Raw genomic sequence first — 126,166 nt, forward strand, 5'->3', positions numbered from 1 at the left:
TTAAAATTCGAAATATTAGCTATCTATTAAGGTTTACATAAATTCTTTCACCGTATTTCTTTGTTGCGTTTACATTAGAATTTTGACGTTGACGTTGTTAGGTCTTATGATCGAATAATTCTTTAGTTTTTGATTTTCTATTTAAAAAAAAAGGGAAAAAAAGAAAATTATAAATGACAAGAACGACGAAAATCCAAAAAGAAGTTGGCAAATTACTCTTTTTTTGTCTGTATCAAATTCAAAGTCGTAGCCTGCTTTTTTTTAAATGAGCTCAGAGTGACCAATAGCCAATAGGTATAGGTGGGCCAAGTTTGTTGAAGAATTTTTTTTAGTTTAATTCTGCTCCAGATCGATTTTAGAATCAGAATAGTATTTTTTTTCATGTATGGTAAATTTTAAATTTTTATACTAGAATCACATGAAAAAAATTAAGTAGGTGCCTATAGACAATGAAAATAAAATAATATTTTAAAATCAGATTACTCCCTTAGTACATAAATACATTTTTTCTTTGTTAATTTGCAATTTGCACTAAACAGAAATCCAAATGATTCACTAATTAAAATGAAATTTTTCAATTTCATCAACTCAACTCTCCCACATGCACCCCTTCCCCAAACTGAGCCTTCACCAGCAGGAAAGGAACTCCATACGGTAGAAAAGTCTGAGTTCTTAAGTCAAGACAAAAGAAAGTAACAAAATCCCAACTAAGGATGTACCGTTGTCCCATAAAATTTTAGAAGCTAATTTTATTTTTCAAGTTTTAGTATGTAGGTACTTATATTTTTGAAAATTCCTCGTCAACTCATGAAAAATATGACAGATTGATACATAATTGAGGTAGAAACTAGAAAACTGGAACTATTTGCATTCTGTTTTGAACCTGTAAAGATTATTTTTAATGTTTTTGACTTTTTTTTTTTTTTTTTTTTTACGAATAATTGAAGAGATCTATTCCAAAGTGGGTTAAGTCTTTATTTTCACCAAAAAATGCGTTTAAAATTTTTGTTGCTAAAATTTGTTCTGTTCCGAAAGGTCGGTGCACCTTTCCTTTCTTTGGACATTGAACAATTGCTTGTAGAAAAAATCACTTTGAAAAATCGATGACTTAACTCACTTTTGAAGTAAAAATCTCCATAAAACGTGTTTTTTTTTTTTAATGACTTAACCCACTTTGGAATAGAGCTCTTCAATTGAACAAGGGAAAAATATTAAACATTTTAAAAAACGAAAATTTTACTTCAATTGATCGAAAAAGATGATTATTCCAAGTTCTTTGTCACTGATTTTAAATATAATTTTCGATACATTTTTTTGAAAATTATACAATTCAAAAATTTATTTAGAAGTAGGTAATAGGTATCAGAATGGCTTGAAAGCTGAAATCGTAATTACCTAACTAATTGATTTGAGAAACAAAAATACCCATTGTAAATTAAATTTCATCTTTCCAAGTACATATCTGAATTAAGGAGATCAAGATTTATATTTTTAGTAAGCTTAGATAAATTACAATCTTCACATACCTACTTTCCAAATTTGGAAAATGAATGCTTTGAAGAATGTAGTTCTGTAACAGAATAACCACAAAAAAAAACAAAAAAAGCTACCTATATAAATTACATTTTTTTACATTTTGACAAGATAGAACATGACCCTCTCCCTGATTTTCTTCGAAAGCGAGTTAATTTATTACTTTATTTATGAGTTTTCATATCACGTACCTATTTTTAAAATACACATAATCCTGAGATTTTTTTGATTACCTAGTAAGCTAAAATTTAATTTTAATGGATATTTCCAAACTCCGAGGGTTTATTTTAACAGAACATTGATATAAAAGTTGCTGTTCATAGTTCAGAAAGTTGTAAATATCCATTTTCAAGCATTCATTTTTTTTTTAAAGCAGCATAATTTTACCTAATGACAAGCAAATAGTTAAAAAAAAAAAGACAGAAAGTTATTAAGTATGTAAGAAATAATTTTTGTTTTATTTTATTTGTGGTGATTTCAATTTCAATTTTTTTTTATGAGTTCCATCCTCTTTTCATGGCAAAAATTATTTCTACTTGCAAGATAGTGTTTAACCTCGGGTCTTTGTTTTTTTGAAGAAAGGGACGTCAAGACTTTGAACGATTATTTCCATTAAATGTTTACGTTTAGCACAGCTGCAAAAAAATCAATAGACCTGTGCGAATATCTGAGTAAATCTATGGTGATTTAACAGATCAAAAAAAAATGAATAATTTGCGTTGTCCTTATTGCAATCAAGTTCAATCTTCCGTTTGTTTCTCGATGGAAATAATTTTTTTCAAAAATAAAAAATTCTAAAGCATGCTTATACTTACTCGTTGACTTACTTTGTAGCTTTTATTACTTAATTTGGAAAAATTGATGGGATTCCAAATATCTAATGAAATAATTAACAGAATTATCGAGCTTTCGTATTTAATTTCAAAAATTTTTCTCCAAAAATGAAATGTAGCTCACTCAGTTACAAGTACCTATACTTAAATTACCTACTACATACTTTGGCAGATAATTACGTACCTATACCTACATCGAATAAAAATATTAAAAGTTTCATATCGACGAAATAATTCAAAATGAAACGCCCTAATGGTACACAGACGAAGGCGAAACACTGAAACAGAATATTCATCCTTGGGCCTGCAAATTACAAATCAATAAGAATGGCTAGCAAGAAGCCGTACGAGATAGGAAAACAGAAGGCTGGTGAAGGTACGTTTGTGTACCAGACAAATATTGATCTTTTTCGTACCGTGCTGCTGGACCATCTCCACTTTCCCTGCTTCTCTGTTGCATGCATTATTTATTGCACTTTTGGTAATTAAACCATCTAGGTTCTCGAATATAATTGCAGGCATGTCGCTATGGTCTGGTCTTTGATGCACGTGTCACGAAAATTTTTCCACTGTCATCTGATCCGTAACGAGAGGTTTTGGGGTTTTGTGTTTGTGTAGGTATCAATGTAAGTAGGCCTATAACATTTTCAGGTAAAAATTAGCATCAGTCGGATGTATGAATAATACGCCAGCAACAGTAATATACTACCTGGAGTGTTTGCTGGAATTCCAGCGAACACCTGAGAAACCGTTTCATAGTCTACGCTCTCTATGGTAGTAGTTATTAAGCTAATAACTTGTTCGTGTTCCACCAGATAGATCTTATCTTTTTGCGGTGTTGCGATGGTCATTTTAAACCACTCCTACAGAAAACCAGTATTTTTAATTCTTTAGAAGCCAATGAACTCTTTTTACTCTTAGTTCTTTACAGTTATCTCTGAGAAAAATTGTAACGATTACAAATTTTCGACTTTTTTAAAACCTAAATTTAATGATCAATTTTAGGTTGAAACTTTTTCGCCGGACGAATAGCCTAAACTTGAAAAATCCTCAGCTTTTCATTTCTACCCTCGATTTCGTTGAATTGCCAAGTGACTGAATATTTCGTGGTACGTGCTTTTTCGATGGCAACACTGGACAAACGTTTCCTTCTGTTTTCAGCATAACTTGTCTACGCGAACCACATGAACATTTCACGTTTCTCATTTCATCGTGTGTATTTAAAAAAACCTAAGCTGTTATCCTTGTTAGTCGGAAAAAATTAGTGAAAACATTAGTATTTTGGTAATTAAACTTGTGTTTACGTGTAATCGATGAATTATTTTGAATTCGGATTCGGCTGTTTCATGGATCGTAATGTGATTTGAACGATTTGAAAAAAGTGCTAGCAAATGGACTCATCACCCGGTATGTTTTTCAGCGCCAAAACGACGCGACTATAGATTTAGATAATTATGTTACAATAATTATTTTACATTTTTTTTCTCCAAAAATTTGATGATTTTTTTTTAATTTTTTGAGTTGATTGAGTTTTGTTTTGAAATTATTTACCTATCTACGGTATTTCAAATGATAGGCATTGTGTGATGTACCTAGTATAGGTACCTACTTATTTACGAAAAACCACATCAATGTTGGTTTGATGTTATCGAATTTTTTTGATTTTTAGAACTAATGTGATGAGCTGACTACCAAAAAGCAACAATGCTACTTTAATGATCGAATACCGAAATTATTTACAAAGTTTGAATGTATCGATGTGACCTTGTACGTGAACGAAACCTTGCATTAATTACGTTTAATAAAACGTACATATCATTCAATTTGGTTCCATGTTATCAAAAAAATTGTTATTTATTTAGCCAGATACTCTGAACTGAACCTATGTTTGGTATCAGGTACAAATTATGATACCATACTGTTCATTAAGTAAGACTATAAGTACCTATAATAAGAAAGAAAAAAAACAAAGTAGCTGCATCAGCATTTTCTTGTTTTGGAATGTTACATAACTAATAAAACGAGCTACAGAAATCGTTTTTCTTCCCAAAAAAAAAAGTAACCAACTTCTAAACACATCAAGTAGATATATGGTACAGAAAGAAACTTGAAACTTATACTTTGTGCAACGATATAGGTATAGCCTTGAAAATTTCCAAAAAGTTCTCAAGTACTCATGCGCATGTATTTTGATCCTCTTGAATTCGTCTGGAAATTAATAAGCACCACCTATATACACGTCTTTCCATAGACTATAGGTAGCTAGTTTCAGATTTCGTCAGTTTTTTGAATATTTGTCTATATGCAAATAAGCAATTCTCGTTTTCATTGAGGAAAATAATATAGGTAAATAACTACATTATTTTCATTACAGTTTTTCGAAATTTTCGGCTCTTAGGACAACGAAATCGACAGAACCAAAAACGCAGATAGATTCTACATTAAAAGAGTTTTTTTGATCATTTTTAAGCAGTAGTCGCTCTTCTCTTAAACTGAGTTTTTTTACGTTTGAAAATTTCAAATGGCAAAAAAAACCCTAGGAGATGTGACTTTACGCCAAAGAACGAAAATTTTCCTTTAATTTTTATCAGAATAAAAAAAGCAACGACGAAAAATTCAGAAAGGGGAAGGGGTAGGGGATCAACAATTTTTGGGAATTTTTTTTATCAAGGGCCACATATCTGAGTCCATATTATTAAAAAGAAAATCGGAGTAGGGACCGATTTCACCCCATTCGGCCAGACTTTTTTTTTCAAATATTGCGGGAAGGATGGGATGGGAGGAGCACAAAGAAAATAAAACACGTGCACAAACGATTGACACCACTTTCACCCTTCTACCCGAAAATGGTCGATTTAGGGAAATGGACCTAAAGTCGCACCATCGAGCTCGACCTTTCATTTTTTTCCCATCATCACACATGGCAATAACCTGTTCATTAACATACGACTTTGATGGTATATGTTACAGGTACAAAACTCCGTTTCTTCAGAGGAATTACGTACGCAATTTTATGGTATTTTAGTATTTGGACTGGATTTTTATTTGTTTGCTGTCCGCTATGGATATTTATTCTACTCTTTCCAAAAAAATTTCTACCCGTTATGTCGGTGGCATTCTCAATTTGGGAAATGTATCCAGTAGTAAGTGTTATTTACTTAGGCACATTTTTCATTGTACGTATACCTTTAGCTACATTAAAAGTAACGGTCGAGTGTTTCTAAATGAATTATTTATTTTACTCATTTGGTAGGTAGGTAGGTCGTTTGTTATGTATGTTCTATACCTACGTAATTGTCATTTACATTTTTATGGTCAGATTCATAATTATTTAGAGTGACTAAGAATGACTATAGGAAGTACCTGAAACCTCGGTAGTGCGTAATGAAAAAGTCGGAGATTTTCGATACCGTACCTACTTAATGGTATTATAATGTACAAAAAAATCTAATTTCAAATTAATATTCAAAAAATTCATCTTTAGGTTGCTAAAAATTTCATTAAAATATGTTGGAAAAACATCACGAATAAGGTACAGTGAAATTAGATCTTGAGAAATGGCCTTGGGAAAATCTACATAGATAGGTAGGTATATCATGAAAAAGTAATGAAATTTTATTTGAATTGATTTTAACAATTCAAGAACTTGATAGGTCTGTATAAGTAGTACTCGTATCTTGGCTAAAAAAAAAATTCACCTCAGTTTAGAAGATAAAATGCTCCACAGACCACAATGATTATCCTTCGGTGCGCATATTCATCTGTAACCCTATAATTGGCTTCAGTTTCTAATTTCAGAGACATTATAGACAGATTTATTCTGATGATTCGAATATTAGGTAACTACCTAGGTGTAGGTATACTATTAGGTATCCTTTGTACATTAAAAGATGTTTGAAGAAATTTAATGTTGATTGAAAAATATATGCAATACGTACCTGGCTAATTTCTCAAAAATACATCTTCAAAATTAGGTAGGTACCTACGAATGACGCTCCAATTTGGGTCTTACATCATCAATTGTTGTGCTTAAATTTACGCATCCGTATTTGCAGCTTCCATAAAACATACCATCTGTTATATGTGTACCTAATACCTATTCGGTGTAATATGTAGTAAAATTGACATGCTTGGCGTAGCTTCCACCAAGAACAACCTTCGAATTAAATGTCATAAATGTTTCTATAATGTTAAAATTTAGGGAAAGGTAACTAGGTAACTGGTGCGTAATTCATAAACACCATTTATCAAATTGGGTAGGCAATATGTAGGTATATAGGATAGGGCAAATGGGTACGAATTACAAAATAGAAATTACTGTATATGTTTATATCTTTCTCTTTATACGATATGATAATCTAGTCTACCGATCTAATCTATCAACATGAACCAAATCAAAATCCATATTAACAACAGTTCATAGTTATAAGTTCATTATTTACTAAACGAGTCAATTATCAGACTTGATAATTGATATGTGTGGTAATGTCGTATGTCGTATGTCTCAGTGTCCCGAGAGCATTGATAAAAAAAATACTGCGTTTTAACACGAATTCCGGGATTGGTGAAATATTTTACAAAAGAGTCATCTCAATTCCCTTTTTTGGTTCATTTTCAATTCATTTTTCCATCTAAGTTGTTCAAGTTAGCTATGTGGCACTTTTTTCCATTTTTGATAGGAGTAGGTAGAACTAGATATTGGTTTACGTTAGTTTCCCAACTCCACAGTTGAAATGAGCAAGTAGCATCCTTAATGTTTCATTATTGACAAGTGCGCTATCTCATAAATAACTCTCTTTGTCTCTACAAAAAAAAAAACAACAGAAAATAATCAACAACACACAACAACAGACTCGCAATTCTTTCAAAAAATTGTTTAATACTCTCAATTTTTCGTTCGCTTCTTTAAAAATGTCTACATTGAGTTGGATTCTGAGCTTACTCACTACCTACCAATAGTTTAAAAATCAATTCAGTGTTCATCTCTCTAATCGTAAGTGAGGATAACTAACAGAACTAATAAAATTATGGGTACCAATAATCCTAATAATAATCCCTATAGTGATTGTGCTATTTTTATGATATATGGATCACTGTGGCCAAATATAAATAATTATCTATCTTATAAAATAATGTAATGTAGCGCTTAGATGCAATTATGACAACGTTAGTGCCTACCTACATTTTACCGACTTTGCCGTGAAACGGAAAAGTAAGGTATTGTATTTGTCATGATGGTTGAGGATTTGGGTGGGGGTGGGTTTTCTTGACGAATTGGAGTATGCTGATCACGATAAGACGTATGGCGCAAAACGAGATAAGTTTATATATATATTTATTTATTTATTTATATATTTATAGGTATATCAATTTATGTATAAATTTGTGTCACGCTGAACTCAAAAGCTCCGAACTTTAAGTCGAAACTGATGATGGCAAAATATTGCTACGATACTGAACTAGAGAAATTTTTAATTTGGTCGAAATCGATTCAGCCGTTTACGAGATATGAACGTTTAAGTGTGTTTCAACGTTATGGATAAGCAGAAATTTGTGTAAACCCTTATATCTCGCAAACGGCTCACCCCCAACAAACAGATGGGTGGTTAGGGTGTGTAGGTTGCAGATTGGTGCGCCGGAGGTCGGGTGTTCGAATCCCGCGCGAGTCAAGAAGAGAAAATTTTTTGTTGATTTTTTAAAAAAATTTTTTGTTAATTTTATCCAGGGCTTCAAACCCGTACCCGTACCCGTACCCGAATACCCGAATACCCGAACAAAAATCCAACAATTTCTGTACCCGAACCCGTACCCGTACCCGAAAAATGAAATGAGGAATACCCGAACCTGTACCCGTACCCGATAGAGACTATTTTGAACCCAAATACCCGAAAATACCCGATAGATCGGGTACAGTTCGGGTATTTCACCTAAAATACCCGAACCCGTACCTGTACCTGAACGTTTAAAATTTTCATACCCGTACCCGATACCCGTACCCGATTCTTTGAGAAATAAATCTGTACCCATACCCGATACCCGTACCCGAAAACGTTCGGGTTTGAAGCCCTGATTTTATCCGTCCAAAATTTTTTTGCCATAAAAAATCAAAAATTTTCAAAAATTTCTAGTGTAATTTTTGTTTTAACAAAAAACATTAAATTTTTGGTAAATAGCCAGTAACTTTTGATAATTTTTTTTTTGGTAAATTAATATCTAGTAATTTTCAGTAAATAATATGATTAGTTATTTTTGGTGAATTACTTGTAATTAAAGTTTGTCGAAAATTTTGGTAAATTGCTTAGGTAATTTTTGTTTTGGTAAATTAATGGCGTAATTTTTATTGATAAATTGGTATTCCAATTATTAAATTTTCGTTAATTGCTGGGGTTATTTTTGGTAAATTGGTAAAGTTTGGTAAATTGGTAAAAAAAACCTTTGGCAGTAAATTACTGGGGTAACTAAAAAAAAGTCTGTAAAAATTCGGTAAAAAATTGGTAAATTAGTGGGGAAATGTCTGGTAAATTACTGAGGTGAATGTTGGTAAATTGCTGGAGTAATTTTTGGTAAATTGGAAAATTGGTAAATTAGTGGGTAATGTCTGGTAAATTACTGAGGTAAATGTTAGTAAATTGATAGGGTAATTTTTGGTAAATTCATAAATGTTGGTAAATTGGTAAATTTTGGTAAATAGGTAAATTTTGGTAAATTGGTAAATTTCGGTAAATCGGTCAATTTAGGTAAATTGGTAAATTTCGGTAAATAGGTAAATTTTGGTAAATAGGTAAATTTCAGTAAATTGGTAAATTTTGGTAAATAGCTAAATTTTGGTAAATCGGTAAATTTCGGTAAATTGGTCAATTTCGGTAAATTGGTAAATTTCGGTAAATAGGTAAATTTCAGTAAATAGGTAAATTTCGGTAAATAGGTAAATTTTGGTAAATCGGTAAATTTCGGTAAATTGGTAAATTTCGGTAAATTGGTAAATTTTGGTAAATTGGTAAATTTTGGTAAATTGGTAAATTTTGGTAAATAGCTAAATTTCGGTAAATTGGTAAATTTCAGTAATAATTTTGTTTTTTGTCTACAATTTTCCTGATATATTATTCCACTTGTAATATGACGGTTACGTCTTCATAAGTACGCTAATTTTTATTTGAAAATCAATTTCATAAAAGTGTAGGTAATATGATGGCTACTTATGATTGACTATTTTATTTTGTGGATGTTTTCGTCTTTTCGTATTCATTAAATCGGTAAATTTGGGTACTTCCGCGCATTTTGATAAATTGGTAAATTTTTAAGTAATGTCTGGTAAATTACTGAGATAAATGTTGGTAAATTACTGGGGTATATTTAGAGCAAAGTCGGTTGATCTTGCGAACTGCGCAAGATGTTTTTTTTATTATTTATGTACAGGGTGGCCAGAAATATCGGGTACCCCTAAAAAAGTTTTCTAACTAAATACTTCGGTTGGTCTCAGTGAATGATAATAATGATAACACATGATTGGTTGTTGGACTGGAGAGATAACATTCCCCCAATCATATGCATCTATTTCACGTTGCCAACCTATATTTTTAATGAAAAACTTTCTTAGGGGTACCCGATATTTCTGGCCACCCTGTACATATTAGGTACCTACCTATGTAACGTAAAATTATTTATAGTTAAATATGACTGGAAATTATAAAAAACTAATCAATGCATGTGGCTTAGGCGCTGATGAATTTGATATTCGGTACGAAAATCCGTATCACAGGTGACCGTATAAATGCGAAAGAAATTTCAGTCATCATCACCAACCATCGGACCCGAATAGACTGGAATTTTATGTGGGCTGCCATGTATTATGCTTGCCAACCACAAACGCATCGTTTAAAAATCGCTTTGAAAGCTCCGCTTCGCCATATGCCGAGTTTAGGTAATTGCTGATTAGTACCTATAACATCATCGTATTGTTCAAACAGAACGCATAATGACTAAAGTTGATTAAGCATAAATCGCACATAACCTTGTTATTTGAGTAGTGCTTCATTCGGCATATCTGATCTAGATTCTAGATAGATATGTACAAAACTGCCTTACAATTTTACTCATACATATGTGCTGATACTTACAAGTTACAATTGTGCTGCTGAATTTAAATGATTCACAAAATGTTTCACCAAATGGAAAATATGTAATACCTACCTTGGTACCTACCTATTTCATTAGGTACAAACTTTGATTATTATCTGTTTGACATATGTACCTACTCGTACTGCCTATTTCTTACCTTTTGATTTCTTTTTAAGTACCTAGCTACGTATATTTATAATGAATTTTTAAAACGTTATTAGGTTGGGTTATGCAAGTTGCCAATTGCATATATTTGCAACGTAAATGGGAAAATGACCGGATTACGATGAAGAAACAAATGGAATTCTTTCATGATATTGGACTAGAATTTCAAGTAGGATTTTTTCATTCAAGTACTTTAAATTAGCAAAAAAATCTTTGTAGCGTTTATATTTTAGATAAGTTTTTAATTATATGTACATACCTACATGTGTCCTGTTTGGACCACTTTTTTTCCTCGTTTTGGGAAGTTGGACAAAAGGACTGAAGAAAAGTTGAGATAGGATGTTGAACACCACTTTTAAAAAAAAGCTTTGATCTTTTCTCACATCCTTATTTCCATTTTGCTAGATGTGCCTATACCTACCTATATCAAGATAATTTTGAATTGAATACGTAATTTTAATTACAAAGCGTGATGCAGATGATTTTTTCGTATTTTTTGTCTGTTGTAAACTAATTAGGCTACTTACCTAAATCCACTTCAAAAATTTCAACCATATTGCAATACATATTGAAGTGTGTCTTGTCTGTTGAAATAACTCGAAAAAATATGTTTTGTAATTTTTGGGACACCCTATTAGTGGACCCAGAATTTTTGGCGCCAAAATAGGATGAACATTGCTTTTCGTTATACTCTTACTGTCGAAAGTCATTTCTCATTTCGATTCGATCGATCAGTATTTTTAGGTCACTATGCATTCGCCTATAGCAATCCCTTTTTCCAACTTTTTTTTTGAATTTTGCGAAAAGCGATGAGATGAATGACAGCTTAAATTTTGCACATGCTGACTTTTTACCAAAACTTTTTAAGTTTTTCATTTCAATTTTTTTTTTCAAAAAAAAGAGTGCAAATCGATTCATTTTTTCGTGATGTTAATTTTTTGTATTTATCCAAATTTCAGATTTTATTATTCCCTGAAGGAACAGACCTTACCAAAAACAGTTTGGACAAAAGTAACGAATTCGCTAAAAAAAATAATTTGCCACCATATACTCAAGTACTCCATCCTAGAACAACTGGTTTCACATTTCTAGTTGACACGATGAGAAGTAAGTGAGAAAAGAAGGCAAGAATTGTTGACACGTGTATACTTATAGGTACTTATTTTTACTTACTTAGATGAAAGAATTTCAAAACATACGATTGTTTACATTATAGGTAAAAAACTGAATATAAACGCGATATACGACGTAACATTGGCATATTCAGGATACATGCCTCAAACTGAAACAGATGTGATCCGAGGAAACTTTCCGAAAACCGTCCATTTTCATATAAATAGGTAGGTATAGATCTTTGATTACCTATTGATATGCAATCAAAGGTACCTACCTAAAAATAATACCTTACCTCCTTATTATAAATCGTTTGTATTTATAGTCATAATTTACTCGTGATTGTTTCAGATATCCTATTGAGAGTTTGCCAAAAGATCAAGATGATTTGAAGTCTTGGATTAACGAACGATGGAAAGAAAAAGAAAACAGACTGATTGAATTTCATAAACACGACTGTTTCCCATCGACTAGCTATTACACCAGCGAGATGGATAATTCTTTGTACTTAGCATTTATAGTTTGGACAGTCTTGGAGTTTTTAATGTTTTACTTTTTTATAACATCTTCGTTTTTCTTTTGGTGGACTGTGCTTCATACAGTATTATTTGTTGGCATATCTTATGCCACCCTGGGTTTTCAAAATTTAACTGTTTCGGTGTTCGAATATTTTCATAATACGAAGAAATCTCATTAACGTGCGAACATTTTCAATTTTTTTCTATGATGTTACCTACCTAATTTTTTTTGTTTAATTATTTTGTTCTTCGCATTACGCTCTCTCTCTTCTATCTGTGATGATCTTTATAAGGCTGTTGCAGTGCCTCTGTAGATAATACTTTTGGTAGAAATATCGAGTACCTATGCCCTATTGCTGATTGTAAAATTCTCTAACTCAACTATTCCTACGGTTTTGAGTCAACAAAAAATTATTTTAAAAAAATGTAATTTATGTAGGTAAAGGTATAGTTACGCTTACCTTGAGTACTCGATACTCGATAGTTCTGAAAGGAGACTTCTGTACTTACGAAAATTATACAGTTGGTAAAGGTAAAGGTAAAGGTAATCTATTTGGAAATGGATTCAATTTTTTCATAAATTACGTAGGTAGGTACCTACAAAGACAATCTGATCTGAGCCAACATTATGAACATTATTTTTCATGATAATCTAGTCATTTGTATATTATTTTATTTAATATTTTTGATCGATTTTTTCACACTTATTATGGACTATTTCCTTTTTACAAATACAAAGACATTCCAATAGGAATTTCTTCATGTTCTTACATGAGGATAATTTTGATAATTTTTTCGCGAGATTAAAGTGTTAATTGATTCAGAAACGAATCATTTATTATTGTATGCGACATTCATTCTCATTGTATTAGTTATACAGAATGTACGATAATTTCTTCTCCTTTATTGTGTGTTATTTCATTTATTGTATTGGAATCAAAAACATTTTTTCGTGAATTTTAATACATTTTTTCATTTGACAAAGGTGTTGTAGATGTAGATAAGAACTCTCAATACGTAAATAGCAAAAAGCTGCGGATATTTCAGGAATAATTATCGACTGTTTTGTTTATTTTGAGAACATTTTTATTACAAGTAGTGTTATCGAATTTTCATACTCTTGATGTGAATTTAAAATGAGCGAATTGTTTTCCGAACGTGACAAAGAAATAAGCCTCAAGTTGGTTTGAAATAAATAGGTACAATGGAATTAGACGAAATGGAAATTTTAAAAAAAAAAATATCGCTTATACATAGTATACCTATAAAAAATAAAATTGGCAAAGTTTAGCTAAAAAATAAGAATCTGAAAATATTAGCTTGAAAAGTCCATATTAACCAGTGTCCTGGACACCCTAGCTGTTTTCTAATGCGATCAGCATAATATCTAAAACGATGTGTATGTATACCTAACCTACTACCTACCTATTTGCTCCATTACAATGTATTTTGGACGTAAAACGATAGAGAGGGGGGGATGACACTTCAAAATTGAGATCAAAGTAAAAAAAATCATTCGTGCATTAATTCTGGTCTAGTTGACTTTTTTAGCTCTAAAACACGAAGATTCAAGTGAGGAGTAAGGAGGAATAATTTTCATTTCATATGAGCCCAATGTGGGGATGAGGAAGGGAGTTATGTTATTTTCCCCAAAATTGTTTTAAAAAAAGTGAAAATGGACCCACTTATGATTTTTTTTTCATTGATAAATTTAAGCAAATATGTTTCAATGGCAGGTATTTGAAGAGTAAGAGCCTCATACGGACTGGAAGGGGAAAGCGGGAGTTGAATGACTTCATAACTTGAAAACTATTCTTTCATAGTAACTTTTATACATCTTGTCAACGCATTGATTTTGGCGTTGACCCTTGAAACTACAAAATACTGGAATGGTAAACCTTAGAGAACAAATCAAATTTTGACCTCAAAGCCTCAAAAGAACCCATAGCTTATCTTTCGCGTCTCGAATACGATTGCAAGAAGTATTCTGTTTCTTCAATTCACAAACTTTAACAGTTTTTGAAATTAAGAAATTTTTGCAGTTTTCGCAAAGGGGGCACAAACCCCCTCTTCTTTCCTAGAGTCTCCCCTGAAGGCAAAATTAGCCGAGATTGCTCAGGAATGGGAATCTTAGGTTCGGGGAAGTGAGATGTTTAAACAAAAAAATAAATAAAAAATTGATTTTTTTTTTAATTTTATTTTTTAGCGCAGAGTGACCACTTCCCTTTTACAAAATATTGAACTTTTCACTAATCATAAAGTTTAATTTATGCAATCCTTTAAATTCTGAGTTAGATCAATTGCTATAGGTACCTACTTTATATTTTGCAACCTAAGCCATTAATATTCCAATTTTCATCATTTTATTATTTCGAAAATGGAATAGATATTTTACAATTTGAATCAAATTTTTCGAACCACATGTAACTTTACCCAAATTTTCTAAATTTCAAAATTATTTCAAACACATCTGAATAGAAGATTAGGTAAGTTGTAGGTTAACTTTTTTTGGCAATCGTTCAATAGGTTAACATAGCCTACCTCGCACTGGGGCTAAAAAAACCAAACAATACTTAAGAAACAGAATAAATCGTAAAACATCCATTATTCAGCCCTGAACCTAGGCAAGCCAATTTGAAAAATTCGATAAAACGATTATGCTTTTGCTCACACAGTTTCGTTTCCTGAAAATCTCGCTGAAAAGGTGAATAACCCAAAAATCAATACCATATGAAATTGCAGCAGTGTAGTAGTAATACAGAATTCAGCGTATTTAGCAACTTTCAACTTGAGATAAATTCTCAAAGAAATATAATACTGGTAACTATGGTAACAATCACCCTATCCAACATCCACCGACACCGATGTTGTCAGATTGAAATAATACTTCCTTACGAAAACTGTTTCGCGTTTCAAGTGAGATTCGAGTGAGATTATTTTTCTAAAAGTTAAAATCTAAATTGTGCAATATATTTATTAACTTAACTTTGTTTTAAAGCAATTGTAAACTATCGGTGAATAATTTTTGCAAATAATCATTAGTGAAAAGCTCCGGAAAATTTATAAAATGTGATGTGTTCGTATTTTTTTTATTTGTGGGTGTAGGCGAAAAAGGATTTAAAATTGCCAATAAAATGCTTATGATTTTTCATACTAAAATTAACCTAGCTAAATTTTTACACTAAATTATAGTTTGTTTTGCGAAAGAGACAAAAAACGGCAACGGTGGAGGAAAGATTTTCAGCTGGAATTTGATTGGTGGTAGGACTTGTGTAATGCTGGGAAAGATCGAAAAGAATTTTTTTACTTTCTTTGTGCAACATTTCGTTGGAGCAATAATCACCCGTTGTTGTCAATAATTTATTTTACTTATTTTTTTAAAAGCGAATTGCGTCTTTTATGATTTTTTTAAAAGTTAGAATATTTTAGTAGAATTTCTTTATGTATTAAATAAATAAAGTCAACAACACCAAGTAAGTACAAGTTTTTGTTTTAGTTTAATTCAGTTTAAATGGTACTTATTAGAAAGTAACTACATATTTATAATAGGTAATTATTTTACGTGGACTTATTCGAATTCAATAGATATGGGTGAGCGATAGAAAAATTAACAAGTTTGTTGGCGAATTAAATTTTGTGAACTTTTTTGCACTGCAAATTAATAAAATATTAGGTAAATCGTACATGAAATTGTAAAATGCTGGAGAGCTTTCACACTTCGATGATTCGTGCACGTTTTAAAATTTTTTCTGAGTAGACTACGCAGCTGATGGTGTATCAGATTTAGTAACCTACTTTTATTTTTCAAAAATTCAACTTTAATAAGTTTGGTTATTTCATCTGAATCCTGTATCAATGTATGAATAATATTTTTTGGGAAATTGCAAAACTAAGTACCTAATTTTTTTATCGAAGCATAAAATATCCTAGGTCACATGAAAGTCGGGAGTCAAGGTCTTTACATTGTGATTTTTGTGAATTAGGTACTACCCCTATTTCACAAAATATTAGATATCTATGTTTTACACCAGTAAATTATACCTAGGTTGCCTAGTGTGCTTCACTTTAAAAAAAAACTTACATTTAACAAATTCATTATTTTAATCCTCGACGTAGGTATTAGAAAATGATGAACGAAACTGACGAATCGCTCAACGATAATTTCAAAATGAATGATTCTAGCGATGATCTACTTCGAGAAAAAAACGAAGATTCCATCGACGTAATGTTCTGTGCTCCTTTGGTATGAGTTGATTTAACGTCTCGCGTCGTAAAAAAATCAATTCAAATTATTAAAGTGGTAATTTTATTTAGGCTGATTTTGAGCACGAAGAAATAATCGCAGAGACAAAATGGGACAATGCGAATGATTTCATTGATATTGAAAAAGTTATCGATTTGCCGAATTCAACAAATGCTTTTATTGTTAACACGAAAGGAGCTAATGTAATGCAGGAAGCCTACTATTTGCCTGTTAGTCCGGATGATAGCCAGGTTAGTTGTAAAGTACCTCTACCTACCAACCTACATATCTTTGAAAATCTTCATTCTATTATTTAGCCTACGTACGTACCTGCCTTATTAAATACATAAACCAAGTGCATACCTATACTTATGTTGTGTTTAGTGTTGGGAAATACAACGCGATGATAAATTTTTAATCGAAGCCGACCAAGCCAACTCATTTGACATCTACACAGGCGATTTTTCAGCTCCGAACGTTTTGAGAGTTTCAGTAATACAAAAAACTCCACAAGTAAGCGAAAAGCACTACACATTATTCTTAAAACCATTCAAAAATTTCAATAAATTTTCATACTCAACTCTTACAAAAATGATAATGTTTCAGCCTCGCGGTTGCAAAGACACCGAACAGTCGATTTCTCAAGACTCCATCACGGTCAGCGACTCTGAAAACTTGACCGAAAGCATTTGGAATGATTACACCATTTCTCAACTACCTACTTTGGAAAATAACTTGGAGAATGTCATCACCGAAGATCTCATGGACACTGACATAGTGGACGAGCAACTATTGCAGCAATGCGATAATGCAACTGTTGCCGTTTTGCAGCCCGTTTCAGTAGATACCGACGAAACATTGATGGTTACCTGTCGTTGCTGCAATAAGAATTTCACCTTTTATGATTTGAAACTACACATCGCTGAAAAATCAACAGAAGGGTACTACGGTTGTGATCGTTGCACGGAGATTTTCCTACTCAAAGAAGATTTAAATAATCACGTTTTGACTCATTTGCGAGAAGATGATCATTACGATTGCGTGCAATGCGGTATTAGGCTTCCAAGTCAAGCAGACTTGATAGAACATAAAAAAATTCATTTACCTTTCCGGTGTAGTTATTGCATCGAAGATTTTGCCGACGTTGCAGATTTGGAAACGCATATTAATGAATTACACGCGACTAAAAGAGTGAAAACTGATACTTCTGCTGAAGTGAACAATGCCCAGTCTTCCAACAATAGCACTTCCACTTGTAGCTCAAAAGTAAAAGAAGTCCAGCCTGAAACAGACAATACAATCAAAAAATCTGTCGAAGAAACGGTAAGGAATTTGAATGATAATTTTAAGCATTAGATACTTACCTAGACAGATTTTCAGTCGACTTGTGAAACCTAAATTTTCGCTCCTCTTTCGCGAAGTCAAAGATTTTCCATCCGCATTCGGAGGGGAGGGGAATGGTAACCTCAAAAACATTTAAGAGCTGATGACGATTAGAGAAAATTGGATTAAGTAGGCTTTTCAATCGTGGTAATGAGCAAAAGGTGCTCAGTCTAAAAGTTAGCATTGCCTCATTTCAAAACACATCTACCTACCTAGGTACCTACTCATTCCCTTAACTGACAAATTCAGTCTCAATATGTTTTTTCCAAATAGGCGGGTAAAAAATTTTGAAGAAAGGCGACTTGTTCATCTAACGTTTTCAAAATTATTCACCATATGAGCTATAAAAGAAATGTACTCTGATTCAGAAATAATGTATCATCGACCTTCTTAATCTGATTTGTTGTCCACAGAAGCCGGAAACGTCCACCACTACAGCACCTAAAGAGGAAAAAATCCAAATACAATGCCCAAAATGCAAAGAAAAGTTCAAGTTTGCTGAGGAGGCGGACGTTGAAACGTATATCAAAACGCACGTACCGACAACGTATTACAAATGTGGCTTTTGTGATACCATTGTCACGGATAAAAACGAATTTAATGAGCACATGAAAAGTCACACACCGGTTGTGGAAGTCAATAAAGGAAACAAATTTCCTTATAAATGCAGTTATTGCGAAAATCTTGCTTTTGAAACGATTGAGGAACTCACCTCCCATATTGAAATGCATGTTCCGAGAAGTATATTCGTGTGTCCGAAATGCAATACGCAATTCATTCGTGAAAATAAGAAGCCAGAAGCTATACGAATTAAACCTATTAGGAAAGAAACCACTAATAAACTTAAAACTACTCCCATTTTGGCTCCTGCTGATAAGGTAAAACTAGTAAGTTTTTCTTTTTTTTTTTACTTACCTAGGTACTTATAGCATATGTATGCATATTATAATAAACTTAATCTTCAACCTTACCTATACCTACCTATCTTTTCCCAACAGTTCTAAGTACATGTGTGTACATCGATTTGATTACAGTTTTTTCTTTATTTTTTATTTTTAGGTACCTACTAGAGAAAATTTTAAATGTAAAACCTGCCTGGCAGTTTTCAAAAAGCAAGATGAATTCAATAAACACGTCAAAACACACATAATGCCGGATACCAAACAAGAAATATCAGATGTTAAAGTTGATCCTAGTTATTGTGCGTACTGTAAATCAGAGTTGTTATCCATTGCTGAAATTATCGTTCACATAAGAAAACATACAGAAGAACGAAAGCTGTACCCTTGCAGTAATTGCGATAAAAAGACTTCAAATGATCGCAATCAAAACTCCAATAATCGAGGCAAAGAAAATTTTTGTAATTATTGTTTATCGAAAATGAATGGTAATTTTAGGATACATGGTTAATAATTTGTTAACTGGCTAGTCTCAGGGAGTTATATTTTTAAGCATTCGGTGTAAAAAAAAATTAAGGAAATCATATTATGTTATAATGGCTCATTGCTCAATAAATGATTCAGCAATAAGTACTTTTAATGATTAAAAATAAATAAAATGATAAAATTGATGAACTACGTATTTTATTTTTTCTCACAAAATTAACAATCCAGTTACGTATTTGATATTACAATTACGTACCTACATTTACTCCTAGACAATGCAAATCACTACAAATAGGTAAAACAAAGAATTTGTGGTGCATTTTTTTGAAAAATTACGTAGAAAGTTTTATTTTAAAAAAATATTACGTACACGTTTTTCCTTAAATATTAACAAGTTACATTACGAGCATAATAAGGCAAAAATCTGTATAAAAAAAAAAAAAAAAAAAAAAAGGAACTACAAGAATACAAGCTTGGTAAACAAAAATACCAGCTAAAGTAGGCGACAAGTTGCTTCTTTATCAAGTGATGTTTGAAGTGATGAAGGACGGGGAAAAAATGTAGAATGCTGCGCAAAAGTAATGGCAAAAAAATCGTCTACAAACTTTGTAGGTTAAAAATTTCAAAAAATTTCGAATAGATCAAAATGCTATTTTTCTTACATTTTTGTTCATCTCTAGTACCTGGTGGTTTTCGTTCCTGTGAGTATTGTACCGTAACACACTCAATCACTAGCAAAAAATTGAACAAAATTCAAAATTCTAACACTATTTGAGCAAATGAGGAAGAGGTCATGGCCAATTCTCGGATCTGAAATCTTCACTACATTTTATTTTTCCACCTACCTATTTCTAACTTATCAAACAAAGCAAATGATAGCCTATCATGGAAAACAAGTTTTAGTAATATATAGGTACCTATTAAGGCAATACAGGGTGGCCAGAAATATCGGGTACCCCTAAAAAAGTTTTCTAATTAAATACTTCGGTTGGTCACAGTGAATGATAATAATGATAACACATGATTGGTTGTTGGGCTGGAGAGATAACATTCCACCAATCATATGCATTTATTTCACGTTGCCAACCTATATTTTTAATGAAAAACTTTCTTAGGGGTACCCGATATTTCTGGCCACCCTGTAGTTCGATTGGCGATTTTCATCTTATTAAAATTTTATAGATACAAAATCACAGAACAAAGGACTAAAATTAATTATGAAAATGCATAAAAACTTTGTTTCATTTCATAACAATAAAGAGATTCCTGTGTTGTGGTGTGAGATTCCTTACTTGTCATCATTAGAGCTGGGATTTTTATGCTTCGCATATTTTTCTGTAGACTAGAAAAGTGCATATTTGATAAGATCTCCACGAATCATGAAATTTCCAGACGAATGAGTGAATGAGCCTAATATCATTTTGCATATTTTAGGAGAAAACCTTCATATTTCTGTATATTCGAATTTCGAGCATTCTCTCCAGTATTTTTTTTGCATTTTAACGGGAATTATACAAAAATTGAGCTTTTTAGGTTTTTGCAAATTTTTAGCATACTTGAGTGAAAAAATTGCATATTTTCATAATATTTCTGTATAAAATCCCAGCTCTACTCATCATACATGGATCCATTCAGGCAACAATATTTGTCTCCAACATTCCAGCATTTGTTCATGTTGGTTTCGCATTTGCACATCATTCAAATGATGACTAAGTAATACTAAATGAGGATGTATCGAATTACATTCTACAGTCACAGCATGTTCGAAAAAATGAAAACCAAGATGATCAGTCGGTGTCAGTTTGGCTGCTTTGGCACAGATTCCTACAAATTTTCAAGTTTTAATAAGATTGACATATCTTTGAAATATAGCTTTAAAACAAAGAAGGTATTTTCGTAAATAAACACCATATTAAGTTGAAGCGACCTTTTTTCAGTTAACCAAGAATCATATACGATAACGTTGATAACTGGTCATATCCTGGAAAACTTCCACCTGTAGGTATTTTTTGACTCATTCATTGATGATTCTATCAAAGTTTATCGATAATTTGTGATTCGTGGATGATCATACAAGTATGTATAACACATTCTGAGTAATAAAATAAAAATTGTATTTAGTAAATAATTATACCTCTCCATTTTATGTGTTTACAATCGAAGCCCATTAAAATAAAAAAGTTCAATTTATTTGAAATTTGTGGTACAATACAAATTCATTACTCAGATTGTGTGATATTGTGAGTGTGACCATTCGAAAGGAACTCCAGGTTAAAGGTTTTAGTGAAGTCTAGTAGAAATTAGAATACTATTTTCTGTCATATAATTGTAACAGTACTCACCGGTAATGAATAGATCCTCCAGATAAACAAGTTCTTTTTTTAAGCTTTCTTGATATAACGCTCGAACTACCTCGGAAGACATAATATAACCAACTCCACACAAGTAATGAGGATATAAATCATCAGCAAACATATATTTGGGCATGTACCTAAACAAAGAACATATAGGTAAAATCATCATCTTTTCCATGATATTGAAAAGTCATCAATGATCATTTTCAACTTGCCATTTTGAAGTTAATCTTCTATGAGGTCTTTCGTGAGTATATAATTTACCAAGAAGAAATCCAGCTAAATCGGCATCTTTCACAGAATCAATCGTTTTCAAAACATTTCTTACGTTGATATAAACATCATCATCAACTTTCATAATGAATTTAGCGTTTAAACAATTTTGATTTATCCACTTCAGCATCATTATTGATTTTATTGTTAAATTATTGTAAGTGTCAACGAAGTTCTCGACAATTATATCTCCATATTTCAAATTCTCATCAATTATTTCATGCTGCAAAAAATAATGAAGTAGATGCACCGATCAAATCAAATAACAAAGAATTTCAAAAATACCTCATTGAAACACTTACATCTATCTCCTTTTTGGTATCAATTCCCATTAAAAACAACACAGCCATATTGTTTCTTTGAGCTGCAACTGCCCAAGTTTCGCGAACAGCTTTTCTCTGTTCCACATGCCCTATTTCCGAACAAACTATGATCAGCATTAGTGGTTTATTTGATGCACAGGTGAAGTTTACGGAAGTCATGGTGGTAAGTTTTTCTGGATACACATAATCTTTGGCATTTCTGTTGACTGATTTTTCCCATCCTGAGATTTCGTCTAAAAAGGAGACGTTTATTACTGACAATGATGACCAAAGAATGCAATTAGATATCGCAGCACTTCAAACTGTAGTACGTACTTGTTTTTGGAGTACTCTTAAAATGTGGAAAGTAGCATAGTAATAGAAACACAATGAATACCAATAGAAACACCTTGGTGCTGTTTTTTGACTGGAAATAAAATCATAAGGACAGTTATTGGTTTTGAAATAATTAGTACATAGAATAATTAATAAAATAGCTTGTTAGAATATTTACCGTTGAACATAACCATTTTATTCCAGATTTCATTGGCAGCACAATATAAAAGGGCACCATAAAGATGATAAATTGTGATATCGGAATGGCATTTGATCATGAGATACTTCTTGTTTCTGGTGTCATTTTAACATTGTTTTTGAGGGTTCATCTTCAATTCCAATTTCTAATCCTAGATTTTCTTCATTGTCCAAAATTATTACAAGAAATACAATTTTTACTATTTCTTTTGTTATCACGCCGACTTATTATCATTTCATTCAAGCAGAGCAGATAACCAGCCATCCAGCCATGAATTCTGCGCATGTTCGCGACTTCGCCTTCGCGATCTTCCACTACCCGCCTATCGGCCAGCCACAACCCCACCCGTGCCCCACCACAATTCTTATAGAGCATTGGGAAATCTTACAAATAGTATTCGCTGCGCCGTACATTCATGTCAAAGCGTATATGGATTCCTTACTTGGAAACTGGTCATGCTAAAAAATACTGCCTTATGATTGGCCAGAATGCCAGTGGGCGTTTTCTAAGGACTTAGCATTTTGCATGATTGTTAATTGTTATCATCTCGCCTTTGTGAAGTGTGAAGTGAAACGCAATTAACGCAAATAATAATACTATAAGAATAATAATTATTAATTAATTTGTTTTTTTCCTGATTCCAAAAATCGATGAAAAATGTCAAAATGTGTTACTTGAAATTATTCACATTAAAGAATAGAGGATTTTAAATAACCGAGTCGATATACTTGGAAAAATTCTTGGACATGGACAACCCTCGTTTATTTTATTTCTACATATTGACATATTACTTATCAACTTTCGCGAGGAAGTTGTGATGTCGAATTAGTATTCGTTTCCTGGTGAAATAAACGCATCTTTGGCCTTATTCAAGTATAGTGTAATGTACGTAATGCAGCGAGCAAATGCGTGTGATAAGGCGGATAAGTATTGATATTTTGATAAATTGAGTATGAATTAGTGTAAAGTTTGGAGTAGTGACCATATTTTACAAGTACCTACATTACATTACACATTAGGTTAGGATGTGAATCTCGCTTATTGCATTACATTTGTGTTGATTCACTAAATACATTTAGCTAAAGCAAATCACCTGCAAATGGTTTTTGTTCAATTAAATTGATAGATATGAAAACTCTTTCAAATGTGCCAATATATATATGTACGATAAAAGTCTTGCAAATTTAAATCAATTGTATTATTATTATAGGTAATTTATTAATTATTGGTAATCGCGTATGTAACTGATAACTGATAACAGCGTAGCGCGTTCCTTCCTACAGCCAATCAGAGAGGCGTATTTTTTAGCATGACCAGTTTCCAAGTAAGGAATCCATATACGCCATGTGAAATCACCACTAACAAACCACGGAGCAACTAACTAAAGTTCTAGATTAGGGAAGTATACGCATACGCCATTTTGGTTCGACACAACGGATGTAAACAACATCAGAGCGTATGTATGTATACAATCTTACGAGTAAAAAATGCAATTTTTTCGATTGTTCGCGGGTTCAGGTGAATTTTTAAGTAGTTTCAAGCTAAAGACAATGAAATTTCCTATCGATTGATGTTAAATTTTTGTTATTTCGCGAAAAATTGACGATTTTATGAATACTTCTATTACCCGATTTTTTCATACTATATGTGTCAATTTTAAACTAAAAATACTCAAAATCTTCAGTGAACACACAGGTATTTTAATGTATCAAAATGTTCGTAATTTCATCGTCTTTAAAATGGGCGTTTATCGAAAGCTCTACATGCAACCGTTCAAAAGTTGTAGAAGTTTAAAGTTGCGAAAACAATGCAAAAACCAACCGCGGATGGTAAGTATTGAACTTTGAACTAGAATTACTCAAAATTTTCAACGAACACATAGGTATATTAATACAGCAAAACGTTCGTTATTTTATCCTTTTTTAAATGGGTCTTTACCGAAAGCTCTACCTTCTACCGTTCAAAAATTCTTGAAGATCAAAGTTGCGGAAAATGTTCTACAATCAACACTAAGTGACTGATAACAGTGATAACACAATTTGAACACTTTCCGCAACTTTGATCTTCAAGAATTTTTGAACGGTAGAAGGTAGAGCTTTCGGTAAAGACCCATTTAAAAAAGGATAAAATAACGAACGTTTTGCTGTATTAATATACCTATGTGTTCGTTGAAAATTTTGAGTAATTCTAGTTCAAAGTTCAATACTTACCATCCGCGGTTGGTTTTTGCATTGTTTTCGCAACTTTAAACTTCTACAACTTTTGAACGGTTGCATGTAGAGCTTTCGATAAACGCCCATTTTAAAGACGATGAAATTACGAACATTTTGATATATTAAAATACCTGTGTGTTCACTGAAGATTTTGAGTATTTTTAGTTTAAAATTGACACATATAGTATGAAAAAATCGGTTAATAGAAGTATTCATAAAATCGTCAATTTTTCGCGAAATAACAAAAATTTAACATCAATCGATAGGAAATTTCATTGTCTTTAGCTTGAAACTACTTAAAAATTCACCTGAACCCGCGAACAATCGAAAAAATTGCATTTTTTACTCGTAAGATTGTATACATACATACGCTTTGATGTTGTTTACATCCGTTGTGTCGAACCAAAATGGCGTATGCGTATACTTCCCTAATCTAGAACTTTACAACTAACGAACTTGCAACTGAGTATGGTCGGAGCAAAATTCTGTTATTCGCCGGGCATCCGCTTGGAGCGCTAATGTCGCCACCCAATCAGCGCAGGACGAAGAATCCGTCAGATTTTAGGGAAGGCGCCTCTATAAAAGCAACCTTATCGGTCTACGTAGGTACACCGTGTGTAGACCGCGTATTTTACCGTAAAACCGGTTATTTCAAATTCAATACATACTCATGTCCTTCCGTTCCTATTAAATAAAGAAAGATGGTTTTATTTTCATGCGGAGGTGAAATACTAACATGATCCTGGTATGTAATACTCTGTTTAAGACGGTTATTTATATACGTATTACTTTTCATTGCATTTAAAGGGTAATTTAGAAAATACGAATCATTATTTTTTAATATTATTCCCAGAAGAGTGAGTGTCTATTTGAATCACAGTATTGTACACGTATTTTAAACTTTGATGAGCTACAACTTTTAAACCATATCGAGAACCCTATGATTTTATGGCATGATTTTGTGCAGAAATTTATCCTCTTTCCAACGATATGAAATTTGTTGAAATCCGCATAGTTTTTCATCGCTTCATCGCTAAAATTGAATATTTACGAGTTGAAAAAGCTGATTTTGGGCTATTTTGAACTTTGAAGCGTTAGAACTTTAAAACTAGATCGACAACACCGACATTTCATTGCGTTATTTTGTGCAGATTTTTAAGCGCTTTCCAACGGTATGTAATTTTTTGAAATCCTCATAATTTTTCATCTAGAAAAAAGCAATTTTTCAAGACGAAAATGGTTAAAAATGAGCAAAATGGCCGTTATTTTGAATAAAATTATCCAAAATTTTTTTTTGAGGATACAGTATGGTAGAAAAAATTTAGCACAACACAACGATACTAAAATCAGAAAAATTCACCGAATAGTTCGCCCAAAACTGCAATTTTTCGTCTTGAGCGTATTAATTTCTTGTTAAAATTACAACTTGACAAGGTACACCACAAATGTAGACCGCGAGGTTGCCTTTTGAACTTTGAGGCGTTAGAACTTTCGAAGCAGATCGGGTACCCCCATGTTTGATGGCGTCATTTTGTGCAGAAATTTATCAGCTTTTCGATGATATGAAATTTTTTGAAATCCGCATAGTTTTTCATTGCTAAAATCGCATTTTTACGACTCGAAAAAGGCGAATTTGGACCATTTTGAACTTTGACGCATCAGAACTTTTAAACTAGATCAACAAGCCCAACATTTTATCGCGTCATTTTGTCCAAAATTTTATAGGCTTTCCAACGATATAAAATTTTTTGAAATCCCAGTAATTTTTCATTGAGAAAAAAGCATTTTTACGAGATAAAAAGGGTTGAAAATAAACAAAATGACCCTTAAATTGAGTAAAATTTATTAAAATTCATTTTTGAGGATACTGTATGGTAGGAAATATGTAGCAGTGCACAACGATACTAAAATCAGAAAAATTCACCGAATAGTTCGCCCAAAACTGCAATTTTTCGTCTTGAGCTTATTAATTTCTTGTTAAAATTACAACTTGACAAGGTACACCACAAATGTAGACCGCGAGGTTGCCTTTTGAACTTTGAGGCGTTAGAACTTTCGAAGCAGATCGGGGACCCCCATGTTTGATGGCGTCATTTTGTGCAGAAATTTATCCTCTTTCCAATGATATGAGATTTTTTGAAATCCGCATAGTTTTTCTACGAGAAAGTAGCGTTTTTGCGAGTTGAGAAAGGTGATTTTGGTCGATTTTGAACTTTGACGCATCAGAACTTTTAAACTAGATCAACAAGCCCAACATTTTATCGCGTCATTTTGTCCAGAATTTCGTCAGCTTTCCAATGATATGATATTTTTTGAAATCCGCATAATTTTTCATCGCTTAAATTGCAATTTTTCAAGACGAAAATGGTAGAAAATGAGCAAAATGGCAGTTATTTTGAATAAAATTATCCAAAATTTATTTTCGAAGGTATTGTATGGTAGAAAAACTCCACCTCGACCAAAAGGTACCAAAGTAATAAAATTCCACCGAATAGTTTGCTCAAAACTGAAATTTTCCTACTTAAGCTCTTCTTTTTTTTGCTAAAATTACCACTTGAATCAGGTACACCGCAAATGTAGTCCGGAGGTTGACTCTTGAACTTTGAGGCGTTAGAACTTTCAAAGCAGATCGGGGACCCCCATGTTTGATGGCGTCATTTCGTGCAGAAATTTATCAGCTTTTCGATGACATAAATTTTTTTGATATCCGCATAGTTTTTCGTCGCTAAAATTGAATATTTACGAGTTGAAAAAGCTGATTTTGGGCAATTTTGAACTTTGAAGCGTTAGAACTTTAAAACTATATCGACAACACCGAAATGTCATTGCGTTATTTTGTGCAGATTTTTACGCGCTTTCCAACAGTATGTAATTTTTTGAAATCCTAGTAATTTTTCATCGCTTAAATTGCATTTCTTCAAGACGAAAATGGTTGAAAATGAGCAAAAAGGCCGTTATTTTGAATAAAATTGTCCAAATTTTATTTTCAAGGATACTGTATGGTAGAGAAAATTCAACCCAACCAAACGACACCAAAATTATAAAAATTCATCGAGTAGTTCGCCCAAAACTGCAATTTTTCGTCTTGATTGATGCAATTTATAGCTAAAATTACAACTGAGCACAAGGTACACCGCAAATGTGGACCAGGAGGTTGCCTCTTGAACTTTGGGGCGTTAGAACTTTCGAAGCAGATCAGGGACCCCCATGTTTGATGGCATCATTTTGTGCAGAAATTTATCCTCTTTTCAATGATATGAAATTTTTCGAAATCCGCATAGTTTTTCATCTCTAAAATGGCATTTTTACAACTCGAAAAAAGGCCAATTTGGACCATTTTGAACTTTGACACCTCAGAACTTTTAAACTAGATCGAGAACCCTATGATTTTATGGCATCATTTTGTGCAGAAATTTATCCTCTTTCCAATGATATGAAATTTTTTGAAATCCGCATAATTTTTCATCGAGAAATTTGCAAATTTTCCACACAAAAATGGCTAAAAATGAGCAAAATGGCCGTTATTTTGAATAAAATTGTCCAAAATTTATTTTGGAAGGTACTGCATGGTAGAGAAAATTTAACCCAACCAAATGACACCAAAATTATAAAAATTCACCGAGTAGTTGGCTCAAAACTGCGATTTACCTACTTGAGCTTATTAATTTCTTGCTAAAATTACAACTTGAAGCAAGTACACCACAAATGTAGACCGCGAGGTTGCCTTTTGAACTTTGAGGCGTTAGAACTTTTGAAGCAGATCGGGGACCCCCATGTATGATGACGTCATTTTGTGCAGAAATTTATCCTCTTTCCAAAGATACGAAATTTTTTGAAATCCGCAACGTTTTTCATCGAGAAAGTAGCGTTTTTGCGAGTTGAGAAAGGTGATTTTGGGCTATTTTGAACTTTGACGCATCAGAACTTTTAAACTAGATCGACGAGCCCAACATTTTATAGCGTCATTTTGTCCAGAATTTCGTCAGCTTTCCAATGATATAAAGTTTTTTGAAATCCGCATAATTTCTCATCGCTAAAATTGCAATTTTTCAAGACGAAAATGGTTGAAAATAAGCAAAATGGCAGTTATTTTGAATAAAATTATCAAAACTTTTTTTTGATAATGTCGTGTTTTTATTACTCCATTTACTGTGATGATGGTTAAAACGATCAATTGCGATTGTTTTTTGACCAGAAATTTTTCATTACTCATGAAGAGAATCGCTGGTTTGTCCTCCTACCCAGCAATTAGCGAACTGAAAATAATGTAGCAGATACTTTCTCTGGCAACGAAAAATCGAATGGTCGATTTCGAACTTGATGTATGTATGTATTTTTATTGTCTAACAGCAATGTAGAAAAAATCTCGCTACACAAAAACGAAAATAACAAGATTTGTCAATAGGAGAAATACGTTGCATTTTGTTTGATACCCCGCTGAGCGTCGCGTCGCGCCAATAGTCTAAATCCATTCACATTCTGCATTCAGTGCACAATGGATGAATGCACTAACAGTAAACTACTGAAAACGCATTTAACCAGTTACCAACACGTACTTTTAAATAAACAGCACAAAATGAATTACCCTCGTGATAATTCATTTTTCTCAATTTTCCTCAAAAATGAATTTCAATTAATTTTTTATTCAAAAGAAGGGTCATTTTCATTTTGCATATTTTCAACATTTTTCATCTCATAAAAATGCTACTTTCTCAATGAAAAATTATGAGGATTTCCAAAAATTTTATATCGTTGGAAAGCTCATAAAATTCTGCACAAAATGATGCCATAAAACATGGGGGTCCCAGAGCTGGTTTGAAAGTTGTAGTGCATTAAAGTTCAAAACAGCCAAAAATCACCTTTTTTATCTTGAAAAATTGCAAATTTCTCGATGAAAAATTTCGAGGATTAAAAAAATGTTTATACCATCGGAAAATAGATAAAATGCTGCACAAAATGGCGTCATAAAAATGGGGGTCCCCGATCTGCTTCGAAAGTTCTAACGCCTCAAAGTTCAATAGGCAACCTCCCGGTCTACATTGGTGGTGTACCTTACTCAGTTGTAATTTTAGCTAGAAATTGCAGTTTTCAAGACGAAAAATTGCAGTTTCGAGCCAACTACTCGGTGAATTTTTCCAATTTTGGTATGATTATGTTGCGCTGAATTTTTTCTACCATATTGTATCATCAAAAATAAATTTTGGTAAATTTTGTTCAAAATAACGGCCATTTTGCTCATTTTCAACCATTTTTATTTCGTAAAAATGCTTTTTTCTAGATGAAAAATTATGCAGATTTCAAAAATTTTTATATCATTGCAAAGCTGATGAAATACTACACAAAATGACGTGATATAATGTTGGGCTCGTCGATCTGATTTAAAAGTTCTGAGGCGTCAAAGTTCAAAATAGCCCAAAATCACCTTACTCAACTCGCAAAAATGCCATTTTAGTGATGAAAAACTACGCGGATTTCAAAAAATTTTATACCATCGAAAAGCTGGTAAAATGCTGCACAAAATGGAACCATCAAACATGGGGGTTATCGATCTGCTTCGAAAGTTCTAACGCCTCAAAGTTCAAGAGTCAACCTCCGGACTACATTTGCGGTGTACCTGATTCAAGTGGTAATTTTAGCAAAAAAAAGAAGAGCTTAAGTAGGAAAATTTCAGTTTTGAGCAAACTATTCGGTGGAATTTTATTACTTTGGTACCTTTTGGTCGAGGTGGAGTTTTTCTACCATACAATACCTTCGAAAATAAATTTTGGATAATTTTATTCAAAATAACTGCCATTTTGCTCATTTTCTACCATTTTCGTCTTGAAAAATTGCAATTTAAGCGATGAAAAATTATGCGGATTTCAAAAAATATCATATCATTGGAAAGCTGACGAAATTCTGGACAAAATGACGCTATAAAATGTTGGGCTCGTCGATCTAGTTTAAAAGTTCTGATGCGTCAAAGTTCAAAATCGACCAAAATCACCTTTCTCAACTCGCAAAAACGCTACTTTCTCTATGAAAAACTATGCGGATTTCAAAAAATTTCATATCATTGGAAAGAGGATAAATTTCTGCACAAAATGACGCCATCAAACATGGGGGTCCCCGATCTGCTTCGAAAGTTCTAACGCCTCAAAGTTCAAGAGGCAACCTCCCGGTCTACATTTGCGGTGTACCTTGCTCAGTTGTAATTTGAGCTAGAAATTGCATCACTCAAGACGAAAAATTGCAGTTTTGGGCGAACTACTCGATGAATTTTTATAATTTTGGTGTCGTTTGGTTGGGTTGAATTTTCTCTACCATACCGTACCTTCAAAAAAAATTTTTAGTCAATTTTATTCAAAATGTCGGCCATTTCGCATATTTTCAACCATTTTTGTCTCGAAAATTTGCAAATTTCTTGATGAAAAAGTATGCGGATTTCAAAAAAATTTATATCATTGGAAAGCCCATAAGATGCTGCACAAAATGATGCAATAATATGTCGAGGTTGTCGATCTACTTCAAAAGTTCTAAAGCATCAAAGTTCAAAATGGTCCAAAATCGCCTTTTTCGAGTCGTAAAAATGCGATTTTAGCGATGAAAAACTATGCGGATATCAAAAAATTTCATATCATCGAAAAGCTGATAAATTTCTGCACAAAATGACGCCATCAAACATGGGGGTCCCCGATCTGCTTCGAAAGTTCTAACGCCTCAAAGTTCAAGAGGCAACCTCCCGGTCTACATTTGCGGTGTACCTGCTTCAAGTGGTAATTTTAGCAAGAAATTAATAAGTTCAAGTAGGTAAATTCCAGTTTTGAGCCTAGTATTCTGTGAATTTTCTTCGTTTTGGTTTCGTTGTGTGGTGCTGAATTTTTTCTACCATACAGTACCTTCAAAAATAATTTTTAGTAAATTTAATCCAAAATAACGGTCATTTTGCTCATTTTTAACCCTTTTTATCTCGTAAAAATGCCTTTTTCTTGATGAAATATTATGAGGATTTCAAAAAATTTTATATTGTTGGAAAGCTGATAAAATTCTGCATAAAACGATGCCATAAAATTATAGGGTTAGCGATCTGATTTGAAAGTTGTAGCTCATCAAAGTTTAAAATACGTGTATAATATTGTGATTCAAATAGACACTCACTCTTCAGTCTTCCTAAAATTCAAAAATAATGATTCGTATTTTCTAAATTACCTTTTAAATAATTAAATGTAATGAAAAACAATTGTGAATAAATATCCGTGCGAATAATAATAAAATAAATAATCTGGAACTGAGACACACTACAGTCATGATAGAATTTCACCTCCGCATGAAAATAAAACCATCTTTCTTTATTTAATAGGAACGGAAGGACATGAGTATGTATTGAATTTGAAATAACCGGTTTTACGGTAAAATACGCGGTCTACACACGGTGTACCTACGTAGACCGATAAGGTTGCTTTTATAGAGGCGCCTTCCCTATAATCTGACGGATTCCAGGACGAAGTGGTTTGTTGATGTTTATTTGACATGGACGTACGGCGCAGCGAATACTATTTGTAACATTTATACAATGCTCTATACTAGGAAGTGCCGCTGTAACTAAAAATTGGAGGGGAGAGGAGGATACGAAACCTATCCGTCGAAATTGGAAAAGCGATCGCTGAAGTTGAATCAATTAAATTGAAAAATTTTACCATAAATTTACGAATGATTGACGAATGGACTGAACAAAAAGTAATAGAACACGATCACAAATAAAATAAAGCACATTTCGCAGCAAGTTCCTTTCAAGTTTCAACAACTAGATGAGATTACCTACCTGTTGGAAATTTTTCTCAAATTTTAATCGTAACAAAATTCAAAACGCTGAATAAGAATAAATAATTTATACATTAAAAATAAACATTGTAAGTAATAAACTTGAAAAATGGTTTTACTCAAACGAATGTACAAAATAAATACAAATTTGATATTGGTATTGCACAGGTTTAGGTATAGGTATGTAATGTACATATCGATACCCTAATTCTAACACATCGTATAATCCACAAGCAAACAATTTTTCAAGACTCAAATTGAATGGAATATTATGAAATGATGAAAATTTTTTGCATGCTACGATTCCATTAGAAATGTGACGTAAATGTTTTTCTACATTTCAAGTGGAACTGTTGCTCGAAAAATAATAATCTGTTCAAATTTGAGTCCTGAAATTTTTTTGCATTGGCGTATCGATAGTTCGATACACAATACATACACATTGTTCAAAAAGTAACGTTAATTACATATTTTAAAAAAAACTCCTAACATTTTCAGAATATAAAACAATAATGAAATTATTCACGAACAAAGATCACAGATTAAAATTTAACATATGTATTTAGAAAAAAAAATTGTAAACGTAGAGCTGAAATACTCGAGTAATGTGGATGTTTTAAAGGCACGAGTATATACATACTGGCTTTTTGTCAACAGACACTTCTTATTACTAACTATATTAAACCATTACAAGACTAGATTTGACTTTAAGTACAAAAAGTAACAACTGCAAAACAGCTGACACAAATTTCAACAATTGACGTTGCATAAGGAACACAAAGGATGACATAATTATTATAGCATGATTGAAGGTACCACATAAATTACTAGCAGTACGCTAATAATTTCAATAATTGAAATAGGCGGTATCAAATATACATACTGTTATGCATCTTTTCATTTGAATAATACTAATACATAATATAAACATTTTGCTCCTACTAAATGTAATCAGCATTCGAAACATTATTCATAAAACAAATTCGGGTTCTTCGCTGTTATTGGATGAGCCGCTTCTACGAGCCAATAGTGGTGTCCTTTCATTCGCTTCATGAAATTCTTGAACACGATAAGCATTCCAACGAGACAAAATCTGATCGTGGGGCTTTTGGTATACTAAACAGTTAAACAATGCTTGCAATGGGTTCATAATAGCCTGAAATAGACATCATTGATGAAATACTGTACTTTTTACTACAAAAAAAAAACACGTAATTACATACCATTATATACCATAATGAGACAATCACTCTTCTAGGTAAATTATCCCAATTACTGTATAATAGAACGGTGTTCACCAAATTGGGTAACCAACAAGCATAAAATGTCAAATTGATTAAACCAAATTTGATTTTAATCATATCGACAATAAGGCGTTCTTTGTTTGTATACTGAGACAGGTACTGTGAAACGATAAGATGTACAGAGGATGTGGCAGATATGTATAACACAGGATTCACAATCATTACAAGAAGCATAGGCAAATAAGAAACTATGTAATTGGGAAAGAATTTCCAAAAACTGTTTTCCGCTGAACAAAAACAACTGAAATAGAAGTAAATTGATGTTAGGAAAAAAATTTCATCATTAAGAAAAGTACAACCACAAAAAAATAATTACTTCGCGTTGGGATAATACAATATAAACAAGCCAATGAAAGTGAAAATGGCAGGTAAAATCCAAGCACAGAAGTGGTAAGTTTTGCGGTAAGATGGTTGTTCTCTTAAGGCTAATCGTATGTCAATAGCATATATCAAAGTCCACATCCAAGAAACCACATAAAAATACTGAACCCAAAACTGAAAAATATAAGAGATTATTTTAAAGGATACACTCAATTAACAGATATCAGACATCAGTTGAATATTTTTATATATAATTATTCTGATGCATAAACCAACAACTCAAACTGATAACATTTCGATAAAAACATTAAGCGTGATCGTCATTACGAGAATAGATTCTGAATTCCTTACACATTTTCATTTGAACCGAAAGTACGTAGATAAATTCTCATAGAAAACCACCTAATTCGGATTTCGGTGAACCAAATTATTTTACAGTTGATTTTTTATAACTCGTTGGAATGCAGTATGTTATTTTTTCGAGTGGAATTTTCCACGCAAAAGGTGATACAAACAGGCTTTGATATGTTAAATAGAAAATATTGAGTTGAACTCAAAAGTTACGTGTTACGTCCGAGGTGACTGGAGCCTTGAATGTCTTACAATTTGGACATTAAATACACCGAATAAGATAAAAAGTTAATTAGCTTCGATTTCTTAAAATAATTTTATGTGAATTCATACCGATAAGAGATAACAGTAGGTCACAGTGCCTTTTATTCTTTGCACCATCGCAGGTACCATCAATCTGATCAGCGAACGGGCAAATATACCTGGAAAGATACAAAAATAATTATTAGACTTTGGAACGACGAACGATTAATCGGAAATGAATGCGACTGTGGTTCTCACCTAAAGATGCGAAAAAATCTGCTACAGCCAGCCACACTATAGTTTTCCGACCCCTTTGTGATGCCCAACTTCCATTATCACTCAAAGCTAGGGAAATTTGAGGTAAAATCTGAAAAATAGACAAGGTTGAATACTTGAATCAATATACACTAAAAAGAAACGCTTTTACCAACCTGATAAATAGCACCACCGATTCCACATAATGACGATAACATACAAATGTAATTGTAAGGATCAGAATCAATTTCTACCATCATATCATAAAATTTGGTCCATTTTGATGGTTGCTTACAGCAAAACGCGGGCATTAGCGGATCCGTCATTTTAATTATTTCTTATTGCATATCCTTATAATGACAAAATAATAAACTAGCGCCGAATGTAAGATTCGAAATATGAGAATGATTTAAACAAAACTCTGAACGAAAGTTAAGACGAAGCCGCTACAAACACGGACTGAACACATACATACCGAATTGAAAAATTTGAATTTTGATAAAAATTCGGAGACTCGGAGTTACGTTACAGGTGATCACGGAAATAAAATTCAATACTTTGATTTATGAAATCTGAAGAACCAACAGCAACGTTGACATCACTTTTCAACAACCAATCATGTAGACTCTTCGAACATGATTTCATTTTACGAGCTTTGATTGCTCGAAAATTACATTTCGTCATTTGAGCTGGAAGCAAGAAATTCAATTCTTTCGATTTGATTGGTTAAACCAGTCACGAAAACTGATATCAAAATTTGTAGACCACTGCATTGCATGAACCTCTACCACAATTTTTTCAGAAAAAATTAATTTGTATTCCTTATCAAATTTTCAATGGGTAATGTATTGCACTGTATATCCACCAAATCCATTTCCTTCAGTTTCCAGTCATTTTGTTGGAGATTTAAGTAAAGTTGAATAAAGTTTTGGCAACTAACTGTTGTTAATTCATATTACAGCTGTGATTTTTTTTACTTTTGGTTCCATTGTTAGTTGTTTTTTAAAATAAATTGGGTGTTTTTCCTTCCTTTCAACTGCTATGTGCTGAATTCAGTATTCGAAAGTTGTGGAAAAGAAAAATAATAATCATGATTGAATTGACGTGGAAAGGTAATCTACTGGAATCTCTCTTTATGAAATTTCAGAAAAACAGTAATGTTTATCAAAGTATTCGTCTTTTTACAGAAGCCAGAGATGTTCTACGTACTCACAGAGAACAAAATATTAGGCAAAGTCAGAAAGTAGTCGATATTTGGGAGAATGTTCTTAACGACAACGTGGATAAATTGGGCGACGAAAGTAAGCATTGATGAATGTAATTACTTATGAGAATAGACGGATTTATCAATATTATAAATCTGCAATTCACAGAGTATGTCGTTTGGGAACAAGTCTGCTTTTGTGCGTTGGATTGTAACAGAATGGATATAGCTAATGAATGCCTCGTACAATTATTCATTAAATTCCCAAATAGTTCCAGACATCGCCTATTAGAAGAACTTACTCACGAATACCTTGAACGGTTTGTCTTTGCAAATGTGAAATCCTCTTTAAAAAGGAACTGAGTTCAATTAGAGTCATTTTGTAGGTACGATGAAGCAATAGCTTTGCTGGATTTGATGATCGAGAATGATGATACTAATGCTTCACCAAGGAAGCGTAAAATTGCAATTCTGAAATCAAAAGGAAAAATAGCTGAAGCGGTTAGAGAATTGAACGAGTATTTGAAAAAGTAAGCTGTCAAAGTTGAACGTTCGTAATATATTAAATACTAATTGGATTTCTCTTTTAGATTCATGATGGACCAAGACGCATGGAATGAACTTTGCGATTTGTATTTAAGTGAACAAGAATACGCCAAGGCGGCATTCTGTATGGAAGAACTGATTCTACAGAACCCACACAATCATTTGTTTCACTTACGATTCGCTGAAATTAAATACACCCAGGTACGTAGTTCATTCAATGTGTTTGAAATGGAAATATATAGTTATGAATTTCATGATGTTGTTTTACTTTGGCATTGTTTTTAGGGAGGATTTGATAACTTGGAGCTAGCTATGGCTTATTACTGTCAAGCACTCAAGTTAAGTCCTTCAAATATGCGAGCACTATTCGGAGTATTTTTGGTGAGAAGAATATGTTCAATTGTTTATCAGTTTCTCTGTAATGTTTTATTTATGTCTGCTGTTTTATCACCTTCGTATTTAGTGCGCCAAACATATTTCATCGTCGCAAAAATGCAACTTGAACCGAAAGAAAAAAGTTAAAGAGATATTATCCTGGTCTTTAGAACAAATTCAAGCTCAGTAAGAACAATATTCTGTAACATACTGGCAATCACCATTCAATGAAATTAATTTGATCATGTATTTTGTAGGTATGATCAAGTTGCTGATCCACTGCAGCAAAACGATGTGGTTAAAAATTTACAGAACCTGGATTTATCGGCATCTTAAGTAAAATGTTCTATTTTTATATTTGTTATACGAGTAGGTAAAATATTGTTAGCTCTTTTTTTCGTTTTATTTGATACATTATGTATTCCAGTATTGTACTGTTGCAATTCAATAAAAATTTTATTTTCAATGGGACATGCTAGGTTCGCTTTTCATTGACTCAACAATAGCTAATGAAATTTAACCATAATTTCGCGTTCATCGCCAAATCACGCCGAAATTAAATATTGCGAATACCTTCGAGTCCAGATCTCGAACGATACACTGCTCATTTATTACATTCATAGTTTTTAAAAAACATACCTATGAAGTGTGGCTGTGGTACAATTCATCAAAAATTTATAATCTCAATATATATGTAGTACCTAATCCACATTGCGATGATTGGATGAGTTCACAGAGAATTTCATTTTCTCATAAGGGTTGTTGCAATAGAGAGAATGTTGTGAAAGTAAAGGACAGAAAAGATGTATTTAATTCATTCACCATTCCCTGCGAGGACACTTTTGTTGAATTTACAGAACTCGTGTTCAATTAGTTAACGACTCAGATTCTCACTTCCATATTATCTTCCAGTAATGGTTGCGAGTACTTCTGCTAACGTGAGTAATTTATCTATCAAGTATTCAAGATTTTACAGATGCATATGGGTGTTTTTTTAGAAGAATTGTGTTGGAGTATTTTTTGGGCCAAAGTTAGCTCATGCGACGAGAGCAGAACCGAACTGTTGATTTTAGATAAGTAGTTAATGAGTTATTCAGAAGCAAATTGAAGACAGTACATACCTACTCTTGATTACCTATCGATGTTTTTATCTATTACAAACCTTTTTCATACACGTATAACGTGTACATATTACATACATCGGTACATTTGAAAATTCCATAATTTACCTCAATGACTTTGGAAGAAACACTCCTGCAGATTCATAGCAGCCATTGCACTATCACGTTTTTACCCCCATAACAATTTGTGGAAACTTCTTCAATTACCTGTATTATCATCAACTTACCTCTTGTTTCTGCGACGTGAAGGTTGCTGTTTAGTTTTACGAGTAGATAGGTACTTAAAAAAAGACATTTTAAGACATTCAAATTAAAAAATAATTACTTTTTTTTTCTAATTTCAACGTTTGCTAAAAACCAGTTTTTTACAACAATAATTGCCAAAAGGGCAACGAATACGACAAAAAAAATCAAAAAGTAATCAATCGCTTTCTCTAACATAATAGAATTTGAGTGTATCAATGATATAACAATTCACAAAAAAGAAGAAAGGAAACCGCTGGTTCATCAAGAGTTGGAGAAAACTGTCACAATGAGCCAAATTAAATATAGAATACTATCTATGACCGTTTTTCAATACCAACGGACGAACATTTTCTTTACGAGTGACGATTTTTTCTGCAAAATCCTGTAATAATTTAACAAGATTTTTACGTTTAAATCGTAACGATTCTTCAATGGCGTCATTAACAATTTTCATCTGCATATCTATTGGACCTTTTAAAGATTGCAAATATTCAAATAGTTTTGTGTGATCTAAAACAGAAAAAAGCAAAAAAAAAAAAAAACATACAAAAAACGTAATGAATAATACTAATTAGAATTTTGCACTAAATTTATGTAACAGCGCCACGCCATTTAACTGTGTTTGAACAAAAACTGCACTTACTTTTGCCAAATCTTCTAACTTCTTTATAAATAGAAGCTCGTATACAAAGATTGTACCTCTTAATTTCTTCTAATTCTTTTTTACTCAATACTTGTTTAACTTTATTTGAGCCATTGGCCACACCATCATCGACATTATTTGCGCTCATGCACTCATCAACGCCGCTATCGGCATCAGAATCGTTAATGAGCGCATTTTGGTCTGGATGGCTTACCAAATTGGCGGTACTTTCGTCAAAATCAGACATTAATGATAATGGTGGTGGTGCATCTTCGTTATAGTGCTCGAAAGGTTCCAACGATGGTGGTGTCAGAACATCGAGCGGAGGAGGTGAAGGCGATCTTGGGCGTATTTCTTCTTCCAGTTTAAAAACTGGAACGCTCATTTCCTCTGAAAAATTAAATTTAAAATTAAATTCATAGAAAGGAGAACAGTGAAATGAATTATGGACAATTTACCTAAATCACCGTTCACTGCAGGCGATACAGGACTCATCTGTGGAGACGCAATCGGAGACGGAAGTGGAGACGGGCATGGCTTCTTTCTCAATTGAACATGTCTAGGAATAGGACCTGGTTTCCGTTTCAGTGGCATTCTGGCAACATCAGGAGCACCTGATCGTCTAGAAAGATTTCGTTGCGGCGAACCACCACCAACGAGGTCAATATCTGCTTCGTCGATAATCATACGCTAAAACGAGACAAATTCGTATAAGTTTGCTGAAAATTGAATTAATTGCGGTAATGAATCACTCGTGGTATTTACTTTATCGATTTTAAACGGATTGCCAAATGTATGCTGTCTAACCGGAGTAGATTCAACTTCACGCAAAGGTGATGGTATTCGTTTAAGATATTCTTGATAGTTACCCATTTGTGAAACCGGCATGCTGTGTGCTACATCTATTATCGATTTTTAAAATATTCAAAAAAATAAACAATTAGTAATAGTTTGACAGAACTTCTAGCAACGAAAGTTTTTTGATTGAGACGCAGATATTATGTAAGAGTTATTATCTAAAATCAATTCGGTCAAATTTATACCGTCATCCAATAATTTTGTGTGAGTAAGATTCTTCTGCAAGAAATTGGAACGCATCCGAAATACTTGATCCAATAAATTCCGCCTGGGAATATCGAACGGATTTCTATAACTTTGACATCCTATTCTCGCGTACTGTTTACGACTTCTTGGAACTGCCACAACATGGCCCGCGAAATCATTCAATTGGTCCCGTAAAGATGAAAATTTTTCTACAAATATTTTGAAAAATTAATACGTGATTGCCAGTCATTCGTAACCTCATTAAATGGATTTTTCAACAAACTTTGCACAGCCGGATGAGTTATTAATTCTTTTTTCAAAGGAGATCGAGTGGTAACACGGATTCCTTCACTGTTACTATGTCCTTTTCCAATCATTTGTTTACTGCTAATCTCGTTACATAATCTACAAATAACGATAAAAGAATTATTCCATTTCATTTATCGATTATGTAGAGTACGTTTACAACGGAAATCGTATTGCTATGGCGTCAAACGAGAAGGAAGACTTACTTATCAAATTCAATTTTTCCTTGTATTTTCAACTTCTTTAAATAATTTACGATATTATAATTGTAAGCGTTATCCATGGTATCTGGAATTAAAACCTGAACGGTGGCCTTAGCAACCCCCATTTTTTCCAAAGCCTTTCGTAAAGGCTTCAAATTGACAAGAGAGAAAAATTTTAAATTAATTCAATGAAGAAAATTATAACACGATTTACAGATGAAATTCGGAGAACATATTTGCACTAAGTTACCTGACAGTAATAGGCCGGCACTGTACGTAGATAATTTTGAAAATGACTACGCCATTCGGGTGTCACTTTCAAACGATGTACTTTAAAAAACTCGTCTAATAATGGAAGCAATACTGGGTAATTATACGGCATGACGAACAAATTTACACATGTTAAACTGGTACTTGCTTTCAGATATCCAAACGGATGAATGACATCTGAATTTTTATAACTGTTGGGTATGAAAACCTGCAATTAACAAAATCGGTTTTAAAATATCTGACACAAGTTTGTTGTACACTGTTAAGTGAAATGAATACGAACCTGCCAACATACAGTAGGTTGCTTTCGAGCCAAAATGTATTGCGTTAACGGACTAGGTTCCAATTCATATTTATCAAAAGGTAAATTTTCAATCACTAATGGTTCTTGATTTGTGCAATTAAACTTGATATTGGGATGTGCAGATCTCGGAGGCTGTAATGAAAAATGAAAATTAGTTCAGCAATTTCACCAATTTTCTCGATTTATCAAACTCACCAAAGTTGTATGCGAGGTATCAGGCCAGAAAGATTCTGGTATAGGCCAGTGACCAGTAGGAAGTTGCATTTTTTGAAGATTTCTTTGAACGTAAATCAATTTCCTACACGAATGCCAAGAATTGTTTAAAACTGGTGGTATGTTTAAAGAATTACCATTTCTAGTCTGAAAATTGAAAAATCAGCATTACAACTCTTTTGATTCAAATTCAAGTTTCTAAAAAAATATTAAAAATTTACATTGCAGGTTAATTTTTGCTGCTCAGCAACTGGATCCCATTCTTTCTTATCGTCCATGATGTCCATTTCTTTATTGCCTACGCACAATAACAAAACAAGTTGATTATTTCGCGTCGTTAAATTTTCAAACATGTGCAACAATTCGTACTTTCAGGAAACAAAGGAGACGGATCCGGTCCGACTTTTTCAAAATTGATCACAACTCCATGTTGGATTTTTTGGACTAAACTATCGATACATTGTTGCAGCATGCGGTGGGTTGTAATACTGTAAGACCTGCCACCAGTTACTTCGCACATACTATCTATAGGAGAATTATCCGTAGGCACATGGCCACCGATATCTTTTTCGTTGGTTGGAGTGCCAGAAAATCGTAAAACTAAAGAAAACAAACGTTGATCCCATCTGAACGGTTCTCTTGTCATTTCTGATCCCAGAACCGGTGAATGCATAGGGAGGTTGAACTGAAACACGATCAAAATTAATGGTATTTCGAAGACATCGCGTAACTTGACTAAAATACGTACTTCATCCGTAACTCCAGAATTATTCGTTAATCGACCACCATCGGTGATTACCACAATAACGACAGGCTCCAAGAAATACGGACATCTGCCACTTCCGTACGTATCAATTCCACTTTGAATGCGATTTATGTTGAGTAAATCAAAAACATGTTTAAGCGCAGTGCCCATTGTTGTCATACCATGGCATTGTAAATTCTTCAGCTCAGTCATGAACGTATTCAAGCTTTCTTTCCATCCAGCCTAATTCAAAATATTAAATCATTAAAAGATAATTGATAATACTCGGCGTTAATGACTTACTTTGATGTTTTGAGGAGGGTCTTCGAACGTTAACAGCATATACCTATCGAACTTACTATCCAAAGATCGCTGACGGACCTGAAATTTGAAATTTTGTCAACAAAATGAATGTGTTTTATTGTGATAACAAAAGAAACATGATAAAAGTATATCGAAATAGAAGCGTAATTAGTTTATATACCTTGACAAATGTTTCGACTGCACCTTTGGCTATATCCAGTAGTTTAGGCCGTCCTCCTAAATAAGCTCGTTGGTTCATAGAGGCTGAAGTATCAATAAGAAAAACTATGATAGTCATGCTAAAGATATGTAGTAAGATTTGCGCAGAACGTCAACATTAAAATTTCATTTCAGCAAGTAGTGCTGTAACCTGACTACATTACTGTGTATTACTATGGATAATCTAATACTAATAGAATACATTATTAAAAGCTAGAATTATAGACATAATGAGACAATTAAATTCACATTGCAACTGGTACATTAGCTCAGCCAAAACGGCAATACGCTATTTATCAGTTCGCGTACACGAATGTATTTTTTTTTTGTCGAACATACGGTGACAATGTTGTATGTATCACAAGATGAAAAATTCAATGTGGGAGATTTGACTCGATTTTGGATTTGGAGATAACCATTTCTAGTACATTGAATAAAATATTATGCAAATTAAATAAAGGATTCAAATCATTTTAAAATTTTAAAGTAGTATAAATACCAATTGTCCCAGAATTTTGCATTTGAAAAAATTATAAAATTCAGAAAGAGGGAAAGTTTTCGGTAATTTAAGATTTCTTTTTTAGACTACCTGGCTTACTGAAAATATCAACCAATCATGAATCGAGAAAACAGAAAAAAAACAAAAAATCAAAAAAATGATCGTTTGTGCTGAAGATAAAATTTGAAAATTTCTCTAGTGAAGTAGAAAGAATGATTAATTTGCAATTTTCTTCGTGAAATGGTTTTTATTTTTTAATTTTTGAGACGAATTCAAAAATGTTCTATCTATTCTAATCCTGATCAAGTGATTACCAAGCAGTTTATTAAAAATACTACAATTTCATTTTTCCTGTGTGAGGGTAATATTTTTATATGGTGAGCAACATTGCTTAATCAATGAAACTACGAGCAAAGCACAAAAGAACGGAAGTAGAGAAAGTGAAGAAGTGTGATTCTTTCAAATTGTGGTGATGTGCATTTCGGTATGGTTTGTCGCATGTTTAGCGTTAATTTATTAAAAAATAAGTGAAATATGCCGAAGTTTGTTTTCAAAGCTTGATTCTAACGGTGTATAATTTGTTAACAGTAATGTCCAAGTAGATGCATTTGGCAAGAATGTATGAAAAAATGAATTCACCTTTCAGATAGAATGACGTAATATTCGTTTCGATTCTCGTGTATCATTTCGCATAATCATTAATAATTTTCAAGTTGATCACTAATTTTCAAAATGAAGTCTTCTACAAATCATTCCAATAACGTGACAGTTTTCAAGCATGTGAAATACGAACATCTAGTTGCTGGAATTACTGGCGGAGTCACATCAACGTTACTTTTACATCCATTGGATCTTTTAAAAATTCGATTTGCTGGTGAGTGAATATAATTGTTGCCATGGTTTTTCATGTCTTATGTTTCACGTGTTTTTTAAAGAGGTATTGTGAATGAAAGGAGCTAATGTGTGAGCTACAAGATGCCTTGTGGAATGTAATTCTCATTGCGGTTTGACCAGTTCATGACTTACACGAATTTGGCACGTCTGTGACAAATGTGTCACCTAATAAATTCTGTTCTAGTGTAAAGTTTTCAAGATTGAATAAATGACGAGATACGTTTAATTTCAGTAATATTATGATAGATGTATCCCCTGAATTGAAATTGCATAAGAAGACCAAACTACACGAGAAAAAAATCAGTTCATGTGACAGAGTAATTGAGTACAGTATCGGGATTAATGGAGTTCAGTTTTAATGAAATATTGTACTTGATGTACTTAGCTAATAGCTGTGTACGTGTTGCGCTCATTTTGAATATCGTTTCTGTTTTATTTCATGAAAATTCACCAAACTGCTATGCGATGATGCATTATTCAGTTTATGCATTGCTCGGGTGGTTTTTATCAACAGTTCGGCACTGTAATCTACCTATATCATTATGCATATCATGTATGAAATCTGATCGCTGGAATCAGTCATGTTATTCTTGAGCATCTTTCACTTATGCTGTGCGATTTGATAGTTTCACGAACCACCCATTATTTTGCATAAAAATATGCAACATCGCACAGTACCTTACTATCTGGTAAAATCGATTATCACATTGAAATGATTTTTAATTTCTGTTTTAAACCGGTTTTCACTTAATAACATGGTTATTCCTGCAGCTACCTGTCCCCACGTTGGAAATTATCTCTCGCGGTGATGAATTTCTTGTTCATGAACGAATACTTATGATCATCAAACCAATGAAATGAACAAAGTTAGATAGAAATTGATCAATGATCATCGCTGAAGGCATTCTATTGTGTTATTTGCGTTTAATAGCGTAAAATTCCATTCTAGTTCAACCATAATTTTTTGGCGCCGAAATGGCACCACTGCGCCGAATTTTTCGAGATTTTTCGATTCGCGTCTCGCGACGAGTTGAAACGTCAGGGCTTCAATGAATTTCACACGTTTAATGAATGATTCGTACCAACTCCTCAAAAAAAATTCAAAATTGTGTAATTTGCGATTACGTAGATAACGTATTCACGCGACAGTACGCGTGTCTGGCGAATGAACATTTTTCAAGTTGGTCGAGTTCTATCGCTTAAATTGTATCATTCATTTCTCTCATTTTTTTCTAAAAATAAGTAGGTAACTGTATAAATTTATACTTCGTATATTTTTGTACAAAATACATCAAAAACCTGAATCGTCTCTTGGAGGGAATCAAGAATTTAAACTGACCTAAGTTATTTATTGTTACAGTATGCGATGGTCGACATTCAGTTCCTCAGTACAACAGTCTAACTGGCGCCGTTTCTCAGATCTGTAAGCAAGAAGGTATTCGAGGATTATACAAAGGAGTCACTCCAAATGTCTGGGGTTCTGGCAGTGCTTGGGGATTATATTTTTTATTGTAAGTATGGTTTTAACTTTGAAGTTATCATTATTGTACCATGAATACATTTCATGAATGTTCTTCGAAACATCTTGGTATTCGATCGAATTTTTGAAGATTGCAAGTACATATAAAAATTTAAAAGAACCGTGCGTATTTCTGTAATGGTCTTGGAGTTGTGTAACTGGTGTCATTGACCCTTGTATTTACTATTTTGTATATTTTCATTTCGTGATAAAATCAACTTTATTAAATTTACCTCAATGGAGTATTGATTTAAGTTCATATAATTCGACGTAGGCTGTTATTATTTAAAAATCAGTATGAATTCTTTTGTTATCGACCTACTTCGTTTCACACGCGATAGAATTTCCTTCTGATGAATCACGCGAACAAATTCTTGAAATTTTCATCAGGCCCGGTTTCTATCTCGTATCAGTCTATAACGTGACAGTCAAAAAATTGAAATCAATATTCATCGGGATAGAATTTAATTTTGCACGGATCATTCGTGGTAGTGTTATCTCTTTTTTCTATTGGAGGAGATGATTTGCTAGTATCTTTGACGTTATCTGGTAATCATGTACATGGCGATAAACTGATTTTACATATGAGTGATTAAATGCCCATTATTATAATTTAAGAAATCTGATTTAGCCAAAAAATATGCACACCTTTTTTTATCAGCTCTTCATGTAAGAGGTTTATTTTCACTTGAATTACTTCTCCACGCAGCTACCACTACCAGCTAGGGTTAGCTAGGTCTCGTCATTTTCTAGTCGAAGCAAATTTTGAACTTTGAGAACAATTTGCTTTACTGTCGGGTTTCACAATCTCCCATTCGCTAAGGAAAGATATTACAGATATTTTTGACCGACAGCCGACAAGTAGCCAAGGTGTGTAGGGAAACAGACATGGTTTTTTTGCGTTTCGCTTTAAAAAAAAAAAAAAAAAGTTTAAAAATATGTTTGCAAATTTAAAAAATGTTTAATGCATCTCCTGATTTATGTATTTTTTTTATTGCAGTTATAATTCGATAAAAAATTGGATACAAGGAGGCAATACGAAGAAACCATTGGGTCCTACGATGCATATGACTGCTGCAGCCGAAGCAGGAGTACTAACGTTGATATTAACAAATCCTGTATGGGTTGTAAAGACAAGGTGAGCGAATAGTTCATTAATTGTAGTATTTTTCCAATCTCGGTAGGAGAAATTACATTATTTATTTGATTGTAAAATTCTGAAAATTACCAATAATGTGAATAGATATCGATAAGTCAGATATATTTCAAACCAGCGGAATTGTTGAGTATATTCTGACTTCATTGATCATCTATTCATCAAACCCGATATACCGTTCAGTAAATCGAGTGATTTATGAAAATTTCACTTTCACGAAATCGTGTTGCGATGTAAAATCTTCGAAGAGCACGTTAATTTTTCATTTTGAAAAATTCGAAATTATACTGAACGGTATACATGTATTGATACGGGAACAACGTAATATGTACTTGTTGTGGGCGAATGAAAAATTGTTTTTTCTTGGGCAAAGACAAAAAATATTGTTGTTTTTTCATTTTATTGAACAGACTATGTTTACAATATGCTGAAGAGCAGCATTCTTTGAAAAATTATCGTTATAATGGAATGCTGGACGCTTTGAGGAAAATTTACAACACAGAAGGCGTTCGAGGTTTGTACAGGGTGAGTATTAGGGTATCATATCTTCGATCACGGATATGTTATTATTTTTTCAAGTTAATGAATGTAAATAACAGATTTTAACGTAAACTAAATTACCTCCATGTGTACGAGTTGTTACTTTCGATTATAGTCGATATCGTTGTTTCACAGGGTTTTGTTCCTGGTATGTTAGGAGTCACACATGGTGCTCTACAGTTTATGACGTATGAAGAAATGAAAACGTATTATAATCAGTATAGAAATGTTCCAATTGATTCGAAATTGGTAAGCAAATGATACGCTTTTATTATACTGGAGTAGCTGAAAGTATGTTTTCAGTCTGTTCAAATGGTTTGTGTTTGCTGACTTCAGCTATTTGAAAAAAAACCTACATGAACAGTATTTCGTTTAATCACCCCCGGAAGCATTTTTTTTTGTAATTTCTATTCGTCCTGTGTTTCAAATCACAATTATCAGTTTCTATTGATTGTATTTGCTGAAAATATTTCATGATGTTTACAGAGTACTCTCGAGTACATCGGATTTGCGGCTGTGTCTAAATTTGTAGCTGCGGTGGCTACGTATCCGTACCAAGTGATAAGAGCACGTTTGCAAGATCACCACTTACATTACGAAGGGACATGGGATTGTTTCACTAAAACATGGAGGTACGAAGGATTTCGAGGTTTTTATAAGGGTCTAAGCCCATATCTGCTACATGTTTTACCAAATATTTGTTTAGTATTGGTGATTTACGAAAAGTTTACGGACAATTAGTGCAATTTTTGTTTTTTTTTCTACTCTACCAAAATTTATTATAATTTTTTTGTGTAGCTTTTATTTATTTATTTAATTAGTACCTACGTGAAATTGTATTTCTAAACCAGTGTTATCTCGTATACTGAACGGATCAATTTTTTTGTCCAATTTGATCGAATTAGCGAATTAGCGATGTTTTTATGTAATCACTTAGCCGAGCCTGGAATCGGAATAATTATTGTTGAATGAAAGTGATATTCGAGATGTGATACGAAAACAATGTCAATTGTTTTTCTTTTCGGTGTAATGAAATTGTGTTGGAATGAGTGGGATTGATGGATGACGCGATGTTGAGGAATGAAAATATAATCGGATACCAATATTTTGGTAAGTGTGCTGTATTTTTAATTCCTGAAATGAATGTGGAGGTTTGATTGTATGAACACGTGTTGTATTTTTTTCCTAGTCTTTTTAGTAGATTTTCTATACTACGTCGAATTCATTTTCAGTTTTAGTTCATTGGTTTTGTTTCTTTTAAATGGATAGTTCCGCTATGAAATGTTAGATAATGAAGTTGTCCGAATAATTACGTAAAACGTGAGTAATGTATTGGAGATATCTCATTTGCTGAGACTGGATGAGAAGTTGAGAGGTAGTGCACCGAGCTGTAGTAGGTATGTGAGACACAATAAAACTGCCATCTGCATTTGATTTTTGAAAAGTCGGTTCATTTGTAAATTGACATCGTGAGTATCAGACGATGCAATTACACATTAAAATGACCGAAGACGAAATTGATGTGGTTACGTGTTGTATAATCCAAGGGTTAAATTTGAAATATATTCAAAACGATTATTCCAGTTTTTGTATTAAATTAATAAAAGATCGCCGATGTATTAGATAACCCAAACTGTAATTAACCTACATTTCTCATGTCTTCCGAATTTTGATATCATTAAAATTTAATCGCTACTAACGTTTGGGTTTGCGTATCTATTTATAGAACGTTTTTCGTGTAGAAGAATTTAATGTAACACGTATCAATTTTCTCATTTATACGAACAATTTTTTTAAGTTGAAGAGTGATTTTGTGCAATTCATTTGTTTTATTTATGTAACCCGTACCGCTTCAAAAATTTGACTATGTAGGTATAGGTTTCAAAATCATGTTGAGGATCAACTTATATCGATTTTTAAACATTGTTGAAATATTGTTGAACGTATTTAGTTGATAGATAGATCGATTTTTCTCCTTCGGAAGGGTGATGTAGTATGTAGTTTGAAAGGAGTGTATGCTTACCTTCCGGCATATCGCTCACATTTTTTTTTTAATAAGAAAAAAAAAACTACAAAGATGAAAATATATTGTGCATAAAATGATTTCTTCCTATTTCTATTCGAGGATGCGAGAACAGATTTGTCTCATAGGTAACCAGATTTAGAAAGAAGCTGATATCTTGAGACGTCATGCATCTAATTGTTGTGCCATTATTAAAATTCAAAAGTTGCTCTATACTTTTGAAATTCTTGCGAGAAGTAGTGAAGAATGGCGGACGCTCTCCTTCAGAGTAAACTTTTGAAAATTACAGTGAATACATTTTAAATTTTCTAAAATATCACTACTTGTTCGGATTTCATAATTGAAAATATATTTTACAAGCTGGAGCAAGATGTACCGAGGTAAATATTCACTCGAGAAACGAAAATCAGTTTTCATCGCATTGTTTTGAGGTTTAGAAACAACTTTTAGCAATTCGATCAGCCGTAGTTTCTAGTTGTCTAATTGATAGTCAGTTGTATTTAAACGTGAAGTAGACGCGATAAATTGGTAATTTTGTAAGTTTCGAACAGTTCCTGAATTATGATTATTAATTATTATTTTCTTATAACTTATTGATAATAAAATGAGATCAAGAGAAGGTATCTGATGATGTTGTTATGGAAAATATTTTGCTGTGATGTGATTTATCTTAGTTAATCTTGTATTGTTTTTTCTTGTTTTTCTCTCTTTTATTACGTTTTTTTTTCTTTTTTTCCTCTCTCTCTCTCTCTCTCTTCAAGTCGTTTAATCAATAAGTTATGAGTTTAAAATTATTTTAAATATCTTCTGTCAACGTGTTAATATGCATTTTGTTTCTTTTTTTAAAAATTTCGTTTTTGATTTTCGTATTCGAACGCAAACGCTTTACCTTGTTTCCCCCTTTTTTTTTTGAATGTATACTTTCGTGTGTATTGTTTTTTCATTTGTCTCCATAGTAGGGTAACATGAATGAATTGTAATCAATACAGGATTTACTAGAACCGTTGAAGAAAATTTTTTGTTATATTTTTTCAAATTTGATGTACGTGTATATGTAAACTGTATACAACTACAATAAATACATATTTATTCCGATGCTGTGAAAATTTGTGAACAAAATCTGTTTTAGGATACCAATTACTCTAATTTGCGATGATACGGCTGAAAGGTAAATCTTGTGTTATTATCGTTCATTTATGTTATTCGCTTTTGTTTAGCTGTTATAGATAGGAATTTTTCCAATTTTATACGAACGTAATAATCTTTTTAGAATTTTTATCAAATTAATACCGTAGCTTACAGTTCAATTCGTATTTCATTCAGATACACTCTTGATTTTAAAAAATTTCAGCTTTTGAATTATCGTCGTGATTCATCATTGACCTTGCGTATGTTTTTATTGTTTTCAGATACGAAGGTTGGTTAGGCTTCTACAAAGGGCTGACTCCTAACTTGTTAAGAGTAATTCCTGCAACCGCTGTTACTTTCGTTGTATACGAAAACGTATCTTCATTTTTAATGAACACGAAGTGAAATATCGTTACACTTTGGACATTGGTTTCTGGAGTTCTGATTTATCGTATCGGACGATTCATGCTAAACTAGACGCTTTGTTATCTCATAGCGTCGATAAGTGTAGCGCTCGAATACTTACTGATTTTTATTTCTGGTCATTTATGAAAATGTAGACGCTTATAGAATATACCATTATCAAGTTTTTAATTGATACTTTTTTTTCTTATCGATGATATCCTTATGTTCAGTTGATGAAGTAAAAAGTATGATGAAAATGGAGTGAATTGTGCAAACGAAAGTGTGGTTCAAAAGTACTTATCCGTTGAACACGAATTAAATATATTATATTAAAAATAAATGCTACTATAATAATCTTTAAATGTATAAGTAGATATTCGGTAGTCGGAACTATCACTCAACAAAAAAATTCCATTCATTTTAACCATAAATCTACTACCTAGCAATGCCCCAAGGAATTACGTAACTAAATAAAAAATAAATAACATCGAAGTAGGATATTTGGCAGTACAAGTACACATATTACACGTTAACAAAAGCTTGGTACATGAGTAACGATTTTTTAGGAGGTACTCGTACAAAAAGGCTATCATTTGCTCCGTTGTAAATCACTTTGCCTTTGAATACTTCAAGATCTCCAACGCGTCCGTTGCCACTTATAACAATCGATATCGATGGTGTACTTCTGGTAAGTTTGAAATCGTCGCTCTTATTAATCTAAAATTATAAATGAAAATTAGACGCATTGCGTGATTCTATTTGTTATTTAGTGATGATTTGTAGAATAAACATACGTTTATCTTGCTGACAGCGAATTCGCTAACAGGTGGTCTGTACACGTGAGAAAATTCATTCTCTTTTTCTGGTGCAAGAATTTTTGATTTAGCTGAACAGCAGCTATAATTGATTATTTCACAAAGTGTATTTACATCGCGGAATTTCGGAGTGAGTCCAGCTCGCACGACATTGTCCGAAGTTGCCATACACTCGATGCAATCTATTAAAAAAATGAAAATCTACAGAAAATGTTCTAAAGGCTGTTTCAAAATAATTATATACTTAATAAGACTAACCTCCGGAAAGGTAAGCATGGGGATCATTTGCTGCTAGGAAAATTGCCTCTCCAGGCTTTAAAATAAGATGGTTAAAGAAATAGATGCAGAAACATCCAACGTCGCCGGGGAAAAATCCATGTATTCTATTCAATAGATCGTGGAGTACTTTAGATTTATTTTCTTCGTCGTCTGCAAACAAAGAAAAATTGATAAAAAAAATACTACGTAAAACTTGTTTCTTGATAGATATTTCGCATTCGGTTAAGTTTCTTCGAATTTTAGCGGAAATCACGTTTCGAGTACCAAGGCACGAGTACAAACACGTTTTATTCGGCAATTTGACCTTTCAAGATGAATTTTATATGATTTAATTCAATTTTTCATTCAAGGTTTGGGGAGAATCTTCATCAGATATTAATGAATTGGTGTTTGGGTTAGTTTTAATCAATATCAGACGTTGACGTAATTTGAAAATTACTCAAGGACGTAAAGCTACTAGTTTATTCATTCATGTTTATGATCTACGTTAGAGAATGTCTTGAATTTTGAATGTAATTCAAAAAATTTCTAATAAAAAGCCAGCTGGCAATATTTGTAATTGAGCAATGAGCAATTTCATAGATATACGTAATATGTACGTACTTTTTTTTGAATGATTTTTTTTATTTTTCCTACAGCATCGTCTTTTTATCGAAGTCTAAAAGTATGTACCTAAATGAAATTACTTGAGGAGCAACAAACCATTTGCCTTTTTTTTTTTGAAAAAATGATTTTATCAAATTCTTGAAAACAGAGCAAGTGCCACTCACCACCCATATCTGAAATTCGTTTGATCAGTGCCTGTAATTGTTTCCGAACACTATCTTCCGGCGCGGTCATCAGAGCGGTGAAACACTTCTTCAGATTATACTGTTGATTGATTTCATTACAGTCCAAAAGATTTTGCGATAGATCTGGGCCAATGAGTTCACATAATTCGGGTATAACTGAAAACGAATGTATTAAAATTACCATACGAAATATTTACATGAAATTTTAACATACACAAGATCTTAACCTACTTGTTAAGAAGTTTTTAATTTCATCTATAGGTCTAAAGCCACATAACGCTTCAAATTCAGTCAAAGCAATAGCTATTTCTGGTTTATGGTTTCTATCCTGATATAACTCTGGGTATTTAGTATGAAGCTTCGCAGCAGTTTCCTGACAAAAAAATGCAATTAATCTCGTATTCAAAGTTACATTTTTAAATTCGCGTACAACACAAAGCAAAATTCCTACGGTACCTGTAACAGAAGTGTATTTCAAGAGTTGAAATCATTTCCACGTTTTATTTACAACACTTAACTCATTTAATTCGATTCCAAACTACAAAATACAATACACAGCTATAATGTTGAAAGCATCGCACATTTCAACTAAAGCTTAGGCTAAACTACTCTAAGCAAAAAAAACCTAAGTATATTTTTTCAATCCCAACGACGTAACACCAATCGGAATTTCGCCCGTTTGAAATACATTACTTACTTTAGATGGATGAACTTGAATGGATAAAGGCATTTCGACGGACAGCACTTTAAATAGGAATGGCAAAGTAACACCGAAAGTATTTTTGACAGCTTTTCCCAAAGAAGACGGGTTCATGAGGATCCAATTCTCTAACGATGTGCCATGTTTCTTGACATAAGCTGGTCCGCTCGGATGAGTCCCCATCCATAATTCAGCATACGTTTCACCATTATTCACCACAAAATCGGAGTTGACGTTACGTTTCAATTCCGCTACCAAGCTATTCGTACCATGCTTACCCCAGTGATATTGTTTGACAGGACATTCTAATTCCATTTTGTTCTGCAGATATCAATTCAAAGTTAACTCAATTTGTTGGTGTGAAGAAAAAGAGCAACTTTAAAGATTCAACTTGCTACTTACCCAGAATAATTTTCCGACGACGCGACGAGAAGTTTGAAAAGTGCAGTCTTTTGTTAAATATGACTAGAATACTGAAACACAGGAAACGCCATCAAGTATGAGCTGACGTATTCACAATGCAATATTGATTCATAACTTCCTTTTTGCTGTCATACCAGCTATCTCAACGTGTAATGTAATTCTACGATTTGAGCCAATCATTTTACGTACCAGTGAAGTGGAGATCATTAAGCGTTGAAAGTTCAGATTTTTAAGTCAGATTAACATTTTACTTAATCACCTTTTTCGTGTTCAAAAGTTCAAAATTTTACTGAGCAAATCTTATCAATTAATTTTTCTTCGTGTTTACAAAAATTTCGAACTGCGATGTTGATGAGCATGTTTAGGAAAAACAACAGTAGGGTCGCGAATATCGCTAAGCATTTGCATTTTTTTAAAAGAATTTTTTCATTCAGAAAAAAGAAAAGGACAAAAATAATTTGATTTTAGAAAATTAAAAAGTTTGGAACTTTCAAATTTTTTTTCGTAACTTCTTTTTGCAAAAGATATCAAAGAAAATGAAAATTATGTGTGCGAATGCCATCTAGACGTATCTCCTCGGACTAATCTCTTGACGAAAAAAGGAAAAACATTTTCGTCATTTTTATCACTTCAAAGCTGAAATTAGCTGAAATAATTAGCTACACTTCATTAGAGGAATAGGTCCTGCAAAATGGCTGTCGTAATTTTAGTGTTCATGACGTCATAGCATAGATTTTCGTGATGTAAATAAACTTATTATCTTTCATTATCTTCATCTTGTGTTTTATTAGTATTTTCTCTTCATGTTTTTCAGCTAATTAAATAAATTAAGCTCGTAAGTCGTAGTAAACAATTTGTAAGATGGAACCATAGTTCAATAACGTGTGACCGCTGTGGTCATACATTTAAGCATAAAAAAAACTTGATCAAGCATTTACAGCTCTGTATGTATGAGTGAACAAAAAGATAGTAATGGTAACGGTAAGCGATAATAGGTACTTCAAAAAACCATGTAGGATGGGAAAAACTCATCATAGTCATCATAAGTTCTTGTCTTACTATGCTATTTTCTTACAGAGATGAAAACCAGAAAAAATCGAAATCACATTTTATGTGCTGTCTGTAAATATCCGTCGGCTTCGATGAAACAATACCATTCGCACTTATCTAACGTACATCAAATTTCCACTCCTATTGAAACTTTGAATTTTGATTCTGAAAAAGGTACTTTTTGAATGGTACCTCATCATAGTCGTAAGTCAAAACGGAAAAAAAACAATACTCTTTTATCTAGCGCTGCTGAAAAAGAGATGAGAGAAAAGCTTAAATTGCCGATCAATCAATGCTAATTCACAGACTGGATGATCATACGTATTGATTTAGCTTGTATAGATATGATAAAGTTTAAAGTCTCAAATTTCTTTTCATCGTTTTATTGTTTTACTTTTACATATATGTTAACTACCTTTTACGAATCTAATACGATTTTTTTCCTTTTAATTTTAATAGAAAACCGAACCAAAATACTGTTTCTTTACTTATTCAAAATGTTATGAGCTGAAGATAATTGATAAAACTCTTCCACGAAGTGATAAAGGAGTGATGTCAAAGCTCTGCTTCGATAGCATCTGTAGTTATGACGTCACTGACTATCCCTGGAAAGTAGGACCTATTCCTCTAATGAAGTGTAGCTGAAATAATTCTGAGAAACGTCGAAACGAAGTTTTTCGTCGATTATCTTACTAATTTTTAAAATTTTTGCAGTTATTATTTCACGATGAGTTTTAGAGCATTAAAGTCAAGTGATCTTCCTTAACGAAGATTACATTAATGTCTGTCTGCAAGTGTAGAATTTTCTTTTTACGTCTCAAAATTTGTCCTTAAAATGCTAGAACGTTTAGTAGCATGGGTTTTGAACAATTATCTTGGAAAGTATGTAGAAAATTTGAATACAGATCAGCTGAGTATTGCTCTTTTACAAGGTAAATATGGAAAGTACTTTTGTATCATATCATGTTCAAGTATGTCACGTGTTCTTGATTGTAATATTTAGGTTCGGTTGAGTTGGAGAATTTACCACTGAAAAAAGATGCATTTTCACATTTTGGTTTACCATTACATCTAAAACACGGTCTGATCGGTAAAGTAAAGTTGAAAGTTCCAGTCACACAACTCAGAAGTGCGCCATGGATTATAGTTGTTGAAGAATTGACCATCGTCTTAACACCTCTATCTCTCAGTGAAGTGAGTTCAAGTTAATGTTCGCGTAGTTAAAATTTGATCATACCTCATCTGATCCACGAATGTACTATTCTTTCAGTGGGATGAAGAAGCCGAAGAAAATGCTGCAAATGAGTATAAACTTAGTTTATTGGATTCCATGGAAGCGAATTGGAGATCTGCAGTATGCAGTTCCGGTCAGGATTCAAGCTATTATGCTTCTAGTTATTATTCTTGGTTCAGTTATGGATCTGGTTTGGTGACAAATATCATTGAGAATATTCAAGTATGTCACGAATTCAATTTTTTATCATTTCCATCCTAAGAAATCAATTATTTATTTATATTCATTCTGAATTTAGTTGGAAATAAAAAATGTGCATCTACGATACGAAGATAACGTTACGACTGAAAAACCATTCACCTTGGGAATAAAAATAGATTCGTTATCGGTGCAAAGTTGCAATGAAGAGTGGAGTCCGGGATATACTTGCTGGGATGCTGGAGGAGATAAACATTCTTTTCAGCTTCTACAACTTGATGGATTTTCTGTTTATTTTGACGATTATCCTGAATGTGATTTGAACAATTTAGAAAATTTCACAGAATCAGTGAGTTGATTTCAGAGTTGGTAAAAAAGTATAAATTATGTTGTGATTGCGGTTCTTTATCTGTTTAAAGGGTGCTGAAAAAGAAACACATGATTACATTTTGCAACCAATTTGTGCGGAAGCTCATATCAAACGCAATCGGAGTGCTGTGCCCTTGCGTTCGCGAACACAGCCTCGAATCATTTGTGATTTACAGCTTCAAAATTTTTTAATTTCCATTACCGATGTAAGTGGACCGTATATATTATTCTTTATCGTAAAAATAGACAATTTTTATTAATATTGATTGATTGCTTCTGCAGGCTCAGTACGTCCAGTTGGTTCATTGTTCCAAAGGCTTGAAAAGAATACAACGATGTCGTAAATATATTAGATTCAGACCATCATGTAGTGTGCATGAAAATCCTAGAACATGGTGGCTCTATATGCTTAAATGTTATCGCTATAAAATGCGTGGCACGATTAATAAGGTCATTTCGTGGGACCAGTGCTTACTCCGGGCCAAAGAAAATGTCTCTTATGTGAAAATGTACATGGATTTATTGTCAAATATCACTTGCCCGACAAATTTACCGGCAGATTTGAAAGAATTGAAAAGTAAAGTGGAATGGGAAAGAGGATACGATGAGCTGAGAAGTTTGAGAGAAGTATGTACTTGATCGTGTCTATTCATCTTTGTATATTCCTGTGCTATAAAAGATGTTTTTTTTTCAGGTTGCCATGTTCAGAATTAAAAGTCCTAGTGCTGTTTCTGTCAATGAGAAACTCTCTAATACCGGCGGCACTACTTTATTTCAATGGTTTCCGCAGTGGTGGGGATGGTATTCAACTACTGAAAACTTGGAAGATAGTAAATCTGCGAATAATGAAGATAAATCCAAAATAGATCCGCAGCTGGGAAAAATCGAAGATGAAATTTTGGATGCGATTGCTGATACTGTTGAAAATAATACTATTCTTAGAAGAGACACGGTGTTTGGTCAGTTCAATTTCACTTTAAACGAGGGTAATATTCGATTGAACTCGATTGAAGCTGGCGAAAGGTATTTCATTTATCTACGTTCGTATGGGCTCGATAGTTTAGCATTGATTTGAATGATTTTACATTAGATAATTATTATTATTGTTATTTTACAGAAAATGTGTTATGGAATTATTATTCAACAATGTGCGTTTAGAACTGGAATCTAGACCGAGAAGTAGCTCATCCAGAGTGCATGTTTCATTAGGAAGCGTGATACTGAATGATTATTTGACTGAGAATTCCCTATTTCCAGTCTTAATTTCCCCTCAAAGTACGAATACAGGTTTACAGTACAAGTTGAAATTTAGATTTTGCCTTTTAATGAAGATCTTTAAAATTACAGACAGTGATGATGCCCCTAGTGGAAGAGTTAATCGTAATGTTCCCGCTACTATTGCTAAATTATTAACCCATACCTCAGTTAATACATTGAATAGTAAATCAACGGAGCCATTATTTCAATTAACTTACGAATACAAACCGTTTACCTCTACTAGTGATTACAAGTAAACAATTAGAGATTGAAATAGCTTTATGAATATGAATGAGACGTTTTTCAATTTGTTTGGTGTTTTATAGGTTACATATCAAATCTCAATCGTTAGATATTGTTTATAACGCTGATGCTCTGAAATGGCTTCTGGATTTCTTTGTAAAACCCCACCAAAAATCTGAAATGGAAATCAAAAGAGCTGCCAAAATGCGGTATTATTCGATGAAACAAAAAACCAAAGAAGAATTTCTCAAGAATTGGGATCACATATTGCAAGGGCATCCGGTAATTACAAATATCTTGCTTGAAAAAATTCTGATGTTGTCAATAAATGTTTAGGGAAGAAGGAATTACATAACAATTTAATTTACAGGCGAATAAAAAACAGTGGGATGTTAAATTAGATATTTCAGCCCCTCAGATTTTCTTAGTTGAGCATTTTTCGGATCGTAATACAATAATTTGCATTATTGATTTTGGAAAACTATATTTCACGAATTGCCAAGATTTGGTCACTTTTCAAACTAGTGTGCATGCTCCTTGTACTCAGAATTCCACTGAGTTGGATATCACAGAAGACGACGAAGGTAATACGATTTTTGATTAATTTTTCGTTCTCGAGTTGCCGTCTGATTGTTGATATTTTCAGAAGCGTTTGCAACCCCTTGTTCGACTCCACCAGGAAGCGAGGTGAGTGAGAACTCTGAAAGCCGTAGAATTTCCTTCGATGAAGCTACGAGAAACGTTACCAATTCCATTAATGAATCTAATTTTCACGGTAAAATATACGAAAGGTAAGAGTCACCTTTGTAATGCTTAATCATAACGAACGATCTGTGAAACTATATGATTGTTGGAATTTTAGTTATAGAATTGAATTTAACGAATTACAAGTGCTTCTTGGGCGTATGAAAGATAACTGGAAATTTGCTCATTTGAAGGGAACATCTTCGTTGCATGTCTTGGATCGGTTCAATATTTCTTTACAAGTTTGTATTCACTTGAAGCCGCCATTGTGAAATTACGTATGTATTTTTATCAAAAACGACGTTTCTTTGTGTTATTAGGTTGAACGAAGAGTCATTCATACCACCGACCCACAGTATCCTGCGCTCATGGTTTCAGGCAATTTACCAAAATTAATTGTACACGCAAATGAGCACAAGGTGCAAGCTATGCGGTCTATTTACGACACCGTTGTAGGATATTGGGCGCAAACACCATTTCGAGCATCTGATACTTTTCCCGATGATTTTGGCGACGAAGTAGACGCGAAGCATGAGGAAGAAACACCACCAACATACGATATACCGTTGCTTAACGACAATCCCGATTCTAAATTATTCTTGATACAGTTTATTATTGATCAGTTAGCTCTTGAAGTAAGTGATGCTTGAAAACTACAAGTTCGTCTTATCCGAGCTTCAATTTACCGACGATTCATGTTTAGGTTCAATCTCGTGGTCGAAGTATCGCCGAATTACAAGTTTCTGGAGTAAAAGCCACGCTCACTAAAAGACCAGTTGATACTAGTTTAACTTTGAGTGTGCATAGTTTACTTTTAGTCGATGCTTTGCAAACTTTTGGACCAGACTTTGAACTTTTATTAGCGAGTCATAAACATGTTGGGTAAGTAGAGTCTCTTCTGCAAAAGATATAAATGAACTTTCTGAACATTTTTTTTTTTTTTTTAACAGAATGGATAGTATGAGCGGAAGTCTGAAGGACAGTGATCCAACATCGCCGGTATCTCCTGGTTCACCCGATCCTTGTGCTGTTAAAAATAAAGTTACCACACCGATTACTTTACAGCAAGCTTTATCTAGTCTAAATTCCAAAGATGAAACTGCAGGTGGGTAAAATTTGTTTTGAAATGTTTGGTAAAACGAATCTTATGTATTATTATAATTTTATAGAATCAACTCCGATAAAAATGATTTCGGCATCTCCGATGGGCGATGCTGTCTCTGGGGTGACAACTTTACCAACATTTTCTGATACCGAGGCGCTGATTTTGGTTGATATAGTATTCGTTAAAAGTAAAAATGCTTCGAATGAAGAGCTCTCAGAAGATATGCAGATAGCTTCTATTCAGTTTAATAATTTAGACGTCGTTGGTATGTTTCTATTTGCATTATGAATGATGAATGATTAAACAATATCTTGAATATTTTATAACGCCTTCAATTTTAGCTAATCAAGAAACTATTGTAGAGCTGATTAGTTTCACGAGAAGAGTTATGTCACTGCTTAATTTTAACACGAAATATCCTCAATTCGGTGAGAAGAATTTCATGGATAGAAATTGAATGGAATAATGTATCTTTAGAAATTAATTAATTTTTTAATGATTTTATTAGATACTTCAAAACCTTCGTTTGCCGACACCATTCATGCATCTTCACCAGTTGACGACGAAGCCCGCAGAAAATCGACGTTTGGAGAACCTCATAAGTTATTTTCTGTATCTGTGCCTGCCCTAACAAAAACTGAATTGACGTTCGATTTTCATCGTTTGAACATCTTGTTATTGCGATCAGTAACCTTAGATTCAGGAATGGCCGTTGCTCGTAAAATCGCCACCGCTACGATGACTGATGCTAAAATTCATGCCACTGTTGGTGAGTTTTCGCTTGAATTATAGTCGGATATTTTGAGCTTAAAGTTCTTCCGTTTGTCTAATTGATCGTTTAATTGTTTTTAGGGGATGATTTATTCATCGAAGGATCGTTGGGAGGCTTACAAGTACTTGATCTCACAGCAGAAGGACATGTTCATCAGCGAATCTTCAGTGTTGGTCAAGATCCGTTGAAGGCCGAACGTTGTGTTGTTAGCCGTGAAAAAAGACCTAGCGCTTTGTTCGAACATTTGAGTGCCGATATTTATAACATCAAAAGTAAAAATTCATCTGAAAAATCCTTCGTACCGGCAGCGGATCACGTTCAAGCGTTGAATTTTACGTTAGAAAAATCATTGAGCAATAAATTCAGTGAACACGATCAAGGTAAACTGCATTAATCCCTAAGAAATGAAATATCGAGCGATAATATTTCGATTCATTAGCGAGTAGATGATCAAATTATTTGAATAATACTCAAATCGTAATAAATTTTCAGATATAGCCGAAATTAAGGTGAAATTTTCGTCCGCTCTGTATACACATGCTCCTCATTTCGTAGCCGAATTAAGCAATTATGCGACCGAATTTAAGCAATACTTGAAAAATCTCGCTCGGTCTATTGGATCTGCCGCTACAGAAATGGCGCTGGGATTAGTTCACGCTCGGTAAATTTTTTTATTCAGAATTATAAATTTTCTGTATCGTAAGTTTAATATTTTCTGATGAAATTCAGGGCGGAAGCGTTGGCTCAAAGTTTATCAGCCTCGAAAGGTCATTCACTGCACGGATCCATAACAGATTTACAACCTCCTACTCCCCGAAAACATTGGATGTACAGTCCATCGATAGATGTCCCGACTGAATTGAATACCTCGTACAATACCATGAGTCCGGCCGATTATGATGCTTATCCTACAAAAATCAAGTTAGTAAACTTGGAGAAATTACAGTCGAATTTTTCGCACAATGTGAATGTTTCGATATTTAATAAGTTTCTTCATTATTTTTCAGGCTAGATTTGATCATTGACAGTCCCACCATCATTTTGCCAAGATTTGCTACCAGCTATGAGGTATTAGTAGCTCATCTGGGACGTATTTATATTAATAATGAAGACAGCGATGAAGTTACCGGAGATCGTGGATCTTTATGGACAGTCAAGGATCGATATAACTTTGAAATTAGAGACATGAATCTGTATTCGTTGAACATCGAAAACAAAATTCAAGTTTTTACTTTCAAAGGCGACAGCATACCGTAAGTTGCGAATTGAAGAAATTACTGTGTAATTTGAATCAGACATGCAATACTAAGTATTTCGCAGGTTGATCGGTGACTGTCCTCCATCTATGAAAGCTGAAGACATTTACGACTGTAAAACCGATGGCAAGCCAATACTTCACGATACCGTTATACAACTTTTTGTAGAAAGAGATTTAAAGATGAATGGACAAGATTTGAATTTTGTTGATAGTTTGAAAACTGAAGATAAATCCGAGAGTATTCTTGTGAGGAGCAAAAATCATCAAATTCGATTTATCAATATTATTGGATGCACTAAATCATCGTTCTCATTTTCAGATCAGTGGAAAAATTACCACTCCGTTGAAATTTTCATTGACCAGGCAACAATACGAGCAACTTATTGAAACAGTGAATAATGTATTGTATACCATGGAAAAAGGCAGCGTTAGTGACAGCGTTAGGTATCAGGATGATATGTCGAGCACTCTGCTACCAAACATTGCTGAAGAAAGTGAACTTCGCAGCAACGTGTCAGCTCTTGATTTAGATCCAGCATTACGGGCAAAAATGCTCCAACGCCATTCTTCGTTGAATGTGCGTAGAAGTTTAACGTACGACATTCCTCAAGTTTTTTATAACGGTAAATATCTAAATAAGTATTGAATTTATTTTCAAATTGGATAATTTCACGGTTTTTCATTTTTTAAATTTTTATTAGTGAACTTTCAAGTACCGGTGTTTACGGTCGAATTGAAAGCAGATTTTGGTAGCGGTGAAAAAGGTCTAGTGGAGCTTTCTTTTCGAGATTTCGTCATGCAGTATGACAAATGCAATCAGTTTGAAACTGCTATTCAGGTATATTGATATTGAATAGTCTGCGTGAATTATTATTTATTGCATTCGATCCTGTATTAATATTGAAATTTTATTTTTATGAAACTGGTTTTGTATAGATGTCCTTGCAGTCATTGGTTATGGAAGATTTGCAACGCGAGCCAAATTCCAAGTATCGTTACATGATGATGTCATCGACCGATTCATCGGTGTGCCAACCAAGTGTAGATTTTATTTCATCGTCGTGTCCTGATTTATTAGCATTTCAGAGCTGCGATGCAATTTCTAATGTTGGAAAATTACCGTCTTCCTTACCTGATTATTTGGAAACCGAAACGGTTTTTGCTGGATTTATGAAAAAACCATCTTTGTTTTGTGGCAAGTCATTGAAAATGAGAATAATATTCAATCGTCCGTTGTTATAATGGGTATAATTCTTTTTATAGGCGATAAAAAAGAAAATATGAGTTACCAATCTCGTAGTAAACAGGGCGAGAGGTATCCTTCAACTCCGCCACCCTCTCCTAGAGAAAGAAGACATTCCACGATGTTTAACGAAGACAATCTAGTCCATATCAGTGTGATACTTTATAGTAAAGATTCAGAGCAATTTTTCTGCAACAAAGTAGGTATTTTTAATAGTACAATAATGTGAGAAAAATTATCTCGTTTTTTTATTTTGGAAAATACGTAGTGTGGGGAACGTCTATAATATTTATTTTTGAATTGGTTGCAGGTTTATAGAAAAGTGAACGTAAATTTCAATAGTTTGGATATGATTGTAAATTTCCAATCATGGGTCGTAATGTTGGATTTCTTCGGTTTGGGAGATGATCAATTGACTCCCGCTAATCCTGTAAGCTACAGCAAACCAGCATCCAGAAGAGATTCGTCGGTATCATTTATGACTGCTTTCGAATCGGAAATGTATTGTAAGTGAAGAATTTCGCAGTAGCTTCGTCAAATGACGTAATAATTTGATCTGAGTTTTACTTCGATAGGCCAACAACGTTCGGAGTTGGATATCACTATTAGATCGTTGTCATTGATTTTAAATCGGACTGATTACGAAGTAGCTAAAGCGAATGTTTCAAAGTTGAACGCTCATATCACCAGAGATACCAATTCTTCAGCTGTAGGGGACGTTACGGTGATGGAAGGTAAAATTGAAACCATGAGTATCCATGACTTAACTCCTACTCATGGTAAACTTTATAATGAACGGTTTATCACTTCCGAACTCGACTTTTACATGAAACGGTACGTTAAATATGATTTAATTTGAAATTATTGTTATGTTTTAATTAATTGATTTCTCATTGAAATAGGTACAGTAAACCGGATCGATTATTAACTCGAGATTATGACATTGATCTTAAAATTAATATGCCCTCCGTAACGTACACGCATACCCAAAGATTTACTTTCGATTTGCAATCCTACTACAGACATTTTACAAGACTGCAAAAAATATTCAATAATATACGATCTGCAGCTAAAGTAAGTTTTTTTTTCCCCAATAATTCGTACCTATCTGATTTTTTAAAAAAGTTGACGACTAATGATTTTTATAGGTGAATGATGACTGGGATTTGCCTACGAGGGTTCATTTGAATATTAGCGCTGCTTCTCCAGTGATTATTATTCCAGTTAGTTCTCAGCATCGTGATGTTTTAATAGTAGATTTGGGAAATTTATCCATAATAAATACTTTTAAATGGAGTGATTCGAGCGATCAAGATGAAACTCACAGTAAACCATCATTTTTTTTTTTTTTTACTTTAGGTGTCATATTATTAAATAATTATATGAAAATGGTTCTAGTTTGCCTTTTGGATGTAATGGAAGTGAATCTTGTCAACATGGATTTGTTTCTCGGCGAATGGTTCTCATCAACGAAATTGGAAGATGAGAAAACGATATTCCTTAAAAAAGAATCGCTCGATTTAGGATCATACTTTATCAGTAAACATGGTTACTCCCTTTTGCAGAAAAAATGCGAACTCAAACTGATCGTCGAAAGGAATATATCGTCGCATATACATAAAACCGGTATGATGAAAAATCTTGATGTTATAAGCTGTTGAATTTGTATAAATATTATTAATGAATTTTTTGCAGTTCCTGATATGAGCTTTAATGGAACTTTGTCAACATTAGCCATTACTGTTGATTTGCAACAGTACAAACTTCTGAGAGGATTGCTGATGTATAATATTGGTGAATGCTTAGATGATTTGTTTGCTCAAGTAGATGACGAGTTCTCCTTAATTGAAGTTAGTATTCAATCTTATCAACTTGCTAATTGAATGCAGTAAGTAGTACAATTAAAATTTCGAAATTTTTTAGGAGTTTCCAACCGATATAGTGTGGAGAACGAATTGCTTGCATCTAGATTTGGTCAACGTAAGCGTCACGTTACTGTCATGTGATTCTTCTTTTTCTGATGATTCACTGGCTTGTGTAAATTTCATCAAGTCACACCTCAGCGTAGAATCATTTTCCGATAAATCGCAAGACGTTGATCTTGTATCGCAAGAAATATTGATCACGGATACCAGATTTTTAAGTAGGTTCATTCAGAATGTAATCGGAATTTTTTCGAAAAATTATTCTAAAGCGTTTCTTGTTGTCTTATGTTTTTGTAGAAGAACCAGTGAACAAACGATCAAATATTTTTACCAATATATTACAACCTCTTGGTGCTGCCAATGCCAGAGATAATATTCGAGTTGAGATTCACCACAGACGACGAGTCGATAGATCAAAATTCACCATTTTACTGAATAATATGAGACTGATGGCCATTCTTGACTGGTGGGAAATGGTTCGCGATTTCATTATTTGTGACGTTCAACTGGATATTCCAGGTACCTACCTATATCGGAAATGATTTGTAGCGATGTGTTAGTGAGAAGTGTTACAAATTTTTGCTTTTTGTATAGAAGTGAATAGTATTGGCAATATTGGAAAGAAGAGTATGCCCTCAATGGAAGAAGCTAATCCTATTGAAATTAAATTCAATGTGACCAATTCCGAAGTGGTAATCTTAGAAGATACAACGCAATGGGATTCGAATGCAGTTATATTTAAGGTGATTCTTTGCAACGGAGATATATTCAATTGATTTTTCCGGTGCTAATGAACGTATCTATTTTCAGAGTACCACGGTTGTTAACTACAAACCTCAGCAAAAAGATAAAATCCTTTCTTGCAGTCTAAATCATTGCGAAATGTTTTCTTGTATTTTGGGCATGGAAGATGAAACCGCTTTGTCTATCATTGACCCAGTTACGATTAATGGTGAATTAAGTACTCGTCCCGATGAGACTGGAGATTTAATTAAAACTCTTCAAGTAATGTAGATTATTGTAAATGAAACGTGGTTTTAACTTCAGTTCTTGTTGTCAATGAGCTTTATATTTCAGATTTGTTCACATCAGCTATGTTTGCGTTTATCCTATCACGATGTGCGGATGTTCACTCAAATACTGAAATCATTACCAAAACAGACCGCTTGGGCGAAAAATCGAGATAGTGTCGAAGAAGACAGTATAGAATTGCCAGCTAATGTGAAAAGTATGTTTTGTATTAATTCATTCATATTGATTTAAAATAGGTACCTCTATTTTATCTATTAAATGTTGCTTTTTTTGAGCAGATCAAGTGAATAAGTTACACGCATTAGGCTTCAGCGTCGAAGATTGTTTGAAAGCGTTGGAAAAGTGTGGTGGTAATTTGGATAATTCAGCGTTATGGTTGACCCAAAACGCGATGCCTCAAACTCCACATAGTAATTTCTTAGATTTCACTTCCGCTCATGAGTCTTATTTAGATAATAGTCCTTTTTCTGCCGGGGGAAGTAATGATATTACTATGTTTTTCCAGCAATTAGAGGTAAATTCATGAATTAAAGTAATATAGTGTGATCATTTCGAACCGCTAGTTACGTTTGGTATCTTTATAGTTGAAGACTGATTGTTTGAACATCTGCATTATTGACGATTGCCAAGATTCAGATGTACCTTTATTGGAACTATCGATGGCTAATTTATTTTTCAAAAAAGATTTCGAAACTCGTTGCGGTCAAGCACGGTGTTCTTTCTCAGTCGATTATTATAATCGAATTCTTTCTGGATGGGAACCCTTCTTGGAACCTTGGAGGTAAATTTTCACCGTCGAAAAAAAACATTGTGGTAATTACAGCGTGTAAATGTATAGGTACGTATTTTGTGCAGTTGTCATCTTAATTGGAATCATTCGTCGAGCACTGAACTGACTCCCAAGAGGCTGGTATTAAATGTATCGGCTCACGATGTATTGAATGTGAACATCACTAGCACCTTGATCGATTTGTACAAAAATGTAAAAGAAGCTTGGGTTCAAGACTTGTACAATCCTAAAGAGAGGTGATTGACGTTCAATTACTTGATGATGTAAAAATACGCAAGATGATGAAAATAATGAAATATTAATTTTTTGATAGAATTGAAACTGAAAGTAATCGCCAAAGTGGAATCTCCGGATACAGAAGAAGATCGCCGTTCGTTCCTTTTGCTTTGAAAAATGAAACTGGTTGTTTACTGTCTATCTCAACATCAGTTGCTGCCGGAAATTGGTATGTTTGCTCGATGCAATTATTGTAAGAAATTCCCGAGTGCAATTTTCCATTTGCCTCGTATTTTTGTTTTTAGCTCTCTGGTATCTTCACCTGAATCGACCCATGGAACAAGAATGGAAGAAGATAGTGTTTGGCATACGGTAACTTCTGGTGAAACCATACAATTTTCTTTTGGTGAAAGAGGTACGTAATGGTGTTTCATGGTTTCTAGTTTTGCTGGAATGTATTCATATTTTATTATCTGTTCGATTTTATTTTACGAAATAGATAAACATAGACATCGAGACACTCATATGGTGAAGCATCATCAAATTACTGTTAAAGTTCACGGTTGGAAACCAGTCAAACCCGTATCTGTTGACAAAGTAGGAGTATATTTCAGACATGCTTCTCCTGATGACTGCTCATTGGTAAATTTTGAAGAAAAAAAAACGTTTAATTAAAATGATGTGAGATGATCTTTCTATGCTAATATTTTTATATTCTTGCAGGATAGTTGCGATTTGCCTCAAGCTCGCATTGTTTTTGATGTTACAATGGAAGGATCGGCGCGTAAATTGATCACCGTGAGATCTGCTCTGTTATTATATAATCAATTACAACTTCCTGTTGAGATAAAATTGGAAAATACACCAGCAGCCCATTCGCGAGGTATATTCCAGTTTGATTGAAGTAACATTTTTTTCCCTTCAAATTATTCTTTTGAATGTTTCAAATTTCAGATCCTTTGACGTATAATTTTATCGTATCATCGGGAAAATGTGTTCCGGTTCCATTGATATATACTCACGCTCAAATTTCATTGCGACCATTAATCCCGGAGAAATCGCCGCAAGTATTTTACGCATTCAGCGATCCAATATTTTGGCAAAGAGCCCAAAGACCTGGTGATTTGATCGAAGAAACAAGACAATGCCACAGTAATAAAGGATCGAGCTATAGGTAGCTAGTTACCTACTGTAATATTTGCTAATATGTAAAAAAAATCTTGAACAATTACTTGATCGATGAAAAATGACAGCTATATTCCTTTAAAAATATACACAAATCACACCATAAACATTTACACCATGTTCACTTATGCGTTCAAATCTCGAAATGAAACTGAACATAGTGCCAGGCAGAATACAATTCATTTCGTTGTTTGGCTGTAATATCACGATTGCGGTGGTTTTTCATCTCAACAGTGATCAATTCTTCGATTATTTACGAGTTTGTTTTACTGTTTTTATCAGATTTTGCGGTGTGATCCGAAGAGAGAACTATCCTCACGACTATTTCATTCCTCCTGCGTCGTCGAGTAACTCATGGAATCAATCTAATCAAATGATTAGTTCTGTGTGGACTCATCCCGGTCATGTAATTACGTTTATTAGTCCGATGATTATTGTAAACCTACTGCCGTATGATTTACATTACATCGCCAACGATGTCGAAAGCGGTAGAATTGCACCTGGGCAGCAAATATCTTTGCACGAGGTTAATTGAATCATTAATATAAATCTACAAATTATTTATTTTATTATTTATGTAAATCAATTTTGATTTAGGTGAGCCATGAAATCGTCACCGAGATCATATTTTACCTAGAAAGTTATCCAGGCGTTGGAAAAATTCTAATACAAACGCCTCCAGTTACTTCAACATCGATGCTTAAACTACAAGATCATTCGGGTCGCAAGTTGCATTTAAATGTTTCAGTTTCTGTACACAGAGGAAGTGAAATAAAAGTAAGAGTATTGCAAGTAATCATTAAAGGAAAACATGATTCTATTCGGAGATGTTTTCAGGTTACGGTGTATGCTCCTTATTGGATCGTCAATAAGACAGCTCTTCCTTTGGTGTTTCGTCAAGAAGGCGTACCTACTGAAACTGCTGGTCAATACGAAGAACACGAGATTGCTCGTATGGTTGCTCCGTTAATGTTTTCACTTACAGATGCCGAGGCTAGTCCTACTGTTGTGGCTAGAGTAGGCTCCGGAGTACATACTGATGGTATACCTCATGTAAGTATTCATCGAAGTAATCACCATTTAGGATGTGGGTATCAAAAATTATAATGTTTTAATTTTTTTGTTTTTGAATTCAAAAAGTGGTGTCAACATTTTCATATTCATGTCGGCGTGCAAGTTCGGCGTTTACGTGTGTCCTTGAGAGATCACAGACCCGATGCAGTATACATGATTGGAATCAATGTTCGACCAGGCAGAGGAAGATATAGAGATACATTCATCATTACATTATCCGCTCATTATCAAATACACAACAAATCAACGTATACTTTACAATTTGCTCAGAAATGTTTCGCATCTACAGTTGTAAGTTATTAATTATTTTTGTGCCAAAGAATTGGTAAACGTGAATTATACCGTTTTTTTCCTCTCTGTTATAGAGTGATCCTGGAGCAAAAGCTACCTATTTACAGGCTATGCCGAACTGTAATTTACCATTTCATTGGCCTCGTCTTGATAAAGATCAATTGCTGTGTTTACGAATGCTCGATATTCCTGGATGTCTTTGGTCGGGCGGATTTAAAGTTACTAATGATGCATTTCATATTAATATAAGGTTAGTCATTTTTCCCTTGTTCGAAGATCTTGTGCAGGCAGAGAATAGTATACCTACTCTAGTCTCATCAGATTTATTCTTATTCTAAATGCATCTTTTATTTTGTGCAGAGATCAAGAAGGCAGAATGCATTTCCTCAGGGTTGAAATCGTATTACAAGACGCTACTTATTTCATTATATTTCTCGATGCGGAAACAATGCCTCCACCATTGAGAATCGATAACTTTTCTCAAGTCAATTTGCATTTTCATCAGGTTAGTTTCAAGTTTTTTTTTGGAAAACTTTCATTTTTAATCTATCAAGGACGTATAATTCTTGAAAATCAGTATCGGAGGGTATTTAGCTTCTCAGCACGTGGCTTCGTAGCAAGAAGTCATGAATTGGAAAAATGACGTACGAGCTATCGCTTTTGTTTGGATTTCTTTGAAAGGCTTTTTTTTTCAAGGTGAAAAAATTCCGTGCACCTTCATATGTGAACTTTTATCATAAATTGATAATTTTGCTGTTTTTCAAGGATTCAAAAGTTTTTTTTAAATATTTTTTTAAAATATTTTTCATAAGCAGGGAACGGATTAGGCAACTTTTTCGACTGCCTGTCGTTGCAAATTGAGAAACAAGGCGTTTCATATTTAAAATATTCATTTTTGCCCATAAAACGTTTCAAAAATATTAAATCATAGAAACCGCAGCATTTGTTCTGAAAACAGACCCTTTGAGCTATTGAGTGAATTTTTGATGATATTTTCAGCTGATGTCCGATAAACATTGCGTTGTTCGAGCTCATTCATCCATTCCGTATGCTTGGGATGAGCCTGTATTACCTCATACTCTGACATTAATCGCCCCAGGTGGCGTCTCCGCTAATTACAACGTGAATCAATTGGGTAAAGCGGCAGATTTAACATACGAAAACTTCATATATATCGCTTTTACCGCCACCTTCAATAAGTAAGCCGCATCAATCTGGTTCGACAGAATTATTTCGTTCTGTGAATTCTCAACTGGACTGTTCATATTTTAGTGTAACCGGAAACGAAAACGATGGAAACACGTTAGACGTACAGCAACAGCAGCTTGTCCTTGATGTATTGCCAAATTCTGACCGAGTTGTGTTGAATCAAAAAGAAATCGGAGCTAGGTCACAATTTTGGAGAATGACTGGAACAGGTCAGCTTCAGCATGAAGGTTCGAGTCCTCCTGTGGATCCTAGAACCAAACGAACCTCGGAAGCTGATAACGTTATGGTAGGAAACTTGAAAATATTCGGTTTCAATATTTTGATCATATCTGTACATCTTATATGAATGTGGAAAATTTGTACAGGTGTTGGATATAGCTGGACCAGCATTACAACCGAAAGAATTCGTTGGATTGGCTTTGCGGAAACCGAGTCAGCGAAGATTATCGACGCAGACGTGGCGATTTACTGAAGATGGTAGATTGTGCTGCGCGCATAATAATATGTGCGTTCAAGCGAAAGATGGATTTTTTGGTTTGAGAAAAGGTGGTTACCATTTCGATAATAAATTTTGGTAATCTTTGCAATTTCAAATTAATTCAATTTCAATTTTTTATTTTTTTTTTCAAATAGGAAATTATGCTGTCCTGGGACCGACACAGAAAGAAAGCTTGAACGTAACACCCAACGGCGTACCTTTTGAAGAAGCCATTACGAGACAGAAATTGAGACCTGGTTCTGGATTCCTCTCAGTAAATATTTCCACAGATGGGCCCACCAGAGTTGTCGAAATCACTGATATTCAAGATAAAGTACGTATTAGGGAAAATTTAAATTGATGGATAGTTTTCAGATCAGATGATGATTATATTTTTTAATTTTTCAGAAAACGTGTGCTCTTGTAAAAGATTGCGATTGGGTATACGTTGATAAAATCGAACGACCTGCCATCATTACCAAAGATGCCATGAAACCCTATGATTCGAAAGAACTGGAAGTTCGTGCTTTTTTGTATATTTTAAAATCATGTTAAATTCGTTGATTAATTTTATTCGAAAATTGCAGCTGAATATTGATTTAAATTACGGCATTGGTTTGAGTCTGATTTCGAAAAAACCTGCCGAAGAGTTGGTATTCTGCAGAATGGCCGGTATAATGCTCCAGTATGTGCGTACTTTCCATAAAGAATGCGTCGATCTATGTATTCGAGATGTTCAAATCGATAATCAACTATTCGAGGCACAATGCGATGTGCTATTGTATGTGATGCCAAATAATCGCAATACCGAGCCTGAAGAAGCATCTAGACCAGCCTTACAAATGTTTTACGAACGAACTTTGAATAATTTCAACGTGTCGTCGAGAGCTGAAATTATCAAAGTTAGTACCAGGACGTCATTATCCATTTCAAATGAAAAGATTTTTATTTCTATTACTTTGATTTACAGTCGTTGATAGTACGAGTGAAAAACTCGTGTTTGATATTGGAAGAAAGACTGCTACTGAAATTAGTATTATTTTTCGGATACAAACCTACCGATCAAGAGCTTGAAAATATCGAAGAGAATGATTTCGAAACACAACAAATTTTAGCTGACGTGGCTTCCGTTCATTCGAAAAGATATTACTTTGAAATTTTGGAATTAGTTTTGGGACAAGTAAGAATGATCGTTTGTCATTTAAAAATATTGTCAACCTGTATTAATATTCTACGTGATTTTTTTGTTCAGCTGAGACTGAGTGTTTTGACGAATAACAAATTAGCTCCTCAACTCCGAGCCATCAAACGGAAATTTGGTCTGACTTTGTTGAAATTTGAAGATGCTACGCTCGATTTGAAACCCTTCATGAGGTTTCATTTCTTCGAAACCAGTCGCTACGTTATTCATACTATTGCGAAGCATTTCCGCGACGAATTGAAATGGCAATCTGGTAAAATCCTAGGATCGGTGGATTTCCTCGGTAATCCCGTTGGTTTCGTGAACGATTTATCAGAGGGTGTTTCGGGATTGATATACGAAGGAAATGTCGGAGCGTTGGTTCAAAATATAACTCACGGATTATCTAATTCCGCCGCCAAAGTAACAGGTATCCGCGATTGTGAAGTAATCGAGTAAAGAAAAGCTCAAAGAAAATTACATTCTTGCGTATGCTTGGTTTAGAAACGCTATCAGATGGATTGGGACTAATAACGATGGACGAGCAACATGAGGAAACAAGACGACGTATACGTGGTGTACGATCTGGTACCAGTGGTGATCATTTAGCAGCTGGCTTTAAAGGCTTGGCTTTTGGACTTTTAGGCGGCGTCACCAGTTTAGTGAGGCAAACCTACGAAGGGGCGTCCAACGAAGGTGTTCAGGTAAAAATATGGGTACCATTAGAAATACGAAAAAATGCTAGTTTTTCATTTACATAATTGGTTTTTGAAATTTATTTTCAGGGTTTCGTCACCGGCCTAGGTAAAGGTTTGGTAGGTACGGTTACAAAACCAGTCGTAGGTATGCTAGATTTAGCTTCAGAAACAGCGAGTGCGGTTAGAGATTCGAGTAGAAGGTGAGTTTACTTCAACGACTTGAAACGATTTTTCGAATCATCGCTGCGATATTAATTATCTACGTGTTTCAGTTCCAGTAAAATAATTCCAAATAGATTACACAAACCGCGTTGCGTTATGGGACCTACAGGATTGTTACCGCTGTATTCAGCTAAACAAAGTTTAGGACAAGAGCTTCTCTACATGATCAACCATCATAATTATTCCGAAGTGTAAGTTTCGCTCATGTTGCTTTTCATCGTCCTTGTACGTAATGTAAACCATTTTAGTAGTCAACGTCTCACTTCGACCTCCTGGAATAATAATTATCAGCTCGCACCTGTCGAACCCATCGAATCATCACGTGATTACTCTACCTTCGTCATTTCGTCCGTGAAATGGAAAATATGAGCGTTATCTTCGACAATTCGTGTAATTTATGAGGTGTGACCGACCATAGCTCGGTTACGTGGTGCGTTCTCGTTAAAATCGAATATCGACCATGTAGTTGAAATATTTCTTAAAAAAGTCACGCACTGTTCGTTTTTGGAAAAAATAATATTTTGAGTCAGATAAATTTATTTGATATTTCATGTTCGAAGAAAATTCATCATTTTGGTGTTGCAGGGTGAAAAACATGAAAAGTTCTCCCTGAACGTTTATATTCCGCATATATGCCTGCTCTTGTCTAAAATCTTGATCGTAGCAGAAAGAAATGTTTTTCTTGGTCAAGTAATGTTAGAAAATATTAAAAAGAATGACCTCGCATTAATTTTCCACCATTATGAATAAAAGTAGTTCCTACAAAAATCAGCGTAGGCAACTAATACCACTGCTGGGGAACTTCTTTCCTCTTATCTCGGCGCAAACCAAATTACTATAAATAAATGACTTAGAATTATTGCTAAAATGAATTCGTAATGAAATTCCAAAAGAACGAAAAACTTCCCTCCTCCACCTGAACAGTTCAACTCTTCATGATGAATACGAAAGTTTTTTTTTTTTTTTTTTACAAATTATATATCTTGAAAAAGAAACAAGTGTTTGATTATATCAATGCTTTCTTTCAAAAAATGTTGCTTCTTGTCAAAATTACCAAAAAAAAAAAACATTTCTTGTTGAAAATTGCTGATTTTTCGCAAAAAATTCCAGTTTAAATTTTTCCTCGATATTACCCAAAAATATAGTTTTTTTTTTTGTAAGAAATCGCCAAAAAAAATCTCGCAATTTTATTATAAAAGTTGAAAACAGTCTCGTTCACGTGGCTAATAATTTTTCTTTTCCCAACAATTGCCCAAAATTTTTGTTTTTGACAAAAATTCTCGCTTTTCAGCAGCGATCTCTGAAAAATAACACTTTTTTCTGAAATTACTGAAATGTCTCCTGTTTTGCCCATGACTCCCATAAAGTCTGGCTTTTTGCCAAAAATCATCAAAAATTCTCGCTTAAAAATTTCGTCTTGCAAAAAAATGGCCAAAGAATATCTTTTTTTTGCAAAAGATACCGAAAAGTCTCGCTTTTTCGACAAGAATTACGAAAAAAATATCACTTTTTGCGAAAAATTGCGAACAAATCCTGATGTTTTCTGAAATTATCAGAGGCTTGCTTTTTGCAAAAAATTGACAAAAACTTACTTTCCTGCAAAAGTACTAAAAAATTTCTTTATTTCCCAAAAATTCCAAAAAGTCCCATTTCTTCAAAAAATTGTCAAAAAAACTATCCCTTTTGCTAAAACTGTCAAAGTCTTGGTATCTTCCAAAAATTATCATAAATTATCGCTTTTTCTGCAAAATGGCTGGAAAAATCGTTTTTTTGCAGAAAAATTCAACAAATCTCGTCTTCAAAAATTGTTAAAAAGTCTCGCTTTTTTGACAGAAATTGCGAAAAAATCTCATTTTTTGGCGGTAATTATATCATCATAACACTTTGGAAGGAAACAATATTTTTTGTTCAGGAAGTAAGAAAATGACCCCGTTCGACCCAACATTACTGAGACAACTGTGAATTTTTTCTCATTTTTCTTAATTTTTAAAATTCATTTTTCGAAATTTAAAACCAAATTTTTAATTCTCGACGTTTTTTATTTTATTTATTTATTTTTCAGATTTATCGCATACGACGTTCTAAGAACTAGCGGAGAAAACTTTCAAATAATCGTTTCGAATGAAAAAGTACGAGTGTTTACGCGGACCAACACGTTGGTTCTTGAAGCCCATCTCAGGTATAATCTTTTTATTTTAAACTGTGGAAATTTTGGAGAAAATGGTATTACATTTGAGAATTTTTATATTACAGAGATCTATTCGTATGCCAACCACTAATACAAGATACTGGTAGAGAAGTTACCGTATACATAGAATTACATCTGCGAGGAGAATCTCATACCTATAATAAACCTGCGAAAAGGCCTCGAGTGAGGTGTGATAACGAAAGCGTAGCTGCTTGGGTGAGTCATAAAGATAAATTTGGTATTTAAACGTGTAATTTTTTAAATTTTATAATAAAAATTATTTCTTTGTTTTCATTACAGATTTCCGAGCAAGTGAATTACGCCATCAACATGTACATCGAAAGGCAACACACTTTAGTTCCTTTAGCTGATAATTCCAGTGATGAGTAGGCAATAACGATCAATTTCTTTCCTCTTAAATGTGATTTCATTTTACGCAGTCATTAGTTGAATACTTTTTTAAATCAAATTTATTACTTCGGTGTTAGTTTTATTTTTATTCGTGTAATATTTTTAGAAGTTCAATTTTTTTCATACCCAAGACAAACGAAACGTTTTAGCATTTATTACTAAATCGTGTTGTGGCACTGATCTCACTCGTTTAAATTTCATTTGTTTTTTGTTTTTTTCTTTTTATATATTTACATTTTTAAACAATATGTTCAAATAAATTACTTTTTTTTTCGAATTTTGTCCTACGTGAATTTATTTTTAAATTTTTTCAATTCTAAAAGATCAATTAATTATAAGTATTTGAGAATGACTAGATACATAAACTGCACTTTCAACGTTGATTAATATGTACAAATGTACCTACGAGTACGACCTCAATAGTGAGTGATTTTTCAAATGCATAAGCGTAGCTATACATAGGTATTTGACGTAAGAAATTTTATTGGTTCTTTACCGGTACGAGTATTTATTATCAAAACACAAACGGCGATAAAAAGTTACAATAGCCATTGGGTGTATGAGATATTATTACGGACGCGTTTACGTGGTAATATTTCTTGGCCAATTGGTGAAAAAAGTAAGTAAGTTTAGGAATCCATTTTGTCAAATGACGTAAGGTACGATTGTAAAAATCAATTTATTATTTAGTTCACGATGGATCGTTGGTTAGGTAAATACGCTCTCGTCACTGGAGCAAATTCCGCTCTCAGTCAAGCCATTATTCAAAGGCTACTCGATGCTGGAATCAATGTCGTTGCAGTTGATAAATCCGAACCAGTCAAGGTAATAATGTTAAATGAGTTATTCGAAACACCTGTTGAAAGGAAATTAATATTTATCGACGTAGAAATTGAGCGGCGCGGGGCAGTTTCATTTCAAAGCGTATGATTTATCTAAAGAAGATGACGTGTGGAATATTTTCATCTGGATCGAGGAAAATTTCGGAGGTGTTGATATTTTAATAAATAACGCCGATTTCGCCTTGAATCAAACTTTATTAGGTAATAATCAAAATTACCTATATCAAAAATGTTACTTGAAATTTAATTTTTCATCAATGATATGGGTGTGTGCTTTTGTAGATGGTGAATCGAAAGGCTGGAGTGATGTAGTGAATACCAATATTATGAGCTATATAATAAGTACCAAAGAATTCCTACGAGGTAACGCTGATCGTGATCTAGAAGTTGGTCACATCGTCAACATATCGAAGTAATTTATTTTTTCAAAATATTTTTACTCAGTTGACCACAAAATTACGAGTCTGTAAGAATGTAAAATAACCTAATGAATTATTTACAGTTTGTACGGGTATCGAAATCCGGTAAATTCAGGTCTCAATTTCTACGCAGCTACCCAACATGCAATAACACATTATAACAGACATTTGCGTATCGAATTGGAACTTAGAGATAGTCCTGTCAAAGTGACGGTGAGTTTTGACAATTTTTTAAAAACAAATCAGATGAGTAATTCGATTAATTATACAACTCATTATTTCATTTTCAAAGTGCATTTCTCCTTGTATCGATCCTTATAAAGATGATTTGAACCAGATTGATTTAAAAGATACCGCCGATGCGGTATTTTATGCTTTGGATACACCTTATCATTTACAAGTTTGTATTACCTACCTAACTAAAGTTTCATTCGTGTCAGCAGAAAATTTCAGTGTTTTAAGAAAATTTTTAATTTTAGGTTTATGAAGTGATGTTGGAATCTTTTGATACCTACGAATAAATTGAATGAGAATAATTTTCAAGAAGGATAATACGTATTACCTACCTCATACCAGCCTGCATTTGTCTCCAAATAGGAATTTTATGAGAAACAATAATTTATTTGTTTGATTTGTCTGTATGTGTCAATACACTATGTCCATCGTTATCAATCGTACCTCTACCTTCGTGTTTACTAGTATTGATTGTTTTCAAATAAAGATGTAAAGTAATTTTCCTTTTTAAAAATAAAAGTTGCAAATCCAAGACGATTTATTGTGAGTATCCAGCGAATGAATATAAATTGTTAAACAGACTTCTGGATTAGATTGGTGGTAGAACTTATGGCTAATGCCAAGGACTTCCCAAACAACTGAAGGAATCCACAAAGTGGGACTTTAGCGTATCCATCGTCGATTTCTTTCACTCAAGGTTTCTGCGAAGGGATTTTTAATAAATTAAAAAATTAGGTAAGTACCTACCTACTATTTAAAGAGTAAGTTTTCAGAGCTGCAGTAATACAATCTCAGGTTTCAACTGTTTTCATGATTTTTATTTTGTGGGATGAAAAAATAAAAGGCTCTATATTTATAAAAATACATTTTTTCTCACTTCTGTTCAAAGTGAACTTCAAAACACGAGCTGGCAGTTGAATTTTGGCCAAATAGGAGGTTCTCAAAATTACTTTTGCTCGAACGCAATAGTAAAAAATGAAGGAAATCGACGACCGAGAGTCCTACGAGACCTTGAATTTTCCAATGGCTTAAAAATGGCATAAATTGGTGAAAAAATTCAATAGACCATTAATTCAAAAAACGTCGTTTTTAGTCCATTTCCATGACATTTACGTTTCGAGGGGAAATTCCGAAAGCAATTGGAACGGAGCGAGTGAATTTTGAAAAATTCAAAAAGCTGTATAAAATTGCGAAAAAAGTAATTAGGCTGTCAGAACTGTAAAAATAGTGAAAAAATTTGTATTTTTGGGCCCCATTTTCCCAAAAAAATGTTCCTGTGCACAACAAATAAGTAGCTCATTTTTTTTACTCGTGTCATGTCTGAATTGTGCCTCAAAACGTTAAGTGGCATATGACAAGAATAAAAGATTGTCCCAGTTTCAGTTCCGTAATCACTTTTTTTGCATTTTGCACAAATTTTTGAGAAATATGAGCTCCCCTATAAAATGCTATTTTGAACACGTTTTCAAAATTGGACCTCGACACGTGATTATTGTGAAAAAATAAGACCAAAAAACACGTTTTCCAGAATAATTAATTGTCTTTTTATTCATTCATCAATTGTTGCCGTTATTGGGACATTTTAAAAAATTAAAATTTTTGTTACTGGTTTTAATAATGAGACTAGAGCATTTTATTGATTGTTTTTTTTTTGTAGGCACTCGCCGCTTATAGTCTACTATACAAAATAATTGAAATGTAAGCAAGAATAAGCATTCTATACTAAAGCACCGCATGCATGAAAAAATGACAGATTAAGGCTCGCTTATCGCAAAAAAATAAGAACACGTATTCCAACCGAATAATCGTCTTTGGCCAACTTTTACCATCGGTGCTATCGCACTTTTTTGTATTTTTCCTTTTTTTTTTGGTTTTTGTGAATTTGTTTTTTCGATAAAATAATCTACTTGGAAATACACGAAGTGTAATAAAACGGTCTCCATTTTTCTTTTCGTTTCTTCCATCGAATTTAAGCAGACATTATTTTTTTTTAGGGCAAAAAAATGGATAAATGGCGTGGAAAAACTGCAATAATTACTGGTGCAAATTCTGGAATCGGAGCTACAATCACGAGGAATTTTTTGCAAAACGGTATCAACGTAATTGCTTGGGATAAAGAAGTCGAATTCCTTCAAGTAAGCTCAATTTGATTGTTTTCTTTTTCATTTACCTACCTATATCTATATGAAACTAGCTGATTTTTTGAACGAATTGAAGGAACTTAAAGAGGAAAAATATGGCGGTGACAGTTTGACAATTTTACAAACGGATATCACTGAGGATGATCAAGTACAAAGTTCTATCGATACCATGGCTGAAAACAACACTGATATACATCTTTTCATTCATTCGGCTGGAATTATTGAAAATAATTCGTTAATTGGCGAGTCATTTGCCTATCTAAGATCTTGAATAGGTGGGTAATTTCCAAACTAAATGGGTGTTGTTTTTTTTCAGATGGCGAATTTTCCGAGTGGACCGATGTTCTTAATACTAATTTATTAGGAACATGCGTTTGCGTAAAAGCTGTTGTTAATTTAATGTTACAACAAAATATTAAAAATGGTCAAGTGATTTTGATCACGAGGTAAGCTTATTCTTCGTACATAGGTAGGTATATTTCTACTTGTTGATTTGGGGTTGAAATTAAACACTGTACTACCCAGAGATATATTGTTTTTATTGTAGTAAAAGTGGCGTTGAAGAGCATATAGGTCAAAGAGGTCATTACTACGCTGCTATTGATAGAGGAATAATGGCTGCTGCTCAAGGTCTACGATACGAATTAAAAGACCGGAAAAGTCCAATCAAAGTTACCGTAAGTTTGATCAAAAATGACTTATATTTAGTACCCTTATTTATTTTCAGTGCATTTTTGAATTCATTCTAATATTTTCACAGACGCTTAATGCTGGTCTTGTTCGAACTAATTTATTCAAAAGTGATATAGCAAAAGCGTTCTTGAACATGGTTGTACCGTTGACAACAGACGATGTGATGGAGGGTATTGAATACATCTTGAATTCCCCTAGTAATGTTCAGGTACAATTTTTCATTCAATGTTTTGCATCTTAAATTATCATCATGGAGCGGATATTGTTGATTTTTTTTCTGTTGTATGGACTCAGATCAATCGGTTAGTCATCGCTGGACGAGGTTTCATTAAACAGCATCTGTTCCAAACTCCTGGTGATAAGATACACGAACGATTAGCCAGGATAATAAAGCGAAGACAATTAAATTGAAATTTTCATCAGACAATCAAATTTTTTCATTTCTATACCTATAGCCGTTTGGAACTTTTCGGTGAATTCATATACCTATACCTTCAACAGTTCAACTGCAAGCAGAATAACATCCTAAAATTTAGAATAAACTATAATTAGAAAACCATAAGCGAGATGTAATCGAATTTTTAAATTAATAAGTAAACAAATAAAATAATACAATGCAAGCTAGGTATCTATCTAAACGATAGATAAGGCGTTGTATTGAAATACAATAATAATTATAGGTATTTACTCTGAATATAATTTTTCAGCGTTCATAAAGTTGAATTATTTATGAGCAGGTAAATACTTTGGTAGGTACATATGCTATCACCCTTCAAAATAAACATGTCATTCAGCAGAAAAAATCAGACAACTTGTATTTTTTTCACGTTCACTTCAAACATTTTGAATTATAGGCAATGATTTCAAATAACATCACCACAAAAAGAGTCAGTTTGGATACAAATGATTCGCCAAATATTGTGCCAACCTGATTTTAATTGATTTAAAAATAAGCTTTCATAAATTCAAATAGGTTGGCAACTACAAAAGCCTATCAACTTTCTCATAGCCTCAGTTGTGAATTCGGTACCCGCTTCAAATAGGTACGAAGCTAATTTTTGTGAAATTTTTAAAATTTTTAATCGTCTAAAAGATGGTCGAGTACGAAAAATTGGAACCCTGGAAAGGAAAATATGCTGTTATATTATCGGTGAATTCTTCTATCGGGTTTGCAGTTGCTGAGAAACTTCTTAATATGAATATGTATGTAGTTGGAGTTGACAATGATGAAAATGATATCCAAGTGAGTAATAGTTCTCTGCAATCGATGATGTTATTATTTTTCATTGAATGGATTTGTCTCGAGTAGAGCTTACGATCTCGTGAAAAATTTATATTCATGAAAGCTGATTTGAGAAAAGAAGACGATATCCTGGATTTATTTCAAACTGTCGGGTATGATTATGGAGGAGCTGATATGCTGATTAATATAATGAAAGTGTCCAGAAGCACTTCGTTCTTAGGTAAGTTATCTTGTACATCAGATTCCTACCAACGTATATTAATTTGTGGTAGATTTGGTGGGTTTAGGTTTAGTGCTCAGTTACGTGGATCGAAGTAGGCCGACCTATCAGAACCAAAGTTTAACTGAAATATTTCCATTTCAGATTGTGATAACCAAGAATGGAATGAAATGATGCATCGACACATTGTAGGATACGCTTTGAGCGTAAGAGAAATGTTAAGAAGCTTGGTTGACCGAAAAGTCGAACTTTGCCAAATTGTTAACATTATCAAGTAAGTACCTATATCATAATTTTATAAATTATAATCTACAAGGTATATCCCATCTCAGGGTAACATTCTTTCACGAGTGACATATCGTCACTATGAGCAGCCCATTTCGAGTTCATATATTTTTGTTCGGCTAGCCTCAAGAAATGGATGGACATTGGACATGGGCTAAGGTAACTTGTAATTCTAAAAATAAACTCATGTGCCATTTGATCAGTGGAGAGGGAAACTATACAGAATAATGGCGCCAGATTGAAATTTATCAAACAACATTAGAAAACAATTAATTGTGATTCCTTTCAATTCTGAGACTAAAAAACCATAGATAAAATTCGCCTGATTTTGAAAAAATATTTGATCAAGATAGGTTGCCTAATTAATGGTGAAAGGAGATTACTCTGTGAGCAGATATCCTCTAGGTCAGGGTCGTTGTGATCCGGATCATTACGTGATCCGGATCATGATCCGAATCACATTTGAGTGATCTGTATCCGTGATCCGGATCATTTTCTGCAGTAGGAATCGTGATCCGTGATCCGGATCATTATATCACAACGATTCGTGATCTATGATCCGATTCAAAATTTTCCGCGGATCATTTTTTCACGGATCATTTTTTTTCACCAGTAATGCTGCATTGCTGCATGGTTTTGCTTTGAAAATTCGATTATATCAAAAATTAATGGAGTTGAACTCAATTTAATGATAAAGAATAATTGGTTTTTCGCTAGGATGCTTAGTTTTTAATTTTTTGACAAAAAACTAAAACTTTTTGAAATTATTTTTTGAAAAATTTGCAAACTGTGTTTCATAAAAATCGATCTGGAGGAGAAAGGAAGCGTCCTATGAAAAAATTACATATGACCAAAATTGTAGAGAATTAAATTTCCAATCGACGTAATGTCATTAGTTTTTTTCTAGGATGCTTAGTTTTTGATTTATTGACAAAAAACTAAAACGTTTTGAAATGTGAAAATTTCATCTTTCAATTTCTGAAATTTGCAAGATGAGACTGACGTTTTCCACCCCTGTATAATGTGTTATTGCAATTTTTTGGAAAATAGAATGGAGACTACTTTGTTTTTCACGTTTTTGTTCAATCTTTAATTTTAAAAAAACAATTTAGTACCTTATAATACAATTTCCTTGAAATGATCCGTAAAACTTGATCCGGATCATTTTTTTCTGGAGTTATTCGTGATTCGTGATCCGGATCACAATTTCCCGGGAGATCTTTGATCCGTGATCCGGATCACAAATTTATGAATGATCGTGATCCGTGATTCGGATCAAATTTTCGTGATCCGCAACAACCCTGCTCTAGGTCTATGGTATGTACGATATTCCTGATGATTAAACGGTATTTGAATTAAAATTTTCAGCTTTTCAGATAATAATATTACCAAGGTATCGCAAAGTCGACTTCATCAAGTACTGAAACGGGTGATAATCACTGTGAATAAATATTTAGAACACGAAATGGACTTCAGAATGGATTTTGTGCGACTTTCGGTGATTTTTCAAATTTGAATCCAATTTCAACCTCTTCTGCGTAGGTACCTATTATTTGTTTTTGATTTCTAATATTGCTGTGCGTATTCTGCCTTTAGACAATTTCCAACGTGAGGGAAAGCCTCGAAGATATACAACGACGCAGGGTAGTGAGTCCTAGTCATTATGCTGATGCGGTTAAATTTGTTATCAGTATGCCCTTACATGTTCAGGTGATTTCCTCAATATAATGGATATGTGAACTACACATCAAAATGATTCCGTTATAATATCGTAACTAATTTCCGTATTTTTAGGTTCGAAGCATTGACTTGGCAGCTTTTTAAAATTCGAATGAAAATGGCCACTTGAAATATCTACCTATAATTAGGTCGAAATATGATTTTATAATGAACTGTAACTCGTGATTAATTCGTAATTTGGAATTTTTGTGTGCAACGTGAAGTGTGAACTAGAAAAACAATAATCCTTCAATAAAGCATGAAAGCTAAAATTTCATTCATTTGACTGTTGATTGATGGATAGGTATACATAGGTATTTTTAAAAATTGCAAAATAATTAAGTTCCTATTATTTTTTTTATTGCAAAGTATAATTTTTGTGGAAAAGAGGCATCAATTGATGCTCAATTGTGGTTGCGTCGCTCTCACTAGGTACCTATATCTATAACTACATATGTACATATCAACAGTTTAAACTTGGTAGTCGGCTGTATACGAGTAGGCACCTACTATGACACACTGTAATAGTGATTGTGATAAGTCATTATCATAGAAGGAGGCTACGGGGAGGCGTTGACGTGGAACTTACCGCTCCACAAAATGATAATTTCTCAACTTTTTTTGAACCAATGGCATTGATTTTTAGTCCATAAAATAAGTATATTATTACCTATGTTCGTATAGTAACTAGACAGCTAGACACTTGCGTCATACTTCAAGTTTTATACCCCATAAACTGCTGAATAACGCACTTTTGCTATTTCAAATATGTACAAATGAATGCATAATATACGCCTTCTGCCTTCTTATCTGAAAAAATAGGTAGAGGATTTTTCTATTAAAAATATTATCCTACTTCATGTAAAGTACAAAATCAAAATATGTTGTCATGAAAACTTTATGTCGGTACCTTTCACTTACCTATCAAACTTTTTTCCATCATCTATTTGGAATTCTCACGAGCTCGTTGATATTATTTTTCGATTATACAAAATTGTAAGAATGGATCGAAAAAATGATAGGCTACATTTCGCATTCCTATTTTCTTCGTATTATTAAAGTGAAAATGGTCAGTTTGGTCTTCAAACAAGATACGGTCTTTCATTCAATTTTCAGAAACTGCCCTATTTCGAAATTAAAAAGCATAAAAAAATTGTTTTCAGACCGTCGACCGGAATCCCGGATTCAGCCAATAGCGGTATCATTCGATCAGCTATCAAACAAACACTCTTCAGAAGAAATTTGAGTTGCTAATGTTCATATGGTGGGGAGATACCTGTAGCGATTTTTTGATATAATGATCGAGCATTATCTGAAAATTTTAAAAATGCGTCAAAAATGAAAAAAAAACATCTCCAGTTGGCAAAACTTAATGGATGAGTTTAGGTATCAATTCGAGTATTTGTTCCAATCAGAAATTTCGAAGAGAAAACATTTCTCTACACCCAATGAGATGAATGTGGTTTTTTCTAACCTTCAAATAATTTTGAAAAGACTTCGAAGTTCCGGTGCTCAAAATCGCAGAAAAATTGCTGAAAAAATTGGTATTATATATTTATAAATTATAAATATTCTCTAGAATTTTTGGTTTGGGTCTCTAAGAAGCATTTTAGCATTCATTTTTCACAGGCACAAGGGAACCACTCGAATTGACAGCTGATTCTAATTTGATCAAAACCAACCAAGTCAAACAATAAGATATTTCTGTTTCTTTTTGGCGTTTATTTTTGAAAATTCCAAAAATTTAAAATAATTTCTGTATTTTTTTAATGAAAAAAAAAGAAGAATAAATTAAAGAAATAGGTAGGTAGTTGCTTTATATTAACACTACTACTCAGGCCCATTTTGAGTAATTCTTGAGCCTTTATCAAGTTCCTAAGATGACATACCGCAAAAACGTCTCATTTGTTTCAGACAGGTATAAATATAGGTATCATGTATTGAGCCTTGAACCTACCAAACTCAGTCTGATTTTAAAACAGCCATTTTTCAGCCGTTCTGAAGCCTTCAAAGAAGTTTCAATTTTTTCCAAGAATTTCAAATTGCTCTGAAAGTTATAAAAGAGAACTGCAGAAACTCCAACTTCACTTAGTGCTTTCAGATTTTCCCCCAAGCTTTTCCAAACCAATCACAAACTTTAAAAATTGGCGGGGACTTCGTCTCTCCTCGCGCCAGTTCCGTTTCAAGTTCTCCAACGCTTACATTATTGACACTTTTATGGGAAAACTGAGGCGTACGAATTGGCTTTTTAATGGATTTCTTTATCACATGTTTGTTAGGTACAATGCTACCTTCAAATGAAACACGATAAGGTAGTTTCTACCACGACACGTCATCTTCTTCCTTCTTCCAGAAAATCAGTTTTCATTCGCTCGCCTTTTCGTCGTTTTTGTATTATTTTCAAAATCAAATAGCTAAAATGGAAAAATGGGAAGGAAGAAATGCTTTCATCGCGGGTGCAAATTCTGGAATCGGAGCCGGGATGACCAAACGATTCTTGGAAGCTGGAATCAGGGTGTACGCTATGGATAAAGATATCGATAATCTCTTTGTAATAATTAAATAACGTGTAACTTTTTTTTTGAAAATCACATCGAGCTCGTTTCTATTTCGTGTGCTACATTTTCAAAGGAAATGAAAAATGACGAATATGGCGAAAATTTGACCATTCTGCAAGCAAACGTATTGAAAGAAGAAGAAATCGAACGTACTATGAATTGGTTATCTGAAAATGTCAATGAAATTCACATCGTTATTTATTCAGTCGGTGTTATTGGAAGTAATTCATTGATAGGTAAAATATATATATTTTTTTATAAGAAATAGTTTGTACTTATTTTTAACGCTTTAGTGGCATTAATAATTGTACCTATACCTACTGATGTGATTATTTTTAGATGGAGAATTTACCGAATGGCAGAATATGTTGAATGTAAATTTGGTCGGCTTATGTATTTGCATAAAGGCCATTACAAATTTAATGCTGAAACAAAACGTTCAAAATGGACAAATTGTCATAATTAGCAGGTAGATAACTGTCCATATGAGGTTATCAAAACCTCTCCCTTGGATACTATTCGTATTATCGTACATATTTTGTAATTCTTGTTCTCAGTTCTTCTGCCATTGAAACGGTTTTCATTCAAGAGTTCCATTTTTATGGTGCTGTGAAAAGTGGTGTCGCTGCTTTGGCTCAAGGCCTACAACGCGAATTAAAAGAACGAAATAGTTCGATCAAAGTGACGGTAAGTTCCTAAAAAAATTAATAGGTAGCCAAGAAGTAAAGGATAGGTGTGTCCATTGTAAAATTTACGCATTTGGAAATGAGAATTATGCTTCAACTGTTGGTAAATGGGGAGGTCTAGTCTGTTACAGGGTGCGCAATAAAATACATAGTATAATATCGAGTAGTTACCTCAAAGAAAGTTTTTTAAAATTAAAAATTAGGTTAGCAACGTGAAATAGATGCATAATGATTAGTATATTATCACCTCAGTCCAACAACTAGGTAATCGTGTGCTATCATTATCATCAAAATTTTTTGGGAGTAGGTACTCGATATTTCTGCGCACCCTGTACATATGTTTTTACCTACCTTTTTTCTTTTTTGCAGACTCTTTACCCTGGATTAGTGCGTACGAAGATTTTCCAAAATTCATTAAATTTAGGAGCTGACGGACCTTTTTCTAAAGTTTTTGTGCATCTATCAGTGGACGATATCGTAGGAGCAGTAGATTACGTGCTTTCTACGGAATCAAATGTTTCAGTGAGTGAAATTTTTATTTTGTTTGTCGCATGTAGTTCACTTCAGTAGATCTCTTCAGGACATTTCAAGACTATTTTTTTTCATCCGGAATAAAAATTTTGAAATTATTCTGAAGGCTTAAGGTCTAATGAAAATGTTGATAGGTGTTAAATTCTGGAGAGGCAGCTATCTGAAACATAATTCAGGAGGTAGTTCAGAAGTACGACAAGAAAACTTACCTATCAATACACATTATTGTACCAATTTATATAAATTTATTACAAATAACCAAGTATTTATAAACGTTTTCATGAATTTTGTTTTAGGTAAATCACATTGTCATCACACCTCGTGGTGTTCTAAAAGATAATACATTATTCAACATTCAGCAGCAATAAACACAAAAGGCTCACGAGAAAACAATTGAAAATTAGAAATTGTATCTACAATTTTAAGCACTGTGACATTTTCAAAATATGTATTAATGTACGATTTTTAAAAATATTTTCGAAACATTTTCAAGATTTGTTTTTTAATTTCTATTAAGTATAGTTACTTCCTTGAGAGGCCTCACAGACGAGTCACAATGACCTTCACAGGGCAGACAGGAAGACATGCAGGCAACGTGAGGCAACGTGAGGCAACGTGAGGCAACCTTTGAGAAGCCGGACAGATAGTTGAATGATCTTAAGAGGCCAAAAAGACAGACAGACAAACTGACTGACTGACTGACTGACTGACTGACTGACTGACAGATTGACGAACGACCTCGGGAAGCCAGACATGCTGACTGATCAGTGATCAATGACTTCCCGTCACACTCAACATGGTGACAAACACAAATCAGTTTCTTGTATTGAGAAGATTGCCTACTTTTTTATTTTAAGGAGCAGAAATTGTTAAACAATTTTTGTTCAGGCCAAAAACTTGACATTTTTTGCCCCTTAAATTCAAAGGATAGACAAATTGCTGTGCACGAGCAAGTTGGGCACGGACAGTACGGACACACAATTGTCAGCGAGGAGTCAATATGATTCCACCTTTAAATGTGAAAAAATTAAATATCAATGAACGTGGAAAATACTATTTTTTTTCTAAAATGTTTGCCGTTCAAAATAAAAAAGTAGGCTACAACATGAGAAAGAGAAATTATTGGTGCAATCTCTACGCATCCCTTGTAGATACCGCAATGTCATAGAATATTTTGTTGTGGCATAGGAAAATTTATTAGTTGATGGCATTTTTGAATGTTGAGGAGGGTGGGTTGAGAGGCCAGACATACAGACGACCTTGGAGGCCCAACATGCAGGTTGATAAACTTGAGAGACCAAGCAGGTGGGCGATCTTATGATGCCAGATCTGAATGATTATACCTGGTCACAAGGTCATCGACCTCCCTGTCCAGTCTCCTAAGGTCGTCACCATACTCTTAGTTATCTGTCTTCCTGTCTGACCTCTCAAAGTCGTCTGTTTTGATTTTTGGAGCTTGCAGCATGACCTCCAAATTACTGAAATGAAAATCATTTTTCGGAATTCTCAAGGCCTCCAAAGTCCAAAAAGTATACTCGTATCAAGTAAAAAGTTGAATCAACGTCTGGAGCTTGCATGACCATTGACCTGTAAATTATAAAATTTCAATTTGATTCTTGGAGATTGTATGGCCTTCAAAATACAAAATTTCGAGTCAATTTTTGGAATTGGTATATGCCCTTTAAATTTAGAAATTACAAATAACTTTTTGGGGATTGCATGGCCTCCAAATAACAAAACTTCAAATCATTTTTCGGAATTTTTGTAGCCTATATCCTGAAAACTATGAAAAATCGGACCAATTTTTGGAGTTTGCATAGCCTCAAAAGTATGAAAAATCTAATCTATCTTTGTTCAAGCTTAATTACATTTCAATAGGGGAAACCAAGGGAGACTATATTATTATTTCCACAGGAAAAATTTCCTACTTCAAGAATAACATATGACACGAAACACGAACACGTATTCTCAACGCGTTTAAATATGTATACCTACCTGTTAGGTTTTAAAAATTGTTCGAATGTTTCGAGATTGTTACTAGATAACAACACGGAAAATTTTTTTAATAAAAATTACTATTTCAGTATAGTAACCGGATCCCATTCAAAAATAATAGTGATTTTTACTCAGACAAAAAAATACATTTATACCTAGAATTAGGTAAAATTTATTACTCTCATAGTAAAATTTACTAATCTCACAGTAAAAATCACAATATTTTTGTATTTAAAATTATCCATAATTTTTTTTTTCGTGAAGAGAAAACTGATATGTGTTTGCGAAAATGCATACAACACACGATAACCTATCTATACACCTGAGCAAAATACAGTAGATAACGTTGACGCTACCACGACAAGTCTTCTAAAATTCCATACAATCAGTTGTCATTCGTTTTCAGCTTTTCTATTGATTTCAAATCAAACAAATTGACGAAATGGAAAAATGGAAAGGAAAAAATGCTTTCATCGCGGGTGCAAATTCTGGAATCGGAGCTGGTATGACTAAACGATTTTTGGAAGCTGGAATCAGGGTGTACGCGCTAGATAAAGACATCGTTAATCTCTTCGTAATAATATTGAATAACTCGTAACATGAAGAAAAAAGTATATGGTAACATCGAAAACGTTTTCATTCTGCATACCTTGTATTTTAAGGAGATGAAAAACGGCGAATATGGCGAAAATTTGACTATTTTGCAAGCGAATGTGGTGAAAGAAGAAGAAATCGAACGTGCTGCAAAATGGTTGTCAGAAAATGTCGATGAAATACACATCGTAATTTATTCTGTCGGTGTGATTGGAAGTAGATCGTTAACAGGTAAATTAACCATTTTTCAAAAAGTAGGTAGCTCTACCTACTACCTACCTATAGTTTCTATTTTGAAAATTTGCTTACATCAAAGGTGCTTTTGTAATCAATTGTAGAAGGAGATTTTATCGAATGGCAGAACATAATGAATGTAAATTTAGTTGGTTTATGCATTTGCATGAAAGCCATTACAAATTTGATGCTGAAACAGAATGTCCAAAACGGACAAATTGTTATATTGAGCAGGTAAATAAGGTATAATCAAGTGTTCAGATTTGAAAAGGTTGGGTCATGGGTGCATAATCAAGGTTATTCCTTGGTTGTATATTTAAATTTTTTAACTAGTTCAGCGGCGATAGAAACGTTATACTTGAAAGAATTCCACTTTTATGGTGCTATCAAAAACGCGTGCGCTGCTGTAGCTCGAGGATTACAGCACGAGATAAAAGAACGAAATAGTTCGATTAAAGTGACGGTAAATGAATTTAATTTTGTATTGTAATCAGAATAATGAATTCCTAATTAGTTACCTAGTAAGCCTGTAAGTAAGTAAATACCTACTACCTTAATATCAGATGATCAACACCTACCAGTGAGTTCTGCATTGAAAATTGTCCCTTAAACCTCCCTAACTTTTTTTTGTAGACTCTTTATCCGGGATTCACCAACACAAAGATTATCGAAAATTCATTGAATTTGGGTGCACAAAAGATGATGCAGGATTCATTGAATTTGGTAGATGATCCATCTGGTACTAGCTTTTTTGTGCGTTTATCTGTGGATGATATCGTAGCAGCGGTTGATTATGTACTTTCCACAAAATCAAACGTTTCAGTGAGTGTGATTCTATTTTTTTTAAATTATAATTTAATATGTGTGATTGAAATTTTGATACAGATATGCTCATAAAACAATTTTAAGGGAAACTTAAGTTAAAAAGGCTACCTAAATTACAAGTTGATGATCACATTAAAAATTTGTATGGATTTGGACATTGGTCAGCAAACCCTTGTTCAAACTTTTGGTAAAGCTTTGGTGAATGTGAAAATTGATAGTGTTAAGCTGTGTCTACTGAGGTGTTAATACTTAACTGTGCCTGATCATGTTCAACCTGTTGATTTTATAATTGATAAAAATCGGATCGATGACCCTCAGTGTGATTACGGTTAAAGTAGATGACAAATTGGTAAGGTTCATACCTAGAGAAAAATTCCCATTTTCAATTGAGAAATTTGAGAGGGACAAAACTAAAAGTGTAATTGAGGCATAGCAGATGATTTGGGTATGGGTAAGGTGAAGTACCACTTGTGGTGTTAATTTTTTCAAAGCTTTCTATGGGCTGCTTGATAGAAATTTAACATTCTGAACAACATACTTGGGTAGATACTTGAAATCAATTTGTAAAAATATTATCTTGGCGAAGATTTTAGAAAAACTTCTAATTACTAATATCCGCAACCAGGCATAGTTGCGGATAACGCGACTGCTCTGAATAGTATACCTACTAGACAAAATTGAAACTGAAAGTTCTCGAATATATGCAGAGGTGATATTTCATCTTAATGCCATCCAAAAACCTCCGCAATTATGAAAGATTACGTAGGTATTTGACTTGTTGTTTTTTTTTTTTTTTTTTCATTATTGAAAATTACCGGCTAGAAAACTTTTAAAAACATTAATTTCCATCATTTAAAACTTCAATACGTTTATACGTACATAGGTAGGTATATACTTCATGGGTAGATCTTCAAGTTTTTATGAATGCAAGACACAAGGAATTGAAGGATGCCCGTTTTGTTACAGAAACTACCTACCTCTCCTTATGCAAATCCTGTGCATTTAGTAGGTACATAGATTTAAAAACTATATAGAGGGAACTGTCAACTGTCTAGTCAATGATTATAGAAATTAAATGCTCAAATATTAAAATTAACTTTAATATTGCCTTTAGTTGCCGATTTATTGGAGGATGTCAGGGCTTCAAACCTGAACGTTTTCAGGTACCCTGTGGTCACGTTTGGCACTTTAGTGCCAGTATTTAACATTGCGTCAAATTGAGACTTGGACGCAATGCCAATTTTTAGTGCCAGTGTCATAGTGTCAGAGTGCCAGTTGAGAACTGATGTTGCCAATTCAAGTACTTTTTTGCAGCAGTGTTGCCTGGGTAGAGGAGTTGTTGCGTGTAGTGATCTTCATTTTCCTGTTTTGCCACCTTTTTCCAATGAAATTTTTCGGTTCTGGCTCATCGACCTTTTATTCACCTCATCTGGACCGCGAATCCAAGGGTTCATTTTGATGCAAACCTCCCAAATCGAGTTTGTAAAGAATGCCTCTGCGCATTGCGCGAACTCATCTCTTACCTTACCCCACTCATTGATATTACACTAAATGGATACACAGCGTATAGAGAGGCGGGTGGGAAATGCAGTGCTCACGAAGTTCACAGGGGAAAGGTGAGGTTATTGAGGCGCATCCGTTCGGCGCAAGTGATGCCCATCGAAATGTTTTGCAAGGGGGAAGAGGCGATCAACTTCAAATTTACGCGGATCTACGTGGCCACCAAATTTGAATTCAAAATCAAAATTAACCAATCAGATACCATGCGCAGAAAAAAGTCGCATCAATAACCAAATAAGCCCCTAAGCTTCGTCGTTGTTCATTGACGCGGGGTAAATGGACTTGCTGGGTATCCATTTAGTGTAATATCGATGACCCCACTTACCAAGCATATGATCATAATCGCGTGTGGAAGGTGGTTATCTCCTTCTACCAATACCACCTCTACATAAGGCCTCAGCGCAGAATAATTTGGCAACATGGTGTGGGCTGAACGTTATCATTTGTGTATACTGATTTTAGTGCATTTTAGTGGGAATTGAGAACAGAAATGAGTTTTAAATCAATTATTTTCGCGTAATTTGATTGAATTTATTCTTTAAAAGTCTTCAAAATGCTTTTTAAATGTTGTGCTTGTAATTTCAAGGGAAATTATATGATAAGGGTGGCCGAAAGTTTCAATTTTCAATTCCCATAAGATGAATTATTATGCCGGTATATCTTTCATGTTTCTCGCGAACAATATTGATGGTTAAGTTTAAATAAATAATTCTTTTCGTGTAATTGTTTCGGTATATTACATCTTATTAATTCAGCTGTGATTGATGTTCGTGTGTAATAATCATTTTCTATCAAAAACTTCGAACTGATCGGAATCTGTTCGTTGGAATTCTACGTTCTACGTTGCTTTGTTACTTATTGTCTGCTTCAGGAAGTATGATCTAAAATGTAGTAGTACAGTAATCTTTCAACTTTCAATAATTAAATATCAGTATTTCAAACAATATTAGTTGTTTCATTTTCAATACAAGTGGGCATTGTACTGTCACTATTGTACGTAATTCGAATGAACAATGAACACATGATCCGATCATCGAAGTACAGTACAGGTTTTCTAAGTCTTGTTGTTGGAAATTCGCCGATTCCTGTTATTCCATATTCAATATTACTAAGGTACATAGGTGAATTTCGATCACTGATCATAGTTATTGCTAATAGTTTTGAAAAGGCTGGATTTAATTTAACACTTGTGTTATCAGTCAGTGTTATGTATACTCGATCTTTAAATCAGAATAGAATGCAATTTTGAGCGAGTAAAAGGTTATTTGAGAATAGAAAAGTGATCTACGATTCATGCAGAACATTTTTTCATACTCAAACACCCATGTATTCACTCAAAATTCCATTCTATTCCAATTTTAAAAGCGTAGTACTGGCGCGCACTGAACTTTGAACTTTCATATTTATCGACGCACCAAAGGAAAAGTTTCGATTTAGGTCTACGATTGTAGGGCATGAAATGTAGATTGTTTTTCACCCATAAAATACCTATGTGCTCATTAAATTTTTTGAGTAATTAATGAAAAACTATGAGAAAATGTACTTTTCCCATAATATGCCATCCTAACTTCAGCCTACTGGAGAATTGTCAACGTCGCAATCCAGTTTTGCGCTGAGGCCTTATGTAGAGGTGGTATTGCTTCTACACGCAATCATGATGGATTAGGATCATACGTGCGGTAAGTGGGGTAAGGTAAGAGACGAGTTCGCGCAATGCGCAGAGGCATTCTTTACAAACTCGATTTGGGAGGTTTGCATCAAATATTTGCTTGAATTCCGATTGGAATCGCAGTCCAGATAGGGAATAAAAGGTCGATGCTCTGGCTGGACTCGAACCATCGATATTACACTAAATGGATACCCAGCAAGTCCATTTACCCCGCGTCAATGAACAACGACGAAGCTTAGGGGCTTATTTGGTTATTGATGCGACTTTTTTCTGCGCATGGTATCTGATTGGTTAATTTTGATTTTGAATTCAAATTTGGTGGCCACGTAGATCCGCGTAAATTTGAAGTTGATCGCCTCTTCCCCCTTGCAAAACATTTCGATGGGCATCACTTGCGCCGAACGGATGCGCCTCAATAACCTCACCTTTCCCCTGTGAACTTCGTGAGCACTGCATTTCCCACCCGCCTCTCTATACGCTGTGTATCCATTTAGTGTAATATCGATGACTCGAACGCGGGTTCCTTGTGTGACAGCCCGATGCTATACCAACTATATACGCCACCGCGTGAGGGGAGTTGCTATTCGCCCCACACTTCGATACACGTTCGCGAATGATTCAAATAACTTGGAAAATTATTTTATTTCTTATCAAATATTCACTAAGATATCATATGTAATGATTTCGAAGATCAATTCGTTGCTGTGTGTTTCAATTAAATGTAATAAGATGTGACCACCGTTTTACAAATTAATAATTATTTTAACATGAAGTGGAGAAAAATTCCTAAATCATGTTCACAATTCGTGTTAACATTGATCTTTATTCTCGTCCATCTTATCTTTACCGGCATGCCATCCATTCAAGAATTTGAAGAAAAACTTCAACTCGTTTCCTCAAAATTTCAAATACAGGAGGATTTCTATTCCTTGGAAATAGATGGAGAGAATAATTTCAAAAAATTGGATTCCGTATTGAAGGAACATGGCATTGATTATGTGGTTCGCCACTCATATTTGAATCGTAAGTGATTTTGATTTGTTTTGATTGTTTGTGTGTTGAAACTGAAAGTACTCGAATCAAATATGTAGAATTGTATTTGTATTAAATTTTCAAATTATAATTTTTCAACAGGTCGCAAAAAGGAAACGAAAAGTCGATTGCTCTGGCAAGATGATGTGCTGTTTGTTATCAACAATGTAATTAGAAAAACCTGCGCCCTCGGGCCCAAGAAAATCGCTAAAAAGAAAACTACTACTCATGTTGAGGTAAATTTTCATCATTTCAATATAGTGTTTTGATATTGTAGAATTTGAATTATATACATTAGGCATCTAACATTTACGAACAATTGTTTTTTCACAGAATGGCCATCCTACTGGCAAAAAGAAAAGGTTCCGATTACAACCTAGTAGGAAAATAAGCTGTCCGGCGCGAATGAAAATTACGGAAGTACTGTGCTATCCGGAGTATAGAATTTGTGAAAATGCAAGCAATGTTCGTAAACTGAAGGCTGAAGTGAGTATTTCAGTCATTTAGTTTTCAATTCAATGTTCAATTTCTTATATTGAAATTGAATAAATTTTTCAAGTGTATAGTTATAAAATTTCAGGGGTTGAAACTGATTGAAAATTGATTTTTGGTTTTTGGTTTGGTTTCAATTTTCACCTTTTGATAATTGGTTTTTTAGTTTTTGGTTTCAGTTGTTTGCTACCTTTATTTGGTTTTTTGGTTTTTGGTTACAGTTTTTTGCTACTTTTATTTGGTATTGGGTTTTTGGTTTCAGTTTTCAGGTTTTTTTTCCTGCCAATTATTGCATTATGCCGCCTAATTCTAGGTAGTATTAGTATTATTAATTATTGTATTCATTTCTACTAGTCAATTAATGCATAAAATGTCAAAACATTACACATATTTTGACATTTCTGATGATTTAAATTTCAAATTTTTTATATTTGGTTTTTGGTTAAGTGGTTTTGATCAAATATTTTTATTTTTGGTTTTTGGTCAAGTAGTTTTGATCAAATATTTTTTATTTTTGGTTTTGAGTTTTGCACAAAACAGATTTATATTTGGTTTTTCCTTCATTTTTGGTTTTGGGGTTTTTAACAGTTTCAACCCCTGTAAAATTTAAAATTTTTGGGTTAATTTAATGTTCACAGAAATTGAAACTATTGGCCGGAGTTCTGCAAACTGAATCGCTCGTAATAACTGAAAAGAAATTTCGAATCACTTTGAGCAAACCATCCGTTCACAGCCATTCTAATTGGTCTTCATTCCTCAACCAACAGCTAAGTAATGAACTAAAAGATAAAGTTAACCAATATGTTAATGAAGGAATTACGCATATTCGAACTATACAAAAGTTGCTTAAAAGTTATGTGGAGAATAATGTTTCCAAAAGCATTCCTGCGTCATCTCGGTCGTTTTACCCCACCAGAAAAATTTTGTACAATCACGTTCTCAAGTATACTTACCAAACACGAGCCAGTAAGATAGATCAAGTTGCTTTACAAAAAAAAATTGAAGACTGGGATGCTTCTGTTCCTGGTAACTATTATTATCGTTGGCATAATGAAAGTATGTCACAGACCTTCATGTTATGTGTTCAATTAGAAGAGCATCAACATTTATTGAAAAGATACAGATCTGTAGTATTGTTGGATGCGACGTATAAAACAAGCCGATATGCATTGCCTTTATTTAGTCTTGTTGTAAAAACAAATGTTGGCTACATTGTATGCGGCATTTTTATAATTCAGTATGAAAATAGCAAAAGTATCGCGGAAGCTCTCAATGTATTTAAGCAGTGGAATTCTGAATGGGTGCCGGAATATTTTATTGTAGATTTTTCGGAGGCGGAGATGAATGCAATTGAGAGTACATTTACTTTTGTCAAAATTTATATTTGCGATTTCCACAGAGAACAAAGTTGGACAAGGTGGTTTTCCAAAAAAGAAAATGTGCAAGACTCTTCTGATTCCGATAAACTGAAACTACTATTTCGTAAATTAGCTACCTCAAAAACGGAAACAGAATTCGAAAGTAACTTGCTGATACTTATGAATACTGAAGAATACACTAGGAATCCAAAAGTGGAAAAATACTTGAAAAACACTTGGTTACCTCATAAAGATAAGTGGACTCAGGCGTTTTTTGATCAAAAATATTCGGTCATCATAAGGACAAACAATGGTATAGAATCTCAAAATAAACTGATAAAGTATTCGTACTTGAAGCTTCATGTAGATAAATCACTCTGTGGTGTATTGGATGTTCTCATTACTGATTTTTTTATTGATGAAATCAAAAAATACCAAGTAGCAAACAGTCGCCTTAGTGAAAATTGCAAGCAATATGACAAAGAAATCCCAGAATACCTGCATAATAGGCCTGTTGATTTCATCAGACACGAATATGCTCGATATGCGTCTGGTAAAACCTTCGATAAAGATGATATTAGTGTGTTGAATAATGCAGAATCATCTAAATGCATCTGTCTGGTTAGAAGCGAAGAATCGCCAACGAACTTTTATTATATTGATTTTGATGTTCCTAATTGTACATGTGAAGATTTTTTTAGGCATTTTTTCCCATGTAAGCATATGTTTGCTGTGTTTCAATTTTTACCTGAGCAGTTTTCCTTTGAAAAGTCTTTACCTCCATCCTATTTGAATAGTCCGTTCTTGACTATTGATGAAAAGTTTTCTTTTTTTGAGACAGAGTTTTAGTCTAATTCTGGTACATCTGCTGATGAAACAACTAATGGTGTTCCATCATCAAGGGTGTCCAGTTTAGATTTGGTTGCTACTGATACCTCTGTTGATGGGACAAATGTGGATGTTCCACTGGCAGATGTGTCAGAATTAGCCAAAAATTCTGCTTCAAAAGAGAGGCTTTCTCTTCTCAAAAAATTGAAAGAACAAGCCAAAGATATTTCCGATAAAGTTTTTCTAATCCCAAGGTGCTCGCAATCCAATTGTAATGATGATCTCCTTAATCTTGTTCAAAAAATGTCAGAAATTCAGCTCTTAATTAATTCTCAAATTTCCGTTGAACCTAGCAGTAGTATTGCTATTATACCTCGTGAGTATCAGCCAATGAGTGTATCTGATTTGCCGAAGAAAAAAAAAAAATCCTCCAAACCTAAAGATTCCAAAGATGGAAATTAATAATGACTAATTAATATTCTGTTTCGTGTTTAAAAACAGAAAAATATTGTACTGACGAGTTTGTTTAATTTTAAGAGAAATATTCTGTTCTATTTTTTAAAAAACAGAAATATTGTACTGACGAGTTTGTTTAATTTTAAGAGAAATATTCTGTTCTATTTTTTAAAAAACAGAAATATTGTACTGACGAGTTTGTTTAATTTTAAGAGAAATATTCTATCTGTTCTATTTTTAAAAAACAGAAATATTCAATATTGTACTGACGATGTTTGTTTAATTTTTAAAGAAATATTCTGTTTCATGTTTAAAAGTTGAAAAACAGAAATATTGTGCCAATGAGTTTGATTAGTTTTAAGAAATTGTAGATAATTGCTTTGCATGCTGTTTTTCCATTTGTTTATGTTTGGAATTTATAATTATAACTTTTCGATTGTTTCTTCGCCAATTAAATGGTTTTTTACTTTGTATCTAGTGGATTTATTTTATTTTCATACTACAGCTAGTCTAGCTTCTTGTTCCTTTAGTTCATCACTAAAAGAGGAAAGGAAAGATGAGATTGGACATATTTTGTTGAATAATTAAACAAAGTAGAAATTACAACAAAATTTAATTGAAAAGTAGCGGTATTATGTGATAATTGAATTTAATACGAGGACGACTAAACTAAACGTATATGTTTACGTTTACGCGTAAGGTTCAACATTTCATTTCATTTAACCAAGTCCGGGAGTCGGGAATCGTTATAACTGAGTCATTGACGAACGAGTATCGAAGTGTGGGGCGAATAGCAAGTCCCCCGCGTGAGACATAATTTCAATGCAATAAAGCGGCTGTTAGTTGATTGCTCATTCATTTTGACTTTTGAGCATGCATCACTAAACTTTTTAGAAACTCGTAATTATTTTTTGAAGATTTTTTTTTCTCTGAAATTATTATCTAAGTATCCCACTGAAGAAATTTTTTAATTTATTCAATTCCAATTTTCAATTTTTTTCTTTATAAAAAACACTATTTTTTACAATATTGTTTCTAAAAAGAGGGGTTCCAATTTTTCATTTTTTTCTCGATGAAAATTTTCAAGGGTATAAACCTCAAAATTTAAAATATTTCTCAAAAAAAAAAGAATTTGTGAGATGGAAGCATTCACTGGAGCTTAAGAAAAAGTTGCAATAAGGTTTCAAAGCAAATTTTTCTCATAGGTATTCAAAAAAAAAAAAAAAAAAAATGAAAATATCAAGTATTGATAATGCTGATTCTAAAAAGTTTTCTTCAAGTTGAGTTTTTTTTCAAAAATCATAGATTTTTTCAAAAAGAATATATTTTGTTTAAGTAAATAAGCAGGTAAGCATAAAAATGTTAAAGTTTGAATTTTTTTCTCAAAAAATTTTTCAAAGGTATAGGGTTTAAGAATTTTGAATAAGTACCTATTTTAAAAAAAAGTAATTTAGATTTGTTGGAAAAGCGCCTGTTCTTTTTTTTGAAAAGAAAATAATTACACAATGAAGAAATTTTAAAAGTTTTATTTCGTATTGTGTACTTGTATGTTCTTTTGGATGGATCGCGAAAAAAAAATTTGAATGATTTTGAGAAAATTCAGTGGAGACCTCCATTTTAAGTTGAAATTCACTCAGAAAAATTTTCAGTTTCGGAGGTTCCCCTGAAGGATGAATATTAGTCCTCAAAGAGGGAGAATATTCAAAAAATCTTGGGTTTTCTGCTCTGGCCTCTACCCAACCTGTTTTGGAAAAAATTGTCCTGTTCCAAAAGATAGAATTTGGGAGTCTGAGTCGATCTTTTGGCACACCAGCATCACTCACGCGTTTCAATGTTTTGACATATACCTAATCAATGCAAAATGTTTGCGAAGAAAAAATTCTCAAAATTCAAATTTATCCAAAAATAGATTTTAAAATTTCCAATCTCTCAACAGAACTATGAAAGTGCCAATGGATTTTGAAGGCTATGGTCTACATAGACGCAAAATCTTGAATACTTAATTACTTATCTTTTAGAACTGGGCCATTTTCTCTAAAACCACCCACCAACTCATTCATTGTTAGGTTATAATTAAACCACCCTACCAACAAACTTGATTTCAAACTTTTGATGCATAAAAATTTTTTGAACTTAATTTTAAATTAAAATTCAATTTTTAAAAAATCTGAAATTTTGCGATTTTTTTTACTTTTAATGTTCAATCAAAGTTTTAAACAGCAAAAAAAGTTTTTTGTTGTTTAAAACTAAAAAATTGAGACTTGTGTTATTAGAAAATTTCTCCAGTGCCAACATTTTTTTGAATTTTCTTTATTTTTTGCTACTTTGGATATAATTAGTGAAATACTTGCATCTACGAGTAGTATCCGATCTATCGGGTATATGGGTTCAAAATAGTGTTATCTGGTACAGGTCTGGGTGAGGGGATTCCTGGTTTAATTTTTTCAGGTAAGTACGCGGGTGCACACATGATCGGTAGATTTTTGTTCGGGTACTCGGGTGTGGGTTCAAAGCCCTGGAGGATGTTCTGGATGCCAAATATTTTATTGTGTTAGATATGTATCATGGTTATGTACCTACATGCAGGTAAAAATTGCAAAAGGCTCCTGTAATAAAACTGAATTTACTATTCCTGATGAGACTAGAGAATATACTCCAATGTGTTTTGGTTTTTAAAATATTCCGACAGTAGGCAGACAGCTAAATTATATATGTACCTTACCTACGATCTGGCTGAAGCAGCATCTGTCCAACCATCGTCCATTAAAAAGGAAATGTGACGTTTCAGTTGACTAGACCCCTCAAGAATATAAAAAAAATTTCTTATTTGTTACTACCGCACCGCCACCATTTTGGAATAAATGCCATCAACTGTGGCAAAAATCAATTCAAAAATGTCAAAAAACAAAGTATTTTTGAGTTTAGCCCATTTATATCTTGCTTCACAAATTTTAAATTTTGTTCTAGGTAAATTACATTGTCATAACACCTCGTGGTCATGAGCTAAAAAAATATGTGAGTAAACTTTTTTCACCCCGAAAGCATTGTACACTTCAAGCACATCACAGAACAATAAAAACCATAGGTATTAGGTAAGTAGAAATTTTACCTACATATAATTTTACTATGTATTTTCCCAGCACATTTAAATAAACCTGTTGCGTTTAAAAAATTGTTTGTAATGTATCGAGATTTATTTTCTTTAATTATGGGTAGTGGGAAAGTACTTATCTTCATACTTGCTTATCTATACAATAAAAAAAGACCTACTTAAATTCCCGGAAAGTGTCTTCATGATAAAAGCTACTCTACTAGACTGACGCACTTCGACTCCAAGAATTCTGTACATAGGTATCTAAATGTACATAGGTAATTAGGTACCTATATCTAAAGTTGCATGTTGTTATGGCTGAATGAAATATACGAGTAAGCGAACATAGGTATAACATTTGTTAGAAACTTTCAATTTTAGATACAAAAATCGCGGGGGTGCTAGATAACTAGCAAACCCCTGGTATGTGTTCCAGAAAACTGACGCAATACTCAATACTACACCTTTGAACAAAACACAGTAACGTTGTTGATGCCACGACAAGTCTTCTGATTCCATAAAGTCAGTTGTCATTCGTTTTCGGCAGTTTTTTTAATATCAGTTAAACAAATTGGTGAAATGGAAAAATGGGAAGGAAAAAATGCCTTCATCGCGGGTGCAAATTCTGGAATCGGAGCTGGCATGACTAAACGATTTTTGGAAGCTGGAATCAGGGTGTACGCGCTAGATAAAGACATCGACAATCTCTTCGTAATAATTTGATATGTAACTCGTATAACTTGAAGAAAAAAGTAACCAACATCGAACACGTTTCTATTTCGTACTTTGCATTTTAAGGAGATGAAAAACGACGAATGTGGAGAAAATCTGACTATTTTGCAAGCAAATGTGCTGAAAGAAGAAGAAATCGAACGTACCGTAAAATGGTTGTCAGAAAATGTCGATGAAATACACATCGTCATTTACTCTGTCGGTGTGATTGGAAGTAGATCGTTAACAGGTAAATTACCTAACCATTTTTCAAGAAGTAGGTATAGGTAGTTTCCATTTTGAAGATTTGCTAACATCATGGGTGCTTTTGTAACCAATTTTAGAAGGAGATTTTCTCGAATGGCAGAACATGATGAATGTAAATTTAATCGGTTTATGCATTTGTATGAAAGCCATTACAAATTTAATGCTGAAACAGAATGTCCAGAACGGACAAATTGTTATAATGAGCAGGTAAATGAGTAAACAAGTGCTCAGATTTGAAAAGGTTAAGTGTGTACCTATCAACGTTTTTCCTTGGTCGTATTTTTAAATTTTTAAATTAGTTCAGCGGCGATAGAAACGTTATATTTGCAAGAATTCAACTTTTATGGTGCTATCAAAAACGCGTGCGCTGCTGTAGCTCGAGGATTACAGCGCGAGATAAAAGAACGAAATAGTTCGATTAAAGTGACGGTAAGTGAATATTACCTACCATTGTATTTTAATCAGAATAAGTAATGTGCCTATGAGTAGGTAGAAGTACCTACTATACTTTGATATGTATCAGATGATCAATACCTACCTATGAGTTTAGCATTAAAAATTATCCCTCAAACTTTCCTACCTACCTCTTTTTTCGTAGACTCTTTATCCGGGATTTACGCGCACAAAGATTATCCAGAATTCATTAAATTTGGTAGCAGACCCACCTGGTACCAGGTTTTTTGTGCTTTTATCTGTGGATGATATCGTGGCGGCGGTCGATTATGTACTGTCTACAAAATCAAACGTTTCAGTGAGTGTGATTCTGTTTTATTTTAAAATATTTATATTGACTTATTTCATACATTTAAAGAAACAGATTCGTATCGTAGTATCATGTTATAACAATCGACTCCCTTACTAAAAACTGTCACAAGGGAAATGAATCCATCTGATCACTGATCAGAGCTGAATAGATCAATTTCATCCAACCAAAACGCTGATTAAACTGGCCTGGATCAAAGAAATATCCTAAGCAGATCTGATCCCTGAAGCCTTATTTTTTTTTAAGCAATCAGTATTTTTTATTAAGAAATTGTGACTTTTCAGCGAAAAAAAAATATCTGTGATAAGTAGGTAACTTTTATTCTTCTTTTGATAATGTCGATTTTCAACCAAATCCAATTTACCTATTCCTAACAGCTTGGCAATCAAGAGATACTAAAATTCTTCAAAAATAGACGCCGTTCAATAATTTTTCACTCAGTTTCATAATTTTTTTTCAGATAAATCGTATTGTCATTACACCTCGTGGTTATGTAAGAGATGATACGGGAACGGCTGCTTTTTTCCAACAACAACAGCAGCAGTAAATACGAAAGACTCGTCGGAAAAATATTAAAATTGGAAATTTTACTAGACCAACGATTTCACAATAAGTAAATTATATATTTTCCCAGCACATTTAAATGTATCAACTGTATCTTGAAAATTACATTGAAATATTTTGAGATTTATTTCATGATTTCTTTGTACCTATAGCTGTACAGTGTACTACACAATCGTATGAATATTTCGCATGTCTGGATAAATTATTATTGGCACCGATAATATTTTACTCGTGTATTAGGTACAAATTTAATTGGATTCGATAGACACTGAATAATTCAGATTTGTAAGTAAACGAGAAATACTTGCTCTCAAGAAGGAAAACCCCACTGAAATGTTCATGGAAAATTTCTCACCAGAAAGCTATTCGAGAAATAAGCTACCTAATTGATGAAACAGCGTACATACATTGTAATAATTCGTACGTAATTATAAAATGGTAATTAATTTTCGATTGCGTACGTAGGTAAATCCACTTTCTATTGTAAACGGTAGGTATCAAAAACCGCTGTTCGTTGGTATGGTACATATGCTGCCGCATGTATCACAAATAAAGAATTTGAATTTGAAATATATGAGACTTCACCCCAGTTACCTGGGGGGGGGGGAGATCAATCGACCTCAAAATGAGGAAATTAAATCTTTCAGAAAAGAAAAGCCATGCTACACGTAATTCTTACTCAAAATTGGTTAAGAGTGTCGCTGTAAGAGAACATACCTAAGTAGGTACAGCATAATAAATTACTAAACATTCCTTAAAAACTGTTGGAAATTTGAGTATGTATAGCAAAATCTGAAAGAGACTAGAAAAAGTTGAAACTTGTCTCCTGCGAACACATTTCAAATGATGACTCGAATACTGGACGTCGAAGATTTCCTTTTTTTTTTACAAAAATTTGTAAATCATTAGGTATTTAAAGCTTTTTGAATGAATTTTGAAAAAAAAAATCATGTCGCTAGTGGAGAGGAAATCATGACTCTGCTGACAAATCTTCACATAATTTCCTAAACATAGTGAATGTTTGTACCGAATAATTTGTAGTAAGAGTACATATGATTTTTTACTGAGGAATTAGACAACGCATATAAAATCTACGCTTGCAAATTTGCCTAACTTTCAAACGACAGGGACAACAGTAAGTAAACTGTTATTAATGTTTTTTTTTTCAAAGCCAGGGTGTTTAACTGGATGTAGTCCAAAAGCCTTGGAAATGGAAAGTTGAAGTATGTGCTTGGAAAAAGTGAATTTAATAATTCTCGTAAGTTTATCATGATAAAACCTTGGATTCTTGTAATTTTCATCATTTATTCCAAGAAGCTGCTCTCATGAGCCATCATTTAATACAATGTATTGTTCAAAGATGCTTCTGATGAAAATAAGTTTTTACTTCTTAATGACATATAAGTCGAATTATCTATCATAATATGTACTTAGGTTTGCAAAAATAATGAATTTTCAAAAATGTTTCAGAACATCAGAAAAAAATTGATTATTTTCCTTTTTGAAAATTCATGTTTGGAAGTGAAAATTGAATAACTTTTGGAAGATTATACCTCTTCTTTGCGGCCGTGAATCAATAGAACTTCAGAAATGAATAACTTTTTTTAATGCTAATGCCCATCATGAAATTTTAAAAATGATCGTATCATATAAAGATTATGCCACATATACTGTTTCTCATAATTACAGGATGTTGTTAGGAACTTCTGACAAAATTCAACTATACCTACGATGGTAGGAACTTAGAAAGGTACACGAGAAGACGAGTGTCATTTATGAAACTGAAAATCCACGAATTTTTGAAAAACTCGGCGAACGTAGATAAATATGTATTTAAATCATATTTCTTTCTTGTCGGCCATGCTCAGTTTCCTACTTTCAACATTGAAGGGCCAAGGTACAAATCTCATTCAAAAAATTTTAAATTCATATTCCAAATTTAGCGCTTTTTTTAATCTTGAAAATGAGCAATTAGTGGTGATATGTTTGTTGTTCTCCTCCTAGAGTTACCTATCAAGATACTAGCTTCAATATAATTTTGGAAGATGTTTCTTAGAGCACCCTTCACATTGAAACAATTTTACAAAAAAATGAATTATCTCCAAATCAAGTATCTTATTTTGTTGAAATTCGATCAGACGTGTTTTCGGATAGCTTAGCCTTACCTACCCTCTAGCGATGCATCCAGCCTAATAAAGTACGTATGTAATTAATATGTATTGTCATCGGCTCATCACAATATTCGGTTTTCAAGTACGCAGACATTGGCGTACGGTTCACACCACACTCTACAACACCTGCATGGCATACTCATTTCCGGTATTTAAATGGAAAATTCCACTCTTCATAACCAGCTTAAGTACATATAACAGGTATCCACTATCCACCTTGATAGTAGTAAAAAAAAGTCGATACCGAGACATACCTACTTACCCATGAGCAAGTATAGTGAATACATACCACAATCGTACTTTTTTATTTGTCAATAGCCAATCAGTGAAAATTTTGACGTCATTGAAACTGATTAAGCATTCCCTCGATAGTCGGACAGTTTATTTCATGAACGTGACTTCGTAGCCTTTAATACGATTTAATTCGAATGAAGAATATCACATTCGTATTCGAATACCTTGACTTAGAGCTATGGTAATTGGTAGGTAATTTTTTACAATAAAAGGAAGAGATGACTTTCATGATTTTTTTACAAATAAAATTTACCTTATTGTTAAACGAATGAATTACTTGTTTTATTTGAAAAAAAAGGTCGGTTTTGAACTTGGATAGGCAACCCGTGATTTTTAAAATTCAACAATACAAGTAGAAAGCAAGCATTAAGATCTTGACTTTTTTTTTTTTTTTTTTGATTTTTTCTCTACATTCCATGTTGAATTTGATGCCTAAAAATTTTGATGCGTTGGTGCTAGGGTTAATTTTAGGCAAGTATATAACCTTATTTTTTAGTTGAAATGAATCAATTTATTTAGAGGGCAAGATAGGTACTTAAAAAAAAAAAACACATGTTAAAAGACTTACTGTTTCACTGCTTTATTTAGAAAAAGTCCTATTTACGAGTATTATATTACATTAGCTACTTCACTGTAGGTACTACATATGATGAATTTATTTCAATCAGCTTCTTAATATTGTTTGCATTCTATAGAAGATTATCCAACACGGAATTACAATTCCAAGACGTGATGGACCACTTTCAGCAAGGTCCTATTGTAAATACCTATCTAATTCTATTAAAATTCTTCGTACAAAATTTTTTAACAGCGTTACGTAGGTGTTTTTAATTCACGTACATATTGAATCAACATATTGGCATTCTTCACATATTATCAATAAAAATTAAAAATTATCACCATTGCACGAAAATAAAATGATCCGAACGGACAAACGAACGCAAATAACGCAATAAATAAATACATAAATAATATAGGTAATCGTTCAACGAATAGGTACCTACCTCTTGAGATCAAATAATAAGATGGTTTCAAGGAGTAGTAGAGTTCGAAAGGGAAGACCGATCAAGCTGGGTGATCTCTTGACTTTTAAAGTTTTAATTGACGAACCGTTCTTCGTTCTAGTTTAAGAGGTTGTTTTGTGATCATTTTTCAATTTTTTTTTTTTTTTTTTTGAACACTTGCACTCAATGAAACATTTATCATGAAAAAATATCACAAGACAATCAAAAAAGCTGTAGAATAAGTAACGATTTGGCAGTCCAAATAGAAATAGGTATTTACACTCAATCTCAACGTTGAGAAGTCACCATGCTTGATCGATCAACTTGTAATTTTAAAGTTTTAAACATATACGAAGAATGTTACTTATTGAACCACCTTACTATTACGCTAATATTCAAATACGAATTAAATATTATACATTTTTTTTTTACGTTCTCTTACTTTTTTGTTTTTTACCTAAGTAAGAAAGATAGAAAAATCTAGCGAATAAATAGAAATAACTAAAATACATGACTGAAGATACGATTACGTTAGTTTGAGAAGTTCCGCATGGCAAATCCTTTGAAAATATGTATTCGAAAACCTTATAATTAACATAGCATCCGACAGCCATTTGACATATTTGCAAAAATGTTATAATTACAGAAATAAATCTAGGAATACGAATTTTCATCGCTTTGAAAGCGTAATAAGAATACATCATGGAATGGATGAAAGTATTCATTACGACAAATGCCCGAGCCGATGATGTAAATTCTTTAAACGAATACCAAGAATAAATTAATGTCAGAATATGATGATACCAGTGCAGGAAAATGAGCGGTTGTTTTCTCAGTACGATGAAAATGGTGTCACCGAATTCGGGTAGTTTTGATAAAACGAACAAAAACGTCCATAAGCTTGAAACTTTGTTTTCCGTCAAAAAACTGAAAAAAAAGGTACTCGGGTTAGTTGAAATATTTTAAATTAATCGAATTCTATTTATATTAGATAATAATTGTGATTATAGATAGCTAGAAATAATACCTAAAAATATGTTAAAGGAAGATAGGTATTAAAATAATACACGTATTTTTATGGATAGGAACGAGTAATCCTATAGATATAACTACTTGCGTTTTAAATTTAAAATATTTAGAGGTCGATAACAAACTACATAACAAGGTAAATTGACTCGTTCGTAGGATTACCTATTTCAGTTTAAATTCGTTGTGATAGGCAGTAAGTTGAGAAAAAATATTGCTAATTGTTGCAATCATGAATCATTCGATCACAACACGAGTCGAAGAGAAATTACATTCAAGTAAATCGATAACATAAGGTGCCTTCAATATGACGGAAGATCAACTTTGAAGTCTAATTAATGGAAATTATTAGGTGTAGGTAAAAGGTACCGTACGTTTTCGAGACTTAGCTGCTACTGCAAGGTGTATAACGCTTTGGGAGAAAGTTACATAAGGAAAGATAATCCCATTCAGAAGAAATTGCCAAAGGATAGACATGAAGATGTAAATATGTTCATAATAATCTGAACGTGATATTGAAAAGATGTGAACATGAACTTCAACTTGAACATGCCACAGGTAATGCTTGCTAATTTGCAAAAACGTCAACACCTATAGTATGGTATAGGTTATAGGTAGAATGGAAGTCTGGGCCAGCGGAAAACTACCACTGCCCACTGGTAATTCTGCGATCCAGGTAAATTTTTTTCGATCGTACCTACTCGGCTGGAAGGGAAAGGAATGACAACTGCCTTATTTCTTTTCACCATAATGATTAAAAAATTATACTCCCATTCAATATGGACTTGGTGACCTCAACTCTCCCTTTCGTTTTTTCCTCCCTCCGAACCCTCTCACTCCTTCTCCTCCAATCAAGTCTTCTTGGTTAAAATACCTACTCAAGCATGCTAGAATATAAGCCCACAAGAGCCCTCATACTCCAACCTCTCAATTTTGAAAAATAATGAAAATATTCAAGCAGGTATTTAGTGTTAATACCACTAATTCGAGTTTACTGAATTCATCCCTCAAATTGAGAAGACACTAATGCGTCGAATCTAAGAAATAATTAAATACTCCAAATCTAAAATAACTAAGTAACGTAAAAATATAATATACGTACTCGGATGAACACACTGCATAGTAGGTCCCTTGATTGAGTGAAAACACGAATTCTGGAACTGTTCTTATAAAAGCGGTGATGCTGAATATTGCCAAAGCAGTATTCCAAATCAGCAATAATTTTGATAGCGAATACGGTTTACTATTCGTCATTAAATATTTTATCGAAAATATAATCATCACATAAGCGATACTGTAGTAAAAACTCGTATGCCAGTTTTCTTCCATCCATTTTTTGGCCGCCGAATGTGAGTACGATTCTTCGAAAGGGAGTAATACTTGGTACTGGTACGATGTCTGATTCGTTTCAATCATCATGAATATTTAACCTGCACCAAAAGAAGAAAAAAACAGTCGTTAGAAAAAAAAAGTGGAAAATTTTCACCTCTGTGGTGGCTGCAAAGATGTGGAAAATTTTCACCTCTAATAATGTACCATTTCCGATAAAATTAGTTCGGTAGGTAAAGAACAGGTTTTTCAATTCAGTAAGGCCAACTTGAAATGAATCATGGGATTTGATTAATATGGCGTTGTCGGTTGTCTGTAGTATGTTCACATTTTTTTTCATTTTTTTCAATTATTCAGATCAACCAACGACGCTTTGTTTTCATTCATGTGTGTGATAAGAAGTAAAAGTATGGGGTAGTTAGGTAGTAAGTATTTGAGGATGAGTGGTTCAAGATTTCAGCTTCACAGAGCCCACACTTAATCAAGAAGAATGTTTGTTATCGTTAGGACATTTAGGATGTTGACAATATGACTTCATGGCACCGGTAATTCATCTCATCAGAAGAAGCAACTTGCATAGGTACCAAAAAACTAGTCTTTTTGAGGATTCACATTTCTCCTCTACAAAAACCTCCCACCGTTTAGATTTTTTCTCAAGGCTTCCATAAAAATTTGATCAAGATCTTCCGACTTTTCATCGCAATTCTCGTTTCAATGTGAAATGTACTTCCATTTGTTTTGTTTATTTGTTTTGTTTTTTTGAGAACGAAATTATCATTTAAAATTTTTTTTTTGGAGTGAAGACTTCTTTATATGTATATAGAGGAAAACTTGCGGAAAAATTATTTTTTATAAACTTTATAAGCAACTCATTTTCGACCTCAATTCTTGAAAAAAGAAAATGTACTTGCTTTAGAGGAGGAAGAGAAGTGTACAAAAATTACCCAGGATGTGAATGTGGTGCAATGCCTTTTTTGAAGGTAAAATAATGTTTTGAAATTCATTTTCAGAACAATTTTGTGACTCACTTAAGAGTGTTCAAATTTGATAGCGTCAGAGAAGGTTCGAACGAATTTTTGGGGAGGAGAAAAGGGAAAGTTGAAAAGAAAAACACCAAAATTTAAAATAGGTATTTCAAACACACAGGTACTTGAATAGTTTGAAATTTTGAAAGCAATGCTTGTAAACAAAAAAAGTTGAAATTTTACAGTTGACTTGGTTGCGTATTTATGGAATTTCTGCAGTTGATAGCCTCGAAAATTTTATAATAAAGAAAAACAACATTATTCTCGATGTGAGAAGTCGATTTTTCTGACTTTAAACCATTTTCAACTTTGAACAATATTATTCTAGAAATTATTTTAAGTTTCATACAATTCATTTACCTACTAAATGATGTACCTATAAGGGCAAAAGTTTTCAAAAATTCACAATTCAAGAAGTAAGAAAACATTTGACATTTGAAAGTCATATCGTTCATCACATTAATAAATGCTTAAACAAATACTTAATCCCAATCAGCTATAAGTAGGTACACAGAAGGTTAAAAAAAAAAACAATTCAGTCCCAGCTACGTAGGTGGTGAAAGTTTTGCAAATTTATGATTCAAAACCTAAGAGAACATTTTTTTTTTTTTTTGATGAGATAAGTTCCAAAAAAGTGTTAGAATGAAATCCGAACATTATCCGAATTCTACTTAATTCACCAAATGGATACCACATTTACATTTTTTTTTTTTTGAAAAAATTTCATCTAAATCAAAAACTGAAAGTAATTCTTACATTTTTCAAAAGATGAAGATCTTTTTTTAAAATTTAAAATTAGTCCATCAACATTTGCAAAATAATTTTTTGAAAATTTTCATCTTTTACCTTGTATGAAGTTATCAGATTTTAATTTAAAAAATTTGAAAAAAGGAATTATATGTAAGTCGCTAGTGCATTAATAAAATTTGTTGGAGAGGAAAATTCTTGTATCTGGATTGTTTTCAATGTTGGAGGGATGCGGGAAAGTACTCAGAACATTTTTTGCAGGAAATTAAATTTAGGTAGGTACTAATATTATTGTGATCTGTTGTTTTGTTTTTTCACTAGCTTATATTTTTTTATACTTATTCCACTTATTGAAAATAGAATGTGCCGCACGAATTTCAAAAATGGGAAAACATCGTTCAGCAGAGATACAGCTAGACATCATCTGAGTAGAGAAAAACATATTGAAGCGGAAGGGGGGGATTACGAGTAAAAGAAGATTGAAAATATGTTTCAAGTTGTTACATTTTCACTCCAAAGTAATAAAAACCGAAAATTTTCAGATCATGTTCCAAGAAAGAAGTTTGGTTGCTGAAACAAATCTGTTACCTATCTTTTAAAACTAGGTAAACAATAAGAAAACCTTTTGTATTTTGGAGTACTTAACAATATTGCCAAATTCAGCTTTGTACATTGTTGCAGCACGTACTTAAGTAAAATAAAGTGGAGGTTTATTAATGAAAGTAAGAAAACTTTTTGAAAAAATTCAAGGTTTGTTTGGAAATGTAGATCACTGAAAACTGTGCAAAAATTATTGAAAAGTTGAAATATTTCAAATTGAATCGTAACAATTTCCACTGCTGAACGCTGATGTGAGCAGTATTGAAAAACAATTTTCAAAAGGTGAACTAGGCTTTTTACTTAATTAGATGGTCACCTTTATAATATGGATATTTCGGCAAAAAATTTCATATCCGTTCTTTACTAAAATGTACTTATATTTAAGTAGAGTAAGTACCTACGTATAGAAAATAATACACATAGCCATACCCAGTACTCCTTGCGCCTATAATATAGATTGCACTCAGACATTCGTTTTCACGTAAACTTCATACATTAATCACCACAAATAGACGTGAATTACCCAACTAATTAACAATGCCAAAATATGTACCGCTATGCGGTACGTGCATAAGTGTACATAATGGTACCATGCTTATAATCTTCATTGCTTAGTACGCACCTATTGAACGAGTGGAGGGAATAATGAGATGCTCTAAAAATAACTCGCAACTGTTGGAACTACGAATCTACCAAACTGCGTACCCAATTACCCAGGCGACTAGAATGCATCGAATTTTTTAGCCCACCTACCGAAAACTTGAAATCAAAAATTGATGTTTTTCCTAATCAAGTAGGTAAGTATCTTTCTATTTTGAGAACTAATCAGTTCAAACGTAGCGATCATATTCGTGAAAATAACGAATGGAAAATTTATTTCATACTATGCACGTTCGTATAGGAAGTTTCGAGTGTATAATCTAACCGTAGGTACTTAACAGATTAGATAAAAAAGTTTGACTGATTCGAAAAAAATCACCTCGTGCTTCATGCAATTTATAGTTGTTGTCTGGTTGTTCGTTGATGTATGGTGGTTTTGTGGCAACGAGTATCAAATTTTAGTAAACGAAAAAAAAAAAAAAAAAAATGAACATAGCACCTCGAAATTCTAAAACATCGACATGGATGTATAGGTAGTGACAGTAAAGACCGAAACAAAATTATTTCCAACGTTTCACTTTCGCAGGAGGTGAAGGGAGAAGATGATACAATAACGTGGACTACCTCATTCATCAAATTCGAATTTATCAACGCTCGGACAAGCTCATTTTGAGATTACTTTGATACCTAACAATTAGTCGTGTTTGCAAAACTTACGCACCAAACTGAAATTTTACGTAGGTATAGGTACGATATAAATAAAAGTTACGAATCTTTATACATAAACTAACCTTATAGAAAATTCAGGCAGTGATTTGTGTTACATAAGAAGCCATTGGAAACACTCGAGTAAATAGGTATTTTATGAAGATAGGTACATTATAATATATTCTATAGGTATTTACTCACATATACTCGTGCACTGCGGAAAGTTATATCATCTAATAAGGGCCACAAATTTAATATAAAAATAATAATTTAAAACGATAAATTTGAATCACGTTATTGTAAGAGAATTTAAGGAACACAACACCACCTCGTGTACAATACACATGCCTGTAACTGAAGTTATAAAAACTGACTACACTTTTTTAGCTTACTATTTCATATTCGGTTTAACCTTCGTAACCGGTCTATTAACTGTCCACGAGCAAAGCCGCGGAAATTTTCACAGGTACCTAAGTATTTCAATTCGGGTTTTGTTATTATTTCAGCGTAGATAGGTTTAATATTTTGATAACACGCGATGCGTCCTGCTTTGATTTGTGAAATGTGACGTAAAAAACGATGTAAAATTTCCATAGAGAATCAAGAATGCAATATCAATACTGAATGTGCTTACCTGTTCAACCTCGTTAAAACAATGCGTACCTATCTATCGACACATCGACACTCAACAACACTGTGCACAAACGTACAACTCATCAAATTTCGTGGGCTTTCGATGACTGATGGGCGGGTAAAACTAGTTATTCGCGGATAGAATATAATTTTTGTAGACAGCTTGCAAAGTTTCAATTTCCGAAAAATTAATTTTTATGGTCGTTTTTTTTCTCTCTAAGTATCTCTCTTTTTTTTCACAACACTCGCGGCTGATGCAAAAATAAGATAATCCTCGTAGAATGAAACATACGATACGCGAAACACAATATGAATTAATAGATAATTGTTGTCGATCACTTACTTTTACCGCAGAAATAAACTTCAAATACACTCGTACAATATGAGCACGTTCCTCCACGTATCTATTGAGGTACTTCTGATGATAATTTCACAAAGATAGTTATGACGGAGGATGATTTTTTTCAATCCAAAAAGTTCTATCAAAATTTGTATTCACTTTAACGCTTCTAATAGCCGGGTAATGTTATCGTGTATTAACTTGATAATGTGTACGAAGGCGTACGTAATAGCCATGAGTTACTCATAGATAATCGTTATCAATGGTTATTCCGGCACGAGTGGGTATATTAGTATCTCCGAAAATAAATTTATTTTGGCTTAAATAAAATTGCGAAAACAAACGATAATTCGAGCGAAAAATTGTATGCGAGAATTTTCATTTAAAAATTGAACTTTAATTTTACTTAGGTATTACTTAATCTAGGTACCCATTTTAATACGCTGTACAACCTACCCTATTCATTATGTAGGCAAGTTTTTAAATTTTTATTGCACTTATTGCTTAATTTATGGTTACGAAAATGATTTAAAAATCGTAGATAAATAAACACTCTTTTAGACTTTAATAGCCAAATAATATTACAAACATTTATCGTTCATTCAACCTAGGTGAAGAAATTTTGAAGGGATGCGCTTATTCAGTTCAAGTGTTCAAACTTCAAACAATCATTTGAAATACTAATAACACTCATCGAGAAATGAAATTACCTATATCGAAGGGTCTCATATTGAGCATTGTCTCAAATTAGGGCACTTTACATTACGTTGGCAAAGTTTTGTTCTGGTTAGTGATTGTTAGGTACTTCTAACCATGCAGAATTCAAATGTCGTATAACTCCTTTAATTTTGATGCTAGCTAATAAATTCTCATACCTAACTACCTAGTGAAGTTAGCGACTCCTGGAATCTTACCCATATCAATGAATTTTTCCTTCTAAGAGAACATTTGTTCCAATATACTTAATGGTCTACTCGTGGTGAAAATTTGTTTCGTTTTCAAGCATCGAAATTTTGTTTAAAATGAGCTTTTCTTTTTAAGAGGTCATGTTTGCTCCTTTAATTACACAATTACGTAATAACTTGTTAATTTCATGAGTGTTTTTCTTTGCACTATCCATTATATCGAAATCGATGGGAATCTAAAAGAGGCATAGAAAAATCAGAGTAATTATTCGAACGTCTCAATTTTAGCTTATATAACTCCTTCCTCTGCAATGAAACATTGTTAGTGGAAAGAACTGCGGTATAACCATATGTTCTTGATTTTTTCATCCATCTGATACACAAAATAGTACCTACATATGTGTAATTAGACAACATAACTGAGTAAATTAATTCAAATTCACTCCAAATTGAGATACCTATCATGGTGTCTACCTACACACTGAAAAATGAAGCTTTCAGGGACACACTGATTAAGTGTAATGCCATCTTGGCAAGTAATTCGTTTAAAAAAATTCTAAAATATGAAACGATCTTCCAGAGATTTTTTTCTCTCAACATCATTTTTTTTTTCAATCGAATAATGCGAAATTATATAGGTAGTCTGTAAAAATAGAAGTAATCATCAATTATTGAAGTACTTCCCAAAACTAAATGCAATGCTCAACACAGGCCAAAATGAAGGAAGATGAAACAAAAATCCCAGCAGAATGCTATAAAAATTGAATTTGTCATTATCTGAAAAAAATTAAATTTTGATATTTTGGGTACCTAATACATATACAGACAATAAGTAGGTATATGGAAATTGGAGACTGAAAGGGGTTTAATGTTGAAACACTAAAGGGGATTAGGAGTTCCGAATTTTTAAATCTGTTCCTATCATCTCGATTTTGAAAAAAACTCGAAACTTAAGGTCGATGCCATGAGTGGGCATAATCGTAGAAAAATTTATTCGTATCACGAATTACATTTTGGAACGAGACTCGAGTCTTTTTATTGACGATAAATTCCTTAAGGTATCTCCTGTGGTACCTTGAAGTGTGTTCAGTCCTTTGTGTCATTTACTTAAGTTTATTACAAAAAATAGGTAGGTACCTATACGTATTATTAAAAGGACAAAACTTTCTACCTAATCGTATAATATTTTGTGACCCAATAAGAAGTACATACTCGTACATAGCGTAATGTACAACCAGAATTATTGGTCGTTCAAATTTTCATTGTTGCTCTCAGACTTGAGTTTAGCAAACACTGAATCAAAATGACCTTGAAAAACAGACGATATCGTTCCATTGGTAGGCATTACTTTTCGTCAATGCACGTATTCTGTAACAGAGAAAAAGTGTACTCCGTTTTACGTTCATACCTACCTATCCTTATTCGCTTCATAACGCTTCGCAGGTAGCCATTCACTTTCGATTGTATATTCGCACCGATTTTTTTTTCACATTGAAACAAGTTTTTTTTCTTCTTCAGGTAAACGGAACTGGTAATTTAATTAATATGTAACAAATTTAGAGGAACCTACAAGGAAGCTATACATAGAAGAAAAAAACGAATGGTTTTTTTACGTCTCTCTCCAACATAACGAATTACGATTATTACGAATGTTTTGCATAAAATGAGTTTCCTATTTTGTTCGCAAATATCAATTCAGATTGAAAAATTTCTTATTTACCAGTCGTATGTAGGTAGGTACCTTAAAAAACCTAATTAAATCAAATTTTCATTTTTTTTAAATTGAAGAAATAGGTACTGAATTCTTTGCATTCATAAACAGGTTAGACTTCGGTACGAGCTGGATTTTTGTAGGTATAGGTAAGTATCTACAATTCGAATAGTGAATTTTTCCTGCATAAACTACGAATTTTTCAACACTTGACACAGATGTTTATAATGTTAGAAGTCGCAGGTACTTATTCATCATCAGTAAATTTTGAAAGCAATTCCCGGTAAACACACCGAACGCGAATCGCCGGCGGAAATCGCGGTCGCGAAAATCGCGTTCGATTCGCCGGCGAATAGAAGGCAGAAATCGCAGTGAAAAAAATGAAAAATCTCGTTGCAAAAATCGTAGGCGTATCGCGGGCGAATAGACGGCGGAAATCGCAGTGAAAAAAATGAAAAAACTCGTTGCGAAAATCGTAGGCGTATCGCCGGCGGTTTCAGCAGTGATATTTTCAAAGCGATACTCGCGTTCTATCCGCCGGCGAATCGAACGCGACAATCGCGCTGGAAAAATTTGAAAAAAACACTGCTGAATCCGCCGGCGATACGCCTACGAATTTCGCAACGATCTTTTTCATTTTTTTCAGCGCGATTTCCGCGGTCTATTCGTCGGCGAATAGAAGGCGAATTTAGTAGAGTTCTTTTACAATACTTTTCATGCGATTTTCGCATTTGTTTCGCGTTCAATCGAGTGAGCATTCAGATGTTCTTACGCAAGCATGCAATAACGAGCAGAATGTTGTGTTTTTTTTTATCTTTTCGTTCGTGTTTATTTCAAATTGGTTTTCTGGTGTTGAATTTTGATTAATTTTCTTGGAGTGATAACGAACAATTTTTTTTCGTGGTGTGTACATAGAATAAATTTTTCGGCGATGAGTCAGATTGGAATTTTTTTGTGATTATTTCTAATGAATTTTTTTTTTAGCAATTTTTGACACTTTTTTGTGATTTTTAAAATAAATTTTTCACTGTATTGATTCAAATTTAATTTTTTTATTCAGCTTGGAATTTTTCATGGTGATTTTGAACTGTTTTTTAGTGATGAATTCTGATAAATTTTTGATGATTTCAAATGGATTTTGTATGGTGACTTAGAATAATTATTCTAAATCTCCATAATTCAATTTTTGTGTTTTTGGTTATTTTAATAAAATTACAATTGATGTTGTTGCATTCTTGTGTGAAGTGATTTACCCAAGTATAGGCACTTCATCGTTTTTTCTTTTGTTATTTCCTAGTTTGTCTTCCTACATCAGAATCAGAAAGCATTCTTCACTTAATTTACTCGTTATTTATTTTGTTTTCTTGATTTTTAATTAGGTATGTAAACAAGTAAATTACTCGTAAAATTAATTGAAGAATACGTTCTGATTCTAATGTGGGAGAAGAAACTAGGAAAAAACCAAAGCAAAACATCATTGCGATTATCGCCTTCGAATCGCGTTCTGATATCGCTGCGATTTCCGCCGACGAATCGCCTTCGAATCGCGTTCTATTTCAACAGCGATATCGCTGCGATTCCCGCCGGCGTATCGCCTTCGGATTCCGCTGCGGAAAAAGCGGACATTTTCGCCGGCGATTCGAACGCGATTCCCGCCGGCGATACGCCGGCTGCCAATACGATGATCGCCTTCTATTCGCTGGCGTATCGCGTACTATGTGTTTACCGGGTTTGTACCACATTCAGTTGACATGAAAAATTTCATACATATGCTCGCTCCTATCAATGTGTTGTAGTTTGTAGCTATGCAGCATGTGCAATGCACAAGTTTTATAATACGTAATTTTAATAAAATGACATTTTTATGACAATCTTTCCTTACTCATGAGCGAGGTTAATGAACGAACAAAATATGCATAATTCATTCAAATTTGTCAAACCAACTGTAGGTAAAAAATGTATACTTAATTAAGATCAATCGTAGAACGGTAATTGAAGATGTGTTTATTATGTAAATTTGTATAAAAACACAAAATAGATGTACCTATCTAATGTAAAATTGAACGTATGTACAAAATATTTTACCAATACTTGGGCCTATGCGATAGAAATAAAGCGTAAATAAATGTATATCCAGATATAGGTAGTTTATGATACCTACGTGATATTTTCTCTTTATACGAATTGTATTATTGGTTCAGCATCTCACAGAAACAATCGATGAAAAGTTCTTCAGATAGCAAAAGTTGACCGCCGATCGTGGAAACAGAAAGAGAAAACACCATACCTAATGGAGCATGTCCAGCAGTAACGAATTCCTACGCAATATTAAAAACGACGACGTCGGAACTCGCATGAAAAGCATTATTTTTGAATTAGAATAATACACATGTGTAATGCGGTGGATTTTCAATCTCAATCCGAAAAAGATGAAATGAATTGTAATTAAATTCTCAATCTCTGGCTGGTTCCAAGAAAATGTACTTACTTATAGATTAATAATGGATACAAATCCGTCTCTCATTGAATGTTTCTCTCACCAACTCGCGCCAAAATTTTTGAATCGAAATCGGACAAAAAAGCTACATATGCAGATCGAAAAAAACATGCGAATCGCAAAAGCAGGAATATTATCCAAAATTTTTGATACGAAGAGATGATTGCTTTTATAACTCCTTCAATTTTAGAAATAGACTATTTTGATTTCTTTTTAATTTGAAAAAATTACTTACACCAGAAACTGTGGTCAGAAATCTTGAATTCTAGAAATTTGGTCACTCGCGTCAGTCGCGTCTTCAATTTCTATTAAGCACGTGTCAGATGAATCGTATACTCGGGTTTGAATTTTAAGCAAAACACTCCACTCTCTCAGTTTTTCAAAATTTGTTGAATTTTTTTGAAATGTGCATTCAATGACTTTCCAAAAGTGAAGATCCTTTATGCAACTATTTGTCCTTTCTGTTTCCATTCTGTATATAGGAGCTGAGTATGCTGCTGCAAACCAGAATGGCACTAATACTGCACTTGGAAAAAAGATCTGACTGTCTAGTGACTTCTTAGTGACAGATTCACCAAGCAGTGATCATATGTGATCGATTTTGAACTTGGTGAATTTTGGTAAGTGAGTCATCAAAAAGTCACCAAAACATAGAAAATTCCTATTTTACTGTCTGGTGACTTTTTGGTGACAGGTTCACAAAGCAGTGAGCATATGTGATCGATTTCGTATTTGATAACTTTTTCGGTGAATCTCCGTCACCCAGAAGTCACAAAACCATAGAAAATTCATATTTGACGGTCTGGTGACTTCTTGGTGACAGATTCATCAAGCAGTGACCATGTGTGATAAATTAACGATTCATTCCCCTCATTTTTCGTAGACAATTTTTTGAATTGGAATTTTTATTTTCCAAGGCAAACATATTTTGCTTTACAATCCTTTCAAGTACTTAGGTAGGTACATATTTTCTAAATGGATTTTGGACAAATTCAATTTTTGTTTGTGATATAGGTATGGAGATTTGAATATTAAGTGATTAATGTTATTAGAATGTTACAATATCAAAATTATGATTTGTCAGACCCCCCCCCCTTTTCATAGTTATAATAAGTTGCTTGTTACCTATACCTACTTACTTGAAATTTTGGATTTGACGTTCTTCATGACTTTCTGCTTCGCATTTCTTATGAATATTTTGGTGTTAGGATTCTGCTGATCCAATACCAGTCAGATTAAAAAATGGGTCCCCTTGCAGCCTACCATCCCTTTAAAAAAAATTAATAAGAAAATACGAGTAAGAGGTAAGTATGTATTTTTATGAACGTATCTTTGGCTCACCCTCTTCTTCTCTCCTGTTCCTTTCAAATAAGTTTGAATAATGTTCGATGCAGTAATTATTATTTGGGAAGCTTTTAAAATGTTTACAGCAGCCATACCCTATTCCTAATGTACTTATCATTACTCATTGTCATTGTCTTAAAAATTTAAACTAGGTACCTTACAATGTCGAGTGTGTGTACCGATCAATCCATGTTTACCTGTATGAAAGAGAAATTTCAGTAATGAAATTCGTCGATTCAAAACCATTAATCGGTATAAGTTAACATAACAAATCGCCAATCTCTAATTTCTTTATAACTGGGTACGGAAATGAATGCGTGACTACGACTTTCATTCTCAATACAAGAGAAAAAGTATGTATAATTGATTAATTGAAACTGATATCTTTTTTTTCCATTTTTTTTTTTACGAACTCGATTATGCAAAGAAAGTTCAATTAAATCCAGCGTCATGATACCAACAAAGAAGATATAGGTACTCGTATGCACTCTGATTATATAGATGATTCGGTGAAATATGATCTGTTAATAATCAACTTGTTAATGTGGAAAATTCTGATACATACTCGTACATACAAGAATTACGCTTCATCGTTCGAGCACGTTGCGAAAACCGCAAATAAACATTTTGAATGGATTATCATAAGGCCACCATGACTCGAACAAATATCGAGTAAACGCGTCGCTTCGCGTAGCGTCGATCGAAATTAATTTCAAAGTCACGAATTTAAAGGAAATTAATGACGATTCGAATGTGTGTCACTGGTACCATATTTCTCATGTAGGTAAGTACATACACATATAGAGACAAAACACTCACGTTCTAGTCAAAACAAAAAGATTGTCAATCTCTTTCCGAGACACGATCCCGCATATTGTTGGTAATGACAATAATACGACGACGACGACTCCACATTCTCTATATCTAATGCGAAATCTTTAAGCTAAAAAAAGTAGAAAGTTTTTACGCAGAGATGAAGGAGCGAACCGCATTTACATTGCAGCTTAGTTCTTAAATACTTAGTTCCTACTGATAATGAATGCACGATATTATTATGATTGATATCGTTATGCGATTATCTATTTTTATTATATTATAATTTTGGACAAAGAATAGGTACATCAACATATACGTCCAGACGCCATACCATGAATAGGTATGCGCAACTTCGGCAGATGCGCAACAGGTGCCCGTGATTTTCTCCAATTTGAGAGTTTATGTCGTAGAAGTGGAAGAAATGTCGCGCCGCATGTACCTCTCTTCTACATACCTATATCACTATTCCTACCTAACCATCTATCTATCTATCTACATCGCTATCTGTCTATCTAACGTATACCTGCGAGATACCGCAGTTCAAACTGAAAAGATTGCTCTCAACATCTGGCCAGTTATAGTCATTTATACACGGCAAATACTTATGTTCTAAATTTTACGGACTGATAATTCCGCTATAGTTTTCCATTTCATTGGCAACCTAATTACTACGGTGAGATATGCGAAGGAAGCAGGATACACGAACGCCGCGATATACTCGTCTTATATGTATTTTTCTTACACATATGTATAGCCTAGCCTATGCCATACGCATTACGCTGCGGCTTTAGCTATACTTTTCATAAGAAAAGTGTTGAATTCGCCGTCTTACAAATAACGTCTATCGGATTGGATACGCTTTTTTATTTTCGTTCTTATTAAACGCCTACACTTTCCCCTGATCATCAATATGCAAATTGACAATCTTTAAGATACCAGTATGTGTGAATATCATCGGAGATCGAAGAAATATAACCCTCATCAGGAGAACACCATTTCACTCGGTAGCGCAGTTAGGTACGTTAACGTAAGTTTAATAAAAAATATATGCGCATCATGCATCATGCATTCCCTTTACCTGTCAAAATTTCAAAGAGTAAAAAATTAACAAATTCTCATCTCATTTTCCTTTCATTTATTCCCAAATTTGATCTTATGACTTGAAAAGACCTATAGACCTACCTATGTATATACGTAGGTAGGTACAAAGACCCAAAACTTCACCGAAACCTGTCGAGATATATTTCCTTGGAAATACAGAAGATCAATTCCAAAACACAGCAGGTACCACTAGATATACCAGAGTTTAATTTCTAGATTTCCAAAAATAGGCATAACTTTTTCTCAAAACGCCAAAATAAAACCGAAAATTGAGATCAATAACTTCACCGAGTGCATAAAGATGAAAAAAAGTAGGTAAGTACCTAACTAAAATGCGCTTAATTTAGCAGGATTGCACTCAGCCGAAGAACGATCGTAAAATAAATGCATCGTTTCTTTACTTTTCCTTTCTACCTATTAACCGTTACGAGTCATTCCCTGTTGTATGAATGTCTATGTTTTGTCTGCTCCTATCCCATGTCTATTCAAAATCACTCACCTACGTTCCGTTTCGTTCACCAGTGCACGTTTCACTGATAAAGATTCAATTCAGGCGCATACCTAGTGTGTAATAGGCATGGATGTAGGTATTCATTTCTTGAAGGAATGATTTCAATTCTAATAGATGATCATTTTTGGAACTAGAACATTTATGTCTGGAGTCTACGTGTGAACAATGAGCATAAAATTAGACAAAAACTTGAAGATTTTGCCATATAGGTACTATATACGAAACAGTGTATGAAGTAAGCATAAGCTAGCACCCGATGTCTGGCTAAGGTGTCTCCATACAATCACACGAATAATCCTCTACCGTTAGTTATCCATTATACCTACACTAGGCAACTTTTTCAACTTTTTTGGTGTTTGGGTTAAAAATGGGCTTATGATCAATATGTAGTTTGGACCTTAAAACAAAGAAGAAATTGAGTTTTTTAAATTTGAGTTGTTTTTGTGGTGAGGAGAGACTATCAAAGTTGCAAAAATGACCGTTTTTGTCCTACTTCAAGAATTCGTAGATACTACTTTCCCCGATTTTTGATTTTCAAAGTTTCAAGCGCATGATTCTAATTTTTCTAAATACGAAAAATTCAATTTGAACTTCGGGGGAACACATGTTCCGCGCCACGGTTACGTGGTGGAGTAACGCCAGCGTCGCGCGCTCTGAGCTTTAAAATATTTTACAAATAAAAATCTTCCTTATGCGCTTGAAACTTCAAAAATCAAAAATCGGGGAAAGTAGTTTACTAAAAAAAGGGTGTAGAATTCAAAAATAATCTTGGTTTTTTTCGCAAAACAATACTGATGTCGCTATGAACCCTCGAAGTATGGCAAAAACGCCCATTTTTGCAATTTTGATTATCCCTCGTGACCACAAAAACAACTCAAATAGTCGAGGGGCCCGCATAAGGATCACTTGCCCCCCTTCCGATCCTCCGGGTCAACATTTTTCTTAAAGAGGGAGTCCTAAGGAACATTTTTAGCCCTGGTCCCCAAAAACAAATGTGGCCCAACTTACAAAATGGCGGCCATTTTGATTTACAGGTCAGCCGAAATCGCAGATTTTGCGTTCCAACATAGGACTAGCATAAAATTTTTTAAACCGTACAAAGGTAGATCGAAAAAGCAGGTAAAAATTCATCACCTGTCGAAATTTCAAGTGCTAAAGTGCCTTTTTCGATTTTTGGTGAATTTTCAAAAATCAAATTTTGGCCAAAATGTGAGAAAAAATCGAAATTTTACCAAATTGACCTAGAAAGCTGAAATTTGAGATATACCCTATTTTCGACCTGCCAAATCGATTGGAAACTGTTTCAAACCGTTTTGAGCAGTTTTGGAGCCTCCAGTAGATTTTTGAATCTCGAAATTCTCACAAAATTTCATCAAACGGAGTTGGAAAGCCGAAATTAATTCTGCAAACTAATTTCAATACGCTATGAAGTCGGCTGCAGGTAAATTTCAAGTCGTTTTCAAGACTTCGGCAATTTTTTGAAAATTACTGGAGCCTCCAGTAGATTTTTGAAACTTGAAATTTCCCCAGAATTTCATCAAATGGGGTTATAAAGCCAAAATTTAATCTGCAAACTATTGCAATTTCAATACAATAATATGAAGTCGACTGCATGGGGGTTTCAAGTGGTTTTGAAGGTTCCAGCAACTTTTTGGAAATTTCAATTATGCTATAAATGCCATGAAACCTTTCAAAAAGTCAGTGTAGAGGCTCCAAAATTACTTGAATCCACCTGAAGTCGACTTCAGAGGGTGTTAAAATTGGCGTGCATAGTTAATTTTAGCTTTCCATCTCCATTTTGAGGAAATTTCAAGTTTCAAAAATTTACTGGAGGCTCCAGTAATTTTCAAAAAATTGCTGGAGGCTCCAAAACGACTTGAAATTCACCTGCAGTCGACTTCATAGCGTATTGAAATTAGTTTGCAGAATTAATTCCGGTTTTCTCCATTTGATGAAATTTTGTGAGAATTTCGAGATTCAAAAATCTGCTGGAGGCTCCAGAACTGCTCAAAATGGTTTGAAACAGTTTCCAATCGATTTGGCAAGTCTAAAATAGGGTATATCTCAAATTTCAGGTTTCTAGATCAATTTGGTAAAATTTTGATTTTTTCTCACATTTTGGCCAAAATTTGATTTTTGAAATTTCACCAAAAATCGAAAAAGTCATTTTAGCGCTTGAAATTTTGACAGGTGATGAATTTTTGCCTGCTCTTTCGATCTAACTTGTATACGGTTTGAAAAAGTGCATGCTAGTCCTATGTTGGAA

At 33.4% G+C, this 126,166-nt stretch overlaps 17 protein-coding genes across 26 annotated transcripts; 12 read left to right on the forward strand and 5 right to left on the reverse strand.

The window, feature by feature from the left end:
* Positions 1-3,384: 3,384 nt before the first annotated feature.
* LOC135841583 (lysocardiolipin acyltransferase 1-like) lies at positions 3,385-13,243 on the forward strand. The gene is made up of 7 exons (XM_065358600.1): positions 3,385-3,773; positions 5,337-5,509; positions 10,083-10,287; positions 10,706-10,818; positions 11,609-11,756; positions 11,866-11,989; positions 12,114-13,243. The coding sequence occupies exons 1-7, from the start codon at positions 3,758-3,760 to the stop codon at positions 12,457-12,459; spliced, it is 1,125 nt and encodes a 374-aa protein (XP_065214672.1). The 5' UTR covers positions 3,385-3,757; the 3' UTR covers positions 12,460-13,243.
* A 1,522-nt stretch (positions 13,244-14,765) lies between these two features.
* Positions 14,766-19,478, forward strand: LOC135841582 (putative zinc finger protein 840). Of its 2 annotated transcripts, none has more exons than XM_065358599.1 (7): positions 14,766-15,753; positions 16,397-16,523; positions 16,595-16,774; positions 16,908-17,036; positions 17,130-17,846; positions 18,320-18,784; positions 18,966-19,478. In XM_065358599.1, the coding sequence occupies exons 2-7, from the start codon at positions 16,407-16,409 to the stop codon at positions 19,314-19,316; spliced, it is 1,959 nt and encodes a 652-aa protein (XP_065214671.1). In that variant the 5' UTR covers positions 14,766-15,753; positions 16,397-16,406; the 3' UTR covers positions 19,317-19,478. The 2 variants fall into 2 exon arrangements, with proteins under 2 accessions (XP_065214671.1, XP_065214669.1); XM_065358597.1 differs by having other exon boundaries at positions 14,767-15,753; positions 18,320-18,793.
* LOC135841584 (beta-1,3-galactosyltransferase 1-like) lies at positions 19,473-23,058 on the reverse strand. The gene is made up of 6 exons (XM_065358601.1): positions 22,735-23,058; positions 22,557-22,647; positions 22,221-22,474; positions 21,861-22,141; positions 21,634-21,782; positions 19,473-21,115 (listed from the first exon to the last, which is right to left on the reverse strand). Exons 1-6 carry the CDS (start codon positions 22,792-22,794, stop codon positions 20,907-20,909), a joined length of 1,044 nt encoding a protein of 347 aa, XP_065214673.1. The 5' UTR covers positions 22,795-23,058; the 3' UTR covers positions 19,473-20,906.
* Positions 23,059-32,821: 9,763 nt separating this feature from the next.
* On the reverse strand, positions 32,822-35,796 carry LOC135842150 (G-protein coupled receptor 143-like). The gene is made up of 6 exons (XM_065359533.1): positions 35,419-35,796; positions 35,246-35,354; positions 35,078-35,166; positions 34,389-34,567; positions 33,992-34,313; positions 32,822-33,924 (listed from the first exon to the last, which is right to left on the reverse strand). The coding sequence occupies exons 1-6, from the start codon at positions 35,566-35,568 to the stop codon at positions 33,739-33,741; spliced, it is 1,035 nt and encodes a 344-aa protein (XP_065215605.1). The 5' UTR covers positions 35,569-35,796; the 3' UTR covers positions 32,822-33,738.
* Positions 35,797-36,047: 251 nt separating this feature from the next.
* On the forward strand, positions 36,048-37,838 carry LOC135842152 (ER membrane protein complex subunit 2-like). The gene is made up of 8 exons (XM_065359534.1): positions 36,048-36,354; positions 36,430-36,543; positions 36,616-36,766; positions 36,833-36,976; positions 37,037-37,193; positions 37,278-37,373; positions 37,456-37,553; positions 37,625-37,838. The coding sequence occupies exons 1-8, from the start codon at positions 36,333-36,335 to the stop codon at positions 37,701-37,703; spliced, it is 861 nt and encodes a 286-aa protein (XP_065215606.1). The 5' UTR covers positions 36,048-36,332; the 3' UTR covers positions 37,704-37,838.
* Positions 37,839-38,798: 960 nt separating this feature from the next.
* On the reverse strand, positions 38,799-43,289 carry IntS6 (integrator complex subunit 6). Its single transcript, XM_065359532.1, has 15 exons — positions 42,947-43,289; positions 42,766-42,843; positions 42,466-42,705; positions 42,087-42,402; positions 41,939-42,015; positions 41,700-41,864; positions 41,484-41,636; positions 41,181-41,408; positions 40,934-41,079; positions 40,705-40,826; positions 40,421-40,630; positions 40,143-40,279; positions 39,836-40,067; positions 39,378-39,767; positions 38,799-39,244 (listed from the first exon to the last, which is right to left on the reverse strand). The coding sequence occupies exons 1-15, from the start codon at positions 43,061-43,063 to the stop codon at positions 39,045-39,047; spliced, it is 2,811 nt and encodes a 936-aa protein (XP_065215604.1). The 5' UTR covers positions 43,064-43,289; the 3' UTR covers positions 38,799-39,044.
* Positions 43,290-43,903: 614 nt separating this feature from the next.
* On the forward strand, positions 43,904-51,337 carry LOC135840088 (solute carrier family 25 member 32). 2 transcript variants are annotated; one of them, XR_010557692.1, is made up of 7 exons: positions 43,904-44,357; positions 45,738-45,888; positions 46,897-47,034; positions 47,463-47,577; positions 47,728-47,841; positions 48,079-50,783; positions 51,025-51,337. XR_010557692.1 is itself a non-coding variant. In XM_065356430.1 (7 exons), exons 1-7 carry the CDS (start codon positions 44,216-44,218, stop codon positions 51,146-51,148), a joined length of 930 nt encoding a protein of 309 aa, XP_065212502.1. In that variant the 5' UTR covers positions 43,904-44,215; the 3' UTR covers positions 51,149-51,337. The 2 variants fall into 2 exon arrangements, 1 of the variants encoding a protein (XP_065212502.1); XM_065356430.1 differs by having other exon boundaries at positions 48,079-48,224.
* Positions 51,338-51,452: 115 nt separating this feature from the next.
* On the reverse strand, positions 51,453-54,503 carry Mpi (mannose phosphate isomerase). Its single transcript, XM_065356428.1, has 8 exons — positions 54,346-54,503; positions 54,136-54,206; positions 53,731-54,054; positions 53,265-53,406; positions 53,013-53,189; positions 52,222-52,392; positions 51,943-52,145; positions 51,453-51,865 (listed from the first exon to the last, which is right to left on the reverse strand). The coding sequence occupies exons 3-8, from the start codon at positions 54,046-54,048 to the stop codon at positions 51,671-51,673; spliced, it is 1,206 nt and encodes a 401-aa protein (XP_065212500.1). The 5' UTR covers positions 54,049-54,054; positions 54,136-54,206; positions 54,346-54,503; the 3' UTR covers positions 51,453-51,670.
* Positions 54,504-54,947: 444 nt separating this feature from the next.
* Positions 54,948-76,805, forward strand: Vps13D (vacuolar protein sorting 13D). Of its 4 annotated transcripts, none has more exons than XM_065356425.1 (69): positions 54,948-55,151; positions 55,234-55,380; positions 55,666-56,138; positions 56,210-56,400; positions 56,477-56,662; positions 56,739-56,987; positions 57,058-57,213; positions 57,290-57,634; positions 57,702-58,030; positions 58,125-58,282; positions 58,355-58,517; positions 58,591-58,789; positions 58,878-59,091; positions 59,154-59,298; positions 59,370-59,493; positions 59,572-59,886; positions 59,955-60,133; positions 60,202-60,356; positions 60,421-60,621; positions 60,698-60,784; positions 60,865-61,125; positions 61,209-61,508; positions 61,621-61,789; positions 61,858-62,049; positions 62,136-62,381; positions 62,449-62,632; positions 62,706-63,009; positions 63,088-63,224; positions 63,323-63,581; positions 63,650-63,828; positions 63,940-64,135; positions 64,205-64,463; positions 64,532-64,703; positions 64,778-64,955; positions 65,028-65,255; positions 65,325-65,479; positions 65,553-65,772; positions 65,852-66,073; positions 66,149-66,297; positions 66,365-66,559; positions 66,632-66,782; positions 66,865-67,100; positions 67,171-67,367; positions 67,442-67,612; positions 67,690-67,821; positions 67,898-68,007; positions 68,092-68,234; positions 68,316-68,475; positions 68,547-68,766; positions 69,060-69,303; positions 69,375-69,554; positions 69,615-69,830; positions 69,918-70,142; positions 70,217-70,392; positions 70,503-70,647; positions 71,142-71,341; positions 71,415-71,637; positions 71,717-71,897; positions 71,985-72,163; positions 72,238-72,348; positions 72,417-72,731; positions 72,800-73,009; positions 73,082-73,439; positions 73,514-73,713; positions 73,795-73,907; positions 73,980-74,120; positions 75,992-76,108; positions 76,183-76,333; positions 76,418-76,805. In XM_065356425.1, the coding sequence occupies exons 3-69, from the start codon at positions 56,042-56,044 to the stop codon at positions 76,505-76,507; spliced, it is 12,993 nt and encodes a 4,330-aa protein (XP_065212497.1). In that variant the 5' UTR covers positions 54,948-55,151; positions 55,234-55,380; positions 55,666-56,041; the 3' UTR covers positions 76,508-76,805. The 4 variants fall into 4 exon arrangements, with proteins under 4 accessions (XP_065212497.1, XP_065212496.1, XP_065212499.1 ...); XM_065356424.1 differs by having other exon boundaries at positions 54,948-55,137; XM_065356427.1 differs by having other exon boundaries at positions 54,948-55,380; positions 66,152-66,297.
* Positions 76,806-76,919: 114 nt separating this feature from the next.
* LOC135840091 (dehydrogenase/reductase SDR family member 11-like) lies at positions 76,920-78,555 on the forward strand. The gene is made up of 7 exons (XM_065356433.1): positions 76,920-77,147; positions 77,219-77,353; positions 77,418-77,571; positions 77,653-77,782; positions 77,873-78,002; positions 78,082-78,189; positions 78,269-78,555. Exons 1-7 carry the CDS (start codon positions 77,088-77,090, stop codon positions 78,308-78,310), a joined length of 759 nt encoding a protein of 252 aa, XP_065212505.1. The 5' UTR covers positions 76,920-77,087; the 3' UTR covers positions 78,311-78,555.
* A 1,403-nt stretch (positions 78,556-79,958) lies between these two features.
* Positions 79,959-81,574, forward strand: LOC135840089 (dehydrogenase/reductase SDR family member 11-like). Its single transcript, XM_065356431.1, has 6 exons — positions 79,959-80,158; positions 80,241-80,406; positions 80,481-80,610; positions 80,712-80,841; positions 80,925-81,065; positions 81,152-81,574. The coding sequence occupies exons 1-6, from the start codon at positions 80,027-80,029 to the stop codon at positions 81,266-81,268; spliced, it is 816 nt and encodes a 271-aa protein (XP_065212503.1). The 5' UTR covers positions 79,959-80,026; the 3' UTR covers positions 81,269-81,574.
* Positions 81,575-81,703: 129 nt separating this feature from the next.
* On the forward strand, positions 81,704-84,596 carry LOC135840092 (uncharacterized oxidoreductase SAS2370-like). The gene is made up of 6 exons (XM_065356434.1): positions 81,704-82,100; positions 82,167-82,320; positions 82,465-82,594; positions 83,974-84,103; positions 84,202-84,315; positions 84,400-84,596. The coding sequence occupies exons 1-6, from the start codon at positions 81,951-81,953 to the stop codon at positions 84,427-84,429; spliced, it is 708 nt and encodes a 235-aa protein (XP_065212506.1). The 5' UTR covers positions 81,704-81,950; the 3' UTR covers positions 84,430-84,596.
* Positions 84,597-86,632: 2,036 nt separating this feature from the next.
* LOC135840090 (dehydrogenase/reductase SDR family member 11-like) lies at positions 86,633-88,586 on the forward strand. Its single transcript, XM_065356432.1, has 6 exons — positions 86,633-86,875; positions 86,956-87,118; positions 87,222-87,351; positions 87,440-87,569; positions 87,938-88,090; positions 88,396-88,586. Exons 1-6 carry the CDS (start codon positions 86,744-86,746, stop codon positions 88,465-88,467), a joined length of 780 nt encoding a protein of 259 aa, XP_065212504.1. The 5' UTR covers positions 86,633-86,743; the 3' UTR covers positions 88,468-88,586.
* A 1,893-nt stretch (positions 88,587-90,479) lies between these two features.
* LOC135842016 (dehydrogenase/reductase SDR family member 11-like) lies at positions 90,480-93,282 on the forward strand. The gene is made up of 4 exons (XM_065359285.1): positions 90,480-90,668; positions 90,757-90,919; positions 91,027-91,385; positions 91,556-93,282. Exons 1-3 carry the CDS (start codon positions 90,537-90,539, stop codon positions 91,158-91,160), a joined length of 429 nt encoding a protein of 142 aa, XP_065215357.1. The 5' UTR covers positions 90,480-90,536; the 3' UTR covers positions 91,161-91,385; positions 91,556-93,282.
* Positions 93,283-93,734: 452 nt separating this feature from the next.
* LOC135842015 (uncharacterized) lies at positions 93,735-99,162 on the forward strand. The gene is made up of 4 exons (XM_065359284.1): positions 93,735-95,999; positions 96,111-96,244; positions 96,342-96,494; positions 97,139-99,162. Exons 1-4 carry the CDS (start codon positions 95,744-95,746, stop codon positions 98,705-98,707), a joined length of 2,112 nt encoding a protein of 703 aa, XP_065215356.1. The 5' UTR covers positions 93,735-95,743; the 3' UTR covers positions 98,708-99,162.
* Positions 99,163-102,619: 3,457 nt separating this feature from the next.
* LOC135842017 (farnesol dehydrogenase-like) lies at positions 102,620-104,665 on the forward strand. The gene is made up of 6 exons (XM_065359286.1): positions 102,620-102,944; positions 103,032-103,194; positions 103,289-103,418; positions 103,511-103,640; positions 103,810-103,962; positions 104,435-104,665. Exons 1-6 carry the CDS (start codon positions 102,813-102,815, stop codon positions 104,519-104,521), a joined length of 795 nt encoding a protein of 264 aa, XP_065215358.1. The 5' UTR covers positions 102,620-102,812; the 3' UTR covers positions 104,522-104,665.
* A 2,902-nt stretch (positions 104,666-107,567) lies between these two features.
* Positions 107,568-115,231, reverse strand: LOC135842019 (very long chain fatty acid elongase 6-like). Of its 5 annotated transcripts, none has more exons than XM_065359288.1 (3): positions 115,019-115,231; positions 110,136-110,463; positions 107,568-108,934 (listed from the first exon to the last, which is right to left on the reverse strand). In XM_065359288.1, the coding sequence occupies exons 2-3, from the start codon at positions 110,450-110,452 to the stop codon at positions 108,436-108,438; spliced, it is 816 nt and encodes a 271-aa protein (XP_065215360.1). In that variant the 5' UTR covers positions 110,453-110,463; positions 115,019-115,231; the 3' UTR covers positions 107,568-108,435. The 5 variants fall into 5 exon arrangements, with proteins under 5 accessions (XP_065215360.1, XP_065215361.1, XP_065215362.1 ...); XM_065359289.1 differs by lacking the exon at positions 115,019-115,231 and adding an exon at positions 114,677-115,012; XM_065359290.1 differs by lacking the exon at positions 115,019-115,231 and adding an exon at positions 114,126-114,493.
* Between the last annotated feature and the right edge of the window lie 10,935 nt (positions 115,232-126,166).

This window comes from Planococcus citri, chromosome 3 (assembly GCF_950023065.1).
Source record: "Planococcus citri chromosome 3, ihPlaCitr1.1, whole genome shotgun sequence".
In the NCBI taxonomy this organism is placed as follows: domain Eukaryota; kingdom Metazoa; phylum Arthropoda; class Insecta; order Hemiptera; family Pseudococcidae; genus Planococcus; species Planococcus citri.

What these genes read in the sequence shown, in the direction of transcription:
- LOC135840091 (XM_065356433.1), top strand. Translation starts at nt 77,088, where the DNA reads ATGAGATATTATTACGGACGCGTTTACGTGGTAATATTTCTTGGCCAA. An exon ending in ATAAATCCGAACCAGTCAAG is followed by an intron (nt 77,354 to 77,417) that starts GTAATAATGTTA and finishes TTATCGACGTAG; the next exon opens with AAATTGAGCGGCGCGGGGCA. An exon ending in CACATCGTCAACATATCGAA is followed by an intron (nt 77,783 to 77,872) that starts GTAATTTATTTT and finishes AATTATTTACAG; the next exon opens with TTTGTACGGGTATCGAAATC.
- LOC135840088 (XM_065356430.1), top strand. Translation starts at nt 44,216, where the DNA reads ATGAAGTCTTCTACAAATCATTCCAATAACGTGACAGTTTTCAAGCAT. An exon ending in TGGGGATTATATTTTTTATT is followed by an intron (nt 45,889 to 46,896) that starts GTAAGTATGGTT and finishes TTTTTATTGCAG; the next exon opens with TTATAATTCGATAAAAAATT. An exon ending in TGTTTCACTAAAACATGGAG is followed by an intron (nt 48,225 to 51,024) that starts GTACGAAGGATT and finishes TATTGTTTTCAG; the next exon opens with ATACGAAGGTTGGTTAGGCT.
- LOC135842150 (XM_065359533.1), bottom strand. Translation starts at nt 35,568, where the DNA reads ATGACGGATCCGCTAATGCCCGCGTTTTGCTGTAAGCAACCATCAAAA. An exon ending in TCGGTGGTGCTATTTATCAG is followed by an intron (nt 35,355 to 35,418) that starts GTTGGTAAAAGC and finishes TCTATTTTTCAG; the next exon opens with ATTTTACCTCAAATTTCCCT. An exon ending in CCTACTGTTATCTCTTATCG is followed by an intron (nt 34,568 to 35,077) that starts GTATGAATTCAC and finishes TATATTTTTCAG; the next exon opens with TTTTGGGTTCAGTATTTTTA.
- LOC135840089 (XM_065356431.1), top strand. Translation starts at nt 80,027, where the DNA reads ATGGATAAATGGCGTGGAAAAACTGCAATAATTACTGGTGCAAATTCT. An exon ending in TGAAAATAATTCGTTAATTG is followed by an intron (nt 80,407 to 80,480) that starts GCGAGTCATTTG and finishes GTTTTTTTTCAG; the next exon opens with ATGGCGAATTTTCCGAGTGG. An exon ending in CAAGTGATTTTGATCACGAG is followed by an intron (nt 80,611 to 80,711) that starts GTAAGCTTATTC and finishes TTTTTATTGTAG; the next exon opens with TAAAAGTGGCGTTGAAGAGC.
- LOC135842017 (XM_065359286.1), top strand. Translation starts at nt 102,813, where the DNA reads ATGGAAAAATGGGAAGGAAAAAATGCCTTCATCGCGGGTGCAAATTCT. An exon ending in AAGACATCGACAATCTCTTC is followed by an intron (nt 102,945 to 103,031) that starts GTAATAATTTGA and finishes TTGCATTTTAAG; the next exon opens with GAGATGAAAAACGACGAATG. An exon ending in TGGAAGTAGATCGTTAACAG is followed by an intron (nt 103,195 to 103,288) that starts GTAAATTACCTA and finishes AACCAATTTTAG; the next exon opens with AAGGAGATTTTCTCGAATGG.
- LOC135841584 (XM_065358601.1), bottom strand. Translation starts at nt 22,794, where the DNA reads ATGGTGCCCTTTTATATTGTGCTGCCAATGAAATCTGGAATAAAATGG. An exon ending in TAAGAGTACTCCAAAAACAA is followed by an intron (nt 22,475 to 22,556) that starts GTACGTACTACA and finishes TCTCCTTTTTAG; the next exon opens with ACGAAATCTCAGGATGGGAA. An exon ending in ATACCAAAAAGGAGATAGAT is followed by an intron (nt 22,142 to 22,220) that starts GTAAGTGTTTCA and finishes TATTTTTTGCAG; the next exon opens with CATGAAATAATTGATGAGAA.
- LOC135840092 (XM_065356434.1), top strand. Translation starts at nt 81,951, where the DNA reads ATGGTCGAGTACGAAAAATTGGAACCCTGGAAAGGAAAATATGCTGTT. An exon ending in CAGAAGCACTTCGTTCTTAG is followed by an intron (nt 82,321 to 82,464) that starts GTAAGTTATCTT and finishes TTTCCATTTCAG; the next exon opens with ATTGTGATAACCAAGAATGG. An exon ending in TGGATTTTGTGCGACTTTCG is followed by an intron (nt 84,104 to 84,201) that starts GTGATTTTTCAA and finishes TTCTGCCTTTAG; the next exon opens with ACAATTTCCAACGTGAGGGA.
- Vps13D (XM_065356425.1), top strand. Translation starts at nt 56,042, where the DNA reads ATGCTAGAACGTTTAGTAGCATGGGTTTTGAACAATTATCTTGGAAAG. An exon ending in CTGGGATTAGTTCACGCTCG is followed by an intron (nt 61,790 to 61,857) that starts GTAAATTTTTTT and finishes GATGAAATTCAG; the next exon opens with GGCGGAAGCGTTGGCTCAAA. An exon ending in ACGAGTTCTCCTTAATTGAA is followed by an intron (nt 65,480 to 65,552) that starts GTTAGTATTCAA and finishes GAAATTTTTTAG; the next exon opens with GAGTTTCCAACCGATATAGT.
- LOC135841582 (XM_065358597.1), top strand. Translation starts at nt 16,407, where the DNA reads ATGATGAACGAAACTGACGAATCGCTCAACGATAATTTCAAAATGAAT. An exon ending in TTAGTCCGGATGATAGCCAG is followed by an intron (nt 16,775 to 16,907) that starts GTTAGTTGTAAA and finishes TGTTGTGTTTAG; the next exon opens with TGTTGGGAAATACAACGCGA. An exon ending in AAAAATCTGTCGAAGAAACG is followed by an intron (nt 17,847 to 18,319) that starts GTAAGGAATTTG and finishes TGTTGTCCACAG; the next exon opens with AAGCCGGAAACGTCCACCAC.
- LOC135842152 (XM_065359534.1), top strand. Translation starts at nt 36,333, where the DNA reads ATGATTGAATTGACGTGGAAAG. An exon ending in GGATAAATTGGGCGACGAAA is followed by an intron (nt 36,544 to 36,615) that starts GTAAGCATTGAT and finishes TGCAATTCACAG; the next exon opens with AGTATGTCGTTTGGGAACAA. An exon ending in ACTCACGAATACCTTGAACG is followed by an intron (nt 36,767 to 36,832) that starts GTTTGTCTTTGC and finishes GTCATTTTGTAG; the next exon opens with GTACGATGAAGCAATAGCTT.
- IntS6 (XM_065359532.1), bottom strand. Translation starts at nt 43,063, where the DNA reads ATGACTATCATAGTTTTTCTTATTGATACTTCAGCCTCTATGAACCAA. An exon ending in ACCCTCCTCAAAACATCAAA is followed by an intron (nt 42,706 to 42,765) that starts GTAAGTCATTAA and finishes ATTTTGAATTAG; the next exon opens with GCTGGATGGAAAGAAAGCTT. An exon ending in GTCTCCTTTGTTTCCTGAAA is followed by an intron (nt 42,016 to 42,086) that starts GTACGAATTGTT and finishes TATTGTGCGTAG; the next exon opens with GCAATAAAGAAATGGACATC.
- LOC135842016 (XM_065359285.1), top strand. Translation starts at nt 90,537, where the DNA reads ATGGAAAAATGGAAAGGAAAAAATGCTTTCATCGCGGGTGCAAATTCT. An exon ending in AAGACATCGTTAATCTCTTC is followed by an intron (nt 90,669 to 90,756) that starts GTAATAATATTG and finishes TTGTATTTTAAG; the next exon opens with GAGATGAAAAACGGCGAATA. An exon ending in TGGAAGTAGATCGTTAACAG is followed by an intron (nt 90,920 to 91,026) that starts GTAAATTAACCA and finishes AATCAATTGTAG; the next exon opens with AAGGAGATTTTATCGAATGG.
- LOC135842019 (XM_065359288.1), bottom strand. Translation starts at nt 110,452, where the DNA reads ATGATGATTGAAACGAATCAGACATCGTACCAGTACCAAGTATTACTC. An exon ending in TATGCAGTGTGTTCATCCGA is followed by an intron (nt 108,935 to 110,135) that starts GTACGTATATTA and finishes CTTTTTTTTCAG; the next exon opens with TTTTTTGACGGAAAACAAAG.
- LOC135840090 (XM_065356432.1), top strand. Translation starts at nt 86,744, where the DNA reads ATGGAAAAATGGGAAGGAAGAAATGCTTTCATCGCGGGTGCAAATTCT. An exon ending in CAAATTGTCATAATTAGCAG is followed by an intron (nt 87,352 to 87,439) that starts GTAGATAACTGT and finishes TCTTGTTCTCAG; the next exon opens with TTCTTCTGCCATTGAAACGG. An exon ending in CTACGGAATCAAATGTTTCA is followed by an intron (nt 88,091 to 88,395) that starts GTGAGTGAAATT and finishes ATTTTGTTTTAG; the next exon opens with GTAAATCACATTGTCATCAC.
- LOC135841583 (XM_065358600.1), top strand. An exon ending in TTTGGGAAATGTATCCAGTA is followed by an intron (nt 5,510 to 10,082) that starts GTAAGTGTTATT and finishes CATGTGGCTTAG; the next exon opens with GCGCTGATGAATTTGATATT. An exon ending in TCGCCATATGCCGAGTTTAG is followed by an intron (nt 10,288 to 10,705) that starts GTAATTGCTGAT and finishes AAACGTTATTAG; the next exon opens with GTTGGGTTATGCAAGTTGCC.
- LOC135842015 (XM_065359284.1), top strand. Translation starts at nt 95,744, where the DNA reads ATGAAGTGGAGAAAAATTCCTAAATCATGTTCACAATTCGTGTTAACA. An exon ending in AAACTACTACTCATGTTGAG is followed by an intron (nt 96,245 to 96,341) that starts GTAAATTTTCAT and finishes GTTTTTTCACAG; the next exon opens with AATGGCCATCCTACTGGCAA. An exon ending in TTCGTAAACTGAAGGCTGAA is followed by an intron (nt 96,495 to 97,138) that starts GTGAGTATTTCA and finishes TAATGTTCACAG; the next exon opens with AAATTGAAACTATTGGCCGG.
- Mpi (XM_065356428.1), bottom strand. Translation starts at nt 54,048, where the DNA reads ATGGAATTAGAATGTCCTGTCAAACAATATCACTGGGGTAAGCATGGT. An exon ending in TTCAAGTTCATCCATCTAAA is followed by an intron (nt 53,407 to 53,730) that starts GTAAGTAATGTA and finishes TTTTTTTGTCAG; the next exon opens with GAAACTGCTGCGAAGCTTCA. An exon ending in AATTAAAAACTTCTTAACAA is followed by an intron (nt 53,190 to 53,264) that starts GTAGGTTAAGAT and finishes ATTCGTTTTCAG; the next exon opens with TTATACCCGAATTATGTGAA.